The 107,824-nt window shown below is 42.4% G+C and overlaps 5 protein-coding genes and 1 long non-coding RNA gene across 8 annotated transcripts; 3 read left to right on the forward strand and 3 right to left on the reverse strand.

Moving 5' to 3' along the window:
- Positions 1–902: 902 nt before the first annotated feature.
- LOC106610692 (PHD finger protein 10) lies at positions 903–28,022 on the reverse strand. Of its 2 annotated transcripts, XM_014210185.2 has the most exons (13): positions 27,642–27,760; positions 15,232–15,263; positions 14,822–14,928; positions 14,378–14,508; positions 14,035–14,118; positions 13,761–13,885; positions 8,947–9,096; positions 8,129–8,238; positions 7,884–8,028; positions 7,565–7,708; positions 2,360–2,468; positions 1,917–2,105; positions 903–1,358 (listed from the first exon to the last, which is right to left on the reverse strand). In XM_014210185.2, exons 3-13 carry the CDS (start codon positions 14,872–14,874, stop codon positions 1,261–1,263), a joined length of 1,338 nt encoding a protein of 445 aa, XP_014065660.1. In that variant the 5' UTR covers positions 14,875–14,928; positions 15,232–15,263; positions 27,642–27,760; the 3' UTR covers positions 903–1,260. The 2 variants fall into 2 exon arrangements, with proteins under 2 accessions (XP_014065660.1, XP_014065650.1); XM_014210175.2 differs by lacking the exon at positions 15,232–15,263 and having other exon boundaries at positions 27,642–28,022.
- Positions 28,023–37,958: 9,936 nt separating this feature from the next.
- On the reverse strand, positions 37,959–41,694 carry LOC106610700 (uncharacterized). Its single transcript, XR_001329953.2, has 3 exons — positions 41,199–41,694; positions 38,664–38,829; positions 37,959–38,555 (listed from the first exon to the last, which is right to left on the reverse strand). It is a non-coding gene; the product is annotated as an uncharacterized lncRNA (long non-coding RNA).
- A 4,070-nt stretch (positions 41,695–45,764) lies between these two features.
- Positions 45,765–48,000, forward strand: LOC106610704 (proteasome 20S subunit beta 1). Its single transcript, XM_014210205.2, has 6 exons — positions 45,765–46,016; positions 46,386–46,493; positions 46,814–46,895; positions 47,057–47,186; positions 47,323–47,429; positions 47,688–48,000. The coding sequence occupies exons 1-6, from the start codon at positions 45,916–45,918 to the stop codon at positions 47,871–47,873; spliced, it is 714 nt and encodes a 237-aa protein (XP_014065680.1). The 5' UTR covers positions 45,765–45,915; the 3' UTR covers positions 47,874–48,000.
- Positions 48,001–49,473: 1,473 nt separating this feature from the next.
- tbp (TATA box binding protein) lies at positions 49,474–57,392 on the forward strand. 2 transcript variants are annotated; one of them, XM_014209992.2, is made up of 8 exons: positions 49,474–50,078; positions 50,686–50,815; positions 50,943–51,268; positions 51,448–51,535; positions 53,909–54,000; positions 54,084–54,251; positions 54,420–54,514; positions 56,058–57,392. In XM_014209992.2, the coding sequence occupies exons 2-8, from the start codon at positions 50,765–50,767 to the stop codon at positions 56,135–56,137; spliced, it is 900 nt and encodes a 299-aa protein (XP_014065467.1). In that variant the 5' UTR covers positions 49,474–50,078; positions 50,686–50,764; the 3' UTR covers positions 56,138–57,392.
- On the reverse strand, positions 57,244–61,309 carry pdcd2 (programmed cell death 2). The gene is given in 6 exon segments (NM_001141194.1): positions 57,244–57,706; positions 57,981–58,094; positions 58,539–58,639; positions 58,807–58,944; positions 59,050–59,289; positions 60,954–61,309. Coding segments are annotated over 6 exon segments (1,041 nt in total). The 5' UTR covers positions 61,243–61,309; the 3' UTR covers positions 57,244–57,547.
- Positions 61,310–62,718: 1,409 nt separating this feature from the next.
- LOC106610710 (rho-related GTP-binding protein RhoU-like) lies at positions 62,719–70,674 on the forward strand. Its single transcript, XM_014210211.2, has 3 exons — positions 62,719–63,454; positions 63,843–63,901; positions 68,357–70,674. Exons 1-3 carry the CDS (start codon positions 63,205–63,207, stop codon positions 68,810–68,812), a joined length of 765 nt encoding a protein of 254 aa, XP_014065686.1. The 5' UTR covers positions 62,719–63,204; the 3' UTR covers positions 68,813–70,674.
- Positions 70,675–107,824: the final 37,150 nt, after the last annotated feature.

The following is a 107,824-nucleotide window of genomic DNA, read 5'->3' on the forward strand; positions in this document are numbered from 1 at the left end:
TCTTCTCCCCAGAACATTGACCCACTGGTTAGGAACATATCTTCTCCCCAGAACATTGGTTTGTTGTGTTCCCAAACATTGAAGCAACAGGGTATATTATTTCCTAAATACAAAGAGCAAACTGGTACAAAATCTGGTGCAAACCTCCAAGAGCAAGAATCTTTCATGCTATTGAATATGGTATTTGTTCACTATACAGCATCTTCATTACCAACCAGGGATATTGACAGAGAGGAAAGATGGCTCAACCAAAAGCTTTTGGCTTCCATCTAGTGGTCATTAAGGCCTAAGCACAGCAAGTTCTTACTGCTCTCCAGGTTTAGACCAGCATGCCTAAAATGGCATTCCTCTTCTTGCCCAGATGATAGAAAGTATCTAATTTCAACTGTTGGCTCATATACATTGCAAATAAGAGGGCAATTTATACAAGTTCACAACAGATCAAGCCAGGCTTCAGTTGTTGAACGTTGATATGTTAACTGAATGGGCTCCTAAAAAAAAAATAACAGGTTGTTGAGTGGAACACTGACTTTTCTATGCCATGCGGTGAGCGTTCACACGTGTATCGTTAGTGTCTTGCTGCTGCTTCCAACTGACTATTGTACTCCACACTCAACCTATCAGATGAAAGGGAGCTGTGTACGTCTCTCTTAGTGTAGTCTACCTGGTCGCCACGTGGCAGCTGCTATAAGACTTCACACCAGGGCCCAAAGGGACCGTAAGAGGCAAACTGATCGCTTTGGCTCTCACCTGGACAGAGCTGTTCAGATGCTACACAAGGCCACCTCTCCAAGTGACTAATTGGTCACACTTAAGCCAGTCCTTACGCATGAGCAGCTATTGTGGTGCCTGCTGTATGTGTGGATGTATTGACTGTGTTCTTAGACATGTCACAACATGTGGTTGATTTAGAGTTTTATTGTAACTTATCAGAGAGGAATAGGCAGTATTAGGTGGCACCACTTTGATGAGAAGTTATTGGGGCACAATGGTAGGAAGGGCATTTTAGGGACAGCATCTGTGTTTTAATTCAACTTCAGGGCAGTCATGGGTTATATAATACAAAAAAACATTTACTGGCAAAAATGTTTTTACTTCAGTGGCAATGACATTTCAAATATAATTAAGACGAAGCAAATCCATACATAGATACATACATACATACATACATACATACATACATACATACAAAACTTAATCTTAACACCATCTAAAGTACAAAAAGTATCAAAACAGTTAGCTTATTGATTTGATCACGGTCTATTTATGTGCAGATTTAGACGTTAGTTTTTTTTTTCTTCCTCTTTTCTTCTTGGGGGTTGAGGACTCCTTGTTACAACACTCACAAACCCAGCAACCTGAGGAGAAAAACGATGTGGATCAACGTAACATCAGCCCAAAGGCTAGAAAACAGGCCGCATTGTGGGATCCATCAGACTAAAAGGCATTCAAGACCAGCACTTTCTGACATTTGATTTCAACACTTCTAAAGCATTTCGACCAGATTCCGAACATGAACTTTCTGATGTTTAATTTGCAGCAACGCTAATTATAGCAAGTTGAGGTAACACACAACCCTTCTTGACTGCACAAAAAAAAAGAATCTTAAATGCCAGTCTTGGAAAACTCTAAAAACAGATTTCTAATTTAGCATTATTCACCAAGTTTAGATGGCTACGCAAATGAATGTTATTTTCACATAAAACCAGAAATTCAAATCACCATAAAAGACTACATAAGCTACAATGAGAGAGAAAGACAGAGTGCAACAGCAAGATACCCTCCCCCTTCAAGTAATCACTGATCTAATACATATTGATAGGTGTAAGCAACGACTCCATCACAAAGGTTTCAGCAAGGAAAGAAGGAATGATGCATCCTTAAAGTATATGAACAGACCCAGAGAGAGAGCTCACCTAGAGGGGTGGAGTCCAGGCCCACGCAGAAGGAGTGGAAGCCCCGGTCACACGTGTCACAGAACATCATCTCCTCCTCGTGGTGGGGCTGCTCACACACCGTGCACATCTTACACTCCATGCACTGCCACGGGTAGGTCTTAATCAGACCCACCAGCTCCTCACTCATGATCAGGCACGATGGGTGAGCTGGGACAAAACACACACACACACACACACACACACACACACACACACACACACACACACACACACACACACACACACACACACACACACACACGCTCACACCACAGCACTTCACACTGTATAATTCCAATTTGTGATCCCAACAACTCAGATTAAGTTCTGTTGCTCATATCTTAGAGGCTTTATGGTCATTATGAACAAGCCTGTGCAATTCGTCAGTTTTAATTAAAAAACAAAACAGAAGTTCCACTTACCACTGTTCTTGCATTGTGAGCAGTGAATGAGAGCTTCTGGCTTTCCTTCCTTGTTGGACTCCTTACCCTTCTGGCAAATGCCACAAATAGCATTGGGCATGACCTTAGGCTGCAAGGACAAAACAACGCTATCATGTTTAGCAACAAGGCCTAGTGCACCATGTGACACAGGGCTTCTGGGCAACACACATTATACAAGGTGTTAAATCCTAAAAGGCCTGATAGGAGGTATATATTAATTTACTCACAATAGATCCAATCTTGTTAGGTGCTTCTTACTTCACAACCCCAAACAAGAATGACTAGGAAAAGCCTTGTCATTTGTAAGAACCTCCCACAAACCCTTTCTACTCAGGGAGACTGGGAGTCTATGAATCTCAAAATCTCTAAAGGCAAACACCAAGAGGTCAAGCTGATTTAAGATCCATTTGGATGTGCCACAGTGTCCCCCACAGATGCTCATAACAGGTTAAACAATTGAATGTCCCTCCTGTAGACGCCGAGCTGTTTCCACACATTGTGGTCCCACATTTATAAAAAGGTAGTTAGCCAAAGTGATTTCTGACAGGATTTGTGACATTTCATAACATGACCGCATTATAGTCTCTGTGCTGCTAACACAATCAAAACATCTCTGTACAGTCTATTTGTTTGAAATCTTTATTTCAATGGTGAACTGTGTCTAAAGACTGACATATCAAAGATTTTCCCACATAAAAAGTATTGGATTAGATAAGAGCAGTAAAAGCCTTTCTAAAACAAACAACGAAACATGTGGGAGGGTGAACCGGAGGTTAGAGACACACAGTTGAGTTAATAAAAGGACAGCTAATTTAGCTCGCACCCTTCTCCACAGAAAGAGGGGTGCCAGCTAAACTAGGAGAAATATTTATCCAAAAGGAAGGTATGACACCTTTGCCATTGCACTCAAATCAAACATGTAAGACATTACAGTCTAAGATAAAGAAGTGTACAAGTCAGGAACAAATTGAACACAAACTGTACCTACTTAGGCAGACAATCTGCACAAATATTGGGAATGACAAGTGTGCAATCAGTTAGGAGGATATAGCCCATGAGTATGAAGTAGGTTTCTATGCGTTCATGGAAATATAATAATTTTTCAAAATGTCAAACGTTTGGTGTTGCCATCCTGAAATGTTTCCTTTGACTGGTGCAAAACAAGAAGGCTACATATTTTCTGTTAGGCTTCAGATGGCTACCCCTGCAGTGTAGTGCCAACTAAGGATATTCATATCATTATCAGTATGAAAACACATTTTTCATACAGCTCCTGAACTCTAACTTGCATTAAATTATAATAAAGTCAACTTTAAGACCATGTTATCTATAGCTAGGTAATTATTCTGCAAGTACTGTATTGACTTTAGCCTTAAATTCAATGAGCGCCGATATTAGAAAGTTAGTGATAAATTCCGAACACATCTAAGATATATATTTTATTTGTATGCATTACAAAATAACAATAAATGGAAAGTAAGTAGTGAAACGTTTTTAAACTTCTAAAGTTTGGTTTACACTCAAAATAAATTATTCAAATTCCCTTTGGAAACATGCTGATTGGAAAGTTAACAGACAAATCAATCCCTGTGGAAAGTTATGAACACTCCACAGCGATCAATGATCAAATCCAGATGTAGTGTAGTAATACCAGTCATACCACATTTGGGTTTACTGCTCTTGCTGTCATTTTTAGCAAACTAACTTTAATTCATCTCCCATGGTGCCTTGCAGTAAGACAGTGCGTAAATTGCCAGAAGGTAGATCATGTTGATCCCAGAAAAGCCATACTCCTAACACATAATTTAAACTGAACACAACAATAACTTTCAGAGGCAATTGAAAGTTAAAAAAAAAAAAATGCCAACATATAGAAAGTGTATTAACAGGCCTCTGGCACAGTAAGATTGTGTTCTCCAGTCTCAAACAAAGAACAGTATGTAAGGTTATATCAAACAACCGTAGAATACTGCATTAAAAGTACTGACACAACTTGAATTATAAAACGTTCAAAACACTCAAGTATTACCGTAGTTGAAGTGCTACTACTAAATAAAATGGATTCATCTTATAAAGTCTGTATCATAACAAGAAATACTGTATGTTGTTTAAATCTAGAAATATAATATAATATATATAATCTATAAATAGCCCAAACAACTACCTCTTCCCCTACTGTATTTATTTATTTAGCTCCTTTGCACCCCATTTTTTCTACTTTGCACACTCATCTACTGTCAAATCTACCATTCCAGTGTTTTAATTGCTATATTGTATTTACTTCGCCACCATGGCCTATTTATTGCCTTTACCTCCCTTATCTCACCTCATTTGCTCACATTGTATATAGACTTATTTTTCTACTGTATTATTGACTGTATGTTTGTTTTACTCCATGTCTAACTCTGTGTTGCTATATGTGTCAAACTGCTTTGCTTTATCTTGGCCAGATCGCAGTTGTAAATGAGAACTTCTTCTCAATTTGCCTACCTGGTTAAATAAAAGGTGAAAAGATAAATAAATAAATAATATATCTATCTATCTGCTCACATGTCTCAAAGGGATAGTTCATCCAAATGACATATTGGTTTCCTTACCCTGTAAACAGTCTATGGACAAGGTATGACAACAATCCATGCTTTGGTTTCGTTTCCAAATGCTAATGTTTTAGCATTTGTGGCATAAAGCCGCTTTCAAGTCATGGGACTGATATTAGCATTTTTCACACATCACGCCCAAATCATTCAAAAGTATCAGAAATGTATTGTGAAGTTCCATGAAGTCACTTATAAATTATTTAAACATGATGCGCGAAAAAGCTAATAAAATCGGTCCCATGACTTTAAAATGGATTTGTGTCACAAATGCTGAAATGTGGAAACAATGCCATGGAAACTAAACCAAAGCATGGATCGCTGTCATACCTTGTCCATATACTGCTTACAGGGTAAGGAAACCAATGTCATTTTGTAATTTGGGTGAACTATCCTTTTAATTCGTTTGTTGCCAAGTAGACAGAAAAGAGGTATATTAAGACATTCAAAGAATACGGTGAAAAATGTACAAGTCTTCAGGACCAATCGAAAGTGCTGTGAAGAAAAAGTTCCAGATGTGACAGAAACTACTCCTAAATGTTATTGCTTATAAAGTCTGATATGGAACCATCAGTGTTTGAACCAATGATGTATATAAACCCTGGATTGTTGATGCTATGTTTTGGCCAATGAGAGGCTTTGAAGTCACCAGTCAACCATATTGGCACTGCCCAGAAGAAGCAGTCTTCCATAGGAATTCCACAGTATTTAAATTAAAATGTTTCAAGGACAAAATTACATGTAAATATGTTGTAGTAGTAGTAGTAGAGACAGTAACATTAGTACTTTCGCAAAATAATAACTTAAAGCTAGAATCCTTAGCAGATACATCAATTTTGGGATTTAAATTAATGATCTATACCCGTTGATTCTTGAAGAATATAACTTATAAATGCCTCATGAGCTTAGTTCAACTGTTGTACACCATCAACACCCAAAATAGAAGCTTGTTTTACTCCAATGTTTGTAAACAAAGTAACTGTGACCAAGAAACAAAAACAGCTTCTATCTCAAGGCCATCAGACAGTTAAATAGCCATCACTAGCCGGGTACCACCCGGTTATCCAACCCTGCACCTTAGAGGATCCTTCCCTATAAACATAGACATGGAATCCCTGCTCACTTTAATAATGTTTACATACTGTATTCTATTCTACTGTATTTTAGTCAATGCCACTCCGACATTGCTTGTCCGAATATTTATATATTTCTTAATTTCATTATTTTACTTTTAGATGTGTGTATTGTTAGATATTACTGCACTGTTGGAGTTAGGAACACAAGCATTTCGCTACTCCTGCAATAACATCTGCTAAATATGTGCATGTGACCAATACAATTTGATATGAACACTGTATAGCCTCAAAATGGTTAAAACTATACGTTTGGTATAATGGATGTCTATGAATTTGAGAGTGGTTACATTTCTCCAGGCCCATCCCTCAGATTGTTACCAAAACAGAGACGGGGGTGTCTGCTTTATTGTTTCAATTAAGGATTCTAGCTTTAAGGACAATGTTTATATAGTTATTTTTATGTTAAGTCATCTAGTGTATATACTGTATATAAATCATTGATTTTAACCATATGGTTGACCTGGAACCATCAGTATTTTAACCATATGGTTGACCTGGAACCATCAGTATTTTAACCATATGGTTGACCTGGAACCATCAGTATTTTAACCATATGGTTGATCTGGAACCATCAGTATTTTAACCATATGGTTGACCTGGAACCATCAGTATTTTAACCATATGGTTGACCTGGAACCATCAGTATTTTAACCATATGGTTGACCTGGAACCATCAGTATTTTAACCATATGGTTGACCTGGAACCATCAGTATTTTAACCATATGGTTGACCTGGAACCATCAGTATTTTAACCATATGGTTGATCTGGAACCATCAGTATTTTAACCATATGGTTGATCTGGAACCATCAGTATTTTAACCATATGGCTGACCTGGAACCATCAGTATTTTAACCATATGGTTGATCTGGAACCATCAGTATTTTAACCATATGGCTGACCTGGAACCATCAGTATTTTAACCATATGGTTGACCTGGAACCATCAGTATTTTAACCATATGGTTGATCTGGAACCATCAGTATTTTAACCATATGGCTGACCTGGAACCATCAGTATTTTAACCATATGGCTGACCTGGAACCATCAGTATTTTAACCATATGGTTGACCTGGAACCATCAGTATTTTAACCATATGGTTGACATGGAACCATCAGTATTTTAACCATATGGTTGACATGGAACCATCAGTATTTTAACCATATGGTTGACATGGAACCATCAGTATTTTAACCATATGGTTGACATGGAACCATCAGTAGCAAACTGGACCAAGTGAAAGAGGGAAGGCAGAACAAGTCCACAGACTTGAGTGTTGCCCCAAATAAGAACTATTGCCACCTGGTGAAGTGTGTGTGTGAGGAGTGACAGGTCCAGAAAAACAAAGGAGAGTCTCTCTATTGAAAGTGCTGAAGAAGCTGGAAGGGGTAGTGGAGAAGGGGAAAGGGAAGATAATTGCTATTGGAGAAAGTCAGGGGCTTTTTTCTTCTACCTTGTACCCAGGGACAGATTTGTGTTGGTTGGGGCGTGGGGTGGCATCTTTAGCCGGGGTGGTAGTCCTGTCCTTGGCCTTGCCCTTTGACTGCACTCCACTGTCCTGACTGTCCCCATCTGAGGTGTTTCCAGATGAGCTGTCCTGTAGACACAATTCAGTTCTTACTATTCAAGCAAGCTGCAAAAGAGCTTACATTGAATCAACTTACAGAGCATCTCTAGGTATTTACTGGTAATACAATACAACATGTCTTCACATCTCTAGCTCTGAAATCAAGTGAATTGTGTAAAACCAGTTCAAGGATCCAGTTCCTTACTGAATTTCTCTTGCCCTCTTCTCCCTTGTTGTCATCTGCATCGTCCGAGTCCCCATCACTGTCCAGGGCAGGCAGCTCCGGGTCCAGGGGGGGCTCGAACAGGGCTGTGTTCAGGGGCAAGTAGCGCAGCTCGTTGGGAGAGTACCTGTATCAAACACAGGAACATCAATTTATCAGCTACTCAAATAGCTTTTGAGGTCAGGACCTGCATTCATGAGACTAGTTTTTTGGTTAGTGAACCTTACCTTTTGTAGTAGTCCTGGAACTGCCCAGGGATGAGGGCCACTGGATAGGGTCCAGTCTTGGTTCTCTCTGGAGGAAGGACTTTATACCTCCCTTGGGGTACTTGGATAATCTGTTAGAAAGTTAGTTGAAACTTTTACTCCTTCAATTGCACGTTCAGCTCCACATAGATAATACAGTTTATGAATGTACCGATATACACTGAGTGTACAAAACATTAGGAACACCTTCCTAATATTGAGTTACACCCCCTTTTTCCCTCAGAACAGTCTCAATTTGTCGGAGCATGGACTCCACAAACTGTCAAATGTTCCACAGGGATGCTGGCCCATGTCGACTCCAATGATTCCCACAGTTGTGTCAAGTTGGCAAGATGTCCTTTGGATGGTGGACCATTCTTGATACACACAGGAAACTGTTGAGTGTGAAAAATCCAGCAGCATTGCAGTTGACACAAACCAGTGTGCCTGGCACCTACTACAATACCCCGTTCAAAGGCACTTAAATATTTTGTCTTGCCCATTCACCCTCTGAATGGCACACATACACAATCCATGTCTCAATTGTGTCAAGGCTTAAAAATCCTTCTTCAACATGTCTCCTCCCCTTCATCTGCACTGATTGAAGTGGATTTAACAGGTGACAACAATAAGGGATTATAGCTTTCACCTGGATTCACCTGGTTAGTCTATGTCCAGGAAAGAGCAAGTGTTCCTAATGTCTTGTACACTCAGTGGATCTACTCAAACATGGCAAGTGAGTTCTTATAAACACAAAAGACTAATAGAGCTATATGTCTTTATTCAAGGAATTAACGTACGTGTGTCTGAAGGTCAAAATAGGCCCTTCTCTCTTCCATCCTTTCCCTGTTGAAGTTACTGTTGAACTCAGCAGCTTTCTTGGCAGCTTTCTGTATGTACTCTGGCACTTTACTGGCTTCAACCTTCTGAGGCCTTTGTTGCTGCATTTTCTAGGAGATAAAAAAACTGGAATAAAAACTTACCAACAACATATTGAATAACCATGTCAACTGTAAATGTACTGAGTGAAAATACATTTCAGGGTCACTTAGAAATGTCTTTGTTTTTGGTCACATTAGATGTGGAGAGTCTATATACCGGCATTCTCCATGTGTGTGTGTGGGGGGGCTGGCAGCACTAGCACACTATTTGGGAGACAGAGATACTAACTAATATCCAACAACAAACTTTATTCTAGAGCTGACTGAATATGTTTTGACTTATAACTATTTCAGGTTTGATGATGAATACTACCTCCAAACGAATGGAACATCGATGGGCTCTACATTCGCTCTGAGCTATGCTAACCTTTAAGTGGGTCTATTTGAAGAACGTTTTGTTAATAATAAAAACGAAAATCCATTTTTGAATAAAGTCCTAAAGTGGTATCGATATATTGACAAAAATTTGGGCATTTGGGAAGGAACGGAAAAAGAGCTGTCAGACTTTATGGTACTGCTCAATGACATTGACCCCAATCTCAAATTCACTATTGAATGTGACACAACGTGTTCATTACCTCGATATGTGGATTGAGAAATCAAATGGAACCCTGTTTACAACTCTGTATAGAAAAGAAACGGACAGAAATACTCTATTATAGGGGGACAGCTTCCATCCTGAGCCATTAAAAAGAGGACTTCCAAGAAGCCAGTTTTTCAGACTACGCCGTATATGCCACGCCACAGAGGATTATCTAGAAAAAGCAGCGGAGATGCGCATTAGGTTTCTAAGAGGCAATTCGCCATAATGTGTGGATGAAGCTCTTATTTTGGCATTGGGAAAAACACGAGATGAACTGCTACAAAAAAGACCCGCTAAAGAACACTCCGTAATGTTCACAACCACATACTTTGAACTCGAGAAAAGTGGGAGATGCAGTATTTTAATCATCGGCCCCAGTTTTGCCGGCTGTATTTAAAAATCCACCACTTATTGTGTATAGGAGAGGTCGCAATTTACGCGATAAATTGGTTCATGCCAACTGCCAGCCAAAAAAGAAAATCAGCCAGGCTCTTTTACGCCCTCTTCCGAATGGTAGCTATAAATGCAGAGGATGTGCAAAGTGCAATAATATAATGAAGTGTGAATATTTCTGCCACCCACATACAGGAAAACGGTTCCAAATAAATGACATTATTACATGCTCCACCACCCATATTATTTACATTATTAAATGTCCATGTGGGCTGTGCTATGTAGGTAAAACCTCTCGTTCTCTCAAACAGAGAATCTGTGAACATAAAGTTCAATTAGGAGAAACGACAGGGATTATCCAGTCGCAGTACATTTTGAGGACCCCTTCGAGATAAAATCCCGTTAAAGGGATTGGTTGGACAACAACCAGCGAAATAGCACGGCGCGAAATTCAAAACACAAAAATCTCAAAATTAAAATTCAAGTATTATACGGCATTTTAAAGATAATCTTCTCGTTAATCCAACCACATTGTCCGATTTCAAAAAGGCTTTACGGTGAAAGCAAAACAATAGATTATTTTAGGATAGCACCTTAGCAAAAAAGAAAAAGCCATTTTCCAAGCACAGATAGCCGTCACAAAACCAGATATACAGATAAAATTAAGCACTAACCTTTGACAATCTTCATCAGATGACACTCCTAGGACATCATGTTAGACAATACATGCATTTTTTGTTCGATCAAGTTCATATTTATATCCAAAAACCCCATTTTACATTGGCGCGTGATGTTCAGAAAATGTATTCTCCCCATAACTTCCGGTGAATGGGCACATCAATTTACAGAAATACTCATCATAAATGTTAACAAAATTTATAACAATTATTTAAAGAATTAGAGATAATCTACTCCTTTATGCAACCGCTTTGTCAGATTTCAAAATAACTTTACGGAGAAAGCACATTGTTCAATATTCTGAGTACAGAACTTAGCCTTCAATGCTAAACTATACAGTTAGCCTACAACCACAGCATCGACAAATCTCTAAAATATGTTCGAAATATTTTCTTACCTTTGCTGATCTTAAGCGGAATGCATTCGGAAGGACTCCCACTTCCATAAGAAATGTTAATTTGTTCTGCAAAGTCCATCATTTATGTCCAAATACCTCCGTTTTGTTGGCCCATCCTGAACACTATTGCAATGCCATGAGGCATGGGCGCAAATCCATAGACGAAAAGTTCCATTACCGTTTGTAGAAACATGTCAAACGATGTTAACAATCAATCTTTAGGGTATTTTTTTAACGTAAAATAGCAATGATTTTCCAACCGGACAATAGGTATTCATCCCAGAAGAAAAAGAACGAACAGCGAGCTCGTGTGCACGCGCATCACGAGACACCTGTCCTCAGACTGGCCACTGATTGACTGAGCCACTATTTTCTGCCCGGTAACAGGAGACGGATGAAACCAGTTTCTAAAGATTGTTGACAGTCACTGGAAGCCTTAGGAAGTGCAACGTGAACCCTATGTCACTGTAGTTTCTCAAGGGATTCAAAAGAAGAACTACAGTTCTCATTTCTCCCACTTCCTGGTTCAATTTTTCTCAGGTTTTTGCCTGCCATATGAGTTCTGTTATACTCACAGACACCATTCAAACAGTTTTAGAAACTTCAGAGTGTTTTCTATCCAAATAATAATATGCATATTCTATTTTCTGGGCCAGAGTAGTAACCTGTTTAAATTGGGTACGTTATTCATCAGGCTGTGAAAATACTGCCCCCTAGCCCTAAGAGGTTATTAAAACATTACATTTCTACCTTTAGATTTGTGGCATAGAGAAAGTTAAGATATCAGACATGGGAGGTGATATAAATAATACTCTGAGCAAAAGAGAATGTTTTGTGATTTTCACCCTCCAGACATTATTTCCTAAAGGTCTTAATGATGAAATGCCTACGTGTGTTGTAAATTTGAACATGAACATGCCCCCATTTCAGATTACTCTGATGTTTTTCGGACATTGTAGCCAATGATTAATGAAAACTTGCTCGGTAGGTCTATGTCCTCATTGTGGTTTAACAGACGTGTTTAATACGTCTTAATTACCCACTTTATTAGAATATTGATGAAATGCATCTTGTTATATTTGGTAGCACTTATTTGTTTTCCCTCGCCTCCAACCCCTTTTGTTGCGTGGAACGGATGTGGTTGGGGCTAGGTCTACATAAGGGTGCTAATTTTTTTTAAACTCACAAAAGTTCTGATGAAGGCCATTACGTAAGCTTATTAAAGATCAGTGATACTATCAAGAGCTGTGTGCAGTTTCCTTTTTCCCCTCATCTTGTTTTTGAAAGAAAAGCAACATTTTTGTCCATTAAATTGATCAGAAATACAGTGTAGACATTGTCAATGTTGTAAATGACTATTGCAGCTGGAAACGGCTGATTTTTTTTAATGGAATATCTACATAGGCGTACAGAGGCCCATTATCAGCAACCATCACTCCTGGCAGCTTCATTAAATAGTACCCGCAAAACACCAGTCTCAACGTCAACAGTGAAGAGGCAACTCCGGGATGCTGGCCTTCTAGGCAGAGTTCCTCTGTCCAGTGTCTGTGTTCTTTTGCCCAACTTAATCATTTCTTTTTATTGGCCAGTGTGAGATGTGGCTTTTTCTTTGCAACTCTGCCTAGAAGGCCAGCATCCCAGAGTCGCCTCTTCACTGTTGACGTTGAGATTGGTGTTTTGCGGGTACTATTTAATGAAGCTGCCAGTTGAGGACTTGTGAGGCGTCCGTTTCTCAAACTAGACACTCTAATGTACTTGTCCTCTTGCTCAGTTGTGCACCGGGGCCTCCCACTCCTCTTTCTATTCTGGTTAGAGCCAGTTTGCACTGTTCTGTGAAGGGAGTAGTACACAGCGTTGTACGAGATCTTCAGTTTCTTGGCAATTTCTCACATAGCCTTCATCTCTCAGAACAAGAATAGACTGACAAGTTTAAGAAGAAAGTTCTTGGTTTCTGGCCATTTTAAGCCTGTAATGGAACCCACATATGCTGATGCTCCAGATACTCAACTAGTCTAAAGGTCAGTTTTATTGCTTCTTTAATCAGGACAACAGTCTTCAGCTGTGCTAACATAATTGCAAAAGGGTTTTCTAATGATCAATTAGCCTTTTAAAATGATAAACTTGGATTAGCCAATACAACGTGCCATTGGAACACAGGAGTGATGGTTGCTGATAATGAGCCTCTGTACACCTATGTAGATATTCCATAAAAATAAGAAATAAAAATCAGCCATTTCCAGCTACAATATCCATTCACAACATGAACAATGTCTACACTGTATTTCTGATCAATTTTATGTTATTTTAATGGACAAAAAAAGCTTTTCTTTCAAAAACAAGGACATTTCTAAGTGACCCCAAACTTTTGAACGGTAGAGTATACAAAAAATAAAAAATGTAATTGGACTTGAGTTCCCCAAGTTCGGGGAACTCAAGTCCAAGACTTTTGTAACAAGATCTAGAAAAAAGCAAACACAAAGCTAACTTTGCATTGATTAAAATGTGTCAATGTTGCTGAGCATACTAACTTTACTAATACTCACTGAACTGAGAGTACTAACATTAGCGGTACTCTGAACAGAGTACTAACATAGTGATATTCTCTGAACTGAGAGTGCTTACAGAGTACTCTTCTGTTATCCTCTGGCGCTCCCTCTCTTGGAGGATGACAGAATACTCAGCATGTTTTCCTGGGTACTCCTTGATCATCAAATCAATGACTTCATCACTTCGTAAAGCAGTCAAGCCTGGAAAAAAATATTCACAATTAATTATTGTATCCACAAGTAGCCAATTACCCAAAACAACTCTTGGAAAGGCTTGAGGCCCTGGTGGTTTATGCTGAACTCTAAGCTCCTCCTGATTACGCAACAATTCCATGTTTTTCAGTTCTCACCCAGGGTGCACTGCGTCTCTGTGATGACATCTTGCTCCCTCAGATATAGCTTCTCCTTGTGGGAGAGGTCTCTCCTTTCCAAATCTAAAATAATAATTTATTGATTGATTGAATTGATTAGGTAATTAAAAGTAGTAGACTGCTCCAGCCAGAGACAACATTAATGAGTGAGGATAAAAACAATCAAACCTGGAGGCTTATTTCCATTGAGATAAGGCATGGTTAGCCAGAGATTGACCAGTATGAGCTACAGATAGGCTAATAGCCTTGTTATAGCCTAATCATCAAATTGACACGCAATGATCCTACTACACCATACAAGCCGAACATTCAGTCACATTACCTGGAAATTTTCGCTTGAATGAAGTGACTCCCAGATATTCACTGACTTGTTCTTGTAACATATAGTACTCCCCACTACCGTCTGACGGCCACCTGTACTCGGTCAGATTTTCTGCTGAGAAGTATGTGGGCCTGGGGAAACACATATGACTGAAAGGTTAAGAGCAGGGTAGAAGTATTAAGCCTGTTTGAAAGACGGACTCAATGTTATTGGACACGTAGGCTGTGTTTAGACAGGCAGCCCAATTATGATATTTTTGACCAAGCAGATCTGATGTGAAATGATCTGATTTGTCAAAAGACCAATTAGTAGAAAAAAGATCAGAATTGCGCTGCCTGTGTAAACGCAGCCTAAGTGTTTGTAATGGGGATTGGACATGGTCTATTAGGAAGTAGTGATGAAAATATTTCAAACTACGCCTTCAGATACGAACTGACCACATACCCAAGTTCCTGACTGGAGGTGTCGCAACTTCTGGAACTGTCACCTGAACCCATGCGCTGTCTTTTTGGAGCTTGACTTCCATCATTGGACACTTCCTCGATGTCATCCTAAAATGATTGCCAATACAGTTAGGATACACAAAACACCTGAACTATGACTACTTGTTAAAGTTAATAGTTTTCTCCAAAAATAAATTTTTCTGGGACGTTTTCAGATCTCAAGGGGTGAGTTAATTTCCTCTGTTGTGTCGATCCAGCAAGCACCATTCCCCCCCTCATTAGATAAAGCTGCCCTAGAGGTAGCCCGATTGCCTTCCACTGTGTACAGCAAAAGGCATGCACATTTACATAGAAACCCCTAAACATCGCTTGTCTGTCACAAATGTTGAATACAATTATATTTGAACTTACTCTGCCGATTGTCCATGGGGTTGGTCCTTCAGCTGGTCAAAATGAAAGACAAAATATCCACAGGAAATCATTATTAAAATAAATCAAAATGCGAGTTTGTGGCAAATAAGATTTGTTTGCTCATGACCCAATGCACGTGCACAAGATGGAAGTACATGCACGCGACAAATACATACTAACCAAAGTATTAGAGGTGTTTACAGTGAGGGAAAAAAGTATTTGATCCCCTGCAGATTTTGTACGTTTGCCCACTGACAAAGAAATGATCAGTCTATAATTTTAAATGGTAGGTTTATTTGAACAGTGAGAGACAGAATAACAACAAAAAAATCCACAAAAACACATGTTAAAAATGTTATAAATTGATTTGCATTTTAATGAGGGAAATAAGTATTTGACCCACTCTCAATCAGAAAGATTTCTGGCTCCCAGGTGTCTTTTATACAGGTAACGAGCTGAGATTAAGAGCAGACTCTTAAAGGGAGTGCTCCTAATCTCAGTTTGTTACCTGTATAAAAGACACCTGTCCACAGAAGCAATCAATCAATCAGATTCCAAACTCTCCACCTTGGCCAAGACCAAAGAGCTCTCCAAGGATGTCAGGGACAAGATTGTAGACCTACACAAGGTTGGAATAGGCTACAAGACCATCGCCAAGTAGCTTGGTGAGAAGGTGACAACAGTTGGTGCGATTATTCGCAAATGGAAGAAACACAAAAGAACTGTCAATCTCCCTCGGCCTGGTGCTCCATGCAAGATCTCACCTCGTGGAGTTGCAATGATCATGAGAACGGTGAGGAATCAGCCCAGAACTACACGGGAGGATCTTGTCAATGATCTCAAGGCAGCTGGGACCATAGTCACCAAGAAAACAATTTGTAACACACTACGCCGTGAAGGACTGAAATCCTGCAGCGCCTGCAAGGTCCCCCTGCTCAAGAAAGCACATATAAATGCCCATCTGAAGTTTGCCAATGAACATCTGAATGATTCAGAGGACAACTGGGTGAAAGTGTTGTGGTCAGATGAGACCAAAATGGCGCTCTTTGGCATCAACTCAACTCACCGTGTTTGGAGGAGGAGGAATGCTGCCTATGACCCCAAGCACACCATCCCCACCGTCAAACATGGAGGTGGAAACATTATGCTTTGGGGGTGTTTTTCTGCTAAGGGGACAGGACAACTTCACCCCATCAAAGGGACGATGGACGGGGCCATTACCGTCAAATCTTGGGTGAGAACCTCCTTCCCTCAACCAGGGCATTGAAAATGGGTCGTGGATGGGTATTCCAGCATGACAATGACCCAAAACACATGGCCAAGGAAACAAAGGAGTGGCTCAAGAAGCACATTAAGGTCCTGGAGTGGCCTAGCCAGTCTCCAGACCTTAATCCCATAGAAAATCTATGGAGGGAGCTGAAGGTTCGAGTTGCCAAACGTCAGCCTCGAAACCTTAATGACTTGGAGAAAATCTGCAAAGAGGAGTGGGACAAAATCCCTCCTGAGATGTGTGCAAACCTGGTGGCCAACTACATGAAACACCTGACCTCTGAATTCCAACAAGGGTTTTGCCAGCAAGTACTAAGTCATGTTTTGCAGAGGGGTCAAATACTTATTTCCCTCATTAAAATGCAAATCAATTTATGACATTTTTGACATGCGTTTTTCTGGATTTTTTTGTTGTTATTCTGTTCAAATAAACCTGCCATTAAAATTATAGACTGAGCATTTCTTTGTCAGTGGGCAAACGTACAAATTCAGCAGGGGATCAAATACTTTTTTCCCTCACTGTACATGGTTTTGCTTATGTGCCATGGCACAAAGTCGGGTAAATAATACTTTCCTGCGGATATTTTGTCTCTAATTTTGACCAAATGAAGTACCTACAGCACAGGAAGAGTAAATTCAAATGTACTTGTATTAAACATTTTGCATTGTAACCCCATCCCTGGGTCGCTCCTATTTTCACTTCGCTACAGCTAACGTTAGCTGCAAAAAACACTCAAACGGGACCGTTTTATCTCTATCTCTTCATTCAAAGACTCAATCATGGACACTCTTACTGACAGTTGTGGCTCGTTCGCGTGATGTATTGTTGACTCTACCTTCTTGCTGTTGTCTGTGCCCAATAATGTTTCTACCATGTTTTGTGCTGCTGCCATGTGTTGCTACCATGCTGTGTTGTCATGTGTTGCTGCCATGCTATGTTGTTGTCTTAGGTCTCTCTTTATGTAGTGGTGTGGTGTCTCTTGTCGTGATGTGTGTTTTGTCCTATATTTTTAATCCCAGCCCCCGTCAGCGCAGGAGGACTTTTGCTTTTTGGTAGGTCGTCATTGTAAGTAATCATTTGTCTAGTTTGTCTAATTATTTGTCTAGTTAACTGACTTGTCTAGTTAAATAAAAAATATAGGACACTTCAAGTTTTTGCTGTGTTTTTGTTTCAGACTGTATACCAATAATTGTTATGACAATCTGATTTAGGCATTCCTAGAGGCAAAACAGAGAGCATTGGATTTGGACTGTGGTCTAACGACACATGCACGATGTAAACAAAAACAATGAACCGAGGTAAAGACAGTTTCAGGTTGGATATACGCCTGAAGTTTTCCTTACGTCCACCAACAGCAGTTAGGGACCGTCAACATAGTGACTGATCACATTTTTCAAATTTCAATAGCTCTTTAACCATTACTCCTAAAAAAAAAAAAAACTTTCAAAACTGGTTGTAGCTAACCCAATGGCATAGACACACATTGCACACACAATGTGATTTACTTCTCACACTATTTTAAATTATTTACTTACATTTTTGAATTTCAATAGCTCCTTGGTCATGTGACCTACTGACTTCAAACAAGGTTCAGAATGTCCACTCAGTGGGCCTACACATTGCACACCCTTTAGTTTGCCCATTTTCATCTCACACGTTTTTATATGAATTTTTCCAAATTTACAATTTCAATAGCTCCTTGGTCATGTGACCTAATGATCTCAAAAAAGGTTCAGAATATCCACTTACTATGCCTTCATAATCGCACACTTTGATGTTTGTTTACTTTCATCTCATGCTATTAGACTTAAATCTGTAAGCCTGAGACCCAGTTGGAGTTGAATGTTTCTGATGACGTACACCCACACTCATAAGTCATTTGGAGAAAAAGAGTGTATCTGACTGACAGATAATATTAAATCACTGTTAACTAGTCTGTCTGACCCCCTTGCACCCTCAAACCCTTCCAGGACATTACAATCTCACAATGCAGGATATTTGATGGTCCCTAGACTCCTTTCTAACAGTCCTCAAGCTTCAATAGGATAGTCAATGACTGTGTAACTGTTGAAATTCAGAGTCAATGTTATCCTTTTAGTAAGTCTTATGGTCGGGCATAAAATGCTGTCTCCAGTTTCTTGCTTTCTCAGGTCCTGCTGAGTGGACGGTATTGATGCCTTTTCAGTCTAGCTCCAGTCAGGTGTCATTTTGTTATAAGCACCACGCCACCTCACTCACGTTTCATAACACACTCTCACCTTCTACCATTTGTCTACACTCCAAGAACCATGAGAGCCCTCTAGCTGTAGACGCCCCAAGATCCATGACAACTGAGATTCCCATATCCATAGCCTTCTTAGCTTGTAAGTCTAAAAGCGTTTTTGTCCTTACTTTGTTGAAATATCAAATACTAAGCTTTTTGTGACACTCTGGAAAGTCATTTCAAGTCAAAGCCTTGTTTTCCCTGGTACATAAATGTATACTACGAACTACTTCTGTTTATTTTGACTATGCAGCATAAAAATCTTCATGGGAGCTGAAAAACACTTTCACAGCTGTATGTTAATAAAGAAATACTACAGCTCAGTGCAATGGTAAATGTTAAGTCAGCTGTGGGATATGGACAGTAGAGGGGGGTGCTGTTGTACTGACAGTAGAGTCATCACTATTTTCAGGACTTTTCTTTTGATGAGGGTCACAGCACTGGATAATAACCTGGTTCTGGTCCAGATGTACCGGACTCATTTGCCTGAGGGTGTCCTCTAAAATAGAAAATAATGTTACGTTTGCTTGTACACTGGTCATCCTTATGCACTCCATGCAATACTTGCTGTTGTTTGTAATAGTTATTGTCATGTTTTTGTCCACATTTGATTGGAAATACGTATAACTCCTTTGTCGTTGGCATACAGCTGCATGGTACTGTGACATTAGTTGTCATATTGTCCATTAAGCTGGTCACAGCGCTGTGGCGAAGAAACAAACAATTGCAAGGTGGTGGCTGCTGTTGTGAGGTCTACAGACAAAAAGTCCTCTTTTCTTCTCCGTCATTCAGTTTAAAACTCTGCAGCCCCACAAATGCTTGTGGGTGAGGTAATAAATAGTAGTCATAACATGACAATAAGCATTTTTCTAATAAGCATTTTTTTAATACTAAAAATAGTGTAAAAAATGTCATACAGTATGAAGGATGAACATAGAAGTACATTAGATGTGCACCTAACCAAGTCTAAGGATATGTAATATCATTATGTAGACAACTGGAATTGGAGTTGAATGTTTCTGATGACGTACACTTGAATATTTATGGCCCTTATTGTCACTTTAAAGTAAATAGTGAAGATGTGTCATCACGTGAACACAGTATTGTCAGCAATAAGACACTTTGACTACATAACACCTTATGTATGATACTTAATCTCCCTAACAAGGCATATATACAGTTGAAGTCGGAAGTTTACATACACCTCAGCCAAATACATTTAAACTCAGTTTTTCACAATTCCTGACATTTAATCCGAGTAAAAAGTCCCTGTCTTACTTAGGATCACCATTTTATTTTAAGAATGTGAAATGTCAGAATAATAGTAAAGATAAATATTTATTTCAGCTTTTATTTCTTTCATCACATTCCTAGTTGGTCAGAAGTTTACATACACTCAATTAGTATTTGGTAGCATTCCCATTAAATTGTTTAACTTGGGTCAAACGTTTCTGGTAGCCTTCCACAAGCTTCCCACAATAAGTTGGGTGAATTTTGGCCCATTCCTCCTGACAGAGCTGGTGTAACTGAGTCAGGTTTGTAGGCCTCCTTGCTCGCACACGCTTTTTCAGTTCTGCCCACAAATTTTCTATAGGATTGAGGTCAGGGCTTTGTGAAGGCCACCCCAATACCTTGACTTTGTTGTCCTTAAGCCATTTTGCCACAACTTTGGAAGTATGCTTGGGGTCATTGTCTATTTGGAAGACCCATTTGTAACCAAGCTTTAACTTCCTAACTGATGTCTTGAGATGTTGCTTCAATATATCCACATAATTGTCCTTCCTCATGATGCCAACTATTTTGTGAAGTGCACCAGTCCCTCCTGCAGGAAAGCACCCCCACAACATGATGCTGCCACTCCCATGCTTCACGGTTGGGATGGTGTTCTTTGGCTTGCAAGCCTCCCCCTTTGTCCTCCAAACATAACGATGGTCATTATGGCCAAACAGTTCTATTTTGTTTCATCAGACCAGAGGACATTTCTCCAAAAAGTATGATATTTGTCCCCAAGTGCAGTTGCAAACCGTAGTCTGGATTTTTTTATGGTGGTTTTGGAGCAGTGGCTTCTTCCTTGCTGAGCGGCCTTTCAGTTTATGTCGATATCGGACTCGTTTTACTATGGATATAGATACTTCTGTACCCGTTTCCTCCAGCATCTTCACAAGGTCCTTTGCTGTTGTTCTGGGATTGATTAGCACTTTTTGCACCAAAGTACATTCATCTCTAGGAGACAGAACCCGTCTCCTTCCTGAGCGGTATGATGGCTGCGTGGTCCCATGGTGTTTATACTTGCATACTATTGTTTGTACAGATGAACGTGGTACCTTCAGTCGTTTGAAAATTGCTCCCAAGGATGAACCAGACTTGTGGAGGGCTACAATTTCTTTCCTGAGGTCTTGGCTGATTTCTTTTGATTTTTCCCATGATGTCACGCAAAGAGGCACTGAGTTTGAAGGTAGGCCTTGAAATACATCTACAGGTACAGGTCAAATTATGTCATTTAGCCTATCAGAAGCTTCTAAAACCATGACATCATTTTCTGAAATGTTCCAAGCTGTTTAAAGGCACAGTCAACTTAGTGTATGTAGTTGTGTGGGACAGCCATATGTTCAGTTCATGCCTATGATTTCAGAGTTCAACAAAGCCAACAACTGCTTCATGTGTGCCACCGATAAAGAACCTGGATGTGGCCCAAAGACTGACTGGGTTAGTAACTTTATTTAACATGTTTATAATATTTTGACAACAGTGACGGCATGTAAGAAAATCTATGATATAACAACGGATGGCTAATTCGTCATACTGCATTGATATTTGATATTATTTATAACGAGTTACGCTTTGTTTTGTTTTAGATTGAATGTTTTGCATGCCAACGGTGGTTCCATGTGCTGTGCCTAGGAATGAAGACAAAAGAGTTCAACAGAGTAAAGAACACAAACTGGAAGTGCTGTCTTTGTTGTTGAAAATGTATGCTATACCCCATCCACACTGAAGAGGCTCTGAAATATATACTGCTCAAAAAAATAAAGGGAACACTTAAACAACACAAGGTAACTCCAAGTCAATCACACTTCTGTGAAATCAAACTGTCCACTTAGGAAGCAACACTGATTGACAATACATTTCACATGCTGTTGTGCAAATGGAATAGACAACAGGTGGAAATTATAGGCAATTAGCAAGACACCCCCAATAAAGGAGTGGTTCTGCAGGTGGTAACCACAGACCACTTCTCAGTTCCTATGCTTCCTGGCTGATGTTTTGGTCACTTTTGAATGCTGGCGGTGCTTTCACTCTAGTGGTAGCATGAGACGGAGTCTACAACCCACACAAGTGGCTCAGGTAGTGCAGCTCATCCAGGATGGCACATCAATGCGAGCTGTGGCAAGAAGGTTTGCTGTGTCTGTCAGCGTAGTGTCCAGAGCATGGAGGTGCTACCAGGAGACAGGCCAGTACATCAGGAGACGTGGAGGAGGCCGTAGGAGGGCAACAACCCAGCAGCAGGACCGCTACCTCTGCCTTTGTGCAAGGAGGAGCACTGCCAGAGCCCAGCAAAATGACCTCCAGCAGGCCACAAATGTGCATGTGTCTGCTCAAACGGTCAGAAACACACTCCATGAGGGTGGTATGAGGGCCCGACGTCCACAGGTGGGGGTTGTGCTTACAGCCCAACACCGTGCAGGACGTTTGGCATTTGCCAGAGAACACCAAGATTGGCAAATTCGCCACTGGCGCCCTGTGCTCTTCACAGATGAAAGCAGGTTCACACTGAGCACATGTGACAGACTGGAGACGCCGTGGAGAACGTTCTGCTGCCTGCAACATCCTCCAGCATGACCGGTTTGGCGGTGGGTCAGTCATGGTGTGGGGTGGCATTTCTTTGGGGGGCCGCACAGCACTCCATGTGCTCGCCAGAGGTAGCCTGACTGCCATTAGGTACCGATATGAGATCCTCAGACCCCTTTTCAGACCATATGCTGGTGTGGTTGGCACTGGGTTCCTCCTAATGCAAGACAATGCTAGACCTCATGTGGCTGGAGTGTGTCAGCAGTTCCTGCAAGAGGAAGGCATTGATGCTATGGACTGGCCCTTCCGTTCCCCAGACCTGAATCCAATTGAGCACATCTGGGACATCATGTCTCGCTCCATCCACCAACGCCACGTTGCACCACAGACTGTCCAGGAGTTGGCGGATGCTTTAGTCCAGGTCTGGGAGGAGATCCCTCAGGAGACCATCCGCCACCTCATCAGGAGCATGCCCAGGCGTTGTAGGGAGGTCATACAGGCACGTGGAGGCTACACACACTACTGAGCCTCATTTTGACTTGTTTTAAGGTCATTACATCAAAGTTGGATCAGCCTGTAGTGTGGTTTTCCACTTTAATTTTGAGTGTGACTCCAAATCCAGACCTCCATGGGTTGATAAATTGGATTTCCATTGATTATTTGTGTGATTTTGTTGTCAGCACATTCAACTATGTAAATAAAAAAGTATTTAATAAGATTATTTAATTCATTCAGATCTAGGATGTGTTATTTTAGTGTTCCCTTTATTTTTTTGAGCAGTGTACATCAACCAGGGATAACGAGAAAGTTAACACTGAAATGTTTCGTACTTATTTGAAGTAGTGTCTGTTGACATGTTGGAAAAGATGAAAGGTATACAATTTCTGTTTAATTTGTCAATATAAAATGTTTATTCATTGATTTACTGGCCACCATTACTGTGGTTACATGTTCAGTATATGTGTTGACCAGCAAACCCATTGCAGCCTACCTTACTAGCTCACTCTCATCCCTGCTTTGGACAATGAATAGCATGAATCTCGTACTTTGCCCTTTATGGTTGATATTAACGATGAAAGGAGATATTATCTGTCTCTCTCCTATTGTGTACCGCTGTTAACCTCTCTGGGCTAGGCGGGACGAATTCGTCCCACCTACGTAACAGCCACTTGCAGCCTGTGGCGCGATTTCAAAACCTTAAAAATCCTATTACTTCAATTTCTCAAACATATGACTATTTTACAGCTATTTAAAGACAAGACTCTCGTTAATCTAACCACACTGTCCGATTTCAAAAAGGCTTTACAACGAAAGCAAAACATTAGATTATGTCAGCAGAGTACCAAGCCAGAAATAATCAGACACCCATTTTTCAAGCCAGCATATAATGTCACCAAAACCCAGAAGACAGCTAAATGCAGCACTCACCTTTGATGATCTTCATCAGATGACAACCCTAGGACATTATGTTATACAATACATGCATGTTTTGATCAATCAAGTTCATATTTATATCAAAAACCAGCTTTTTACATTAGCATGTGACGTTCAGAACTAGCATACCCCCCGCAAACTTCCGGGGAATTTACTAACAGTTTGCTAAATTACTCACAATAAACGTTCACAAAAAGCATAACAATTATTTTAAGAATTATAGATACATTACTCCTCTATGCACTCGATATGTCCGATTTTAAAATAGCTTTTCGGATGAAGCACATTGTGCAATATTCTAAGTACATAGCCCGGCATCACAGGGCTAGTTATTTAGACACCCACGCAGTTCAGCCTTCACCAAAATCACATTTCCTATAAGAAAAATGTTCTTACCTTTCTTGTTCTTCGTCAGAATGCAGTCCCAGGACTTCTTCTTCAATAACAAATGTAGGTTTGGTCCCAAATAATCCATCATTATATCCAAACAGCGACGTTTTGTTCGTGAGTTCTAGACACTATCAGAATGGTAATCCACGGTCACGAGCATAGCGCATGGCGTGACAAAAAATTTCTAAATATTCCATTACCGTACTTCGAAGCATGTCAACCGCTTTTTATGCCATTTATCTCGTAGAAAAGCGATAATATTCCGACCGGGAATCTGCAATAAACTAAACAGCCGAATTAAAATACTCCACGGGGGCTAATCGCGCACGCGCCTCACTCCATTGTCACCTAATGGGACACTTGAATAAGATGATAATCTGTTTCAGCCTGAGGCTGCCTCGTCAACCTTCATGATTTTCCCGCGTCCTGAGAGCCTATTGGAGCCCTGGGAATTGTCACGTTACAGCTAAGATCCTTACTTTTCAATAAACAGATGCAAGACGCACGACTCCTTGTCAGACAGGCCACTTCCTGCATGAAACCTTGTCAGGTTTTTGCCTGCCATAGGAGTTCTGTTATACTCACAGACACCATTCAAACAGTTTTAGAAACTTTAGGGTGTTTTCTATCCAAACCTGAACAATAATATGCATATTCTAGCTTCTGAGTTGGTGTAGGAGGCAGTTAAAAATGGGCACATATTTTTTCCAAAATTCTCAATACTGCCCCCTAGCCCAAACAGGTTAAATACTGTGGAAAAATAAAAACAGGGAAAATAAGTACTTAGAACTACCAATTATTATAGATAAATATTAAAGAAAAGGGTAAACACAACACTGGACTGAACCCCCTAATTGTCAAACTAATATTAATGTACAACAATATAGAAGATACATGACTAGAGGTTATGCAATATGGGAGTATATCCACTGCACGCTTCTTAGGTGTGTAATTAACTTGTTATGGATAGGGGGCAATATTTTCACGGCCGGATAAAAAACGTACCCGATTTAATCTGGTTATTACTCCTGCCCAGAAACTAGAATATGCATATAGTAGCTTTGGATAGAAAACACTCCAAAGTTTCTAAAACTGTTTGAATGGTGTCTGTGAGTATAACAGAACTCAAATGGCAGGCCAAAACCTGAGAAGATTCTGTACAGGAAGTACCCTGTGTGACCATTTCTTGGCCTTCTTTGTCATCTCTATCCAAAACAAAGGATCTCTGCTGTCACGTGACACTTTCTAAGGCTCCCATAGGCTCTCAGAAGGCGCCAGAACGTTGAATGATGACTCTGCTGTCCATGGCTGAAAAACAGTAGCGCATTTGGTAAGTGGTCGATCTGAGAACAATGAGACGGGCCCGCGCGTGCACGTGAAGAGTCCATTTTAGATTTTGAGTCTTTGAACGGAAAGGACGTCTCCCGGTCGGAATATTATCGCTTTTTTACGAGAAAAATCGCATAAAAATTGATTTTAAACAGCGTTTGACATGCTTCGAAGTACGGTAATGGAATATTTAGAATTTTTTTGTCACGATACGCGTCCGCGCGTCACCCTTCGGATAGTGTCTTGAACGCACGAACAAAACGCAGCTATTTGGATATAACTAAGGATTATTTGGAACCAAACCAACATTTGTTGTTGAAGTAGAAGTCCTGGGAGTGCATTCTGACGAAGAACAGCAAAGGTAATCCAATTTTTCTTATAGTAAATCTGAGTTTGGTGAGTACCAAACTTGGTGGGTGTCAAATTAGCTAGCCCGTGATGGCGAGCTATCTACTCAGAATATTGCAAAATGTGCTTTCACCGAAAAGCTATTTTAAAATCGGACACCGCGATTGCATAAAGGAGTTCTGTATCTATAATTCTTAAAATAATTGTTATGTTTTTTTGTGAACGTTTATCGTGAGTAATTTAGTAAATTCACCGGAAGTGTACGGTGGGAATGCTAGTTCTGAACGTCACATGCTAATGTAAAAAGCTGTTTTTTTATATAAATATGTACTTGATTGAACAAAACATGCATGTATTGTATAACAATGTCCTAGGAGTGTCATCTGATGAAGATCATCAAAGGTTAGTGCTGCATTTAACTGTGGTTCTGGTTTTTGTGACATTATATGCTAGCTTGAAAAATGGGTGTCTGATTATTTCTGGCTGGGTACTCTGCTGACATAATCTAATGTTTTGCTTTCGTTGTAAAGCCTTTTTGAAATCGGACAGTGTGGTTAGATAAAGGAGTCTTGTCTTTAAAATGGTGTAAAATAGTCATATGTTTGAAAAATGGACGTTTTCGGATTTTCGAGGAGTTTGTATTTCGCGCCACGCCTTATCATTGGATATTGGAGTGGTGTTCCGCTAGCGGAACGTCTAGATGTAAGAGGTTTTAACATGACCAAGGAGCTTTGAAATGTAAAACTATGAAAAACGTACATTACACTGCGTGATTTTACAGTACACAAACAAGAGTGTGCAATACAGAAGGTTAGTCAGTGTACATTTTGCACCTTGTTTGAAGTCAGTAGGTCACATGACCAAGGACCTATTGACATTTTTAATTTGGAAAAATTCATGTAAAATCATGTGAGATGAAAATGGACAAACTAAAGGGTGTGCAATATAGAAGGGTAGTCAGTGGACATTCTGAACCGTGTTTGAGTCAAGTAGGTCACATGACTAAGGAGCTATTGAAATTCGAATGTAAAAAAAGTTTGTACTTTGTTTACTCTCCCTAACTAATTCAACTAGGAATACAGAATGCTGCTCACATTTCCACATGTTTATTAGCTTTAGAAAGCGAATTAATGTCCAAGTCGTGAAAATAATTATTGTGCAATGTTGTGCGCAATTTTTCCAACATCATGACACTTATTTGGAGGTTTGAAAGCGCGAATATCCAACTTGATGAAACTGTCTTTACCTCGGTAAACAATGATACGCTGACACTGCTAAACAGCTAACGTTAACCTTAGTTAGCTAGCATAGCATCTAGGTAGGTAAATAACTTCAGGTAACGTTATGGATGGCTGGCTAGCTAGTAACGTAAACTGTCTAGTCATTAACTAACGACGACACAATGGCTAGATTGCTATCAATTGTATTTAACTAGCGAAACGGCAGTAGGTTGAATTGAACAGTTGTGTTGTCAGCTAATTAACGTTAGCTACCTTAGCCTGTTGTGTCTTCAACACAATATGTATGTGGCCAGCAATGTGTAACGTTATACTAGTATTTCTGATCCAATATCTTTTCCAAGTTTACCTTTACAGACTGAGCTCCCGGGGTTGCAGGGTTGCTATCGCAAGGTCTGGTTGGGAGAACAGTAGCCATGTTTAGCGGTTACTGTGCTGCTGGCTTCAGAGATGCACACTAGGATAATAATGTTACCGACTGGAAACAGAGACAAGGAACAAATCTTCTTCAAGAGGCTGTAAAGCAAGTTTTTGGACGGGGAATACGTGTTTGCCAACATTGGCTACATCGTACAAATTCATGAAAATAAAAAAATCGTTTAGGTCTTCATTTAAGGCTTCGGCACAAGGTTTGCAGTGTGGTTGAGGTTATGTTTAAAATATGAATTTAAGAAAATAAATTGTAGTAATTAGCAGGGTTTATCCATAATTATGACTTTGTGATTTGGTAACTAGTGACAACCAAGTATGGATAACGGCATACGCGGAAAGTGGGCGTGGCGAAATAAGTGGGTGCATCATCGGCGCTCTGTGAAACAGTTTTGATTGATTCAAATTGTGTTTTTTGTTTTGTCAGTCAGGATGCACATGGTATACACGTCCAACGAAATGCTTAACTTGCAGGTTCCTTCTCGACAATGCAACAAAAATAAAAGATAATATGAACAAAGTAAATGGCTCAGTAGAATAGAATAAACTTTTTAGCATAAGTATAATACAGGAAGGCACAATGTATAGTCCAATATTAACACGTGTTTTGGGGAAGGGGGATTGGGTGGCAAGTGTTTTTTAAATTGTGCAGTATTTAGCAATCATAACATTCTTGTAGCAGCAGTTGTGATGTGTGTGTAGCATGAGTGTATACATGTGTGTGTTTGGTCAAACACTTAAATGGTTCCAATCGTTTTTTCACCATTCATTTTCCCTATAGGGGATTTTAGAACTACTTCAGAAAAGGTCTGTTTCATCAATGCTAGAAAAAGTACTCAATTGTCATAGAGTCAAAGTAAAGGAGTACAAATGTGCTTAACAAGTCACATAAGTTGTATGGACTCACTGTGTGCAATAAGTGTTTAACATGATTTTTGAATGACTACCTCATCTCTGTACCCCACACATACAGATAATTGTACGGTCCCCTCCGTCGAGCAGTGCATTTCTGACACAGACTCAACCACAAAGACAAAAGAGATTTTACAATGCCTCGCAATGGTCACCTATTGGTAGATGGGTAAAAAAAGCAGACATTGAATATATCTCTGAGCATGGTGAAGTTATTAACTACACTTTGGATGTACCAAGATACTGGCATCCTTCTTAACTCAGTTGCCGGAGAGGAAGGAAACCGCTCAGGGATTTCACTGTGAGGCCAATGACAACTTGAAAACAATTACAGAGTTTAATGGCTGTGACGGGAGAACTGGGGATGGCTCAACAACATTGTCATTTAGGTTAGTATTGTGGAGTAACTACAAAGTGAAAAGGAGGAAGCCTGTACAGAATAAAAATGTTCCAAAACATGCATCCTGTTTGCAATAAGGCACTAAACTGAAACTACAAAAAAATGTGGCAAAGAAATTAACTGTCCTGAATATAAAAACATTATGGTTGGGGCCAATCCAACACATCACTGAGTACCACTCTCCATATTTTCAAGCATGGTGGTGGCTGCATGATGTTATGGATATGCTTGTCATCGGCAAGGACTAGGGAGTTTTTTGGGATAAAAATAAACTAAATAGAGCTAAGCACGTGTAGCGTGGTTCGTTCTGCGTTGTGTACTTTTATTTAGGACACTGCCACAACTGGAATTCTGATGGTTGAATCATTTTTATTCGACCTGCACACGAAGAGACAACACACAATATGTTAGCCCTCGGTGCAGTCACAGCTCTCGGGCACCTTGCTAGTTGAAGGTCCGGCAAAAGAGCGGGAACTGCATACATACATTCAGTGCCCAACAGCACACTATACAATACAATTAAAATGATATACAACATATTCGGACAAAATAAAAGACATAGCTGCACACGAAGAGACAACACACAATATGTTAGCCCTCGGTGCAGTCACAGCTCTCGGGCACCTGCGTGAGCACATAGCAACTCACTCAAACACGGTCCCAAATACTCCCGAGTAAGTTACAATAGGTACCCTAATTAGCGAGCTTGGTGAAAGTTGTTAACATAAATCTTTATAATTGTCCACATTGTAACAAAACCTATAGTTGCGTAACAGCACTTTATGTAACTTTACCACAGTTTTATATTGACAAATTACGGCGCCAAGGACAACATACCTTGTACGTAAGTACGGATAAACCAAACCAAACCAAAATATACAAACTTTTACAATTAGGTGTATTTACAATATAGATATAAAAAAAAAAATTGTATACCGAAAAATAACATTAACTATGCTGCTGTAATTAAATAAAGAAAACACATTGAATTATTATTATTGTTATTAACTTATTAACATCCCCTCTTGACCTGGCCTACTTGAACTGTCCTTGTGTGCAACTTGGTGCATAATCTAGGGGAACAACATCACTCTACTACACACGGGCAAAATCCTAGAGGAAAACCAGGTTAAGTCTGCTTTCCAACAGACACTGGGAGACAATTTCAATAGGACTATAACTTAAAACACAAGGCCAAATATACACTGGAGTCTCTTGCCAAGATGACATTAACTGTTCATGTGGCCTAGTTACAGTTTTTACAAATCGGGTTATTTAGCAGGTGTTATTGCAGGTGTAGCGAAATGCTTGTGTTCCTAGCTCCAACAGTGCAGTAGTATTTAACAAATCAACCAACTTGACAGAGCTCATTGAATTTTTAAAAGAATGTGCAACTATTGTACAATCCAGGTGTGCAAAGCTCTTAGAGACTGACCCAGAAAGACTCACAGCTGTAGTCACTGCCAAAGTTGGTTCTAACGTGTATCGACTCAGGGGTGTGAATACTTATGTAAGTAAATTACATATTTCTGTAAATTAATACATTTGCAAAGTTTTCTAAAAACCTGTTTTCGCTTTGTCATTATGGGGTATTGTGTGTAGATTGATGAGCAAAATGTTTTATTTCATCAATTTTAGAATACGTCAAGGGGTCTGAATACTTTCTGAATGCACTGTATATATATTTACATAAGTATTATTTAAACTTACATAAGTATTCAGACCCTTTGCTATGATACTTGTAATTGAGCTCAGGTGTATCCTGTTTACATTGTGCATCCCTGATGTTTCTTCATTGGAGTCCACCTGTGGTAAATTCAATTGACTGGACATGATTTGGTAAGGCACACGTCTGTCTATACAGTGAGGGGAAAAAAGTATTTGATCCCCTGCTGATTTTGTACATTGCCCACTGACAAAGAAATGATCAGTCTATAATTTTAATGGTAGGTTTATTTGAACAGTGAGAGACAGAATAACAACAAAAAATCCAGAAAAACGCATGTAAAAAATATTATAAATTGATTTGCATTTTAATGAGGGAAATTAGTATTTGATCCCCTCTCAATCAGAAAGATGTCTGGCTCCCAGTTGTCTTTTATACAGGTAACGAGCTGAGATTAGGAGCAGACTCTTAAAGGGAGTGCTCCTAATCTCAGCTTGTTACCTGCATAAAAGACACCTGTCCACAGAAGCAATCAATCAATCAGATTCCAAACTCTCCACCTTGGCCAAGACCAAAGAGCTCTCCAAGGATGTCAGGGACAAGATTGTAGACCTACACAAGGCTGGAATAGGCTACAAGACCATCGTCAAGCAGCTTGGTGAGAAGGTGACAACAGTTGGTGCGATTATTCGCAAATGGAAGAAACAAAAAATAACTGTCCGTCTCCCTCGGCCTGGGTGCTCCATGCAAGATCTCACCTCGTGGAGTTGCAATGATCATGAGAACGGTGAGGAATCAGCCCAGAACTACACGGGAGGATCATGTCAATGATCTCAAGGCATAGTCACCAAGAAAACAATTGGTAACACACTATGCCGTGAAAGACTGAAATCCTGCAGTGACCACAAAGTCCCCCTGCTCAAGAAAGCACATATACATGCTCGTCTGAAGTTTGCCAATGAACATCTGAATGATTCAGAGGACAACTGGGTGAAAGTGTTGTGGTCAGATGAGACCAAAATGGAGCTCTTTGGCATCAACTCAACTCGCCGTGTTTGGAGGAGGAGGAATGCTGCCTATGACCCCAAGAATACCATCCCCACCGTCAAACATGGAGGTGGAAACATTATGCTTTGGGGGTGTTTTTCTGCTAAGGGGACAGGACAACTTCACCGCATCAAAGGGACGATGGACGGGGCCATGTACCGTCAAATCTTGGGTGAGAACCTCCTTCCCTCAGCCAGGGCATTGAAAATGGGTCGTGCATGGGTATTCCAGCATGACAATGACCCAAAACACACAGCCAAGGCAACAAAGGAGTGGCTCAAGCACATTAAGGTCCTGGAGTGGCCTAGCCAGTCTCCAGACCTTAATCCCATAGAAAATCTGTGGAGGGAGCTGAAGGTTCGAGTTGCCAAATGTCAGCCTCGAAACCTTAATGTCTTGGAGAAGATCTGCAAAGAGGAGTGGGACAAAATCCCTCCTGAGATGTGTGCAAACCTGGTGGCCAACTACATGAAACGTCTGACCTCTGTGATTGCCAACAAGGGTTTTGCCACCAAGTACTAATTCATGTTTTGCAGAGGGGGTCAAATACTTATTTCCCTCATTAAAATGCAAATCAATTTATAACATTTTTGACATGCGTTTTTCTGGATTTTTTTGTTGTTAATCTGTCTCTCACTGTTCAAATAAACCTACCATTAAAATGATAGACTGATCATGTCTTTGTCAGTGGGCAAACGTACAAAATCAGCAGGGGATCAAATACTTTTTTCCCTCACTGTATAAGGTCACACAGTTGGCAGTGCATGTCTGAGCAAAAACCAAGCCATGAGGTCGAAGGAATTGTCCGTAGAGCTCCGAGACAGGATTGTGTCGAGGCACAGATCTAGGGAAGGGTACCAAAAAATTACAAAACAATTCCACACAGTGGCCTCCATCATTCTTAAAATTGAATAGGTTTGGAACTACCAAGACTCTTCATAGAGCTGGCTGCCTGGTCAAACTGAACAATCGGTGGAGAAGGACCTTGGTCAGAGGTGACCAAGAACCCGATGGTCACTATGACAGAGCTCTAGAGTTCTTCTGTGGAGATGGAAGAACCTTCCAGAAGGACAACCATTTCTGCAGCACTCCACAAATCTGGCCTTTATGGTAGTGTGGCCAGGTGGAAGCCACTCCTCAGTAAAAGGCACATGACAGCCCGCTTGGAGTTTGCCAAAAGGCACCTAAAGGACTCAGACCATGAGAAACAAGATTCTCTGTTCTGATGAAACCAAGATTGAACTCTTTGGCCTGAATGCCAAGTGTCACGTCTCGAGGAAACCTGGCACCATCTTTACGGTGAAGCATGGTGGTGGCAGCTGTGTGGATGTTTTTCAGCGGCAGGGACTGGTAGACTAGTCAGGATTGAGGGAAAGATGAACGGAGCCAAGTACATAGAGATCCTTTTTTGAGATCCTGCTCCAGAGCACTCAGGACCTCAGACTGGGGCGAAGGTTCACCTTCCAACAGGACAACGACCCTAAGTACACAGCCAAGAAAACACAGGAGTGGCTTCGGGACAAGTCTCAGAATGTCCTTGAGTGGCCCAGCAAGGCCGGACTTGAACCCGATCTGAAAATAGCTGTGCAGCGACGCTCCCAATCCAACATGACAGAGCTTGAGAGGATCTGCAGAGAAGAATTGTAAAAACTCCCCAAATACAGGTGCGCCAATCGTGTAGCGTCGTACCCTAGAAGACTCAAGGCTGTAATTGCTGCCAAAGGTGCTTCAACAAAGTACTGACTAAAGGGTCTGAATACTTATGTATTTTATACATATTTCAGTTATTATTTTTTTGTATAAATTCGCAACATTTCTAAAAACCTGTTTTTGCATTGTCATTATGGGGTATTGTGTGTAGATTGAGGGGGACACACAATTGAATCCATTTTAGAATAAGGCTGTAACGTTAACATTTTTGAAAAAGTCAAGGGGTCTGAATACTTTCCGAAGGCACTGGACACTAATATATAGGCTATACGAATTATGCATTAATATATTAACTTCTAACTTACACATCACTGTATTTTTCACTGTTCCCTTGCGCAATTCATGCAAGGGAACGAAAAGGGTGGTTGTGTCTTCGTCAGAGCATCGTTATGTCTTTATTTTGTCTAGTATAGCCATTTAGCTTAGATAGCTTGGCATAGAACGCATAGAACTAACAACCAGTTGGCTTGGCTGGCAACAAGCACCTTAGATTTGTGCTGGGACTATATCTTATGGAAGGAAGGAAATAGTATGAATCAATTTATCAAAATAACGTTTTTAATGAAAATATGTCAATCATTATTTGAATATGTCGGTAACCGTTGTATAAAAGTGATAATGCCCTCCAAGCTGTTGGAGGTTATATTGGCACGGTTTGCCGGCCCTTGACGTATATAATCTCCAGACCACGGCTTCTTGGGCATTATCACTTAAATACACCCCTTTCCCAAGTCCATCATGGCACAGGGGCCACCACACTCCTGTCTCGTCTGCTTCTCACTCCTTCCCAGTATGCTGCCAGCTGCAACCACTTTTTCATGACCGACTCCACATCGCTTTCAGACGTTCTAGATGTTAACGGATTCTTCCGGACAACAGCTAATGAACAAGAGCACAAGTGGTTGCAAAGATGTGAAAAGGCAGTTGCAACAGGGAGAACGGAATACTGTAAAATGCCATGGTAATTGCATTGCAGGAAGCTATCAAATCAAATTTATTTATATAGCCCTTCTTACATCAGCTGATATCTCAAAGTGCTGTACAGAAACCCAGCCTAAAACCCCAAACAGCAAGCAATGCAGGTGTAGAAGCACGGTGGCTAGGAAAAACTCCCTAGAAAGGACAAAACTTAGCAAGAAACCTAGAGAGGAACCAGGCTATGAGGGGTGGCCAGTCCTCTTCTGACTGTGCCGGGTGGAGATTATAACTGAACATGGCCAATATGTTAAAATGTTCATAAATGACCAGCATGGTCAAATAATAATAATCACAGTTGTCGAGCTATGTGTCGAGATGAGACATTTGTAAATATGAGAAATCCTTACCAATCAAAACCTCCCTCAGTCGAAGGGATGCAAGAGAGATTTTTCTATTACGCCTCTCCAATTCATGTTTTTTGCCAGCGTGTTGGAAATTGTGCGCCTCATTAAACGCCACACAGCATCTTTCACGTCGCATCCCCCAATTAGGCTCAAGTGGTTAATCTAAAGGACAAAACATTTGAATAATGTATCAATTCACATAAAACTTTAAGCCACAAGTGACTGCTGCTTTTCCCCAGGTGAGAGATGCATATATGGTTCTAAGAAACACATATGCTTATTCTGAGCATCAAAACATTATGCTTTTATCCTACATCCATACATGGGGCGGCAGGGTTGCCTAGTGGTTAGCACGTCGGACTAGAAACCGAAAGGTTGCAAGATCGAATCCCCGAGCTGACAAGGTACAAATCTGTCGTTCTAGGCCGTCATTGAAAACAAGGATTTGTTCTTAACTGACTGATCTTCAGGGGGCTGACTTAAATAAAGGTAAAATAAAAAACGTCAAGTTGAAACGTTTTTACAGGGGAGTGAAACGCCTTTCATAAAATATATTTTGTGGACATAAATTATACTTTTTTTGTCTTGCTTAACTGAACAATTTTTTGAATCCCATAAACTCCCATTGATTCTCTCAAAAAGAGCATAAGAGACAAAGTGGAATGAAGTCAGCCCCCTGAAGATCAGTTTCCAGGCAGTTTCCAGGCTGTCCTGTTTGTAACAGTCGTAGGATGAGTGTCTGTTGTTCCAGTATCACCTCTTGCTTGGTAAGCATTTCCCGAATGAGTGCTGAAAGACATTTTAAGGGGCATTTCATCTATAACACAACAAGGTGGACAAGAATGAGGTAAGTGTATATTGCTGCCCACCAGGAGCAGGGGAGACATGGAAGATGTGTCTACCCACTGGGCACACACTGGTTGAATCAACGTTGTTTCCATGTCATTTCAATTAAATTAGGTTTAATCAACGTGGAATAGACGTTGAATTGACGTCTGTGCCCAGTGGGTATCCTCGGCGTAGAATGGGCACATCCTTCCCATCTCTCCCACCACCGCTGGTACTGAAACATGAGTGAGGTATTGGCATATGTAAATGGTATACATTATATATTTTATTATCATCATCATCATCATCATCATCATCTACACTGATTTTACAAAACATTAGGCACTGCTCTTTCCATGACATACTGACCAGGTGAAAGCTATGATCCCTTATTGATGTCACTTGTTAAATCCATTTAATCAGTGTAGATGAAGGGGAGGAGACAGGTTAAAGAAGGATTTTTAATCCTTGACACAATTGAGACATGGATTGTGTATGTTTTTTATTTATTTTATTTTATTTAACCTTTATTTAACCAGGCAGGCAAGTTGAGAACAAGTTCTCATTTACAATTGCGACCTGGCCAAGATAAAGCAAAGCAGTTCGACAACATACAACAACACAGAGTTAAGTTAGACATGGAGTAAAACAAATATACAGTCAATAATACAGTAGAAAAATAAGTCTATGTACAATGTGAGCAAATGAGGTGAGATAAGAGAGGTAAAGGCAAAAAAAAGTCCATGGTGGCAAAGTAAATACAATATAGCAAGTAAAACACTGGAATGGTAGATTTGTAGTAAAAGAAAGTGCAAAGTAGAAATAGAGTTAATGGGGTGCAAAGGAGCAAAATAAAATAAATAAATACAGTAGGGGAAGAGGTAGTTGTTTGGGCTAAATTATAGATGGGCTATGTACAGGTGCAGTGATCTGTGAGCTGATCTGACAGCTGGTGCTTAAAGCTAGTGAGGGAGATAAGTGTTTCCAGTTTCTGAGATTTTTGTAGTTCGTTCCAGTCATTGGCAGCAGAGAACTGGAAAGAGAGACGGCCAAAGGAGGAATTGGCTTTGGGGGTGACCAGAGAGATATACCTGCTGGAGCGCGTGCTACAGGTGGGTGCTGCTATGGTGACCAGTGAGCGGAGATAAGGGGGGACTTTACCTAGCAGGGTCTTGTAGATGATCTGGAGCCAGTGGGTTTGGCGACGATTATGAAGCGAAGGCCAGCCAACGAGAGTGTACAGGTCGCAGTGGTGGGTAGTATATGGGGCTTTGGTGACAAAACGGATGGCACTGTGATAGACTGCATCCAGTTTGTTGAGTAGGGTATTGGAGGCTATTTTGTAAATGACATCGCCAAAGTCGAGGATCGGTAGGATGGTCCGTTTTACGAGGGTGTTTGGCAGCATGAGTGAAGGATGCTTTGTTTGCGAAATAGGAAGCCAATTCTTGATTTAACTTTGGATTGGAGATGTTTGATGTGAGTCTGGAAGGAGAGTTTACAGTCTAACCAGACACCTAGGTATTTGTAGTTGTCCACATATTCTAAGTCTGAACCGTCCAGAGTAGTGATGCAGGACAGGCGGGCAGGTGCAGGCAGCAGTTTTACTTGTATTTAGGAGCAGTTGGAGGCCACGGAAGGAGAGTTGTATGGCATTGAAGCTCGTCTGGAGGGTTGTTAACACAGTGTCCAAAGAAGGGCCAGAAGTATACAGAATGGTGTCGTCTGCGTAGAGGTGGATCAGAGACTCACCAGCAGCAAGAGCGACATCATTGATGTATACAGAGAAAAGAGTTGGCCCAAGAATTGAACCCTGTGGCACCCCCATAGAGACTGCCAGAGGTCCGGACAACAGGCCCTCCGATTTGACACACTGAACTCTATCAGAGAAGTAGTTGGTGAACCAGGCGATGCAATCATTAGAGAAACCAAGGCTATTGAGTCTGCCGATGAGGATGTGGTGATTGACAGAGTCGAAAGCTTTGGCCAGGTCAATGAAAACGGCAGCACAGTATTGTTTCTTATCGATGGCGGTTACGATATTGTTTAGGACCTTGTGTGCCATTCAGAGGGTGAATGGGCAAGACAAAATATTTAAGTGCCTTTGAACAGGGTATGGTAGTACATGCCAAGCGCACCGGTTTGTGTGTCAAGAACTGCAACGCTGCTGGATTTTTCACGCTTAACAGTTTCCCGTGTGCATCAATAATGGTCCACCACCCAAAGGACATCCAGCCAACTTGACACAACTGTAGGAAACATTGGAGTCAACATGGGACAGCATCCCTGTGGAACGCTTTCGACACCTTGTGGAGTCAATGCCCCGACGAATTGAGGCTGAGGGAAAAGGGGAGTGTACAACTCAATATTAGGAAGGTGTTCATGATGGTGGTACACTCAGTGTATATATTATGTATTGCTGCTCACCAGGAGAAGGAGAGACAGGGAAAATGTGTTGATCCTCTGCAAACACCCAATTGTCCTGGTCAAAGCACTGTCTTTTGAGATTGGAGTGAGCTGTACTGTACTTCTCAGCAGATGTATGCTTCCTTAATTGATGTTTCTTCAGGCTATTTTTGTTAAGCCATAAACTGCAGTTATGACATTTGATTTTCCTCTTGCTTACAGGTCTCATAGCTGGACACGCTGAACCTGGGCCTCTTGCACTTGCACTGGTTACATCTGCACTGGTTACATCTGCACTGGTCACATCTGGGCCTCTCGCATTTGCACTGGTTACATCTGCACTGGTTACATCTGCACTGGTCACATCTGCACTGGTCACATCTGGGCCTCTCGCAGTTGCACCTGGGTCTCGCCCACATACTGACTCACATTGTGGAATGTGTTTGGTAAAATCACTCCTATTTACATAGGTCTTGGGGCAGTATGGGCAGTGAAAATGCTTTGCTGCTCTGCACTGCAAATGGCATATGAATATTGTGAACTCTGAAATGGGGCGAAAAAAACCAATCAGCATCCAGGACCCAAAGTTCCCCAGTTGATAAAAAGCATGGTATCATGTGCTAAACTAGCATAATGAATGGATGAGATTACCTCTATGAAGCACAGCCTTCAATCTGTGAGACTCAATGTGTGCCGACACACTGGCATAGTCTCGGGGTTTGAAAATGGAGGGCTGGCAGAAGGGGCAATGATACAATTGGTACTTCTGGAACTTGGATAAAACACGGCCATCAGCTGCTTTCCGCACTGTGATATGCTGTCAAACACAAATGACAAATATACTGAACAATAATATTAACACAACAATTTCAAAGATTTTACTGAGTTACAGTTCATAGAAGATTTAAATAAATTCATTAGGCCCTAATCTATGGATTTCACATGAATGGGCATGGGTGCAGCCATGGGTGGGCATAAACCCACCCACTTGGAAGCCAGGCCCAGCTAATCAGAATGAGTTTTTCCCCACAAAAGGGCTTTATTACAGACAGAAATACTCCTCAGCAACCTCCCGAGTGGCGCAGCGGTCTAAGGCACTGCATTGCAGTGCTTAAGGCACCACTACAGACGCGGGTTCGTTCCCAGGCTGTGTTACAACCGGCCATGACCCCCATAGGGAGGTGCAGCATCGTCCGGGTTAGGGGAGGGTTTGTCCGGGTACCTCCTTGTGGTGGGCCCAGCCCCTGCAGGCTGACTTCAGTTGTCAGTTAAACTGTGTTGATTCCGACACATTGGTGCAGCTGGCTACTTGGTTAAGCGGGCGGGTGTTAAAACCCACCAAACGGCGCTTCATGTTTTGGAGGACGCGTGACTCGACCTTTGCCTTACCTGAGCCCGTTAGGGAGTTGCAGCGACGAGACAAGATCGCAACTGGATATCAAGAAATTGGGGAGAAAAAGGGAGTACAATACAACAACAAAAATGAAATAACATTATTTTTTTTTAATTATAATAATACTCCAGCACCCCCCTTCCCCCTCCTCAGACAATCCCACAGGTGAAGAAGCCAGATGTGGAAGTCCTGGGCTGGCATGGTTACACGTGGCCTGCAGTTGTGAGGCAGGTTGGATTCGGAAGAGAAATTAACAAAATTCTCTGGCAACAGCTATGTTGGACCTTCCTGCTTTTTGTGCATTTGGACAATTTCTGCTATCTTTTATTTCAGCTCATGAAACATGGGACCAACACTTTACATGTTGCGTTTATATTTTTGTTCCGTAGTTTAGCATGTCAGCTAGGTGAGTTAATGATGTTGCCTCACTGTGTACATCATGAATAAGGAATTAGCGTAACTTTACGTTCAAACAGGTCTGCAACGAATGGGCCTAAGGCCAATGTTCCCTCAAAAACTATTTGACACTGAGGAAATTTCAGGTCTGCTGAGCGCAAACTTCACGGTTGTGAAAATTCTGTGCAAAATCCAGCGCGTGTTTACTATGAACACTGAGGCTGTATCCGCTTTATGTTAGTTTTAACAGCGGCCAAGTAGGCTACATGATCATAATGTAGACCTACAGAGTGGCCTACCAGAGTGGCCTACCATAAAAAATAATAATGGAGAAAATGCATCCCATAACATTTTAACATGGAAATAGCTGTTCCATCATTCAGCCTACAGTAGCAGCCAATGTGTGGTGCTCAATGTTGGCCTACATTCCATGAGACTTACAGGGCTTGACAACATGCAGGGCTTGACAACCGGATTATCCACTTGTCCTTCAGACAAGGAGGTGACTGAAAATGTTGTGTTGTTTGATACGAGAACCCACTTTACAAAATAAAATGCATTATTTTTCCCATACCATTATTACAGAGAATCAGACAAATTATGCTACCCTCTGTCTATTGGCTACTTATTCAAGCCTGTCTCAAAATAAAACACTGTCCCTTTAAACAAAAAAAAAAAGCTCTTTACTTGACTGGCTTTTCAAAGATGTCTAGAAATGCATGTGTTTGGTGCTCTTGTAGGAAGCAATCACTCCCCTATTGCTGGCTATAAATGATCTATAACTGGGCAATTAACTCACTAACTAGCAAAGGATATGAACAAAATGTGCACACGTGGCTACATGCAGCTCTCGCTTTGATCTCAAAACAAGCGCATCTCCCACTACCGCTAATGCTGTAAACACAGTACAGTTCAAAGTAAATGGCACAGATCCATATATGGCAATGATTTATTTGCATACAGGCCTAGTGCAGCTCTGATTGGTTATGCCGCACTGGTATGTGTAGAGTACCAGATGAGTCGTGCGCAATAGAATCCTAAACCGATGAGCTCTGCCTAAAACAAAATGTTTTGCATAGTTCGTTTTGTTTCGGTATGTTGCACCAAAAGTGGCTAATATTGCGTTGATTTGATAACAATTGCTACAGGAAAGGGAAACGTTGATAGTGTTAACAAGGAAAATTTGAGTTGAATTTAGTTGAGTGAAGTTCAATCTCATGCATCTCTCCATGGGCTGATATTTCTTCTGCGCTCTGCGTGGCAGTCCCGGGAGAGCAGCGAGGGCCTACAGCTAATGTGTTAGCATCAACATCCGGGGAATTGTCTATGCTTATTTTCAAGCTTTAATTGACATGGTAATAGACAACTAGTTTTTGAGAAATGCTGGAAAAACTTACCTGAACTTTACTTTGTTCCGTGTTACGAATAGGGTTGCAAATTTCCCCGGTTTTTCCGGAATCCCGGTTGGAGGATTCCTTGAATCAAGAGGGAATAAGCAGGAAATCCGGAACCTCCAACCAAGATTGTCCCTGAATTTTGCAACCCTAGTTGCGACCAGTGCTCGACTTGTGCAGTAGCTCACCGGAGCCAAGTTCCAGCACCTCAAATGTTCTTCTACTTGAGCTCCTGCACCGCTTATAGAATATTAGCTCCAAACTATTGTGGAGCTTCTGTATGGGATCAATATCATGCCAAATGTATTCATAAATATAAAATCACCAATCCACAAAAATAAATCGCTATCCACAAAAATAAATCGCTATCCACAAATGCAATTCACTATCCACAAACACCTTTTGATTTGTATTTGTAAATTGAGGGCCTAAGTAAAATGACTGCCATAAAGATTTGCACATAGGAGAGATATGCGCAAACATAACATATATGGCAACCCTGCAACTCCATATTTGGAAGAGCTTAGGTCACCTGACTTTTGATAGGTATTTGACGACAAGAAAAAAATAAGTAATCACGTGTAGACAAGAAGTTCTCACACATAGAAAAAGGTTATCACGGTAGAAAGCGATTTGTACTCATAGAAAAAAGGTTTGTACCCATAGAATGCGATTTCTATACATCGAGGCTGCAGAAATTATAGTATGGTAACCATAATATGTTAACCATATTTGTAACCATAGTAGGTCCAACGTAAATAATCGAAACACTAGCCCTAGATTACCGTAATTTCCGGACTATTAAGCACACCTGAATATAAACCGCACCCACTGAATTTAAAAAATATATATTATTTTGAACATAAATTATGTCTATAAGCCGCAGGTGCCTACCGGTACATTGAAACAAATGAACTTTACAGGCTTTAACAAAACACGGCTTGTAACAAAAATAAATAGGCTTTAACGAAACACGGCTTGTAATAAAAAATTATCAGTAAACAGTAGCCTACCAAGAAAGTCATTGCTCCAGACCAAGGTTGCGTGCAACAGCTCTATTTCCTTTTCCAACAGCCAGATCAATCGCCTTCAACTTGAAAGCTGCATCATATGCATTTCTCCGTGTCTTTGCCATGATGAGGGTGACAAAATGACTACCGTAATCACAATGATGGGAAGTTTGAGAGCGCTCGATTTAATCTAAACAGTAAACAAAAAAGTTGTTTGGCCGTAACTCGTTCGGCAATTTCATTGGTCTAATGAAAGCTTCATGCCGCCAAAAAACTGACCACGTCACAGAATGTGTTTTTTTAATTTTTTTTATTTGAAAGCAGGAAAAATCCATATATTAGCCGCGTCATTGTTTAAGCCGCGAGGTTCAAAACTGGGAAAAAAGTAGCGGCTTATAGTCCGGAAATTACGGTAGTCATATTTGCAGCACTACTGCGCTGTACACCCATTCATCACCCAAATAGTTGAATTAGCTGGCCAGTGTGATAGCACCACTAAATGTGAAGGATATGTCATACATTGTAAGTGATTATAATGCTCACTGTCTGTTGCACAGACAGTGAGCATTAAGGAGACATAAGTATACCTGAGGCCTCTAATCATTTCCCCAGTAGAGGCATGCAAAAGGTAGAGGGGAGGTGTAGGATATGGGATCAAACTTTGTAACAGTATTGCATCCGTCACTCTCCTCGCCCCAACCTGGCATTGAACCAGGGACCCTCTGCACACATTGACAAAACACCATCAAAGCATCATTACCCATCGCACGATTTGTGGAATGGTGATTTACATTTGTGGAATGGTGATTTACATTTGTGGAATGGTGATTTACATTTGTGGAAAGTGATTTACATTTGTGGATTGGTATCTTACATTTGCGAATACATTTGGCATGGTATTGATCCCATAAATCAATCACGTCGAGCGGTGATGACTCAAAAAGATGTGACAGTCTCTACGCCCCCTGTGTATTATCGTTAGCTAACAGCTAACTTAAGCAGTCACTCAACAGCAAACGGACTCTTGGTGATGATAGCTACCTAGTTGCCTGGGGACCATACTGAATTTCTAAATACACCGTCTGGAACATGACAGTTTGATTCTGGAAATGGTACTCTCAGGTCATCTACAATTGTCAAACACTTATGTTCCAGACAGGGTATTTATAAATGAGTAATTCCACGGTAGTAACAAAATAAATACCAATGATTGCAAAGTTAAACGAACCATACAACTCTATGCACAAGGACTACTTTTAACAGTTTCACAGACATGTTAAGTCATTGCAAAGTAGCTAAAAAGTAGTTAAAGTTGCTAATTAGCAAAAATGCTAGTTGTCTGTGATGAGGTACGAACGAACACGCAACCTTTGGGTTGCTAGACGTTCACATTTATGCCCAGCACTACCAACCACCCTCCTTTCGTTTTTTTGCCTTAAGTAACCTTCTGTCATATGTAACCATACCAGTGCTTAATTGGAACAGGATCCAGCACCTCTCCGTTTTGGACTGTTCCGTTACAGAACCTATTTGGCCAGAACTGGTACCTCTCGTGGCATGAAAACAAATAATCACTTTTTACAGTGTAAAAATTTGAATAAAATCAAAGTTAATTCGAGTTGCCTCTTCGTTAAAACATTTGCGCAACATTGTAGCCAACGCATGGCCATCGCTGTGGTAAGAGAGAAGCTGGTCTCTCTCTTAGCCTAACTGTAGATTGTAGCCCAATAACAAGGAATAGGCTACAGTCAGGAATGCATGGCAAATCTGTCAGTGAACAAACAGCATGCAGATAAAACAGGATTTATTAAGGAATATTTCAAATTACAAACAAAGGAAAACACAGGTTGGAAAGCAAATGGCTGACTGTGAAAAAAGAACACTAATCTGTCTGCTGTAGGCTAACAAAATATTTGATCAACTTCCAAATATTGTTTTACAAAGTAAAACGAGAGATATAGGCTTTTGGCACGAAAGCGTTGGCCATCACCGGTGAGTGAGCTGCACATCATTGGGTGAGTCTGAAACTGGAAAGCATTTTTAGGATTATAATTTCCTCCTCATTTTGTAGCCTACAATATATGTCTCCACACACTTAGGCCTAGTCTATTGATGGATTCAACACATGGTCGTTTTCATTGATCTCAGATTTTCAGTTTGTCAGTGTCAAAGGAGCCTGTCATTTCAGTTATTTACAGTATTAAAAAATAATCTGCCAAAGTCTCCAGTCATGTAAAATGACAGAGAATTGCATGAAATGCATTTATAAAAGCCACATTTTTCCCTGACCCTTAGGCTACTAAAATGTGTGCGATTGTAAGTGCCTCTACTCTACTGCTCTATGCCACAAAGCAAATGCAATGATATGCATGTGTAACAGTATAACTTCAGTCCCTCTCCTCAACCTGGGCTTGAACCAGGGACCCTCTGCACACATCAACAACTGACAGCCACGAAGCATCGTTACCCAACTCTTTCAGGTCTCAGAGCGAGTGACGTCACCCGATTGAAACGCTATAAGCGCGCGCCACCGCTAACTAACTACCGTAGCCATTTCACATCGGTTACACACGCAATGCATTATTATGAAGGTGAGAAAAAGTAAGTAATGCGCCCCTGGTACCGTAGAGCTCTCCAGATCATCCCCCTCTGACTTTTTGTTCGGGCACCTTACGATTAACAAATTAAGCACTAAACCATACATACCAAACGTAACATATAATACAAATGAGTGTTCCAGATGTACCTTTATTATGTTACGTCTTGTCTATGAGATCAGGCTGAATACATAGCCCAAACTCCTTGTCTTGTCCCCAGGGTAACTTACCTAGCTAGCTAAGGTAAAGGCGAGCTAGCTTGGTAGATTGATACGTTATATTTATACAGCAATACAAATCTAGTGTATACATCTACGAAAATCGTAGATACCGGTAGCTACCTACACCAAAGGCGCAGCTCAAAGTGAATCGCAAATTTGTTACAAAATGTTAGCCTAAATGCAATGGCGTACCCTCATCTCTGTGGACGAAGACACATAGAGAAACAGAGAAACAACAGGGCTGTATTCCTTACGCCAATTCTGTTGCAAAACGTTTACTCCGAACGGAAAAAGTTTTGCAATGAAAACGAAATTCTATTGGTTGCTTCCGTTTTGTTCTTAACGGTTTCCGTGGTAAGACGTGATGAATACACCCCAGCCCAAGCAGCAACGCAAAACTATCTTGTGGCAACACATTTTCCCAATTATCTGTTCGCTTTCCATACACCCACTTGTAACCGGGATGCCTCTGGTGCGTGAGTAAGGTGCCCCTTTATGTCCTACGGCGAAGACAAAAGTGACGTAATTATTAGGATTCTGTATTTTCATATGCTAGTTATGTTTTTTTATTTAAAAAATGCATTATCTGCTTTCCCAATGAAAATATGTTTGAAAATTGTTTCTGAACATTGTTTCTGCTGATTTGTTGGTAAAATTGTTGAGCTGCGCAGATTACTGTTCGATTTGAGCGCTCCCCACCACCGCTTTTTCGAACTAACCTCCATGACTCCAGCCACTGGGTGGTAGGAAATACAACTTTTTTTGTTTTGTCGGTTGTTGATGACGATGAAGAATAAGAAGCATTTCCGTCCGCCATATTGCAGTGATACAGCGAGATTTCCCATTTGTCTCAGCAAGTTAAAGATTTCGGGTTTCCTCGCTAACTGGCATAATGTTTACTACACAAGTTTATGGAGATAATGGGAAAATGAAGGAGTATCACTATACTGGACCAGTAGAGCACCGATTCTCTCCATATTCCTTCAACGGAGGGTAAGCGTCAATATCCAACTAACAATCGTTTTGGTAGCAAGCTACAGTAACGTTACCTAGCTAATGCTGTACATAATTGTGTTCTGCAGAATGGACACTGACTGGAGATAGCGTCTGACTAGTAATGTGTCATGGTGCAAATAGCGAACACTTAATCAATAGAAGATGTTCGTAGTTAAGTAACCTTAGCTAACTACGTGAACAACAATACATGTTTCTGGTTTCGATTTCAGTTAGCTACAGTAGCTAACGTTAATTAGTTATATACATTTGTCTCATAGCTGATTTAAGGTTTTGCCAAAACTAACGTCAACTTGTTTGTTAGGGCATCATGTCAACTGACACTTGACTTTTTTTTTGTGTTTTCAGGACTGTGCTTGCTGTTGCAGGTGAAGACTTTGCCATTGTGGCCTCAGACACCCGTTTGAGTGAAGGCTATTCAATCCACAGTCGTGACTCTCCAAAATGTTACAAGTTGTAAGTCAAGTGCATACAACTGTATTTCCAAGGATGACCGATGGCAAATTGTCAGATGGTGTGGTTTAACACCATTTACTGCCTCACTATTGCTGTGTTTAGACAGGCAGCTCAATTCTGATATTTTTTCACTAATTGGTCATTTGACCAATCAGATCAATCACAGATCTTTTTCTGAGCTGAACAAAAAAACAATTAGTCTTGGAGAAATCATAATTGGGCTGCCTGTCTATGCTTGTGAACATCATAATAAATGATATGTTAAATATTTCACCACTAAGTTACGGTGCTGTTACTAATACATGTTTAATTTCTCACAGAACAAATACAACTGTCATCGGCTGCAGTGGATTCCATGGGGATTGTTTGACTCTTACCAAAATCATTGATGCAAGATTAAAGGTGAGATCATCTTGAGACTATTTCACTTTCATTATTTATTTTTCTCAGAATTGTTAGTTGAGCAGAAAGTTATGACATATGGCCGTACACAATAAGTTAGCGTTTGTAAATGTATACTTTTCTAACATCAGCCAATATCTGATGGGAAAATGTGTTTTTAGATGTACAAGCACTCAAACAACAAGAGCATGACAAGTGGAGCCATCGCAGCCATGCTGTCAACAATCCTGTATGGTAGAAGATTCTTCCCCTACTATGTTTACAACATCATCGGTGGCTTGGATGAGGAGGGTATGACTCCTGCTCTATTGCTACTATTATCAGATGCTTGGTTCCATATGTGTAAGGTATTCACTGCATGTGTTCTTTAAGTATAGTCCACTATTTATGACTCTCCAAACTGAACTGGTTTGTTTTTGCTTTTCAGGTAAAGGAGCTGTTTACAGTTTTGACCCTGTGGGATCCTATCAGAGAGACACATACAAAGCTGGTGGCTCAGCGAGTGCCATGCTGCAACCTCTGCTTGACAACCAGGTAAAGAAACCAAAAAGTGGTATAAGTTGAGCATTGCTATTAGCTTTTGGGGGCTTTGTTCCCCCCCAAAGCACCTCTGTCCAATTTGACAGCACAATATGACTTGAATGTTTGTATGCCAAATGTGTATGTAGAATTTAGCAGTGGCAAGGAAACCCTAGACATTCTAGTGACCAAGATATCTTTGGTTCGGGACAAACCATCTCTTTGTTTCTGTATTGCCCCTTAGTCTGTCTTTTATTCTTAATTTACAATTAGATTGGATTCAAGAACATGGAGGGTGTGCAGCACCTGCCCCTGAACCAGGAGAAGGCTGTGCAACTGGTCAAAGATGTCTTCATCTCTGCTGCTGAGAGAGATGTGTACACCGGAGATGCCCTCAGGATATGCATCGTGACCAAGGAGGGCATCAAAGAAGAGACAGTCCCACTCAGGAAGGACTGAATAACCTATTTCTGCCACCATTTCAAGCTACTGCTTTTGTCTAGATTTTTCAAATTTTGGACCCTTCTCCTGCTTTTCTCTTTACATTCTTGCTGAAGAATAAAAATGTTCCCTGTAGTTAATTTTCTCATGTTGTCAGTGTCAATTTTTTTAAGAAACATGAAATGTTAAATGTATTTGATTACAATGAAGTCTGAGCAGTTTTCAAATGTATCAAGAAAATTCTTGCTCAACATACACTACCGGTCAAAAGTTTTGAACACTTGTTCGAGGCATGGTTCACATCAGGCAATGCTTTTTGTGAATAGCAAACTCAAATTTTGTGAATATTTTGTATTGGGCAATGCAGCTCAAACCAACATCTCCAATCTTGTCTCATTGATTGGACTCCAGGTTAGCTAATTCCTGACTACAATTAGTTTTTGGGGAAGTCATTAGCCTTGGGGTTCACATATTTTTTTCCAACCTACACTGTGAATGTTTAAATTATATATTCAATATAGACAAGAAAAATACAATGTGTGTCTTATTAGTTTAAGCACACTGTCTATTGTTGTGTCTTAGATGAAGATCAGATCAAATGTGATTCATTAATGCTGAAATCCAGGTAATTCCAAAGGGTTCACAGAATTTTTCTTGCCACTATATTCCATCGGTCCAAAGATTGGAAGTGTCTCCTTAGACGATAATTGGTTAAGGCTTGCAATAATACTTTTAGCCAAATAGGGGTATTTAGAGATTGAGTTTGGAAAACCGGAACTGGATCTACTACCACCTGCGCCTTAACTGACCAGGGGGCGGTTGTCGATAGCAGTGGAATTTAGGTTTACGAGCTTTTTAACTATGCATCTTTCCTTCATCCGCCGAAGCTGTAATGCCGCATTCAAATGCTAGTCGGAACTAGGAAACTGACATTTCAGACTTGCTAACTGGTTATTGTTACACACGTGCCGCGTTCAATTAATCAGCAAGTTGGACATTTCCTAGTTCCAACTAGTTTGTGAATGCAGCGCAACATAAATTTCCCAAAACAACACGCAGAGAGAACGAATGTTTGCTAAGTGCGCTTTTGAAGTGAAGTATGTGTCGATACTGGTAGGATCGATAGAACGACAATGCTGCTCTCGGATCAGCTTTCTCCATTCAAATCTTACCAATTACCATACCACTAGAATTATTCCACAATACTGAGGACGGATCTGCTCCTAGAAAGATATCACCTATGGCTGCAAATATTGAGTCGCCTTATTCTAACGCTTAACCTAAAATAATGCACTAAATCAAGATCATTGCGCACGTTAGGCTACAGATGAAATATAGACCCATTACCCAACAGAGCCTAGAAGTAGCAAAATATAATTCAATTGATTGAGCATGAAATTTGTCAACATAATGTAAATATGCCTATAACCTACTGTATTTATATTTTATTGCAGACATCTCGGTTTTAATTTTAAGCATTTTTTTTATACCTCGCTGGTTTGTATTATTTGCAAAGACATTGGCAACTTTATTTGTAGTCAATTTTGTTCTGAAGTTATCGGCGGGAACAGAGGGTAATAAACCACGTGATTCTATGTTCAGCGAATATCTCATGTGTATAAAATTACACGGGAGGGCGAAAAATAATCGACCGATGCGTTTAGCTGTTCTACGAGTGGTATGAGGCAAGCGTTAGATTACGAGCGTTTTCACGTGCAACGTTAATAATTATGGTTTTGGGATACAGCTCGGAGATTTAACGATGGTCCTACGAAATAATGTATTATTTAGTGTTGTGTAGTGGCTTTGCTGGCATGCATCCCACCAAGATTTACATGCTAAAATCGCCACTGCCCCTATGCAACCAGGGGTAACGCTTCTGTTAAAGGCCAGAAACCAGGGATTATCTTTCTGCTGCCACATATGTAAGGGTTGAGGGGGTGCTGAAACAGGGATTGGACCAAAGAAAAACACGAGAGAAAATGCATAAAGCCAACCGTTTTTTCTTGAACAGCAATTTCTGTTTTGAATTTTGGATAACTTTTGCCTTTGCTCCTGCCAGATAAAATAACCAAAAATGTTATGTGAACCTTTGTGAACGTTGACACCGGAAGTGTTCAAGTACCATCGGATATAACTGTTTTGAGCGAGTGAGCGCATGAACCAGTGAAAGCAGCGGCTAGATTTTTAATGTGACATTTTAAGTGCAGTTTTAGAGACGTGGTGAGTATTTGAAAATGTTGTCCCCTCTCAAAAGCTTACAACTTCACCACTTAGTGTGCAAACACTTATGACCACATGAGTGTTGACATCGAAATAGCTAGTTAGCTAACGTAAATACAACGCTAACGTTAGACTGATCAACTCTGCCCATCATCAATTCAGGTGCGATTTTTGCGCCAAACAAATTTTTACGCGCACATAGTTGCAAGCGTTCTGTGCACAACTGCATACATTGTAACATTGGATTTAATTCCAATGTGTAATGTTAAAGTGCTAGCTATATTAAGAGCGATTTCGTGCGCCACTATTGCTGTCTGTAGCTAGCTGAAGGTATGCAAAGGCTAAGCTTGTTATCTAGCTAGTTAACGTTAGCGGTCAATAGTGTTTAGCTAGCTACTGCTGCATAATGTGGTCTAGTTGAGTCATGATCAAGTTTCTTGACAGCAGTGTTACTTGTTATCAATTTCACCGGTCTCAATGCGTAGCTAACTTTATATATGGGATTTATTTTCTAGTAATATTCTTTCAGGTCAAAATAATCTAGCTAAGGGGTTCGCTGCTACGCTCTGTTCCAACACATTACTTTTGTCGACATTTTCAAATACAGAATTGTTCCTAGTCCTAGGTCTCAGAATTTATTTCCTTTGAGACGGTCAACCAACTGTCCCGCTTCATAATTTGAGGACATGGAGCAGAACAACAGTTTGCCTCCTTTCCAGGGTCTTGCCTCCCCTCAGGTAACTAATTTGATTAACACATTTCAGTGAGATGTTTTTGTTGTCAGTACAGCACACAACACAGGTTTGCTCAAATGTTTTAGATTCAACTAGCCTAATGGAGGGCTTGTTCTCACGTCTTTTAAAGGGGGCAATGACGCCTGGAATGCCCATCTTCAGCCCCATGATGCCCTATGGCAGTGGTCTGACTCCCCAACCTGTGACGAACACCAACAGCCTGTCTCTCCTGGAGGAGCAGCATCGGCAACAACAGCAGCAGCAGGCTTCGACTCAGCAGGGTGGGGTGTCAGGGGGCTCAGGACAGACGCCACAGCTTTATCACTCCCAAACGGTCACCACCACCACACTGCCGGGAAACACCCCTCTCTACACCGCTACACCGCTAACCCCCATGACACCCATCACACCTGCCACACCTGCCTCTGAGAGCTCTGGGATTGTCCCACAACTACAGTAAGTGTTCTTGAATAATGTGTTAGTCTCAACCACTATGTAGGTACTGCTATAAAGCTGAAACACAAGAAGCTAAAAGATTAAGGTGAATAGTGATGGTTTGATTTTTATAGTGATGTGACCATATCAACAAGGAGAATCTCCCTTCCTGATTGCATGGTTTATTTCCTTCCCTCTAGGAATATCGTATCCACTGTGAACTTGGGCTGCAAACTTGACTTGAAAACGATAGCACTCCGAGCTAGAAATGCTGAGTACAATCCAAAGGTAAGCATATTGTTATTATTAATTTGCAAATGAAAAATAATTTATTGCATACACAGATTAGCAGATGCTAACCATTTACCGTTGTGTGAATTCACCATGGTAGCAACGAAAAGTGAACAGTTTAGAGGTTATGGGAATTTTGGCAACAGTTCATCTGACTCATAACTGAATCTAAACATTACACTGTTGATTTGATGTGCATTTTACATTTACTGTACTATTCACCACATTATTTGATAACGAAATCTGAAAATACTCTGGATACATTCAGTAACATAAGACAATTTCTGGAGAATGTGGGGTAGGTGCAACAAAAAAATGACAAGGGTTTGTTTGAGAGGACTAACTGGTGTCTCCAAGTGGCCACACCTCCAATGTGCACAATTCCAAAATAATTTCAATGCACTTTTATGACTCAGTCTTCAACTGTAAGGTGCTTTATTTTTAGCTCTCCTGGCTGTGCCGTTGAGGAACTAGAGCAAGCACACTTGTGGTTGTTTTGTTTGGAACACATTCTCGCCATCACACAATAACTGTTTATGCAATCCAAAAGTGGTCCATTATAAATTGCAATCTGGGTCAGATGGGCATCATTTGAAAGTCTGTTCTATTGTCAACATGACTAGATAAGTTATAATATACGACACAACAGTGTTATGCTTTCACAATGCAATTCAGGGAAACGGATTATCATTTTGTTGCGCATAGGGGTCATGGGTGCATTCAGGTGCGTGTGCCGTGGTGAATTTTCTTCACAACAGACCAACAGCCTGGGTTGTTCTGAACAGAATATGTCGCCATGCCATCTTGTAACTGTACCTCAAACATGGTGATCATAAATGTTGACACTGAGTTTTTTTTATATGGAAATGTGAAGTGCACATTTGGGCTCACAGGTGTTGGGATTGCTTGGATCAAATTTTATTGGTCACAATACACATGGTTAGCAGATGTTATTGCGAGTGTAGCGAAATGCTTGTGCTTCTAGTTTCAACAGTGTAGCAATATCTAAAATAATATCTAACAATTCCACAACAAAAACCTAATACACACGTCTAAGTAAAAGAAAGGAATAACAATGTATAAATATATGGGTGAGCAATATCAGAGCGGCATAAGCTAAGATGCAATAGATAGCATAGAATACAGTATATACATATGAGTAATGCAAGATATGTCAAACATCAATAACAATATTTACATCAAAGCGGTGTTTATTATGGTTCTGAACATCTCATATTTCAAAATACATTGAGTCCTCTTAATTTACAGCATTTACCTCTGACAATTTTTATTTTTTTTGTGCAAAAGTTGCGGGAGGGATGGGGGCAACGTCGTGCGACGTGCTCAATCTCTGAACCCATACCGTGCTGTGAAGCGCAAAGCCAGAGCTCTGACGTCATGTATGGCATTTTACTCTACAGCCACTGCATTCCAATTTAGCTGTTTATCAGTGATCAAATCTCCTGTTTTCAACCCGTATATGGGTATGAGTGTAAAGAATTAAAGCAGGTGCAGCGAAATGCTTGATTCTAGCTCCAGCAGGGTGTGTCCAACGGTATAATGCTCATACACAAATCCCCGGCCCCCACAAAAAAAGAAACAAGAAATATCAGAAGAAGCAATGTCAGTCTGTAATATAAATATGTGGTGTGTGTGGTTAGTATGGACAATATATAAGTAATGGGTATGTACATCAGTAGTCAGGTAGCCTAGTGGTTAAGAGTGTTGGGCCAGTAACCGAAAGGTTGCTGGTTCAAATCCAAGAGCTGACTAGGTGGAAAAATCTGTCTGTGCCCTTCAGCAAGGCACTTAACCCTAATTGCTCCTGTAAGTCACTCTGGATAAGCTTGAGAGGATCTACAGAGAAGAATGGGAGAAACTCCCTAATACAGGTGTCCCAGGCTTGCAGCGTCATGCCCTAGAAGACTCCAGGCTGTAAACGCTGCCAAAGGTGCTTCAACAAAGTACTGAGGAAAGGGTCTGAATACTTATGTTAATGTGTTATTTTCTTTTTTTACCTATTTGCAAACATTTCTAACAAGCTGTTTTTACTTTGTCAATATGGGGTATTGTGTGTAGGTTGAAGAGACAATTTAATCAATGTTACGTTACAGCCTTATTCTAAAAATGTGGAAAAGGGAATTCAAAAAGTATTCAGACCCCATGTCGAGAGAACACAGCTCATCCTATATAATAACTAGTGCTGTACATACCTTTTCCAAATCATTGTCAGGGCCCAGGGAAAGGTGAAATGGGACCAAGTTAAAATGCCAACTAGAATGGGCCTGAAAGGAATGTTGCTTTTGGTCTGAGAATTTCCCACCAAGACACTGTTGTACTATTGAACAAATTCGCAACTTTGTCTTACAGCGATTTGCTGCTGTTATCATGAGAATACGAGAGCCAAGAACAACTGCACTTATCTTCAGCTCTGGGAAAATGGTGTGCACAGGAGCCAAAAGGTTAGAATCTTTCAACTAAGAAAAAAACACAAAACGTATGAGAACATCTATTTAAAGGCCTCATGCTCCCTCTTCCCCTCCAGTGAAGAGCAGTCCCGCCTGGCAGCCAGGAAATATGCCAGAGTCGTGCAGAAGTTGGGCTTCCCAGCCAAATTCCTTGACTTCAAGATACAGAACATGGTGGGCAGCTGTGATGTCAAATTCCCCATTCGGTTAGAGGGACTTGTATTAACTCACCAGCAGTTCAGCAGGTTTGTAAAATTCACTACTGCAATATTAGTCTGTTATATCTGAGGAGATGCATTGTCATACTTGGAGTTCTGTCATTTTGTTCATTATTTATAATACTGCGATTTGGTATTCCTAAAGTGATTTAGTACTGAGATCAAAGTAGGCCTAATCTTTTTCTTGTTTTACAGTTATGAACCGGAGTTGTTCCCTGGGCTAATCTATAGAATGATCAAACCCAGAATTGTCCTGTTGATATTCGTTTCAGGCAAAGTTGTATTAACAGGTGAGTTTTTCTCCTTTTCCTAATGACATACAGTGCCTTGAAAAAGTATTCACCCCTTGGTGTTTTTCTTATTTTATTGCATTACAACCTGTAATTTAAATATTTGTATTTCATGTAATGGACAAACAAAGTCAATTAATGAAATGAAAAAAACCAACTTGTTTAAAAAATATATATATGTATGAATATGTATGGAAAAGTGGTGCGTGCATATGTATTCACCCCCTTTGCTATGAAGCCCCTAAATAAGATCTGGTGTAACCAATTACCTTCAGAAGCCACATAAAGTCCACCTGTGCACAATCTAACTTATTAAGTGTCACATGATCTCTGTTCTGAAAGGCCCCAGTGTCTGCAACATCACTAAGCAAGGGGCACTACCAAGCAAGCGGCACTATGAAGACCAAGGAGCTCTCCAACAGGTCAGGGACAAAGTTGTGGAGAAGTACAGATCAGGGTTGGGTTATAAAAAATCTCAAACTTTGAGAATCCCACTGAGCATAATTTAAAACCATTATTAATAAATGGAAGTAATATAGCACAACAAACCTGCCAAGAGAGGGCCGCCCACCAAAACTCACGGACCAGGCAAGGAGGGCATTAATCGGAGGCAACAAAGATAACCCTGAAGGAGCTACAAAGCTCCACAGTGGAGATTGGAGTATCTGTCCATTGGACCACTTTAAGCCATACACTCCACAGAGCTGGGCTTTACAGAAGTGTCCAGAAAAAAAGCCATTGCTTAAAGAAAAAAATAAGCAAACGTGTTTGTCAAAAGGCATGTGGGAGACTCCCCGAAACAAGGTACTCTGGTCAGATGAGACTAAAATTTAGCTATTTGGCCATCAAGGAAACGCTATGTCTGGCGCAAGCCCATCACCCCGAGAATACCATCCCCACAGTGAAGCATGGTGGTGGATGTTTTTCATCGGCAGGGACTGGGAAACTGGTCAGAATTGAAGGAATGATGGATGGCGCTAAATACAGGGAAATTCTTGAGGGAAACCTGTTTCAGTCTTCCAGAGATTTGAGGTTCACCTTCCAGCAGGACAATGACTCTTAGCATACTGCTAAAGCAACACTTTAGTGGTTTAAGGGGAAACAAGTAAATGTCTTGGAATGGCCTAGTCAAAGCCCAGACCTCACCCAATTGAGAACCCATCCAACTTGAAGGAGCTGGCAAAAATCCCATTGGCTAGATGTGCCAAGTTTATAGAGACATACCCCAAGAGACTTGCAGCTGTAATTGCTGCAAAAGGTGGCTCTACAAAGTATTGACTTTGGGGGGCTGAATAGTTATGCACACAAGGTCTGTTTTTTATTTTTTTTATTTTCCATATTAAAAAAATATTTTGCATCTTCAAAGTGGTAGGCATGTTGTGTAAATCAAATGATACAAACCCCCCCCAAAATCCATTTTAATTCCAGGTTGTAAGGCAGCAAAATAGGAAAATGCCAAGGGGGTGAATACTTTGGCAAGCCACTGTAGAAAAAGGGAATTTTTGTCCTTAATTTTTGTCAAATGTAACTTGCTTATTTCAAGGTGCAAAGGTGAGAGGAGAAATTTATGAAGCATTTGAAAACATCTACCCCATCTTGAAAGGATTCAGGAAGACGACGTAAATATTTGTCTGCTTTTTCTTTTTTTTTAATGGTCACAGGGACACTTGTCCTATGTTATGACCTGTTACTTTGGGACTCTGATTGGACCTGTACAGTTTAATCAACAAATCAGGGACCCCTCCTATTCATCTTAAAGGGATACTTCTGAGATTTTGGCAATGAGGCCTTATCTACTTAGTCAGATGACCTCGTGGATACCATTTTTATGTCTGTTTCCAGTATGAAGGAAGTTAAAGGTAGTTTTGAGTTGATGCTAACTAACGTTGGCATGTTAGCTGATACCCGTAGACTTCGTCACTGCGCTAATGCTAGTTAGCACTGGCTCGCAAAACTACCTCTAACTTCCTTCATGCTGGACACATGGTATTCACGAGTAGATCTGAATCTGGGGGAGTAGATAAAGGTGATACTAGGAGAAATGCTGTATTTTAGCAGTTTTATTTATTTTTAAATGACTCTTGTTATTAAATAAGGCAGTCTGGCTGGCTCTTACATTTTTCTAAAGTAGGTTTTATTGTTAACCTACAGTTTCTCAGTGCATCTTTGTCCACACATTCCCTACAGACATTTTAAGATTCTTTAAATGTTTTTTAGTCTTTCATTGTTGTATGAAGAATCTCACTTGGGATTGTATCGCAGCAAAGCTTAACTACCCAATTTGTCATTATTTGAATGACTGGTACTGAAGGCAAGAAAATGGAACATTAATCATGCAGTCTTAGTCTGGATTTTAGAAATGGCATTAGTCATATCTGTATGTACCTCGAATGTATTATTTCTCATTCAGTTTTTGGTCATGATTGAAGAACCCTCATGTTTCAATGCTATAATGGACAAACTAGCCTAATTCACCATGGATTTTGTTTGTTTACACAATGTATTTTTGGTCTACCATGAAAGCCCTGTCAGTAATTTGTTCTAAATGTTATTTTGCTACCTTGTGCACAGTTAAATGTTTCCTTACCAATTGTGATCTCCTTCCTTTAGTTTAAAAAGCTTTGTCTTCAGGGTATGGCAAGATTTACAACAATCCAGGGAATGACTGTTCATGTATTTGAGACAGCATGACCAATTTAATGAATAGACTCACAATGTCACATGACATTAACATGCTAAGTGTGCTTTAATGCTCAAAAAATGACATTGCATTACAGAAATGTATTTAAATCAGTTGAAGCTATGCAAACTGTTAGTCCTATGACAAAACAAATGACATGTCTTTTGCTTATGGTGATAAAGAGCGTAACAACCTGAAGTTATATTCCTCAAAACAAAGTGTATGAGCGATTGGAAATGGAACAGATTGTGGCTGTCTATGCATAGTTTCTCTCGGAAAGGAAAGAACAGTTTAACGATGCAAAAAGCCCACTAAATATTTTCTTAACTAGGTACGTTTGGATTTTAATACAATTATTTCTGTTCTGTGAAATCTTGTTTCCAGATGAATTCAGAAGAGTACTTGTTGCCTTGGTCACAGCTGTCAGCACATGTGTAGACAGCCAAGGTTCCCCAGTCTATACTGGCATCAGGGCTGTCCACTTTCAGATCATTCAGTAGCTGGGGCATGACCTGTTGTGATGCAAAACACTATCAGCACATTGTCATTTATAAACAGCAAGCCTTAGAAGTTGAAACATTAAGGTCTGGTTTTCCAGACCCAGATTAAGTTCCATCCTGGATCAAAGATCTCCACCGAAAGTGTTAAGTCCAGGATTAGGCTTAATATGGGGTGTATTCATTAGTCGCAGCCCGCTGCAAAACATTTACTCTAGGATCTGAACAGAAAGAAAATTGAGGGACCTACCTGAATTTGTTTAATAGAAACTGTTTCTGTTGCAAATACCTGAAATTCGAAGATACGCCTGGAACCACATGAACAATGCGGGATGCCTTTCTCCACAGGAACATGTTCAGACGAAATCCAAAGAGGAGAGCCATCTCTAAAATATCGCAAAACCTACAATAACACAATATTATGGTCTTCAGTAATCTAGGAAACCCAGAACTAAAATCGTGTAATTGCATGAGATGTATGAAAATATACTAATAAGTCTCCACCCGGCTAAATGGAAACTCTTAGCCAGAGCATTCGCCGAATGTCACCTTCCCTTATGAAATTCTAAAGATGTGAACACCTGTGAAATTGTGATTTGTCCAAATGATCAGTGACAGAAAAAAATATGAGCACAGGAACAGAGTTCCTGATAAGTCTTTGCATCCCAGTCTTGACAGACGCTACGATACCATCCTAAATGATGTGTGTCTGTCCACGAGCGATTTGTTTAAAGTTAAAAAAAAAAAGATTCATTTCAGAGTAATCTACACGATGGCCAAATATATATTTGAGTAATTCTTATGCTCTTCATGTCTGAGGATTCTGCTTGAAGAGTTATGTTGTTACCTGATGTGGCTCTGAGGCAATCCTCCGTTTAAACTTTTGGAACACTTTGCCATCTTCGGTTTCATGCATGGCCATGTCTTCAAGTTCTGTCTCTGCCAAATCTGTGGAATAGAAGGCATGCTTTTATACAACAAAGTGTAATCATGTATAGACTCCTATTTAGGCTAGGTCCAATGCCAACATATTCTCTCATCCTTCTCCTTTTGGTGTCTTAATGGATCTGAAAAGACTAGGCATGTAAATGCAATGCAGTCTAATAACTTCTTACCGTCAACCGAGGAGCATTCCACATTATTCTGTGCGTCCCCCACCATTTGACTAGACTCTTCTTTCTGATGTTCCTCAGGCTCTGTGACCAGTTCCAACTCGGGGAACAGGAATGGGGAAGGCACTGCACTGGACGGCACTAAACATGTATTGAAAGTTTAATATTTATCTTTCAGGCAGGCAGAAAACACAATTTCATCATTATTACAAATAGTATGACAGTTTATGGTAGCAGTATAATTACCTTGTTTGCAACACTCTTTCTTGTGACAGTGTTTCCAGTCTATGGTCTGGTGTTCTTTGCTGCAGTAGGACACTGCATGGCATTTAGAGCAAACCTTTTGACCAGGACAGCCACAGAGCTTGCATAGTTTAACCCCTGAACCGTGGACGCCGGGGTCACGCTCAGTCCAATTGGGGTCTTCATCAGATGGAGGATTGTAGGGATAAAAGTCGTTTCTCCTTGGCAACTGGCAACGAAATACTGGAAAAGAGTAATCTCAATGTCAGCTTGAGCAGAATAAAAGCAGAGTAACATCATTAGTTTCAAGTTTTATTAGTCGTATGTACAGGATAAACATGGTTTACGGCGTCTAATGAAACGCGTACTTGCAGGTTCCTTCTGGACAATGCAACAATAAATAAAAGAATAGGAACATAAAGTAAATGTCTCAATAGAATAAACATTTTAGCATAAGTATAATACAGGAAGGGACAATTTATAGTCCAATATTTGTGTATTGGGGTATAAGTGTTTAAATTGTGCAGTATTAGCAATAGTAAATGAGTTTGCTAGCAGCCATTGTGGTGTGTGTGCTAAGGTGCAGAGAGTCAGTCCAGTTCAAGTGTTCTGCAGTCTCTGCTCTAATGGCTTGTAGATACTAACAGGCTCAGAGACAGTTTCTATCAGACCTCATGCTCCAATACGGTCTGCCCAATGGTAAGGGAATGAACAGCTCGTGGCTGAGGTGTGTGGGGTCCTTGATGATGCTGTGGGACTTCCTAGGGCATTGTTTCAAGTAGATGTCCTCGATGGGTGGGAACACGGCCCCCAGTGATGTACTAGGCCGTCTTCACCACCTGCTGGAAGGCCTTACGGTCGTGGACAGAGCAATTCACTGTCCCAGGCTGTGATATAACCGGTCAGGACGCTCTCGAATGTGCAGCAGTATTTGGAGAGGACCCGGGGTGGCATGCCATATTTCATCAGCCGCCTTCGGAAATATTGACACGGGTGGTGTTGGTCCATGTTAAGTCTTTGGTGATGTGGACGCCAAGGAACTTAAAATTGCTGACTCTACTGCAGTCCTGTTGATGTGGATCAGGGCATATTCCTGCCTCTGATTAATATAATCACTAATGTTGCACATCATAACTACACTCAAAAGGCTCAGCTGGACAAGGTGAGCTCACTATGGATCCCAGCAGCTTTGCAACTACCAAACAGCTTCCTCTTGCCAAGGAATGGATCTGGACCTTTGGTAGTGTCAAAGATTTGTATAACTAACCTAAGACCAAAGCCTGATATTTTAAAATGGAGCAAACGAGTCAGAGGGGGCAGAGCCAAGCAGGAGTTAGCGAGATCCTATTGGTGCGTTGTAGCATGTATCTGCATTCTTCTGTTAAGGGAACGCCTACTCTGAAGTGCACGTGTGAAATAACTAAACTTGCCCTTGCACTACTTAAAAAAATAATAATAATACTTTGGCAAAAGGTAAAAATCAACAAAACTTAGTCCACTCTGTTTGACTATAGTTTTGAGAACAGAAAACTATTGACGTCAAACGTTTCATCGATGAGTAAATTGGCATTATGTCGGCCAAAATCCATCTGGCTCCATCTTCCACTGCCGACCACTGGGCTTCCTCTCACCATATTTGATATTGAGTGGAAACGCCAACCGGATGCTTCACACTTATCCAATCGTTGAAATATCTGGCTCATTGTTCCATCTGTGGTAATGTGCTTGCCCTCTAACAGGTTTGCAAATTCAAACCCCACTCCAACTGTGCAACGCAGTAGCTAACGTTACACTGGTGGATAATCCAAGCCTTTTAGTGTGCCCCTCTCCTTCCCTGACCATGTGACTATAGGTGTGATGTTGATGGAAATGGAAATGCAATAGCTAGTTTGCTAACTGCTATTTACCTTTCAGGCAACGGCTGTCGTTTCGTGAATAGCAGTCTGGTGTCTTGCAGCAGAATACAAAAAGAGTTCGGTGAAAACTTCTATCCTGTCCAGTTATTGGAGCGTAAACTTGCAAGAGAAATGCGGTAGGAAGTTGGCATTTCCCACATGCTAACTCAGGAAGACCTGGGATGTCCAACTGACTCAACCATGCAGGTTTGCCTCCAACTTTGCTGGGGAACTGATGACTCTGTAGTCGCCAGTGTTCGGCCTCCTCCAAAAAACCAAGAGCAACCCCTGTTTCTGCCATAGTGTTAATTTTACTATTTACCAAGTAACGTTGATTTGATCGTATTCCTTCAATCGCTGGCTAGCTGTCTGTCACAACAAATTCCAACGTGCGTCACTGTTGTAACTTTAGAATATGTCCGTAGTGGAACAATACTTTTTGGAGGTAAAAGTTCCGTGTAATTCGCGCTCCTGCCATATCGCCTATTTGCAATTAAAACACTTTAGAGAGGGAACAGTGTGATGACCTTATTATAGTTGAAGAGATCACTAGAATAAATGAACACCTTAAAAATAATACGTCTCCTGGGACTGATGGTTTTACAAACGTTTTATCAACAGTTAGCCCCATTTCTGTTGGAGTTTTTTTCTGAAAGCATTGCAAATAATGCTCTCCCTCCCAGTTTGACTCAAGGTCTGATTACATTAATACCTAAGCCCAATAAATATTTGCTTCTCGATAACTGGCGTCCAATCTGTCTGCTCAATAACGACTACAAAATATTAGCCTCTATATTTGCAAAAAGAATGAAGGCAGTATTGGGCTCAATTATAGAACATTTACACTTTAGTCATTTAGCAGACGCTCTTATCCAGAGCGACTTACAGTAGTGAATGCATACATTTCATGCAATTTTTTATTTTTTTTGTACTGGCCCCCCGTGGGAATCGAACCCACAACACTGGCGTTGCAAACACCATGCTCTACCAACTGTTCCCCAATCTGGCTTCATGAGGAACATACATATATCTAATAATATCCGACTGGTGTTAGACCTTATTAACTATTCTGATCTAATCTTCCAAGATAGTTTTATTGTATTCTTAAACTTTTATAAAGCCTTCTTACAGTGGAACTTGAGTTTCTATTTCTCTCCCTTGAGAAATTTGGTTTTGGGGAATTATTTTGTAGTACTATTAAAATTCTTTATATGAATGGGACCAGTGTCATTAAATTAAAGCATGGCACTTCTCCTAGATTTGATTTGGAAGAGGAATTAGGCAAGGATGCCCAATTTCGATTTACCTCTTCCTGCTTGCAACCCAACTTCTTACAAGTTTTTTTTTTTTAAATCCAGCGATATAAAAGGGATCTCTATTGTTGACAGATATTATCATGTCAGTTTGCAGATGACACCACCCTCTTTTTGAAAGATACCAGGGATCGAGAGTCCCATAGGGTGGTGCACAATTGGCCCAGGGTCGTCCGGGTTTGGGGAGGGTTTGCCCGGTGTAGGCTGTCATTGTAAATAAGAATTTGTTCTTAGAGATTTTCAATATAGCGTCTTTCATGTCACAGTCCACATGATGGCAGACTTGAGCTACTGTATCATCGCTCAGCCATTTCATCCGACAGAAGTGTTGTTGGTGAGCTCAAACAGGCTGAGGGATACAAATGTAAGAATTGTGTCCAATTTATGTAACAATTTAACCATCAATAGTAGAGCATTGGAAACCATTGAACAGACGAAGCCTTAGAAATTAGTTAATAAAAAAAAAACATTTTTGCACAAAAATAATCAAATTCTACCTCATACAGAGTAGGATATATTTGCAATCTACGGGGGGCTTGCTTGTTGCTATTGGTCAATGGTGCAAAGTTTTTTCTGACTCAGTGGTGTTTGATGATGTCATGTTGCTCACGAGTAGAAGGCTGAGCTTTTTTTACAGTCATAGGTCTGAGTAGGTGAGGAGAGTGCAAACTACAACTTTGGAAAAGATTCGGGAAATACATTTCTAATCATACGGGGTGGAAACATTTTCACCTATTGGATTTATTGCTTGAGGAATTAATTTCTGTACAATGGGGGATTGACATCAAGGTGTCTACGTCGTCTTTGTAGAAAGGCAACACTTTTTCCAGCCATGGAACACTACAGTAGATAAGGGACAGTTCTTGTGAAAGTCCCGTTGATGTCAGATCTTGGAAACGAATGCTTTCGCGTTACTAGGATTAACTGGTTGCTGGACAGTTCCATTGGCGATGCCACCCCAGGGCGACGGAGATTATAAACCTGTAGCGGTGTCGGCGAAGGTCCCACCGGTTCCTCCTCCGAGGGTTCGGAGCAGAGAGTCGTTTTCGGGCTCCAAGTGTCGGCCCGGTGGCGGAGAGCGCAAAGTGAAGTGTGTGCTTGTCGGTGACGGCGCAGTTGGGAAGACGAGCTTGATTGTCAGCTACACCACAAATGGATATCCAACTAAATATGTCCCAACTGCTTTTGATAATTTTTCAGGTAACTTGACAAATATGTGCCTTTTTAAGTCGGGTAGGCTATTAGGACCTATTGGGGTCCTATTGGGCTATGCAATTAATTGTTTTTATCTGGCACTTTTAACAGCACAGGTGTTACCTGAAAAACAGCTATTGTTTTCTATTAATTCTATTTTTGAACTCAACCTCAGACTTACAACAATCTAACGGTTTTTTTTTTTAGTAAAATTTCTGTCAACTGTCTGCTGCCATACATTGGCAACAGGAAGACTGGTAATTGTTATACTCAATAGTTTGTCCATAACAACACTATTCTGGCCTTAACAGTATTTAATTGCATTGTGGTTACCAATTTATTCTTTGTTATATTGGCTGATTAAATGTATAATTTGTTGTATTTGTTCTTTCAGCGGTCGTGGCAGTTGATGGCAAGCCAGTTAAACTGCAGCTTTGTGACACAGCTGGGCAGGTTTGTAATTCAAATACACCTATAGGACAGTTTCATATGATCACTACAATCCTGGAATTGTAAAGGATTCGTTAAAAATAAAGAAGTTGACCTTTTTTCTGTTCCTAAGTGTCTCAAACTTCTTCTACCCCCCTATGCATTACTAGGCAACTACACGTACGGAATGGGTTCAAATGGTCTACTAGTGTAGGGAAGATAAGGGTTCTGTCTAAATTGATGCGCTCCAGTAGTGTTTTTGTCCAGTCATGAGTCTGCACCAGAAATGAGGTTACTCAGATAAATGCTGTCTCCCCCACATGTGAGGGGGTAACAGGCTTGGGGGGATTACAAATAGGAAACTTTATAAGTGTAATGAATTGAATCTGAGCCTGGAAAGGAACCGTATCTTCGGCACAGTTGGGGCTGGTCAGAGGAAACGCGAGATGGGTCTGTTTCTGAGGAGCAGAGCAGGCTGGAGAGAGTCAGCAGTGGAAAACAGCCCAGGAAAGCAGGCAAAGAGAGATCCAGAGTGCTTCTGTCTAGACACAGAGAGAGTCCCTGGCTGGAAGCTGAGCTCTGTGGGTCCATAGGGTTCTGCTTTGTCTCTTTGCAGAAAGTGCAGCGAGGCTCTGAGGTGATGGGCTTTTTATTAGACACCAATGCTTTTCAATTGTTTTCAAATAATGTTTTACAAGACAATGCAAGCCTTGGTTATATTGAAAAATAATCAAGATGACATTTCCGTTTGCATGAATATTTCGCTTTCATGAAACAGCCCAAAATAATAGTGAAAGCACATGCACCACCTGAGATAATGGCTGAGCCAATTCAACAAAATAATAGTTATTACCTTTTCAATGCTCAATGTCACCCTGCTCCTCTGGGCATAACTGAGTCCACGTATTTAGCTTACTAAGCATGCAGAAGACTGCCTGAATACCAAATACAGGATCTCTCACTGTCAATGTTTTAGTATTTTATTGGGATCCCCATTAGCTGTTGCTGAAGCAGCAGCTACTCTTCCTGGGGATGTTGTTGACCTCATTGGGTTCCTGATACCGCTAATTAACTCCCAGCCAATCAGAAATTATCTGGAGACCCTTTGCTGCTACCCTCTGAGGAGGGAAATGCACTATAAAAATCTCAGGAAGCAATGGGTACACACAAGCTGGGTGTATCAGAGAAACAGATGAGAGAGTGATAGAATGCACGTTTGTCAATTAACAACAAAATATAATCTCAGTGGAATGCCAGCGTTATCTTCCCTCCTTTAGAACCTGATGTATTGGAGATATGCAAACGTAATATGAACGTTGTGTAATACGTTTGCCAGATAAAATGACTGAACACACATTAGCGAAGATAAGCACACATATTGGCTTCAGTGCAATGGCCCAGCTGCCACTTATACCTGATATAAAGGATGTCACCGCTCCACTTATACCTGATATAAAGGATGTCACCGCTCCACTTATACCTGATATAAAGGATGTCACCGCTCCACTCGGGCTCTTTAGCTGGTGATATAAATGATGTCACCGCTCCACTCGGGCTCTTTAGCTGGTGATATAAATGATGTCACCGCTCCACTCGGGCTCTTTAGCTGGTGATATAAATTATGTCACCGCTCCACTCGAGCTCTTTAGCTGGTGATATAAATTATGTCACCGCTCCACTCGGGCTCTTTAGCTGGTGATATAAATGATGTCACCGCTCCACTCGGGCTCTTTAGCTGGTGATATAAATGATGTCACCGCACCACCCAGGGGCTCTTTAGCTGGTGATATAAATGATGTCACCGCTCCACCCAGGGGCTCTTTAGCTGGTGATATAAATGATGTCACCGCTCCACCCAGGGGCTCTTTAGCTGGTGATATAAATGATGTCACCGCTCCACCCAGGGGCTCTTTAGCTGGTGATATAAATGATGTCACAGCTCCACTCGGGCTCTTTAGCTGGTGATATAAATGATGTCACTGCTCCACTCGGGCTCTTTAGCTGGTGATATAAATGATGTCACCGCTCCACTCGGGCTCTTTAGCTGGTGATATAAATGATGTCACCGCTCCACTCGGGCTCTTTAGCTGGTGATATAAATGATGTCACCGCTCCACTCGGGCTCTTTAGCTGGTGATATAAATGATGTCACCGCTCCACTCGGGCTCTTTAGCTGGTGATATAAATGATGTCACCGCTCCACTCGGGCTCTTTAGCTGGTGATATAAATGATGTCACCGCTCCACTCGGGCTCTTTAGCTGGTGATATAAATGATGTCACCGCTCCACTCGGGCTCTTTAGCTGGTGATATAAATGATGTCACCGCTCCACTCGGGCTCTTTGGCTGGTGATATAAATGATGTCACTGCTCCACTCAGGGGCTCTTTAGCTGGTGATATAAATGATGTCACAGCTCCACTCGGGCTCTTTAGCTGGTGATATAAATGATGTCACCGCTCCACCCAGGGGCTCTTTAGCTGGTGATATAAATGATGTCACCGCTCCACCCAGGGCTCTTTAGCTGGTGATATAAATGATGTCACCGCTCCACCCAGGGGCTCTTTAGCTGGTGATGTTAATGATGTCACCGCTCCACTCGGGCTCTTTAGCTGGTGATATAAATGATGTCACCGCTCCACCCAGGGGCTCTTTAGCTGGTGATATAAATTATGTCACCGCTCCACCCAGGGGCTCTTTAGCTGGTGATGTTAATGATGTTACCGCTCCATTCAGGGGCTCGTTAACTGGTAATGTAAATTATGTCACTGCTCCACTAATGGGCTCTTTAGCTGGTGATGTAAATTTTGTCACCGCTCCACTCAGGGGCTCTTTAACTGGTGATATAAATGATGTCACCGCTCCACTCAGGGACTCTTTAGCTGGTGATGTAAATGATGTCACTGCTCCAGGGGCAGACAAAGTGTGGACTATGGTTCATGGTCTTATGTATACTAAACAAAAATATAAAGTGTTGTTTTCATGAGCTGAAATAAAATCCCAGATATTTCCCATACGCACAAAAAGCTTGTTTCTCTCTAATTTTGTGCACTAATTTGTTTACATCCCTGTTAGTGAGCATTTCTCCTTTGCCAAGATAATCCATCCACCTGACAGGTGTTGCATATCAAGACGCTGATTAAACAAAAGGATCATTACACAGGTGCACCTTGTGCTAGGGACAATAAAAGGCCATATGCAGTTTTGTTACACAACACAATGCCACAGATGTCTCAAGTTTTGAGGGAATGTGCAATTGGCATGATGACTGCAGGAATTTCCACCAGAGCTGTTGCCAGATATTTGAATGTTAATTTCTCTACCATAAGCTGCCTCCGTCATTTTAGAGAATTTGGCAGTACGTCCTCCCGGCCTCACAACCACAGACCACGTGTAACCACGCCAGCCCAGTACCTCCACATCCGGCTTCTTCACCTGCAGGATCGTTTGAGGGGGGGTTGGGTTGGGGGGGGGGGGGGTGCTAAGGAGTATTTCTGTCTATAATAAAGCCCTTTTGTGGGTAAAAACTGATTCTGATTGGCTGGACCTAGCTTTCTAGTTGGTTGGCCTATGCCCTCCAAGGCCCACCCATGGCTGCACCCCTGCCCAGTCATGTCAAATCCATAGATTAGGGCCTAATTTCCTCATATGAACTGTAACTCAGTAAAATCTTTGAAATTGTTGCATATTGCGTGTATATTTTATGTTCAGTTTAATTATTTAAATCTATAATATAGTCATGTTCTAGCAATTTAACAATGCTCTCTCTCTACAATTTAGCTATTGGTAGTTTTTCTATTTAGCATTCATGCTAGTGTATTATATGCTGGTCGGCATGAACAGTACCTTCATTACTAAATGGCATGTCAGTCAGCAACATTAGAGGAAATTAAAATCAACTGTAGGCTACGCTGAAAGAGCTGTCTCTAATCAGAAACACTACGGCATGTCACGCAAACTGAAACTGATACAGGTGTCATGGGTTGTCAGGTTGTGGACACAGATTGTGTGTTCCTGCCTGCCAGAGACACTTTGTCATCAGGCTGAGGCGCCACTAGTTACAGCCATGCACATGGTGACATCATAGCCAATGAGGGCAGGATTTTCCTTCTCTTGGCTATGACTATGCCCTTGTCAACCCTCTACACTCTTAGAAAAAAGGGTTATTCGGCTGTCCCCATAGGAGAACCCTTTTTGGTTCCAGGTAGAACCCTTTTTGGTTTTAGGTAGAACTCTTTTGGGTTCCATGTAGAACCCTCTGTGGAAAGGGTTCTACCTGGAACCAAAAAAGGTTCTTCAAAGGGTTCTCCTATGGGGACAGCCAAATAACCCTTTTAGGTTCTAGATGGCACCTTTTTTTGTAAGTGTACTCAAAGACCTTTTCACAAGGAGGGCTACTGAGTTGATCTTGCCCATTCTCGGTTCTACTTGTTATCAGGTCGTGTCATGAACCCCCCTCTCCTCTCCATTCCTCCCTGCAGGATGAGTTTGACAAGCTGCGTCCGCTCTGCTACACCAATGCAGACATCTTCCTGCTGTGCTTCAGTGTCGTCAGCCCCTCCTCCTTCCAGAACGTAACAGAGAAATGGGTGCTGGAGATTCGCCGGCACTGCCCGCAGGCGCCGGTGGTTCTGGTGGGCACCCAGTCAGACCTGCGGGAGGATGTTAATGTTCTGATTGAGCTGGCCAAGTACAGAGAGAGGCCTGTGGTGCCCCAGGAGGCCCAGCAGTGTGCCGAGGACATGAGGGCCGTGTCATACATGGAGTGCTCGTCACTCACCCAGAAGAACCTCAAAGAGGTGTTTGACGCAGCCATCGTGGCCAGCATCCAGCACTCCGACAGTCAGCAGCAGCAGCATCGACTGAAAAAACGGACTCCAGACAAGATGAAGAAGCTTTCTAAGTCATGGTGGAAGAAGTACTGTTGCGTGGTTTAGCCTCGATCTGTGTGACAGGACGAACACATGGGTTCCAATTCTGCTTCCATGTCAGCACGTTAACAGACTTCAGTGGCAGTAAGGAAAACAGTGACTGGAATATGGACGAAGGTCTGGTCTGGAGTATCTGAGTTATGTGTAGGTTAGGCCTCAATGACCCCATGCTATTTTTGCTTTACCAACGTGAGCTGCACTGGAGACAGAGCTGACTTCCCTCAAAGTCTTCATTGACTTTCCACTGCCTTATATCCATGATCCTGGGGGGACACAGCTTCTACATGGTCAACCGTGGAAGATGAAGCCCCCTTGATAACCAGGAGGGCTTATGTTGTTATATCATTGTTTTATTAACCTGGTTTACTCTGACCTTTCCCATGGTAAGTGTACAGTATGTAAACTCAGATTCTATTAGCATATGAGATTGAGTCAACTTTCCGATGTGGGATTTACCATCTCTTTGATTTAGCAGTGCCTATGGTAAAAAAAAAAATCTGTGCAGTAATCAGATAATGCGAGTTCATTATTTTAATGCTTGTTCTTTCAGCCCATATTGGAGAGCCTCATTTGGCTTGTTGTCTAATATACAAACCACTCAGAAACATAGAAAATTGAGCTCTGCTAATGTTTTTCAGAATTTCTAACTGTTGTTTACATTAGGACACACATTAGGACACTGTCCAAGCTCATATGAGGGTCACAGTCTCTAGCTATGTGCTGGAATTCTAACTAGACTTGTTGACCTTTGGTTCAATTCACCATAGCACCACCTGAGGAGTTTTAAACAAACACCACCATGGCAACATTTAAAGGGCTCCTTATGTGCATCAAATGCATGTGACATGTCCCCTATTTATTTATGTCAGAAGCTAGGTTTCCATCCAATTGGGGATAACCTAGCTACTTTCATGATAATATTCTAAAATCCACATAAAGAAAATATGTGCATTTTCCCTCCATTGGTCTTTCACCACCCTGTGAAGTTCATCATGACATATTTCATCTGTAGCCTAATAAACTGCATGGTTTCCTGAGTCATAGTGGGAGGACCACACAGCATATCATCTCGTGACTCCAAGTGACTACTTCGATATGATGGTTATTATATCAAAAGTTGCGCATAAAGATGTTTCCACCGCCATTTCTCTCATAATTAATTCTACTGACACAAAAAGATCCCACAATGTCGAACAAAAAATTATCTGTCGGCATTTATATCATTGTTCAGAAAATTCCTGTTTCTATCACAGCTGTCATGATTTTTTTATATACGGCATGACTACTCGCATAAAAACTATAGATGGAAATGTGGTTAGTAGGTACACTATATATACAAAAGTATGTGGACACCTCTTCAAATGAGTAGATTTGGCTATTTCAGCCACACCCGTTGCTGACAGGTGTGTAAAATCGAGCACACAATCTCCATAGACAAACATTAGCAGTAGAATGGCCTTACTGAAGAGCTCAGTGACTTTATAGGATGCCACCTTTCCAACACGTCAGTTCGTCAAATTTCTGCCCTTCTAAAGCTTCCCCGGTCAACTAAGTGCTGTTATTGTGAAGTGGAAAGGTCTAGGAGCAACAACAGCTCAGGCGCGAAGGGAGGCCACACATTGCTCACAGAACGGGACCGCGGAGTGCTGAAGCGCGTAGAAATCATCTGTCCTCGATTTCAACACTCACTACCAAGTTTCCAACCATTTAAGGAAGCTACGTCAGCATATCGAGAGCTTCATGAAATGGGTTTCCATGGCCCAAGCAGCTGCACACAAGCCTAAGATCACCATGCGCAATGCCAAGCATCGGCTGGAGTGGTGTAAAGCTTGCCACCATTGGACTCTGGAGCAATGGAAACACATTCTCTGGAGTTTATTTTTTACCTTTATTTAACTAGGTAAGTCAGTAAAGAACAAATTCTTATTTTCAATGACGGCCTAGGAACAGTGGGTTAACTGCCTTGTTCGGGGCACAACGACAGATTTTTACTTTGTCAGCTCGGGGATGCAATCTTGCAACCTTTCGGTTACTAGTCCAACGCTCTAACCACTAGGCTACCTGCCACTACCTCACTGGTAGTCCGACAGTTCCAGTAAAGGGAATACTTAACGCTATAGCATACAATGACATTCAAGACGATTCTGTGCTTCCAACTTTGTGGCAACAGTTTGGGGAAGGTCCTTTGCTGTTTCAGCATGACAATGCCCCCACGCACAAAGCGAGGTCCATACAGAAATGGTTTGTCAAGATCAGTGTGGAAGAACTTGACTGGCCTGCATAGAGCCCTGACCTCAACCCCATTGAAAACCTTTGGGATGAATTGGAACGCCGACTGCGAGCCAGGCCTAATCACCCAACATCAGTGCCCGACCTCACTAATGCTCTTGTGGCTGAATGGAAGCAAGTTCTTGCAGCAATGTTCCAACATCTAGTGGAAAGCCTTCCCAGAAGAGTGGAGGCTGTTATAGCAGCAAAGGTAGGATCAACTCCATATTAATGCCCATGATTTTGGAATGAGATGTTCGACGAGCAGGTGTCCACATACTTTTGGTCATGTAGTGGATGTGTTGGTCTACTGTGAGGAAGGGACGAAATGCCTTTTTATGATTATTCCAGGAGTTTGAGAGTGGAAGAAAACGATTGAATTTTACATTACATACAGTACGTCAACCCATAGGGCTAATTTGTATGTCAATTGTTTACCGTCCACGTTGTACACAAGCACGTCACTTATGTGAGTCAACATTTCTATGTTGTTAAATTGTTTTGATCTTTTTCCATTCGAGAGTCACACAGATCATGTACTAATACTCCTTTAGGGTTGTTAGTTTTGAAATGTTAAGCATTATTTTATAGCAACGAATGATGATTATTCTCTCCAAAAATGAAATCAAGGTTTTCAACATTTCAATGCAATATATCTTTACTGTGAATGATGAACTATATGTATATTCACTGTAATATTTTGTTTACTGTATGAATGTAGATCCTTTCTTCTTAGTCCAAATAAATACCGTGGTATCATGTTTCCATTACTCTGGGGTGTTACAATATCTGCTGTGGTATCATGTTTTCATTACTCTGGGGTGTTACAATATCTGCTGTGGTATCATGTTTTCATTACTCTGGGGTGTTACAATATCTGCCGTGGTATCATGTTTCCATTACTCTGGGGTGTTACAATATCTGCTGTGGTATCATGTTTCCATTACTCTGGGGTGTTACAATATCTGCTGTGGTATCATGTTTTCATTACTCTGGGGTGTTACAATATCTGCTGTGGTATCATGTTTTCATTACTCTGGGGTGTTACAATATCTGCTGTGGTATCATGTTTTCATAACTCTGGGGTGTTACAATATCTGCCGTGGTATCATGTTTCCATTCCTCGGGGTGTTACAATATCTGCCGTGGTATCATGTTTCCATTACTCTGGGGTGTTACAATATCTGCCGTGGTATCATGTTTGATTTCAATCATGATAGCAAACATATTATTTCTTCATTGAATGGGCCTAATCCCCTATGTAGTGCTGTTTGGACGCCGTGCTGTGCTTAGTGAAGGCTTTATAGGAAGAATAAGGAATGGATCAAACTATTGTCCACTCCTGTTCACCTGATTTCCAGGAGGTTTAGGTGAGAGAACAGGGGGATGTCAGCAAAAGAATGCAAACCTGGGTATTCAGATTTTTTTGATAACCACCACAGGCAGAAACATCCCCAGACGATTAGGCTGGAATAATACTGAGATAATGCAGGGCTGACTGCAGCTGAGTCAACGTTAACTCTTAACTACCTTACTCTGTACAGGGCTGACTGCAGCTGAGTCAACGTTAACTCTTAACTACCTTACTCTGTACAGGGCTGACTGCAGCTGAGTCAACGTTAACTCTTAACTACCTTACTCTGTACAGGGCTGACTGCAGCTGAGTCAATGTTAACTCTTAACAGCTAGCAGAGTACGGTAGTTATTAATGACTATGAGCAAATAATTCAATATCTTTCTGAAACCAATACCATGGAAAGAGTATGTTAATTGTCCCAAGCAAGCTTAACAATACCATAATCTTGTATTATGTTTTAAAAAAAGTTGTCAATACCTATTTTCCTATCACTGTGTCATATGTGATGTCTATCTCTGTCAATACAGTGTTCTGATTTAACCTATAGAGATGAGGTTATTAGAATTTCAAAATGATAACCATAGAATTAGGAATTAGAATACTAAAATGGACATGAGATGGTCCAAATGTCAGCCATTTTGGTCAGGGAGTTGGTCAACTATAGTTGCCAGTGCTGTGATAAGATATGGTGTGAAACAATGAATGTGTAGAATTTATCTACACTGTGTGTTTGTTAGCTAGCTAGCCAGACAGTTTTAGAGGAATTTTTCCATTAATTGTTCAAATTAAATGCCAATATGCCAACATTCCATTCAAACAATGCCGTCAAACCACAGCCGTACACTGGCCGAAATCAGTTGATGATAGGACTGAGACAAGTTGTAAATGCAACAACTACTGATACTGTATCATAAAAGCATTCACAACTTTCCAAGAAAATAAAATCTGAGACATTTGTGGTCTGTTTACATATGTTTTGGAGGCTATTTATGCAGAAAGTTGGTATAAAACCTGTTTAAACTGTATTTATAATTATATGACAATATTTTTTGTTGATTATAATTCTATTTCTGATACATGCATCTCCTATGCCTCTACTGCCATTCATTCTAATTACACTGGTTTTGTATTTCTCCCTGACCAATATGGCTGCCATTTTGACCCCATTCTGTAGCTTTGGGGTTTTATGACATAGCCCCTGTAGTAATGTAATAGGATCTCTATGGTGATAACTGTCACCTCTTTCAGAGATTTGTTTTTCAAGCATTGTAACTCAAGCCTTGTAATAGCTCTTCCAGTAGAATGCAAAACTAAACCTTGGGCTAAACAATACAGTTTCATGTAAAACTACCGAGGTTACCTAGGCAGCTACACGTTCAAAGTCAACAACGCAGCCACTGCTAGCTAGCCTACTCCACCAGCCAGCAGTACTGTATCATTTTAGTCAATAACATTTTTGCAACGTAAGCTTAACTTCCTGAACATTCGAGACGTGTAGTCCACTTGTCACTCCAATCTCATTTGCATTAGCGTAGCCTCTTCTGTAGCTTGTCTACTATGTGTCTGCCTATCCCTGTTCTCTCTCCTCTGCACAGGCCATACAAACGCTCCACACCGCGTGGCCGCTGCCGCTCTAACCTGGTGGTCCCAGCGCGCACGACCCACGTGGAGTTCCAGGTCTCCGGCAGCCTCTGGAACTGCCGGTCTGCGGCCAACAAGGCTGAGTTCATCTCAGCCTATGCTACCCTCCAGTCCCTAGACTTCCTGGCGCTGACGGAAACATGGATCACCACAGATAACACTGCTACTCCTACTGCTCTCTCCTCGTCTGACTACGTGTTCTCGCATACCCCTAGAGCATCGAGCCAGCGGGGTGGTGGCACTGGAATCCTCATCTCTCCCAAGTGGACATTCTCTCTTTCTCCCCTGACCCATCTGTCTATCTCCTCATTTGAATTCCATGCTGTCACAGTTACCAGCCCTTTCAAGCTTAACATCCTTATCATTTATCGCCCTCCAGGTTCCCTTGGAGAGTTCATCAATGAGCTTGACGCCTTGATAAGTTCCTTTCCTGAGGATGGCTCACCTCTCACAGTTCTGGGTGACTTTAACCTCCCCACGTCTACCTTCGACTCATTCCTCTCTGCCTCCTTCTTTCCACTCCTCTCCTCTTTCGACCTCACCCTCTCACCTTCCCCCCCTACTCACAAGGCAGGCAATACGCTTGACCTCATCTTTACTAGATGCTGTTCTTCCACTAATCTCATTGCAACTCCCCTCCAAGTCTCCGACCACTATCTTGTATCCTTTTCCCTCTCGCTCTCATCCAACACTTCTCACTCTCCCCCTACTCGGATGGTATTGCGCCGTCCCAACCTTCGCTCTCTCTCTCCCGCTACTCTCTCCTCTTCCATCCTATCATCTCTTCCCTCTGCTCAAACCTTCTCCAACCTATCTCCTGATTCTGCCTCCTCAACCCTCCTCTCCTCCCTCTCTGCATCCTTTGATTTCCTCTGTCCCCTATCCTCCAGGCCGGCTCGGTCCTCCCCTCCTGCTCCGTGGCTCGACGACTCACTGCGAGCTCACAGAACAGGGCTCCGGGCAGCCGAGCGGAAATGGAGGAAAACTCGCCTCCCCTGCGGACCTGGCATCCTTTCACTCCCTCCTCTCTACATTTTCCTCTTCTGTCTCTGCTGCTAAAGCCACTTTCTACCACTCTAAACTCCAAGCATCTGCCTCTAACCCTAGGAAGCTCTTTGCTACCTTCTCCTCCCTCCTTAATCCTCCTCCCCTCCCCCCCTCCTCCCTCTCTGCGGATGACTTCGTCAACCATTTTGAAAAGAAGGTTGACGACATCCGATCCTCGTTTGCTAAGTCAAACGACACTGCTGGTCCTGCTCACACTGCCCTACCCTGTGCTTTGACCTCTTTCTCCCCTCTCTCTCCAGATGAACTCTCGCGTCTTGTGACGGCCGGCCGCCCAACAACCTGCCCACTTGACCCTATCCCCTCCTCTCTTCTCCAGACCATTTCCGGAGACCTTCTCCCCTACCTCACCTCGCTCATCAACGCATCCTTGACCGCTGGCTACGTCCCTTCCGTCTTCAAGAGAGCGAGAGTTGCACCCCTTCTGAAAAAAACCTACACTCGATCCCTCCGATGTCAACAACTACAGGCCAGTATCCCTTCTTTCCTTTCTCTCCAAAACTCTTGAACGCGCCGCGCTTGGCCAGCTCTCTTGCTATCTCTCTCAGAATGACCTTCTTGATCCTAATCAGTCAGGTTTCAAGACTGGGCATTCAACTGAGACTGCTCTTCTCTGTGTCACGGAGGCTCTCCGCACTGCTAAAGCTAACTCTCTCTCCTCTGCTCTCATCCTTCTAGACCTATCTGCTGCCTTTGATACCGTGAACCATCAGATCCTCCTCTCCACCCTCTCCGAGCTGGGCATCTCCGGCACCGCGCACGCTTGGATTGCGTCCTACCTGACAGGTCGCTCCTACCAGGTGGCGTGGCGAGAATCTGTCTCCGCACCACGTGCTCTCACCACTGGTGTCCCCCAGGGCTCTGTTCTTGGCCCACTCCTATTCTCGCTATACACCAAGTCACTTGGCTCTGTCATATCCTCACATGGTCTCTCATATCATTGCTATGCAGATGACACACAATTAATCTTCTCCTTTCCCCCTTCTGACAACCAGGTGGCGAATCGCATCTCTGCATGTCTGGCAGACATATCAGTGTGGATGACGGATCACCACCTCAAGCTGAACCTCGGCAAGACGGAGCTGCTCTTCCTCCCGGGGAAGGACTGCCCGTTCCATGATCTCGCCATCACGGTTGACAACTCCTTTGTGTCCTCCTCCCAGAGTGCTAAGAGCCTTGGCGTGACCCTGGACAACACCCTGTCGTTCTCCACCAACATCAAGGCGGTGACCCGATCCTGTAGGTTCATGCTCTACAACATTCGCAGAGTACGACCCTGCCTCACACAGGAAGCGGCGCAGGTCCTAATCCAGGCACTTGTCATCTCCCGTCTGGATTACTGCAACTCGCTGTTGGCTGGGCTCCCCTGCCTGTGCCATTAAACCCCTACAACTCATCCAGAACGCCGCAGCCCGTCTGGTGTTCAACCTTCCCAAGTTCTCTCACGTCACCCCGCTCCTCCGCTCTCTCCACTGGCTTCCAGTCGAAGCTCGCATCCGCTACAAGACCATGGTGCTTGCCTACGGAGCTGTGAGGGGAACGGCACCTCCGTACCTTCAGGCTCTGATCAGGCCCTACACCCAAACAAGGGCACTCCGTTCATCCACCTCTGGCCTGCTCGCCTCCCTACCTCTGAGGAAGCACAGTTCCCGCTCAGCCCAGTCAAAACTGTTCGCTGCTCTGGCACCCCAATGGTGGAACAAGCTCCCTCACGACGCCAGGACAGCGGAGTCAATCACCACCTTCCGGAGACACCTGAAACCCCACCTCTTCAAGGAATACCTGGGATAGGATAAAGTAATCCTTCTAACCCCCCCCTTAAAAGATTTAGATGCACTATTGTAAAGTGGCTGTTCCACTGGATATTATAGGTGAATGCACCAATTTGTAAGTCGCTCTGGATAAGAGCGTCTGCTAAATGACTAAAATGTAAATGTAAATGTATGATCAGGTTCACCTCCTTAGATGTGTGATGGACCTCCGAAAGGGAATTATAATGGAAGACAGACAATGGAGAAGTTAATGTTTTAATATTTGGTAAAAGCCCACTCCATATTATGGCAAGAACAGCTCAAATAAGCGAAGATAAACAACAGTCCATCATTACTTTAAGACATGAAGGTCAGTAAATCTGAAACATTCCAAGAACTTTGAAGGTTTCTTCAAGTGCAGTCGCAAAAACCATGACGCGCTATGATGAAACTGGCTCTCACGAGAACCACCACAGGAAAGGAAGACCCAGAGTTACCTCTGCTGCAGAGGATAAGTTCATTGGAGTTACCAGCATCAGAAATTGCAGCCAAAATAAATGCTTCACAGAGTTCAAGTAACAGACACATCTCAACTGTTCAGAGACTGCGTAAATCGAATTGCTGCAAAGAAACCACTATTAAAGGACACCAATAAGAAGAAGAGGCTTGTTTGGGCCAAGAAACACAAGCAATGGACATTAGACAGGTGGAAATCTGTCCTTTGGTCTGATGAGTGCAAATTTGAGGTTTTTGTATCCATCCGTTGTGTCTTTGTGAGATGCAGAGTAGTTGAACAGATGATCTCCGCATGTGTGGTTCCCACCATGAAGCATGGAGGAGGAGGTGTGATGGTGTGGGGGTGCTTTGCTGGTGACACTGTCTGTGGTTTATTTAGAATTCAAGGCACACTTAATCAGAATGGCTACCACAGCATTCTGAAGAGATATGCCATCCCATCTGTTTTGTGTTTAGTGGGACTATCATTTGTTTTTAACAGGACAATGACTCAACACACCTCCAGGCTGTGTATGGGCTATTTGACCAAGAATGAGAGTGATGGAGTCCTACATCAGATGACCTGGCCTCCACAATCACCCAACCTCAACCAAATTGAGATGGTGTGCCATGAGTTGGACTGCAGAGTGAAGGAAAAGCAGCCAACAAGTGCTCAGCATATGTGGGAACTCCTTCAAGACTTTTAAAAAGCATTCCAGGTGAAGCTGGTTGAGAGAATGCCAAGGTTGTACAAAGTTGCCATCAAGGCAAATGGTGGCTACTTTGAAGAATCTAACATTTTAAATATATTTTGATTTGTTTAACACTTTTCTGGTTACTACATGATTCCATGTGTGTTATTTCATAGTTTTGATGTCTTCACTATTGTTCTCAATGTAGATAATAGTGAAAATAAAGAAGAGTAGGTGAGAAGGTGTGTCCAAACTTTTGACTAGTACTGTATATCCTCAATACAAATGCGTTATACAATGATGCATTTCTTCAAATGCTTGTCTTTGTAACAGTGCACATCACATGGTGTACTATACTCTTGTAGACTGAGTGGACAAAACATTAATATTCAGTTGCACCCCCTTTTGCCCTCAGAACAGCCTCAATTCATCATGGCATGGACTCAACAAGTTGTCAAAAGCATTCCACAGGGATGCAGGCCCATGTTGACTCCAGTGCTTCCCACAGTTGTGTCTATGTCAAGGAAAGAGCAGGTGTTCCGAATGTTTTGTACACTCAGTGTATTTACAAGTAAGCTATGACTTCCAGCAAACGTGGAGGTTCAAGGATCTCTGTTCAGGGCTCTGTGGGGGATGGCGCTGTGGTGAAATAATAGCTTGCATTCAGTGTCATGTCAGGACAAAGATCCCATTTGTCTGTAGTTGATACCTTTGGAAAATAAAGAATATTTGGTATACATGCTGGATTTTGTGTTTGTTACATTGGAATGGATATGTTTCGGGTTTTGTCTCTGAAGCTCTTTTCCTTTGTGATTTTTGTAATTACATAGTTATTACAACTTAATGCTTGATTGATCGACCAACTATGGCTCAATAGTGGATAGTTTAATTGTACTAACAGAATCCATATACAGTTCTGCTTAGATCAATATTGTAGAAATGTAGTTCAATAAGGAGAGTTTATGCAGTTGAAATGGAAATATGAAGAAACAAGTTGATTTGGAAAGCCCTCTTATGCTTTTACTTGTAGCCACAACTCTATGAGCCGTTAGGCCAATTCATCTGGCGTCTGTATGAGTCACTCAAACGTTCTGTAGTCTGACAGCCTGCTCTTTTTTTCTCCGCACGCAGCTGGCCCTACTTAATGACTGAGACATTTTAAGGCCACTTTTCTGTGATTGTTTCATATTGCAAAGATGTGTGTGTGTTGGACGTGCAATGTGTAGAGGTGTTGGCGGTGCAATGTGTAGAGATGTTGGCGGTGCAATGTGTAGAGGTGTTGGCGGTGCAATGTGTAGAGGTGTTGGCGGTGCAATGTGTAGAGGTGTTGGCGGTGCAATGTGTAGAGGTGTTGGCGGTGCAATGTGTAGAGATGTTGGCGGTGCAATGTGTAGAGGTGTTGGCGGTGCAATGTGTAGAGGTGTTGGCGGTGCAATGTGTAGAGGTGTTGCCCAACCATACAAAACCACATGACAAATAACCACCTCAACTGAGAACAGAATAAATGTGACAGATGTCTAGATGGTACAGATAACATGTTTTGACATATGTACACTGATGCCCACACTCACCTATGAAGAAGGTCCCGAAAGACAAGTTCCATAACTTCCTAAAGAGTGGGGGAGAGATACCGGTGGCCTGATAGATTTGCTAGAGTAGCTGTACAGCACGGCTGCAGAAAAGCCAAACGGTATCCCAGAGTTGCAAACGTGGTGCATAGAGCTGTAAGCAGAACAGAGGAACTTGGCAGATGAAGTAAAGCTGTGACTTCTAAGAGGCTCAAGTCTGCATGGATGTTGAAAAGTAATTGGGCTGCTGGCCAGGTCGTCACTAGCAGGAAGTTATGATCCACTTGTTTCTCTGTGAGTGACAGAGAAAGGCAACAGTGATGACTTAGTCTGAATACCCCAGACCTACTACACTGCGTGCACAATTATTAGGCAAGTGAGTATTCTGATCTTACCATTGTTTCTATTCACATTTTCGAACTCCAAACCATATAAACTTGAATGCTTATTGGATTTAATCATTTTCAGGTGATATGTATTTGTGTAATGAGGGAGGGAGTGGCGAAAGTGAATAACACCTTATATCAAGGTGTGCATAATTATTAGGCAGCCTGTAACGGTTGTCTTCATGAATGGACCAAGGCGCAGCAGGTATGTGAATACTCATGGTTATTTTATTACCAAAAAAAGAGTAAAGCATCCACTTGAAAAAACAATGACGGTGACAACAGTAGCAGTTTTACAGGCTATACACGCAGTGTAAAAACAACTACCCACAAACCCAAGTGACAAACATACTCCTACATATATGACTCCCAATCAGGAACAACGATCCCCAGCTGTTCCTGATTAGGAGCCACAAGACCAACACAGAACACAAGACTGCCACGTCCTGACCCCAAAACTACAACAACAGCTCCATCTGCTGGTCAGGACGTGACAGTACCCCCCCTCAAGGTGCAGACCCCGGAATGCACCTAACAATGAAAAAAACACCAACAAACAAAAATCCCCAACAAAACCCATAAACAATAACCCCTAAACAATAAGGGAGGGAAGGGAGGGTGGCTGCCGTCACCGACGGCACTGTGCTACACCCTCCCTCCCCAACCCACCTATCCTGGAGGTGGCTCCGGTGCAGGACGTGGACCCTGCTCCACCCTCGGCGTCGCCCACTTTGGTGGAGCCGATAGCTGCACCAGGCAGACAGACCCCTCGAGCCGGTCCGGAGGACAGGAGGGCCCCTCGGGCTGGGCCGGGGACAGGAGGGCCCCCTCGGGCTGGGCCGGGGGACAGGAGGGCCCCTCGGGCTGGGCCGGGGACAGGAGGGCCCCTCGGGCTGGGCCGGGGACAGGAGGGCCCCTCGGGCTGGGCCGGGGGACAGGAGGGCCCCTCGGGCTGGGCCGGGGGCAGGAGGGCCCCTCGGGCTGGGCCGGAAGGCATGCGGGCCCCTCGGGCTGGGCCGGAAGGCATGCGGGCCCCTCGGGCTGGGCCGGAAGGCATGCGGGCCCCTCGGGCTGGGCCGGAAGGCATGCGGGCCCCTCGGGCTGGGCCGGAAGGCATGCGGGCCACTCGGGCTGGGCCGGAAGGCATGCGGGCCACTCGGGCTGGGCCGGAAGGCATGCGGGCCACTCGGGCTGGGCCGGAAGGCATGCGGGCCCCTCGGGCTGGGCCGGAAGGCATGCGGGCCCCTCGGGCTGGGCCGGAAGGCATGCGGGCCCCTCGGGCTGGGCCGGAAGGCATGCGGGCCCCTCGGGCTGGGCCGGAAGGCATGCGGGCCACTCGGGCTGGGCCGGAAGGCATGCGGGCCACTCGGGCTGGGCCGGAAGGCATGCGGGCCACTCGGGCTGGACCGGAGGGCAGGAGGACCACTCGGGCTGGACCGGAGGGCAGGAGGACCACTCGGGCTGATCCTGACAGGCCGGGCACCCTGGCAGATCAGGGCAGGCGGGCACCTCTGGCAGAACAGGGCAGTCCGGCCACTCCGGCAGAACAGGGCAGTCCGGCCACTCCGGCAGAACAGGGCAGTCCGGCCACTCCGGCAGAACAGGGCAGTCCGGCCACTCCGGCAGAACAGGGCAGTCCGGCCACTCCGGCAGAACAGGGCAGTCCGGCCACTCCGGCAGAACAGGGCAGTCCGGCCACTCCGGCAGAACAGGGCAGTCCGGCCACTCCGGCAGAACAGGGCAGTCCGCCACTCCGGCAGAACAGGGCAGTCCGGCCACTCCGGCAGAACAGGGCAGTCCGGCCACTCCGGCAGAACAGGGCAGTCCGGCCACTCCGGCAGAACAGGGCAGTCCGGCCACTCCGGCAGAACAGGGCAGTCCGGCCACTCCGGCAGAACAGGGCAGTCCGGCCACTCTGCCAGTTCAGGGCAGTCCGGCCACTCTGCCAGTTCAGGGCAGTCCGGCCACTCTGCCAGTTCAGGGCAGTCCGGCCACTCCGGCAGTTCAGCGCAGTCCGACCACTCCGGCAGTTCAGCGCAGTCCGACCACTCCGGCAGTTCAGCGCAGTCCGGCCACTCCGGCGACTGTTGACTGGCGGGCAGCTCCGACGACTGTTGACTGGCGGGCAGCTCCGATGACGACTGTTGACTGGCGGGCAGCTCCGATGACGACTGTTGACTCCTGATGCGTGGGGCAGGTATTGGACGTACCAGCCTGGAGACACGCACCTCCATGCTAGTGTGTCTAGCGGGAAACACCGGACCGAAAGGGCGCACTGGCGGTCTTGAGCGCAGGGTTGGCATCACCCGTTCCGGCTCGATGCTCCTCTTGCCCTGGCACCTGCGGGGCGCTGGTACTGGGCGCACTGGGCTGTGCGTCCGTATAGGCGAGATGGTGCGCACCTCAGCGTAACATGGCGCCCTCCACCTCGTACGCACCTCCCTGTAGTCACGGGTAGCTGGCTTACGGCTCTTCCCTGGCCTGGCCAAACTACCCGTGTGCCCCCCCCCAAAAAAATCTTGGGGCTGCCTCTCGGGTTCCCTTAGCTCCCTTAACTTGTCCGCCCAGAATTTTCTCTCGTCCTGCCAGGTCCATTCTTCCATTTCCTTCTCCTGTGGCTTCCTCCTCTTCTGCTGCTTGGTCCTTTGGTGGTGGGTAGTTCTGTAACGGTTGTCTTCATGAATGGACCAAGGCGCAGCAGGTATGTGAATACTCATGGTTATTTTATTACCAAAAAAGAGTAAAGCATCCACTTGAAAAAAACAATGACGGTGACAACAGTAGCAGTTTTACAGGCTATACACGCAGTGTAAAAACAACTACCCACAAACCCAAGTGACAAACATACTCCTACATATATGACTCCCAATCAGGAACAACGATCCCCAGCTGTTCCTGATTAGGAGCCACAAGACCAACACAGAACACAAGACTGCCACGTCCTGACCCCAAAACTACAACAACAGCTCCATCTGCTGGTCAGGACGTGACACAGCCTCATTACCTCAGGTAAAATGGGCCAAAAAAGAAATTTAACTGACACTGAAAAGCCCAAAATGTAAAATGCCTTTCAGACTGATGCGACACTCTTTAAATAGCTAAACTATTGAGGTGTGACCACCGGACATTCAAACGTTTGGCGAATAGTCAACTGGGGCGCAAAAAACGCATGGGGAAGAAAAGGCGCAAATTAACTGCAAAAGACTTGAGAAGAATTAAACGTCAAACTACCAGGAACCCATTATCCTCCAGTGCCACCGTATTCCATAACTGCAACCTACCTGGAGTGTTCAGAAGTACAAGGTGTCAAGTGCTCAGAGACATGGCCAAGGTCAAGAAGACTGAAACAAGACCACCACTGAATAAGATTCACAAGTTGAAGCGTCAAGATTGGGCAAAGAAATACCTGAAGACAGATTTTTTCAAAGGTTTTATGGACAGATGAAATGAAAATGACTCTTGATGGACCAAATGGATTGGCCCGTGGCTGGATCAGTAATGGACACAGGGCACCACTTTGAGTCAGGTGCCAGCAAGGTAAAGGAGGGGTACTGGAATGGGCTGCTATCATTGAGGATGAGCTAGTTGGACCTTTTCGGGTTGAAGATGGACTGAAACTCAACTGCCAAACCTACTGCCAGTTTCTGGAAGATTCTTTCATCAAACAGTGATACAGGAAGAAGTCCTCAGCATTCTGGAAGGCCATGATCTTTATGCAGGACAATGCTCCATCACATGCATCCAAGTACTCCACTGCTTGGCTAGCCAGCAAGGGCCTCAAAGATGCCTGAATAATGACCTGGCCCCCTTCCTCACCTGACTTAAATCCTATTGAGAACTTGTGGGCCCTTCTCAAACGTGAGATTTACAGTGATGGAAGACAATACACCTTTTTGAACAGCATTTGGGAAGCTGTTGCTGCTTCAGTGAAAATTGATCGTGAACAGATCAAGAAACTGACAGACTCCATGGATGGAAGGCTCATGGCAGTTATTGAAAATAAGGGTGGCTATATTGGTCACTGATAATTTTTGAAAGGCCAAAAATGTTATATAATTGTCATTTTGTGTTATCTGTTACACTTACTCAAAAAATTGAGAAGAAACAAGTGAGTTGAGAGAAATTATTTTTGTAATTTAGTTGCCTAATAATTCTGCACACTAATAGTTGCCTAATAATTGTGCACACTTATATATTTCCCTGAGAAAGACAAAACTCACTTTTCCATTGAAAAACATTCAGGTTTGAGGTTCAATAACATTTTGGATTGACTGAGAGCATTGTGTTTGTTCAACAATAACATTAATCCCGAGGAATACAATTTGCCTAATAATTGTGCACGCATTGTAATGCTCTACTTTGAATACAGTGTATAAATACAAGATGGGTGAAATGAGGAAAACATATCAAATCAAATCAAATTTTATTAGTCACATGCACCGAATACAACAGGTGTAGACCTTACAGTGAAATGCTTACTTACGAGCCCCTAACCAACAATGCAGTTTAAAAAAATACGGATAAGAGTAAGAAATAAAAGTAACAAGTAATTAAGCAGTAAAATAACAATAGCGAGACTATATACAGGGGGGCACCGGTTAGTTGAGGTAATATGTACATGTAGGTAGGTTAAAGTGACTATGCATAGATGGTAACAACAGAGAGTAGCAGCGGTGTAAAATATGGGGGGGCAAAGTAAAAAGTTGGGTAGCCATTTGATTCCGTGTTCTAGAGTTTTATGGCTTCTGGGTAGAAGATGTTTAGAAGCCTCTTAGACTTAGACTTGGCACTCTGGTACCGCTTACCGTGCGGTAGCAGAGAGAACAGTCTATGACTAGGGTGGCTGGAGTCTTTGACAATTTTTAGGGCCTTCCTCTGACACTGCCTGGTACAGAGGTCCTGGATGGCAGGAAGCTTGGCCTCAGTGATGTACTGGGCCATTCGCACTACCCTCTGTAGTGCCTTGCGGTCGGAGGCCGAGCAGTTGCCATACCAGGCAGTGACGCAGCCAGTCAGGATGCTCTCAAGGTCTCTGACCTCCTCCCTATAGACTGTCTCGTCGTTGTCGGGGATCAGGCCTACCACTGTTGTGTCATCGGCAAACTTAAAGATGGTGTTGGAGTCGTGCCTGGCCGTGCAGTCATGAGTGAACAGGGAGTACATGAGGGGACTGAGCACGCACCCCTGAGGGGCCCCTGGGGGCGGCCCATCAGGAAGTCCAGGATCCAGTTGCAGAGGGAGGTGTTTAGTCCTAGGGTCCTTAGCTAATTGAGGAGCTTTGAGGGCACTATGGTGTTGAACACTGAGCTGTAATCTATGAATAGCATTCTCACATAGGTGTTCCTTTTGTCCAGGTGGGAAAGGGCAGTGTGGAGTGCAAAAGAGATTGCATCATCTGTGGATCTGTTGGGGCGGTATGCAAATTGGAGTGGGTCTAGGGTTTGGTGTTAATGGTGTTGATGTGAGCCATGACCAGCCTTTCAAAGCACTTCATGACTACAGACGTGAGTGCTACAGGTCGGTAGTCATTTAGGCAGGTTACCTTAGTGTTCTTGGGGACAGGCACTATGGTGGTCTGCTTAAAACATGTTGGTATTACAGACTCGGACAGGGAGAGGTTGGAAATGTTGGTGAAGACACTTGCCAGTTGGTCAGCGCATACTTTCAGTACACGTCCTGGTAATCCATCTGGCCCTGCGGCCTTGTGAATGTTGACCTGTTTAAAGGTCTTACTCACATCGGCTGCAGAGAGCATGATCACACAGTCTTCCGGTACAGCTGGTGCTCTCATGCATGTTTCAGTGTTATTTGCCTCGACGCGAGCATAGAAGTAGTTTGGCTCGTCTGGTAGGCTTGTGTCACTGAGCAGCTGTGCTTCCCTTTGTAGTCTGTAATGGTTTGCAAGCCGTGCCACATCCAACGAGCATCGGAGCCGGTGTAGTATGATTCGTCTTAGTTCTGTATTGATGCTTTGCCTGTTTTATGGTTCATTGGAGGGCATAGCGGTATTTCTTAGAAGCTTCCGGGTTAGAGTCCCGCTCTTTGAAAGCGGCAGCTCTAGCCTTTAGCTCAGTGCAGATGTTGCCTGTAATCCATGGCTTCTGGTTGAGGTATGTACATACGGTCACTGTGGGGGGGACGTCATCAATGCACTCATTGATGAAGCCAATGAGATGTGGTGTACTCCTCAATGCCATCGGAAGAATCCCGGAACATGTTCCAGTCTGTGCTAGCAAAACAGTCCTGTAGCTTAGCATCTGCTTCATCTGACCACTTTTTTATTGATCTAGTCACTGGTGCTTCCTGCTTACATTTTTGCTTGTAAGCAGGAATCTGGAGGATTGAATTATGGTTAGATTTGTCAAATGGAGGGCGAGGCAGAGCTTTGTATGCCTCTCTGTGTGTGGAGTAAAAGTAGTCCAGAGTTTTTTTCCCCCTCTGGTTGTACATTTAACACGCAGATAGAAATTTGGTAAAACAGATTTAAGTTTCCCTGCATTAAAGTCGCCGGCTACTAGGAGCGCCGCCTCTGGGTGAGCGTTTTCTTGTTTGCTTACAGCGGAATATAGGTCATTCAATGCTGTCTTAGTGCCAGCCTCTAACTGTGGTGGTAAACAGCTACGAAAAATACAGATTAAAACTCTCTAGGTAGATAGTGTGGTCTACAGCTTATCATGAGATACTCTACCTCAGGCGAGCAATAGCTCGAGACTTCCTTAGATATCGTGCACCAGCTGTTATTTACAAAAATAGATATCTCTTGAGTCCACTATTAGATCACTCTGGTAGAAGTCCACATAAGAGCAAACAAGACACCCCATGACGTCTTTAAATGGGTCCACATCAGACATGTCTGTTTATCCTCAAAACCCGACCCTGAAATTCTGCATATAAACAGTTTGTGCTGTTCAAGAGACTGGACCCATAGTTGTTGCAAACAATGTTAGTATATGTGATTGTTTATGGGGAGTTAGCACAGCTAGTTATTGGATCTGAGAGGCAATGTTTGGGGTGTTAAAGTTAATAGTGATTGGAATAACCACTAAACAGGTTGTGTGTGTGCGCTCCTTTAATCAATTCCAAATGTTGAAGAAATGATGAGAAAACGGCCCTGTTCATCATTCCCCTGAGTAGGAGTGTAACAGTGTAACAGATGGCTGTTCATCATTCTCCTGAGTAGAAGTGTAACAGATGGCTGTTCATCATTCCCCTGAGTAGGAGAGTAACAGAGTAACAGATGGCTGTTCATCATTCCCCTGAGTAGGAGAGTAACAGAGTAACAGATGGCTGTTCATCATTCCCCTGAGTAGGAGAGTAACAGATGGCTGCTCATCATTCCCCTGAGTAGGAGAGTAACAGATGGCTGTTCATCATTCCCCTGAGTAGGAGTGTAACAGAGTAAGAGATGGCTGCTCATCATTCCCCTGAGTAGGAGAGTAACAGATGGCTGTTCATCATTCCCCTGAGTAGGAGTGTAACAGAGTATCAGATGGCAGCTCATCATTCCCCTGAGCAGGAGAGTAACAGATGGCTGGACTACCCACATCTGCTAGCCTCATCTATACCGTATGTGCTGAAGATAAATCATGTATAACTGCTTAAGTAAACTCTTAATTTCCCCTCAAATCATATTTTTCTTTCCTTTTTTGTCTGTAACTCAGCTTTTATCTCTGAACCTTACTGTTCAGGGATGTATAATGTGTAAAGGTCATTGTGTTCTTTGATTGGTCAATGCCTGCTTACTCTTGTAATACATTGCTTCTGAAACGCCATAGGCTCAGTAGGAAACACAAGTCCTTTAATGCAGGCATGTTTTGCCTCTAAACTAAGCCACAGTAACAAGTAGTCTAGATATAGACCCATTCCCATGTAGAGAAAGGATATTTTCAGAAAATGTCCAACTGCTCTCTTTCTCCCTACTAGAATTACAGAATGAATTTGCTCGGTACTCTGTAAACTGTAGTGACACAGCACGCCCAGGGCAATATGCATTCTGACACAGGCCAAAAAGGTTATGGTTTCAGCCACAATTACAACTCAACCAGTCATATGATGTTATATAACCAAGGGAGGAACCAGAACATTAACAGAAATTGTTTTTTATGGCCGAGGAACAAAACAATATATATCGGCCAGATATAACTCACATTGCAAGGCACCCCAGTTTTGAAGATAGTGTAATACATGTTGCCATGGCATTTGGAGGGAGTAAAGAGAACACTGAAGATGTAATAGCTTATGTAACAATTTTTTATTGTTTTGGTTTATGGAACGTGTGTGTGTGTGTGTGTGTGTGTGTGTGTGTGTGTGTGTGTGTGTGTGTGTGTGTGTGTGTGTGTGTGTGTGTGTGTGTGTGTGTGTGTGTGTGTGTGTGTGTGTGTGTGTGTGTGTGTGTGTGTGTGTGTGTGTGTTAAATGAACAGGTCAAAAGACCTAGCCCAGGGAGACTGGCAGCAGATCATTTGTACTGGCCTTGGCAAACTGCCATCTCTTTCAACCACCACCAACATAATTGGGTCCAGGCTTTTCAATTGTGTGGACAGTATCCACTTGAAATCATGAAAGAAAGTCCTTGGAAATGCCCTGTCCTCCTTGAGTTCACTGTCCTTAATAAATCCATTTAACAAACAATAAACCACACAACAATAATGTGTTTATTAAGTTACCATCTAGGTCTTCTACAGAAGTGAGGCTAATGTAGACTTGCTTTACTAGAATGATTAAGGGCCTTATAGATGTACTAGTCTCATAATTACTCCATCTTACTTTCACTTCAGGTTTTTTTCATTACTCTAACACATTGCATTGTTGTGGTTTGAGTGTGTAAGCAAAGCCAATGGCTCTCACGCACTACAATATCATGTAGGCTATTGTCAGCCCTTTGTGATGATGAAAGTAGCTTTAACAACTGGTGTTGATCAAACCTCACACTGTTTGAACAGTTTGTTATGCTTTGAGGCCTACAGCTGTGCTTAAATGTGGTAAGAATTACTGTAAGATAGTAAACAAGTACTAGCACCTTGCATGTTTCAAAAGGCAAACATTTCATGTTTGCAGCAGGTGTAAAAAGAAAAGGCGATTCCAGCTATCACAACATCAAATTCCTTGAACAAACTCAGTATTCTTGTACACTTCATACCAGTCGTTTAAACTCAGTATGTTTGTACACTTCATACCGGCCATTTAAACTCAGTATGTTTGTACACTTCATACCGGCCATTTAAACTCAGTATGTTTGTACACTTCATACCGGCCATTTAAACTCAGTATGTTTGTACACTTCATACCGGCCATTTAAACTCAGTATGTTTGTACACTTCATACCGGCCATTTAAACTCAGTATGTTTGTACACTTCATACCGGCCATTTAAACTCAGTATGCTTGTACACTTCATACCGGCCATTTAAACTCAGTATGTTTGTACACTTTTTTTTAAACAAGCAAGTTATGACTAAACAAACCAACCCCTGGTTACGTATGATAATTAGTTCTGACTAGACAAACCAACCCCTGGTTACTGTATGATAATTAGTTCTGACCAGACAAACCAACCCCTGGTTACTATATGATAATTAGTTCTGACAAGACAAACCAACTGCTGGTTACTGTATGATAATTAGTTCTGACTAGACAAACCAACCCCTGGTTACTGTATGATAATTAGTTCTGACTAGACAAACCAACCCCTGGTTACTGTATGATAATTAGTTCTGACTAGACAAACCAACCCCTGGTTACTGTATGATAATTAGTTCTGACTAGACAAACCAACCCCTGGTTACTGTATGATAATTAGTTCTGACCAGACAAACCAACCCCTGTGTAACGCCCTGGCCATAGAGAGGGGTTTTTGTTCTTTATTTTGGTTAGGCCAGGGTGTTACATTGGGTGGGCGTTCTATGTTCCTTTTTCTATGTTTTTGTATTTCTTTGTTTTGGGCCGTGTGTGTGGCTCCCAATCAGGCACAGCTGAAGGTCGTTGTTGCTGATTGGGAGTCACACATAAGGAGCATGTTTTTCCTTTGGGTTTTGTGGGTAATTGTTTCTGTTAGTGTTTGCACCTGACAGGACTGTTTGGCTGTCAGTTTTCTTGTTTAGTTTGTATAGTGTTCTTTCTTTATTAAATATTCAATGATGAACACTAACTCCGCTGCACCTTGGTCTACTCTCTCTCACGACAGCCCTTACACCCTGGTTACTATATGATAATTAGTTCTGACTAGACAAACCAACCCCTGGTTACTGTATGATAATTAGTTCTGACTAGACAAACCAACCCCTGGTTACTGTATGATAATTAGTTCTGACTAGACAAACCAACCCCTGGTTACTGTATGATAATTAGTTCTGACCAGACAAATCAACCCCTGGTTACTGTATGATAATTAGTTCTGACTAGACAAACTAACTGCTGGTTACTGTATGATAATTAGTTCTGACTAGACAAACCAACCCCTGGTTAATGTATGATAATTAGTTCTGACTAGACAAACTAACTGCTGGTTACTGTATGATAATTAGTTCTGACTAGACAAACCAACCCCTGGTTACTGTATGATAATTAGTTCTGACTAGACAAACTAACTGCTGGTTACTGTATGATAATTCGTTCTAACTAGACAAACCAACCCCTGGTTACTGTATGATAATTAGGGCTCAGTTTAACGGACCATTGCCCCTTTTGATTTGATGTGACTGACTGATCAGTCTATGAAGGTCAGAGTGGGTTTTAAAAGTAAAAGCATCTGGACACTGAAAAGAGAGAGAGAGTTCTAGCCTCAAATCAGTTGATCTGCAGTCATTTGGACTTTTGCCAATACATTTATTTTCTTGCCAAGAGCATGGTTTCTAAGAAAGCAGTGATCAAATCTTAAAACGCCACTAATAATTGTGCTACAACTGTTTTGCAAAAAAAAGTTTAATAATTTATTTAGTAAAGTAAGAAATCCCTTTGTCAAAAAAATATCTTTATCCCTTTTGCTCCCAAGCTCCCTCGAATGTATTCAGTTGTACAACTGACTAGGTATTCCTCTTTCCCTTTCCCTTTCCCTTGTCCTTATTAACCAGACTGGTCTTATAGACTAGACGTAACATAGTAAACGTACATTTGGAGCACCGAATGAGTATGATATGTTATGTTTGGTATGGTTACGTAAGATTGAAGGTTACTTAAGGCAAAAACGAAAGGAGGGTGGGTGGATGGGTGGGTGATCTAGCAACCCAAGGTTGATTGTTAAAATCTCATCACGAATAACTTTAGCATTTTAGCTAATTGGCAGATTTACAACTACTTACTACTTTATAGCTACTTTACAACTACTTTGCATGTCAGCTAACCCTTCCCCTAACCCTAACCTTAACCCTTTTAGCTAACCCTTCCCCTAACCCTAACCATAACCCTTTTAGCTAACCCTTCCCCTAACCCTAACCTTAACCCTTTTAGCTAACCCTTCCCCTAACCCTAACCTTAACCCTTTTAGCTAACCCTTCCCCTAACCCTAACCTTAACCCTTTTAGCTAACCCTTCCCCTAACCCTAACCTTAACCCTTTTAGCTAACCCTTCCCTTAACCCTAACCTTAACCCTTTTAGCTAACCCTTCCCCTAACCTTAACCTTTTAGCTAACCCTTCTCCTAACCCTAACCTTAAGCTTTTTAGCTAACCCTTCCCTTAACCCTAACCTTAATCCTTTTAGTTAACCCTTCCCCTAACCCTAACCCTTTTAGCTAACCCTTCCCTTAACCCTAACCTTAACCCTTTTAGCCAACCCTTCCCTTAACCCTAACCTTAACCCTTTTAGCTAACCCTTCCCCTAACCCTAACCTTAACCCTTTTAGCTAACCCTTCCCCTAACCCTAACCTTAACCCTTTTAGCTAACCCTTCCCCTAACCCTAACCTTAACCCTTTTAGCTAACCCTAACCCTAACCTTAACCCTTTTAGCTAACCCTTCCCTTAACCCTAACCTTAACCCTTTTAGCTAACCCTTCCCTTAACCCTAAACTTCACCCCTTTAACCTAACTCCTAACCTTAACCCTAACCTTAATCCCTAACCCTAAGCCCTAACCTAGCTAACGTTAGCCACAAGAAATTGGAATTCGTAATATATCATATGTTTAGCAAATTTGTGACATATTGTACGTTTTGCAAATTCATAACATATTGTAGGAATTTCAATTTGTAACATATTGTACAAAATGGAAGTATGGACATCCACAAAATAATACATACCATACGAAACGTATCATATCATACTAAATGTAGTGTCTCGGATTTAAGTACAAAATGATACGAAATGCTCTGAGACCAGGTTGCAGCAACTGTGGGGAACCTCAAATGTTGTTTTTCTTGGATGGGATGATTATATAGACTAGAGGTTGTTTATTTCTGTGTGATGTGTGCATGTTTACTGTGTTGGCGGAACAGTTGGATAGTGTCCCAAACCCTTTTCAACAGCATACCCTTGCCTTTAAGATGTCACTACCACTGTACTTTATCTTAAACCTGTCCCTTGTCACACTGTCTCAGCAGTCATCCAAATAGAACTTTTGTACGCTTGTTATATTATATCCTCACCAGAAAAATGAGGTGAGGATTCTGACATATTCACCTTTTGAAATTGTAAAGCAGCAGAGTGTGTAGACACAAAGTGCTGCTGGGAAAAGAAGACAAAAAATGATATTAAGAGAGGGGAAGAGGGAGGGAAAAAAGAGCCTCCCTCTGGTGTTTTTATTAAGTTGTGGCCTAGAAACCAGATGTAGCCACCATCAGGTCGACCCCCTCCACCCCCTCCTCTATGCCCACTGTCAGAGTCATGGCAATGGGCCAGACCCAGTCAGAGTCATGGCACTGGACCAGACCCAGTCAGAGTCATGGCACTGGGCCAGACCCAGTCAGAGTCATGGCACTGGGCCAGACCCAGTCATAGTCATGGCACTGGACCAGACCCAGTCAGAGTCATGGCACTGGGCCAGAACCAGTCAGAGTCATGGCACTGGACCAGACCCAGTCAGAGTCATGGCACTGGACCAGACCCAGTCAGAGTCATGGCACTGGACCAGACCCAGTCAGAGTCATGGCACTGGACCAGACCCAGTCAGAGTCATGGCACTGGGCCAGACCCAGTCAGAGTCATGGCACTGGACCAGACCCAGTCAGAGTCATGGCACTGGACCAGACCCAGTCAGAGTCATGGCACTGGGCCAGAACCAGTCAGAGTCATGGCACTTGATCAGACCCAGTCAGAGTCATGGCACTGGACCAGACCCAGTCAGAGTCATGGCACTGGACCAGACCCAGTCAGAGTCATGGCACTGGGCCAGAACCAGTCAGAGTCATGGCACTGGACCAGAACCAGTCAGAGTCATGGCACTGGGCCAGAACCAGTCAGAGTCATGGCACTTGATCAGAACCAGTCAGAGTCATGGCACTGGACCAGACCCAGTCAGAGTCATGGCACTGGGCCAGAACCAGTCAGAGTCATGGCACTGGACCAGAACCAGTCAGAGTCATGGCACTGGGCCAGAACCAGTCAGAGTCATGGCACTTGATCAGAACCAGTCAGAGTCATGGCACTGGACCAGACCCAGTCAGAGTCATAGCACTGGACCAGACCCAGTCAGAGTCATGGCACTGGACCAGACCCAGTCAGAGTCATGGCACTGGACTAGAACCTTTGTCTTGTTTTTCCAACTTTGTGAGCTGACGCAAATGAGACAACAGGCAAGGCTTTTGAGGGAAAAAACGAATCACCTACGTTCTCCTCCTGTAACCTCATAGCTTACGGCTCTCACATCCTCAAAGAATAGGCTCTGCAGCAAACAAACAAGATGAGAAAAAATAGACAATCCTATTTGCATCCTATGAATATAGTTTTTCCACGACATACACATTTTAAGATCACCATATCTTCATCATTTTAGCAATAATTATTTTAAATGAAAGATTATTGGAGAGAGTTGACACAACACTCACACACTGCTAGGAACTATAGGTGTAATGAAATCCCAAACTGCATTAAACACATTGAATTACAGAATAATGCTGACTGAGACTGCAGTATTTTGTCTTAAAAACTCTATCTGATCCTTTTACCCCATTTAACCAGCAAGTGGTTTACGATCAGTTGCCCCCATGTTCTTACTGGCTAATACTTTAAGCCACTGAGCCTCCAATAAACTGTCAGTTGGGATCTGATGACCTGGTATTGAGTGACTGATCTTGTGCTGATGAAAGGCAGGCATTGTAAAGGGGTTAAGACATGATGGAACAATGTGAGTTGAACTTACAGTTTGAGCTCAATTTGACCCCAAGATTGGGAGTAATACGTTACAACCTCCTGGAGATGCCTGACATCAACATGTTTAGTTCAATTTCTATACCGGTTAGTTCCATTTGAACACATTCAATGAACTGATGTGATCAGACGTCCAGATCAAAAGGAGCAAACCTGATAATGTGGGCCTGACCAATAGAAAATGAAGTATGAAAAACCATTTTGAATCAATGGATTACTCAAGCACATTAGTACCTGGGGCCAATAAAACAACATTGAAATGTCAATGCATCAATTTCGATATTTCCATGCAGATACAGTGCCTTCGGAAAGTATTTAGATCTGTTGACTTTTCAACATTTTGTTACGTTACAGCCATTTATTTATAAATTCATTAATAAAATGAATTAAAAAAAAATATCCTCAGCAATCTCCACACAATACCCCATAACGACAAAGTGAAAACAAATTGTTATAATTTTTCACTCATTTATAAAAAATACCTTATTTACATAAGTATTCAGAACCTTTGCTATGAGACTAGATATTGAGCTCAGGTGCATCCTGTTTACATTGATCATCCTTGAGATGTTTCTACAACTTGATTGGAGTCCACCTGTGGTAAATTCAATTGATTGGACATGATTTGGAAAGGCACACACCTGTCTATATCACAGATCTGGGGGAAGGACACCAAAAAATGTCTGCAGCATTGAAGGTCCCAAAGGACAAAGTGGCCTCTATCATTCCTAAATGGAAGAAGTTTGGAACCATCAGGACTCTTCCTAGAACTGGCTGCCGGGACAAAATGAGCAATCGAGGGAGAAGGGCCTTGGTCAGGGAGGTGACCAAGAACCCGATGGTCACTCTGACAGAGCTCTAGAGTTCCTCTGTGGAGATGGGAGAACCTTCCAAAAGGACAACCACCTCTGTAGCACGCCACCAATCAGGCCTTTATGGTAGACTGGCTGGACGGAAGCCACTCCTCAGTAAAAGACACATGGCAGCCTGCTTGGAGTTTGCCAAAAGGCATCTAAGGACTCTCAGACCATGAGAAACAAGATTCTCTGGTCTGACAAAACCAAGATTGAACTCTTTGGCCTGAATGCCAAGCGTCACGTCTGAAAGAAACCTGGCACCATCCCTACAATGAAGCACGGTGGTGGCAGAATCGTGCTTTGGGAATGTTTTTCAGCGGCAGGGACTGGGAGACTAGTCAGGGTCGAGGCAAAGATGAGCGGAGCAAAGTACAGAGAGATCCTTGATGAAAACCTGCTCCAGAGCTCTCAGGACCTCAGAATGGGGCGAAGGTTCACCTTCCAAAAGGTCAACGACCCTAAGCACACAGCCAAGGCAACGTAGGAGTGGCTTCGGGACAAGTCTCTGAATGCCCTTGAGTGGCCCAGCCAGAGCCAGGACTAAAACCTGATCAAACATCTTTGGAGAGACCTGAAAATAGCTGTGCAGCAACGCTCCTCATCTAACCTGACAGAGCTTGAGAGGATCTGCAGATAAGAATGGGAGAAACTCCCCAAATACAGGTGTGCCAAGCTTGTAGAGTCTTACCCAAGAAGACTCAAGGCTGTAATTGCTGCCAAAGGCGCTTCAACAAAGTACTGAGTAAAGTGTCTGAATACTTATGTAAATGTAATTTTTCAGTTTTTTATTTTTAATAAATTAGCAAACATAAAAAAACAACAGTTTTTGCTTTGTCATTATGGGTTATTGTGTGTAGATTGATGAGGGAAATTAATATTTAATACATTTTAGAACAAGGCTGTAACCTAACAAAATGTGGAAAAAGTCAAGGGGTCTGAATACGTTCCGAAGGCACTGTAAGTATGCTTGTATACGGATGCACACAGAAACAGACATTTGCTAAAAGCAATACCATCTTAACAATTTCCACATCACTGGCACATTTACTGGAATTTTGACCTCTAAACCATGAATATTTCAGTTCTGGGCCTTTGATCCTATGAGTTGTCACAAGTATCATTGTTTTCCATGGGCTGCACCCAGTTCCTCTATTTTGGTGACTTTGCCCAGCACAGTGTCAGGGGAAGGGAGCTGCAGGCAGCTGTTTTCTGCATAGATAGTGCAATGACCTAACCAGGCGGCGGGGGCGGCTGCCAGGACACAGACAGTGTTGGGAGGCTGCAGACAGCATGTATTCCAACACTGCTCATAGGACCCAATCTGTTATCTGCAATGAGGTGGCTAATACAGTCATTCCACTGTCTTTCCCCTCTAATTTGGAAATTATTATCTGGTGTTAATTTGTTCTTCAGCAAAATAAAGAGATGCCTCGGAACCTGGTGAACCAATCAAATCAACAACCTGGATTTTTATGGTAGCTTGTCTATTTCATGATTCTGCTGTAAATATGATGTGTGTCTACATTTATTCAACAACATTTTTATTAGATATACATTTTCAAAAACCCTTTACACCCTCCCCTGGTTTTATGAACATTGATCCACTATGACCTGTGGGGTGAGAAACCTGCTGGGGCGTCTCTTTTATGTAACCATAACAAATGTTAGACTTCATTAAACCACACGTTAAATGGAATATAGAGAGTCTCAGTGTGTGATGATGATGAATTGAGGTGAGCCCAGGGGTTGATATCACATGCACTAGACTGATTATACACACAGATACCCTCTTCTACCAGATAAATGTTTGTAGGGAAAGAGCAGAGAGCACTGCTTTGTCACAGCATGTGATTGACACAATAAAGGGAAGTTTCCGCTCCATCTTGTTGGAAGAGAGATATGCTTGTCACCAGTGTGCATTAGACAGGCCTCTGCGCGAACAACCCCTCTGTATGACGGGTTGGAGAGTAACAGATTACATGTAACAAAGACAATACGATTAAAAGGCCAACGTTTCTATTGAGGGGTTGGCAGGACTTTTAAATTCATTACCACAATCATGAATAGGTCGGTTGGCTGAAATAAAAGTACAGGCTTTGTTGTCGGCAATACCTTACAGATATAAAGAAAAGTTGGCAAAAAGTTGGAGGGAATGCTAAAGTTGGCCGGTTTTCATCTCTGTTTGAAAGGGATATTTGTTAAATGTGATTGAATTTAGGAAAGGGAGGAAAAATGTAAAACGAATTGTATGGTTTATTGAAACCATCTACATCTCAGTCAAAACCACTTGATGTAATAATACATATGTCTGTGATTATATTCTGGAATCAGTTGTGCAACGGTCTGTCTGTTTGCTGAAGGGAATTTGTAAGAACAAGGGGAATCCCACAAGTTGAATGTTCTTCATGGCAGTGAATATTTATATTAATTCAAAACTCTCTGTAGCCCCTAGGTTGCCTCATGATCAGTCTTAACAAATTGCATTGTTAAGTCATTGTTATCATAAAATGGAGAAATCACAAATGTTTTTGTATTAGAACAGATCACACTGTCAAAAAAGATTGTTACCCTGCTGCCTTCAGTCAAGTCCAATCTGAATTTCATGTTGAGTTAACTTCATCTAAAGTTATCCAACCTAGTATAATAAGGGAAACTGACACGTTTGGATTTAATGACTTGTTGAGTGAACTTGAAACTTTTAGTCAAAAGTAGCATTCTTGTAAAATGTGTCAATAAAAGTATTAAATGTGAGTACACTTGGGAGTCATCCTCATCTGGGATTTGAACTCACAACCTCTCAGTTGGGCAGCAACTTGAATTTCCTGCTATACCACCAGCACCAGGTCTGTGGGCATGAAAGTGTTTGGCCACAGATTTATTGCCAAGAGTACATTAAGCACTTTGCTAAAACACTGTAAATGTTTGTGTTGAGTCACCTTAAAGTGTTTCCCTGCTAGCTTCAAATATTAAGTCAAATCCAATCCAGATATCATGTTGAGTTAAATTCATCTAAAATGACTTCAACCTGCTCTTACTGAAAAAACACGTTTTCAGGTGATCACGGGATCTTATGTGAAGTTAATGTGATAATATTTGACAACATGTAAAGCAACATTTGATAACATGAAACTACACATGAGATCACATGTAAAGTGTTGCAAAAACACTTATTTTCACATAGTTTCACATGAAATAATTAGATTTTTCTGCAGGTCATAAAATCATGTAATCGTTTCCAAAGAAGAAAGCTTCAGTTTCATGTTACAGAGCTGAATGCCATTAAATACAAGTCTGTCTTGGGGCATAATATCATTTCAGACTTCCAAGGCTATGAAAACAAGTGAATCCACCATCGGTAGGGCACTTGAGATCTGTAAATTGACTATTTCATCTCTAGAATTTAGATATGTTTTCATGTAGCGTCTGACTTCTGCTGAACATGTTTATGATTTACGAGACATTGTTTATTACATTTTCATCAAGCCACTGTGTCATACCTCTTGCCCACTCTTGTGTTTTGGAATGAGATTCAGATAGCGGAAAGCCTGGGACATGACGTAATCTGCCCAGCACGTCCACAACAGATCTGTCAGATGTTTTTGTTTCCACATACTGAATTTTATCTTCTGTATCCCACACACTCCCTGCCACCCCCCTCCCAGCCCAATACAGTCAAGCTTATGTGTGAGAAGGACATTCCAACAACACGACTCAGGATTTGTTCTCCCAACAGATTGGAAGTTGAAAGAGCAACTGCGTCTCTCTTCAAAATGCCAGCCATTGAGTCAACACACCATCTCTGCCTGAGGCTCTGCAAGAAACCAGCTCCAGTTGCTTTGTTAGATAGAGGACAAGGAACACTGTGGAAATCAGCTCCAGTTGCTTTATTAGATAGAGGACAAGGAACACTGTGGAAATCAGCTCCAGTTGCTTTATTAGATAGAGGACAAGGAACACTGTGGAAATCAGCTCCAGTTGCTTTATTAGATAGAGGACAAGGAACACTGTGGAAATCAGCTCCAGTTGCTTTATTAGATAGAGGACAAGGAACACTGTGGAAATCAGCTCCAGTTGCTTTATTAGATAGAGGACAAGGAACACTGTGGAAATCAGCTCCAGTTGCTTTATTAGATAGAGGACAAGGAACACTGTGGAAATCAGCTCCAGTTGCTTTATTAGATAGAGGACAAGGAACACTGTGGAAATCAGCTCCAGTTGCTTTATTAGATAGAGGACAAGGAACACTGTGGAAATCAGCTCCAGTTGCTTTATTAGATAGAGGACAAGGAACACTGTGGAAATCAGCTCCAGTTGCTTTATTAGATAGAGGACAAGGAACACTGTGGAAATCAGCTCCAGTTGCTTTATTAGATAGAGGACAAGGAACACTGTGGAAATCAGCTCCAGTTGCTTTGTTAGATAGAGGACAAGGAACACTGTGGAAACCAGCTCCAGTTCCTTGGTTAGACAGAGGACGAGAAACACTGTGGAAACCAGCCCCAGTTCCTTGGTTAGACAGAGGACGAGAAACACTGTGGAAACCAGCTCCAGTTGTTTGGTTAGACAGAGGATGAGAAACACTGTGGAAACCAGCTCCAGTTCCTTGGTTAGACAGAGGACGAGAAACACTGTGGAAACCAGCTCCAGTTGCTTGGTTAGACAGAGGACGAGAAACACTGTGGAAACCAGCTCCAGTTGTTTGGTTAGACAGAGGACGAGAAACACTGTGGAAACCAGCTCCAGTTGCTTCGTTAGACAGAGGACGAGAAACACTGTGGAAACCAGCTCCAGTTGTTTGGTTAGACAGAGGATGAGAAACACTGTGGAAACCAGCTCCAGTTGCTTGGTAAGACAGAGGATGAGAAACACTGTGGAAACCAGCTCCAGTTGCTTGGTAAGACAGAGGACGAGAAACACTGTGGAAACCAGCTCCAGTTGCTTGGTAAGACAGAGGATGAGAAACACTGTGGAAACCAGCTCCAGTTGCTTGGTAAGACAGAGGATGAGAAACTCTGTGGGGAAAGCAGAAGACAACTGAGGTTCATGAAAAAAGCAGCAGGTTATAATGACAGTATTTCAACAGATGCGTGTTCCAATGGCTAATGAGTCTACTGGAGACTAGACACATTTTCACATTCAATCCTAGAAATGCTAGAGGTGAGGCTGACAGCAGAGACATCCTAACAGAGTCCCATACTCACACATCATCCATTCTGGTAATGGGGGGTGGAGCCCATAGCATGTGCTACATTGGAACAGAGGGTGATTGACCATGAATGGAGGGAAATGAAGACAGGCTGAATTGGTCGGTAAATGAACCTGTGATGTTGTAGACCCTCTAATCCCTTCATCTTCGTTGTCAACTGTTTCTATGTCGTCTTCATGCTCCGTCAACTCCACCAGGCACTCCCCTAATGCTCCCTCAACTTTTCCCTCGTTAGATTCTAATTACAGCACACTGGGACTGTTCCCCCAGCCTCACTCCCCCTAATGCTTAATGAAATCTGAAAGGTCAATGCGTTCTGCAGTGTGATGCGTTTGCATGGAGGAGGCGGCGAGGACTTTGTAGTCCAAACGGCAGAGCAGCACATTTGCTGTGATTTAGGGGTGTCTTGATTCAGACATTTTCATGTGAACTCAATGGAAGCCTCTGAGCCTCATTCCCACTCTCTACAGGAATGCTTAGAGAATGTCCTCAAGCAGACCAAGCTGCAGTTAGACTGTTATTCTAGATGTTGCACGAAATGTCGAGGATCTATGCTACCAAATAAAGGGAAATATTGCTGTGAAGTTCTCTTTGGTTGGAAGGTAACTTTGACCTGAGTAGGTGGTCAACTCCCTAACGGTCAAGTCTTTAGTGTTTCCCATGGATGTGGGTGGGTGTGTTGGGGGATGGTTCTATTCTCAGCAAGGGTGACCTTTAAAGAGGACTCTCATTGATCTAGTAAACAAGAATCCAAAGCTACTTCTCATTGAAATCAGCACATCTGATGATGAAGAGAATTACTGGTTTTATTGTTTTCCCATGCACATTTTGCCTGCTTGAAGCCAGAGTACCAATACAGCACGTCCCCATCTTTAATCTGGCTATCGCTGAGTTATTCAGAACTTTCTAATAAGTCAATTTGAAGAGTGTCCTCATGGGGAAACTATTTCCATTCACTATCCTACCCCACTGACAGCACATACCTGTCCGCAATACGTAAGTCCTGATAAACCGTCTCCCATGAGTGTGAATGGGTGCAGGCTCTTTTCACCCCGCAGATCACCCATTCTAAAAGGGCTCAATAGGGCCACCAATGAAACAATTGACATGTGGATCAGTAGGCTGAGAGCTGCATCTTCCCCGTTTCATATTCACATCTCACATCTCAGTTGGCCCTTGCTTGGTCACTTTTTTTGCACAGTGACTGGTGTTCAACTTAATACACATTGTCCATTGCAGGGTGTCATGGTGTCCTTGGTCCTCAGTGCGCCTAACTATCAAACATTTACCAGCCAGCGTCACCCAGCTCAAAGCCACTGCCCTCTGATGCTCAAACAATGAACTAGAGAGGGTGGAAGGCGGGTGGGTGAGAGATGAGGGGTTGGTGTGGTAGGCAGACAGGGGAGAGGCCATTCCTGTTATTGTGGAAGCCTCTGCTTGTATCAGGCTCTGTCTTGCTGACAAGGATGACACACATAAAGTAGATATTCCATCCCCCAGCCCCTTCAAATACGGGGTATGACATGACAGTGACAGGATGGAAATCTACCCAGGCTGGCGGTTTACAAATCAGCTCACATGACAACTTCCTGTTTCCTGTCTGACCTCTTAGGATTAGCAGCGCCAGGGTTCCCATCAGGGCCCAGAATGCTCCCAGTGAACCTCAGTAGACATGCCAAGTGATCCCAGCTCCCTTTGTGTGTGTTTAGTGAACACTTAAGTGATCAAAAAGAGCCAAGTCCCACCCCCTTGCCCTCCTCTTCCATGGTTGACTCTTTTGATGCTCTTTGTCCACTGCCTCCCAGGCTGTCCATCCCCCAATATTGATGTGAGGTGGAACAATGGCAAACTCTGTGAACCATGAAGGACTGTGGGGGCATCACCGCCTGAAAGAAGACATTCAATGTGGGCCTTTCAGAGCAGTAGGAGGGAATGTTTCTTTGTTAATTTTCTTTCTGGTAATGTAACTCTGTGCCAATTTAATGGAACATACTGCCGGCATCAATTCAAATGGATATGTACTGTACAGTACATGTACTGAGTGCTAAAACGGTTTTGAACCTCTAAGCTACAAGTCTACTGGTCATCATAGCACATCTAATATGTGTGCTTATTAGTATTTCATAATGAAAAAAATCCCACATCTCGTAAGGTCTAAAAATACCAGGCAAACAGTGTATAATGAACTTTGTGACTGGGAGGTCTGCAGATTGCAGTGACTGTGAACATCAAGTCTTATTTGCTTGTATCTGTCTTGAGAATATTCAGCAGACTCTTATATTTTAGCTGAGTAACTTGAGGAAAGCATTTCAGTCAGAATTCTCTCTAAATCTGGACTGCAAGTAGTTTTCAACAAAATTGCACACTATTGGTTTGGAGTGGTCTTGACGCCAAACCATTTCAAGTCATCGTAACATTACAATATTATTGTCCAGGCATTACAAACTGTGGCCTTTTACAGGCTAGATCAGCTTATGAATACCTGCAGTGTGAGCCACTAAGGAGATGTTGGCAGCAGACATTTCAAGCTGACTGTGCTCCTGGGGTCCTAGTGTTCTGGGGTCCTGTGATCCTGGGGTCCTAGTGTTCTGGGGTCATAGTGTTCTGGGGTCATAGTGTTCTGGGGTCCTGGGGTCATAGTGTTCTGGGGTCCTAGTGTTCTGGGGTCATAGTGTTCTGGGGTCATAGTGTTCTGGGGTCCTGGGGTCCTAGGGTCCTAGTGTTCTGGGGTCCTAGTGTCCTGGGGTCCTAGTGTTCTGGGGTCCTAGTGTTCTGGGGTCCTGTGATCCTGGGGTCCTAGTGTTCTGGGGTCCATCTCCAGAGCAATCTGTCAAGTTTAAGGACAACTTGCAGTTTCTCTGGAGCCTGTACAAGGAGACCATTCAGGGCGTCTGCGTCACTGTTTGACACTGGTGTTAAGAGTGCTAGGCTTCAGCTCTCCATCAGTTCCAGAGGAGTCATTCTTCTGGAGGGTAAATAAGGTTAATACCATAAGAGGTGGCCAGTTTGCCTCTGGGAAAGCAGCCCATCATATCCCAGCAGGGGTCAGCAATGTCTGCAGGCACCTCAACTGAGAGCCATCATTATTCATATACTGCCAGGAGTCTTAAGGTCTCCCCCAGTTTAAGTAACAAGTACCGTTTTGTTCAGTGTGGTATCGAATGACCACGAGTCATATATCTTGTATGGATGGTGTCTTTCCTCAAATCACTCTCACCTGTTAAACATGGCCAAAGAAAGATCATTCTTTAGTTAGCTTGGTTGTTTGGAATTTCTGTCACAATGTTGATACTGTTGACAGTCTGGTCTGTTGTGGCAATGGAGAGCTGGTTGTTTTGGAGGGGCTATTTGTTTAAAGGGACAAAGTCCCTTTATTTTCACACTATTATTTCAAAAAAAATTCTACAGTAACCCTAACCCTAACTACAGAGGGCTTACAGTATTATGTTACAGGACCCAAGTCTGTGTGGTGAAAGAGAGTATCACAACCAGTTCTACTCTGAATATCATCTGAATAAGAAATGATATTAGTCAGTTATATTTGTTATATAGTTACATAAATCTGCCCACACAGGTAAAGCAACAAAATGTACAACTCCGTCCCCTTTCTCTGTTGCTCTTCCATAGCTGGAGTATATGATCATACCCCAATTTAGATATTCGACCAGAAATAGATGTAACAAGTAGGAGCATATAGACAATGTCCACCGCCCAGTCATTACCATTGTCTTTCCAGACCTTCAGTGTGCTCTGCCCCAGGGTCTGACCTGACCTGAACACAGATGCTCGCCTCTGATTCACAGAAAGAAACCTCCCATATTTTGGAACAACATCCTGATGACATTTTTAGATTCCAAGGACAGGTCATTTCCCCTCTTCCTGGTTTCTATTGTTTTCCAGTGATACCATTGGTCCTCGGGGGGAGCAGGTTCCAGGGTGTTAAACCAGCTTACAAGTTGTGAAAGGGAAGACCTCCGATTTAATTTTCAGGCTCTACAGTAGGCCGGTCTACTGTATATTAAGACTTCAGAGGCTGTTCTCAGTACGGCAGAAAGTTCGTTTAATGTTACAACATGCTGGTTGTAATAATATTATATGGTTGTACTGCAGCATGAAGTAGAAGCCAACATCATTCATTTCCCCCCAAGAAATAAATAGTATCAAACTATTTTCTGTTGCAATGGGAAAAGATTGTTGTCAAAACATACAACACTAGAAGCTATCCAACGATAGTTTTGTCAAATTAAATACATTTCCTCAAAACCAAGAGGTGAACTAGTTGAATATGTTCCTTTTTTTTTTTTTACGCCAGTGGCATTGGTAGTCTGCATTCTCTTATTTCAACATATTCGTAGTAGCACTTAGAAATGTAGGGCACTGTGTCTGGTCAGATCTCATTGAAATGTCAAGCAGATGTCCGTAACATACAGTACATTCAGGAGAGTCTGACTAAACAGGAAATCTGATGGAGTGACAGTAAGACTTCTTTACACATCCTTAGGCATGATGTAACATACCTCTCCTATCCATCTGGGGATAAGCTACCTTGTTTATTGAAAACTTGACAAAACTGCTGTAGAATTGAAGAATTTAATTGGCTACCAATAAACCTATTTTAAATCTCAAAATAACACCTATTGAGGTCCTGTCCTCATAATTTTACATCTGGGTGGGGGGAGGTAAGTGGGGGCTTGGGATGTCTAGTTACAACTCAGAGAACTTCATAGGTGTCATTCAGTACATTTTCGAACCATAGGACCCAAGCCCTCAGAATTCAACACACCAGCTATGTGACATCCAAAGGCATGAGCAGTGTCCCCATGGTGGTTCCTCAACCACTCTTTACCCCTGCCTTAAAACGTTTCTGCTTCTGTTGGTTTTACAGAAAAAAAACAAGTAACAATTATGGGGCCTGGATGTTGCCGTAGGGGTCCTTGTGAGCCTCCTCTGGGAAAGACTGGGTATAGGGGTACAGGAATTTGAAGAAAACTGATTCAGAGAATATGAATATCTGAATATGGCAGATATAGCTAATCTACCAGTGCACCCTTGTGGTGGTTTGGGTGTCTGCATTAGGAGACTATATTGCATGGAGTATTCACTTCACGCCCAATTTTGAACCATAAACATCTAAAAAAATATATATTAACATTGACGCTGCCTGAAGAAGATTTTGTAGTCAAAACGTGTTGCATGCATCCTGATAACTATAGGCTATATTTAAGCAATAAGGCCCGAGGTGTTTTGGTATATGGCCAATATAAAGTTAACATGCCTGGACACAGCCCTTAGCCGCGGTATATTGGACATATATAACAAACCCGAGGTGACTTACTGCTATTATAAACTGGTTACCAACGTAATTAGAGCAGTAAAAATAAATGTTTTGTCATCCCGTGGTATACAGTCTGATATACCATGGCTGTCAGCCAATCAGCATTCAATGCTCGAACCACCCAGTTTATAAATACCACTATAGGCGACACAGACCACTAATGACTATATATTTTATTTCACCTTTATTTAACCAGGTAGGCCAGTTGAGAACAAGACCTCATTTACAACTGCGACCTGGCCAAGATAAAGCAAAGCAGTGCGACAAAAACAACAGAGTTACACATGGAATAAACAAATGTACAGTCAATAACACAATAGATTTCTCTTTTCTATGTACAGTGTGTGCATATGTAAAAGAGTAGGAATGTAAGGCAATAAATAGGCCATAGAGGTGAAATAATTACAATTAAACATTAATACTGGAGTGATAGATGTGCAGATGATGATGTGCAAGTAGAGATACTGGGGTGCAAAAGCGCAAGAGGATAAGTAACAATATGGGGATGAGGTAGTTGGGTGTGCTATTTACAGATTGGCTGTGTACAGGTACAGTGATTGGTAAGTTGCTCTGACAGCTGATGCTTAAGTTAGAGAGGGAGATATGACTCCAGCTTCAGATATTTTTGCAATTCTTTCCAGTCATTGGCAACAGAGAACTGGAAAGAAAGGCGGCCAAAGGAAGTGTTGGCTTTGAGGATGACCAGTGCAATATACCTGCAGGAGCGCATGCTATGGGTGGGTGTTGCTATGGTGACCAGTGAGCTGAGATGAGGCGGGGCTTCACCTAGCAAAGACTTAGATAACCTGGAGCCAGTGGGTCTGGAGATGAATATGAAGCTAGGGCCAGCCAACGAGAGCATACAGGTTGCAGTGGTGGGTAGTATATGTGGCTTTGGTGACAAAACAGATGGCACTGATAAACTACATCCAATTTGCTGAGTAGTGTTGTGGGCCATTTTGTAAATGACGTTGCCGAAGTCTAGGATCGGTAGGATAGTCAGTTTTACGAGGGTATGCTTGGCAGCATGAGTGAAGGAGGCTTTGTTGCAGAATAGGAAGCCGATTCTATATTGCATTTTGGATTGGAGATGCTTAATGCGAGTATGGAAGGAGAGCTTACAGTCTAACCAGCCACCTAGGTATTTGTAGTTGTCCACATATTTTAGGTCAGAACCACCCAGAGTAGTGATGCTAGTCGGGCGGGAAGGTGCAGGCAGCAATCGGATGAAGAGCATGCACTTAGTTTTACTATCATTTAAAAGCAGTTGGAGGCCACGGAAGGAGTGTTGTATGACGTTGAAGCTCATTTGGAGGTTTGTTAGCACAGTGTCCAAAGACTGGGCAGATGTATATAGAATGGTGTCGTCTACGTAGAGGTGGATCAGAGAATCACAAGCAGCAAGAGCGACATCAATGATAAACAGAGAAAAGTGTCAGAGAATTGAACCCTGTGGCACCCCCATAGAGACAGCCAGAGGTCCAGACAACAGGCCCTCTGATTTGACACACTGAACTCTGAGAAGTAGTTGGTGAACCAGGCGAGGCAGTCATTTGAGAAGCCAAGGCTATTGAGTCTGCCTATAACAATGCGGTGATTAACAGTGTCGAAAGCCTTGGCCAGGTCGATGAATACAGCTGCACAGTAGTCTTATCGATGGCGGTTATGGTATCGTTTAGGACCTTGAGCATGGCTGAGGTGCACCCATGACCAGCTCAGAAACCAGATTGCATAGTGGAGAAGGTACGGTGGGATTCGAAATGGTCGGTGATCTGTTTATTAACTTGGCTTTTGAAGATTTTAGAAAGGCAGGGCTGGATGGATATAGGTCTATAACAGTTTGGGTCTAGAGTGTCACACCCTTTGAAGAGGGGGATGACAGTGGCAGCGTTCCAATCTTTGGGGATCTCAGACGATATGAAAAAGAGGTTGAATAGGCTAGTAATAGGGGTTGCAACAATTTCGGCGGATCATTTTAGAAAGAGAGGGTCCAGATTGTCTAACCCAGCTGATTTGTAGGGATCCAGATTTTGCAGCTCTTTCAGAATATCAGCTGTCTGGATTTGGGTGAAGGAGAAGCAGGGGGGAGGGGGGGTTGGCA

This window comes from Salmo salar, chromosome ssa01 (assembly GCF_905237065.1).
Source record: "Salmo salar chromosome ssa01, Ssal_v3.1, whole genome shotgun sequence".
In the NCBI taxonomy this organism is placed as follows: Eukaryota; Metazoa; Chordata; class Actinopteri; order Salmoniformes; family Salmonidae; genus Salmo; species Salmo salar.

What these genes read in the sequence shown, in the direction of transcription:
- LOC106610710 (XM_014210211.2), top strand. Translation starts at nt 63,205, where the DNA reads ATGCCACCCCAGGGCGACGGAGATTATAAACCTGTAGCGGTGTCGGCG. An exon ending in TGCTTTTGATAATTTTTCAG is followed by an intron (nt 63,455 to 63,842) that starts GTAACTTGACAA and finishes TTGTTCTTTCAG; the next exon opens with CGGTCGTGGCAGTTGATGGC. An exon ending in TTTGTGACACAGCTGGGCAG is followed by an intron (nt 63,902 to 68,356) that starts GTTTGTAATTCA and finishes TCCTCCCTGCAG; the next exon opens with GATGAGTTTGACAAGCTGCG.
- LOC106610704 (XM_014210205.2), top strand. Translation starts at nt 45,916, where the DNA reads ATGTTTACTACACAAGTTTATGGAGATAATGGGAAAATGAAGGAGTAT. An exon ending in TCTCCAAAATGTTACAAGTT is followed by an intron (nt 46,494 to 46,813) that starts GTAAGTCAAGTG and finishes AATTTCTCACAG; the next exon opens with AACAAATACAACTGTCATCG. An exon ending in CGGTGGCTTGGATGAGGAGG is followed by an intron (nt 47,187 to 47,322) that starts GTATGACTCCTG and finishes TTTGCTTTTCAG; the next exon opens with GTAAAGGAGCTGTTTACAGT.
- LOC106610692 (XM_014210175.2), bottom strand. Translation starts at nt 27,710, where the DNA reads ATGGCTACTGTTCTCCCAACCAGACCTTGCGATAGCAACCCTGCAACC. An exon ending in ACCTCCAGTCAGGAACTTGG is followed by an intron (nt 14,509 to 14,821) that starts GTATGTGGTCAG and finishes GTGTTTCCCCAG; the next exon opens with GCCCACATACTTCTCAGCAG. An exon ending in CTCACAATGCAAGAACAGTG is followed by an intron (nt 2,106 to 2,359) that starts GTAAGTGGAACT and finishes GTTTTGTCCCAG; the next exon opens with CTCACCCATCGTGCCTGATC.
- tbp (XM_014209992.2), top strand. Translation starts at nt 50,765, where the DNA reads ATGGAGCAGAACAACAGTTTGCCTCCTTTCCAGGGTCTTGCCTCCCCT. An exon ending in ATGCTGAGTACAATCCAAAG is followed by an intron (nt 51,536 to 53,908) that starts GTAAGCATATTG and finishes TTTGTCTTACAG; the next exon opens with CGATTTGCTGCTGTTATCAT. An exon ending in GTGTGCACAGGAGCCAAAAG is followed by an intron (nt 54,001 to 54,083) that starts GTTAGAATCTTT and finishes CTTCCCCTCCAG; the next exon opens with TGAAGAGCAGTCCCGCCTGG.